The sequence below is a fragment of the Nematostella vectensis genome, chromosome 3 (assembly GCF_932526225.1).
Source record: "Nematostella vectensis chromosome 3, jaNemVect1.1, whole genome shotgun sequence".
NCBI lineage: Eukaryota > Metazoa > Cnidaria > Anthozoa > Actiniaria > Edwardsiidae > Nematostella > Nematostella vectensis.
This window is the reverse complement of record NC_064036.1, coordinates 20663914-20793841: the sequence shown is the minus strand read 5'-3', so window position 1 is coordinate 20793841 and position 129928 is coordinate 20663914. Positions and strand designations below refer to the sequence as shown.

Genomic DNA, 129928 nt, shown 5'->3' with positions numbered 1-129928 from the left:
AGGTAGTAGAGGTGTTCTTTAGATAGGGTTGGGTATTCAGGAGTAAAGACTAGTGAGTGCTAGGTCGTAGGGGTGTTGGTTAGCTAGGGTTGGATATTCAGGAGTTTAGGCTAGTTAGTGCTAGGTCATAGGGGTGTAGCTTATCTAGGAGTGGGTATTCAGGGGTATACGGTAATTAACGCTAGGTCACAGGGGTGTAGCTTAGCAAGGGTTTGGTACTCAGGGGTAAAGTGTAGTTATTGCTAGGTCATAGGGGTGAGGCTTACATATGGGTAGGTATTCAGGAGTATAGGGTAGTTAGTGCTAGGTCGTAGGGGTGTAGCTTAGCTAGGGTTGGATCTTCAGGAGTTTAGGCTAGTTACTGCTAGGTCATAGGAGTGTAGCTTAACTAGGGGTGGGTATTCAGGGGTATACTGTAATTAGTGCCAGGTCATAGGAGTGTAGCTTATCTATGGGTAGGTATTCAGGAGTATAGGGTAGTTAGTGCTAGGTCGCAGGGGTGTAGCTAAGTTAGGGGTGGGTACTCAGGGGAATGGGGTAGCTAGTGCTAGGTCATAGGCGTGTACATTAGTTACGGGTGTGTATTTAGGGTATAGGGTTGTGAGTGCTAGGCCATAGGGGTGTAGTTTAGTTAGGGGTGGGTATCCAGGGGTATAGGCTAGTTAGTGCTAGGGTCGTAGGAGTGTAGCTTAGTTAGTGGTGGGTACTCAAGGTCATAGGGTAGTAAGTGCTGGGTCATAGGAGTGCACCTTATTTAGGGGTGGGTATTTAGCGGTATAGGCTAGTTAGTTCTAGGCCATAGGGTATAGATTAGCTAGGGGTGGGTATTTAGCGGTATAGGCCAGTTAGTGCTAGGTCATAGGGTATAGATTAGCTAGGGGTGGATATTTAGGTGTATAATATTAATTATTATTAATTAATTATTTTTATTTATTAATTGTTTTTTTTAAATATCAATTATTAATTATTATTATTATTATTATTATTATTAATTATTATTAATATAAATTAATATTATTAATTATTACTATTCATTATAATTATTATTGATTAATTATTATTATTATTATTTCATTATTACTATTAATTATTTATTATTATTATTTATTTTTATAAATTACTATTATCAATTATTACTATAATGTACCCATAGTACCTAGATCTTGAAACCTTGTACCCGTTTGAACCATCCCTAAAACCCTGTACCCCTTTGACCAACTCTTGTTACCCTGTACACCTGTCAACTCACCCACAAACTCACTTATCTAAACGTCCCCTTAACGTCCTTATCTTAACACCCCTGAAAAAATCCCAAGTTGATCTGACCTGGATTCGAACACCGGCCCTCTTGTTTGAAAAGCAAAGCCCGTACCACTGAGCTATCGCGCCACTCTGTTGAAAACTAGAAGTAACTACCGTATAGCCTTGTTTACCCAGCCTTATAAGGTATAGAGTAGTTATTCCTAGATATCTCGAGAGTGGCGCGATACCTCCGTGGTACGGGCTTCGCTTCTCAAGCAAAAGGGCCAGGGTTCGAATCCAGGTAAGATCAACTAATGACTTTTTCAGGGGTGTTAAGGTAAGGACGGTGGCATTACGGGGTGGGTGCACAGGGGTACAGGATATAAACGGCAGGGTCACAGGGGTGCAAGTTGGTAAGCAATTGGTCATACATGGGTAAAGGGTAGTTATGTGATTAGGTGTCATAGGGGTGTAGGTCAGTTAGGGATGGGTAGGCAGGGGTATAGGGGAGGTAGTGCTAGGTCATAGGGGTGTAGCTTAGTTAGGGGTTGGTACTCATGGTCATAGGGTAGTAAGTGCTAGGTCATAGGAGTGCAGCTTATTTAGGGGTGGGTATTTAGCGGTGTATAGGCTAGTTAGTGCTAGGTCATAGGGTATAGATTAGCTAGGGGTGGGTAATCAGGTGTATAATATTAATTATTATTAAGTAATTATTATTATTATCAATCAATGTAATCCCTGTGCAACAGCAAACGAAACCTGCGGAATGCGGGCTTTTTGCTGTGGCCTACATGACCAGTATATTAAATGGCCAAGATCCAAATTCCGTAAACTACGACGAGGGAAAATTTAGAAGGCACTTAAGGGACTGTTTCACCCGACAGGTGATAACCCAATTCCCAGAAGTTACCATTATCGCAGGGAAATGCAAAGCAGCTAATATTTCTGTTAAACTTTGCTGTTTTTGCAGAATGCCACAGCAAAGATCACACATTTGTCATTGATTTGTTGTAATTTTCAGAAATAACGAACAAATGTACAATTATTTATATTTTTAAGCTTGTAAGGCCGTACAACAATAATAACGTCACATTTGTTTACAGTTTATTTACTTTTTAAATATTTTCACAAAGGCATTTATTTAGTACCCTAAGCAACTAAAAGAAAACTTTTCCAATGTACATTCGGAGAGTTAGCGAGCCACTAGTGGAGCAAGAGTAAAGTGGCCTCCAAATCACCTCAAATCATTTCGAATTCCCTAGTGGCTCTACCTTCTCCATCGCTTATTCCAAGTTCTGTGCGCACCGTAGCTGCCTTGTATGTTTTTTGCTTGGCTGCCTCCAAAGCAGCACGGCCTGTCAATGCCGTTAAATGTCCAACTGGCACCTGCTCCTTCCCATTATATGCCTGGGTCGTTGACACTTCAATATTCCGTTGCTCTTCGAGGGCACTTAGCACTCTTGCGCTGTTAGTGGTTTGGAAGGAATAGGTAGGAACATTCTCTTTCCATAACGGAGGCCGCATATGTCTTGCCGTCTTAACGCTATTGAGAAGTCCCTCCGTTTTAAATAAAAGATGCTGGAGGTACTGGATTGGAACATTCGTGATGGTCAAGTGATACCACTTCGCTTAAAAAAAAAAAAAGAAATCGCTTACTGTTATTGCAATACCTAACATAAAACAATAAACGAACGCTGGGCTTGGATTTAAGGAAGTAAGAACACAGCTGATATTATTTCCACTTACGGGAAATTATTGGAAGCTGGGCGCTTAAACAGGCATTTACAATAAAAGAAAAAGCGTATGCAAAATGTTCTTAGCGCTTCACAATTATTACACAACATAAAAGAAGAAGAAATGGTAATACAAATTAGGAGTTTTAACTTTCAAGTTAGGAACTTTCAAAAGTAAAATGTAGCATAACACGGTAAAAGAATGGTATGGTGAGGTATCGACAAAAGTTAGTATTAAGGAAATCGTGGACTATGCCGATACTACAGTCTGAAACGATGGTTAGGAGAATACTTCATTTCTATTAAACGAAGTATTCAGATCGAAAGTCAGTTTCTCCTTACGTACTATTAAGCTCCGGAAGTTTTACACCCTACACAGGTTTTGTATTTCCTGGATTCCAATTGTCAACCTACACGAGCTGAGACCTAATTTTTAGCGCAAACGGCGTTCAAAAAAATAAACACCAGCATATTACGCAACAAACTGTTTTTTCTGTATTAATATTTACAGTTGTGTTTATGACATTTATCATGAGATTTATGCTTAATATAAAATAGTGTCATTATGAGGCTTGATTTGTGTTCTCAGCCGAAAACGATTCCTTACGAACTCTTATATCGGATAAACTCCAATCGGTAGCTCAATCTGTAACGTAAATGCGAGTCCGCATGTGAATATATGTACAATATCGGAGAGTGTTGATTGAAAACCTATCTGCATAATCCCTAATCTTTCAGAGAGCAGTAGATCCCCCGTGGACTTAAGACTGTTGAACAGTCTTAATACGGCGGGGTGCCATGCATTCAGAGCGCTATAAAGTTCATTATGCGGGGTGTAGCGTAGCAAGGGGTGGGTACTCAGGGGTATAGGGTAGTTAGTGCTAGGTTACAGGGGTGTAGCTTAGCAAGGGTTGGGTACTCAGGGGTAAAGTGTAGTTATTGCAAGGTCATAGGGGTGAGGCTTAGTTAGGGTTGGATATTCAAGAGTATAGGCTAGTTAGTGCTAGATCATTATTATTAGTTATTAATTTTTATTATTAATTTCTAATATTGATTTTTATTATTAATTAATTATTATTATTAATTGATTATTGTTATTAATTAATGATTACTATTTAATAAGTATTATTATTTCTTAATTATTACTATTAATTATTACTTTTGTTATTAATTAATTTATTATTAATTATTATTATGAATTATAATTATTAATTATTATAATGTACCCATATTACCTAGCTCTTGAAACCCTGTACCTGTTTGAACCATCACCTAAAACCATGCACCTCCAAGACCAAGCCATTGATATTATTGACCCTTATTACCAACCCTTGAAATCCTGTACCCCTTTGACCAATTCTTGTTACCCTATATACCTGTCAACTCACCCACTAACTCACTTATCTTAACGTCCCCTTAACGTCCTTATCTTAACACCCCTGAAAAAATCCCAAGTTGATCTGACCTGGATTCGAATCCCGGCCCTCTTGTGTGAGAAGCGAAGCCCGTACCACTGAGCTATCACGGCACTCTGTTGAAAACTAGAAGTAACTACCGTATAGCCTTGTTTACCCATCCTTATAAGGTATAGAGTAGTTATTCCTACATATCTCTAGAGTGGCGCGATAGCTCAGTGGTACGGGCTTCGCTTCTCAAGCAAAAGGGCCAGGGTTCGAATCCAGGTAAGATCAACAAGGGACTTTTTCAGGGGTGTTAAGGTAAGGACGGTGGCATTAGTGGGTGGATGCACAGGGGCACAAGATATAAACGGCAGGGTCACAGGGGTGGAAGTTGGTAAGCACTTGGTAATACATAGGTAAAGGTTAGTTATGTGATTAGGTGTCATAGGGGTGTAGGTCAGTTAGGGATGGGAAGGCAGGGGTATAGGCTAGTTGGTGTTAGGTCATAGGGGTGTAGCTTAGTTAGGGGTTGGTACTCATTGGTATAGGGTAGTAAGTGCTAGGTCATTGGGGTGTAGCCTAGTTAGGGGTGGGTACTCAGGGTTATAGGGTAGTTATTGCTAGGTCATAGTGGTGTAGCTTAGTTAGCGGTGGGTACTCATCGGTAAAGTTTAGTTAGTGCTAGGTCGTAGGGGTTTAGCTTAGTTAAGGGTGAGTACTCAGGGGTATAGGATAGTTAAAGCTGGGTCACAGGGGTGTACCTTAGCAAGCGATTGGGTATTCAGGGGTATAGGGTAGTTAGTGCTAGGTAGTAGATGTGTAGTTTAGATAAGATTGGGTATTCAGGAGTATAGGCTAGTGAGTGCTAGGTCGTAGGGTTGTAGGTTAGCTAGTGTTGGATATTCAGGAGTTTAGGCTAGTTAGTGCTAGGACATAGGGGTGTAGCTTAGCTAGGGATGGGTATTCTGGGGTATACGGTAATTAGTGCTAGGTCATAGGGATGTAGCTTATCTAGGGGTGGGTATTCAGGGGTATACGGTAGTTAATGCTAGGTCACAGGGGTGTAGTTTAGCAAGGTTTTGCTACTCAGGGGTAGTTAGTACTAAGTCATAGGGGTGTAGCTTAGTTAGGGGTTGGTACTCAGGGGTATAGGGTAGTAAGTGCTAACTCATTGAGGTGTAGCCTTGTTAGGGGTGGGTACTTAAGGGTATAGGGTAGTTAGTGCTAGGTCATAAAGGTAAGTAAGCGATGGGTACTCATGGGTAAAGGGTAGTTAATGCTAGGTCGTAGGGGTTTAGCTTAGTTATGGGTGGGTACTCAGGGGTATAGGGTAGTTAGAGCTGGGTCACAGGGGTGTATTTTAGCAAGGGATTGGGCACTCAGGGGTATAGGGTAGTTAGTGCTAGGTAGTAGAGGTGTAGTTTAGATAGGGTTGGGTATTTAGGGGTATAGGGTTGTGAGTGCTAGGTCATAGGGGTGTAGTTTAGTTAGGGGTGGGTATCCAGGGGTATATGCTAGTTAGTGCTAGGGTCGCAGGAGTGTAGCTTAGTTAGTGGTGTCAGGGTTTTATGGTGGTGTCAGGGTCATAGGGTAGTAAGTGCTGGGTCATAGGGGTGCAGCTTATTTAGGGGTGGGTATTTAGCGGTATAGGATAGTTAGTGCTAGGTCATAGGGTATAGATTAGCTAGGGGTGAGTATTCAGTTGTATAATATAAATTATTATCAATTAATTATTATTATTTATTAATTGTTTTTTTAATTATTAATTATTATTATTATTAATTATTATTATTATTATTATTATTAATTATTTTTATTAATTATTATTATTCATTATTATTATAATGTACCCATAGTACGTAGCTCTTGAAACCCTGTACCCGTTTGAACAATCCCTAAAAACCCTGCACCTCCAAGACCAAGCCATTGATACCATGTTACCCCTGTGTACCCACTCATTCATAACTTGCACCCCTATGACCTAGTTCTTGATATCATTGACCCTTATTTACCAACCCTTGAAACCCTGTACCCCTTTGACCAACTCTTGTTACCCTGTACACCTGTCAACTCACCCACTAACTCCCGTATCTTAATGTCCTCTAAACGTCCTTACCTTAGCACCCCTGAAAAAATACAAGGTTGATCTGACCTGGATTCGAACCCCGGCCCTCTTGTTTGAGAAGCGAAGCCCGTACCACTGAGCTATCGCGCCACTCTGTTCAAAAAAGGAAGTAACTACCGTATAGCCTTGTTTACCCAGCCTTATGAAGTATAGAGTAGTTATTCTTAGATATCTCGAGAGTGGCGCGATAGCTCAGTGGTACGGGCTTCGCTTCTCAAGCAAAAGGGCCAGGGATTGAATCCAGGTAAGATCAACTAGGGACTTTTTCAGGGGTGTTAAGGTAAGGACGGTGGCATTAGGGGGTGGGTGCACAGAGGTACAGGATATAAACGGCAGGGTCACAGGGGTGCAAGGTAAGCGCTTGGTCATACATGGGTAAAGGGTAGTTATGTGATACGGTGTCATAGGGGTGTAGGTCAGTTAGGGATGGGTAGGCAGGGGTATAGGGGAGTTAGTGCTAGGTCATAGGGGTGTAGCTTAGTTAGGGGTTGGTACTCATGGTCATAGGGTAGTAAGTGCTGGGTCATAGGAGTGCAGCTTATTTAGGGGTGGGTATTTAGCGGTATAGGATAGTTAGTGCTAAGTCATAGGGTATAGATTTGCTCAAGCAAAAGGGCCAGGGTTCGAATCCAGGTAAGATCAACTAGGCACTTTTTCAGGTGTGTTAAGGTAAGGACGGTGGCATTAGGGGGTGGGTGCACAGGGGTACAGGACATAAACGGTAGGGTCACAGGGGTGCAAGGTAAGCGCTTGGTCATACATGGGTGAAGGGTAGTTATGTTATTAGGTGTCATAGGGCTGTAGGTCAGTTAGGGATGGGTAGGCAGGGGTATATGGTAGTAAGTGCTAGGTCATAGGGGTGTAGCTTAGTTAGGGGTTGGTACTCAGGGTCATAGGGTAGTTCGTGCTAAGTCATAGCGGTGTAGCTTAGTTAGGGGTTGGTACTCAGGGGTATAAGGTAGTAAGTGCTAAGTCATTGAGGTGTAGCCTAGTTAGGGGTGGGTACTTAGGGGTATAGAGTAGTTAGTGCTAAGTCATAGGGGTGTAGCTTAGTTAGGGGTTGGTACTCAGGGGTATAGGGTAGTAAGTGCTTAGTCATTGAGGTGTAGCCTAGTTAGGGGTGGGTACTTAGGGGTATAGGGTAGTTAGTGCTAGGTCATAGGGGTGTAGCTAAGTTAGCGGTGGATACTCATGGGTAAAGGGTAGTTAGTGCTAGGTCGTAGGGGTTTAGCTTAGTTATGGGTGGGTACTCAGGGGTATAGGGTTGTTAGAGCTGGGTCACAGGGGTGTATTTTAGCAAGGAATTGGGTACTCAGGGATATAGGGTAGTTAGTGCTAGGTAGTAGAGGTGTAGTTTAGATAGGGTTGGGTATTTAGGGGTATAGGCTAGTTAGTGCTAGGTCATAGGGGTGTAGTTTAGTTAGGGGTGGGTACTCAGGGTTGTAGGATAGGTAAGTGCTCGGTTATAGGGGCGTAGTTTAGATTGGGTTGGATATTCATGAGTATAGGCTAGTTAGTGACCTAGTTCTTTATATCATTGACCCTTATTACCATCCCTTGAAACCCTGTACCCCTTTGACCAACTCTTGTTACCCTGTACACCTGTCAACTCACCCACAAACTCACTTATCTTAACGTCTCCACAACGTCCTTATCTTAACACCCCTGAATAAATGCCAAGTTGATCTGACCTGGATTCGAACACCGGCCCTCTTGTTTGAAAAGCAAAGCCCGTACGACTGAGCTATCGCGCCACTCTGTTGAAAACTAGAATTAACTACCGTACAACCTTGTTTACCCAGCCTTATAATGTATAGAGTAGTTATTCCTAGATATCTCCAGAGTGGCGCGATATCTCAGTGGCATTATTATTTAATAATTATTATTAATTATTTTTGTCAATTATTATTATTTATTATTATTGTTAATTTTTATTACTTTTAATTTTTCTTACTGATAATTATTATTACTATTAATTATTATTATTTGTTGATATTGTTATTGATATTTATTGTTATTATTAATTATTATTACTATTAATTACCATTAAAAATTATTAATTATTATTATTATTTAATTTATTAATTATTATTATTAAATATTATTACTAATTATTATTATTAATTAATTTTTTTTAATTATTACTATTCATTAATATTAATTATTAATTTTTATTATTAATTATTATTATTAATTTTTATTATTGTTTATTATTATAACTTAATTATTTTTATTTATTGATTATTATTATTATTTAATTTTTATTATTATTAATTATCATTATTATTTATTAATATTTATTTTTGATTATTATTTATGATTATTATTATTTATTAATTAATATTAATTTTTAATTACTATTAATTATTTATTATCAACTAATTAGTATTAATTATTTATTATCAAATAATTAGTATTAATTATTAACTAATATTATTAGTAGTAATTAGTATTAGCAATTAGTATTAGCAATTATTATTAGCATTTATTATTAGCATTTATTATTAGCATTTATTATTAGCATTTATTATTAGCATTTATTATTAGCAATTATTATTAGCATTTATTATTAGCAATTATCATTAGCAATTATCATTAGCAATTATCATTAGCATTTATTATTAGCATTTATTATTAGCAATTATCATTAGCAATTATCATTAGCATTTATTATTAGCATTTATTATTAGCATTTATTATTAGCATTTATTATTAGCATTTATTATTAGCATTTATAATTAGCATTTATAATAAGCAATTATTATTAGCAATTATATTAAAAATTATTATTAATTATTATTATTATTACTAGTAATTATTATTAATTATTATTATTATTACTAGTAATTCTTATTATTATTATTATTATTATTATTATTATTATTATTATTATTATTATTATTATTATTATTATTATTATTTATTATTATTATTATTATTAGTTATTAGTAATTATTATTAATTATTTTTATTAATTACTATTACTAATTATTATTACTAATTATTATTATTAATTATTATGTACCCATATTACCTTGCCCTTTAAACCCTGTACCCGTTTGAACCATCCCTAAAAACCCTACATCTCCTAGACCAAGCCAATGATAGCCTGTACCCCTGTGTACCCACTCCTTCATAACTTGCGACCCTATGACCTAGTTCTTTATATCATTGACCCTTATTACCATCCCTTGAAACCCTGTACCCCTTTGACCAACTCCTGTTACCCTGTACACCTGTCAACTCATCCACAAACTCACTTATCTAAACGTCCCCTTAACGTCTTTATCTTAACACCCCTGAAAAGATCCCAAGTTGATCTGACCTGGATTCGAACACCGGCCCTCTTGTTTGAAAAGCAAAGCCCGTACCACTGAGCTATCGCACCACTCTGTTGAAAACTAGAAGTAACAACCGTATAGCCTTGTTTACCCAGCCTTATAAGGTATAGAGTAGTTATTCCTAGATATCTCCAGAGTGGCGCGATAGCTCAGTGGTACGGGCTTCGCTTCTCAAGCAAAAGGGCCAGGGTTCGAATCCAGGTAAGATCAACTAGGGACTTTTTCAGGGGTGTTAAAGTAAGGACGGTGGCATTAGGGTGTGGGTGCACAGGGGTACAGGATATAAACGGCAGGGTCACAGGGGTGCAAGTTAAGCGCTTGGTCATACATGGGTAAAGGGTAGTTATGTGATTAGGTGTCATAGGGGTGTAGGTCAGTTAGGGTTGGGTAGGCAGCGGTATAGGGTAGTAAGTGCTAGGTCATTGGGGTGTAGCCTAGTTAGGGGTGGATACTCAGGGGTATAGGGTAGTTAGTGCTAGATCATAGGGGTGTAGCTTAGTTAGCGGTGGGTACTCATGGGTAAAGGGTAGTTAGAGCTGTGTCACAGGGATGTATTTTAGCAAGGGATTTGGTACTCAGGTGTATAGGCTAGTTAGTGCTAGGTCAAAGCGGTGTAGCTTAGCTAGGGGTTGGTATTCAGGGGTATGCGGTAATTAATGCTAGGTCACAGGGGTGTAGCTTAGCAAGGGGTGGATACTAAGGGGTATACGGTAATTAATGCTAGGTCACAGGGGTGTAGCTTAGCAAGGGTTTGGTACTCAGGGGTAAAGTGTAGTTATTGCTAGGTCATTGGGGTGTAGCCTAGTTAGGTGTGGGTATTCAGGGGTATAGGCTAGTTAGTGTTAGGTCATAGGGGTGTAGCTTAGTTAGGGGCTGGTACTCAAGGGTATAGGGTAGTAAGTGCTAGGTCATTGGGGTGTAGTCTAGTTAGGGGTGGGTACTCTGGGGTATAGGGTAGTTAGTGCTATGTCATAGTGGTGTAGCTTAGTTAGCGGTGGGTACTCATCGGTAAAGGGTAGTTAGCGCTAGGTTGTAGGGGTTTAGCTTAGTTAAGGGTGGGTACTCAGGGGTAAAGGGTAGTTAGATCTGGGCCACAGAGGTGTACCTTAGCAAGGGATTGGGTATTCAGGGGTATAGGGTAGTTAGTGCTAGGTAGTAGAGGTGTAGTTTAGATAGGGTTGGGTACTCATCTGCAAAGGGTAGTTAGTGCTAGGTCGTAGGGGTTTAGCTTAGTTAAGGGTGGGTACTCAGGGGTATGAGGTAGATAGAGCTGGGCCACAGAGGTGTACCTTAGCAAGGGATTGGGTATTTAGGGGTATAATGTAGTTTGTGCTAGGTAGTTGTGGTTTAGTTTAGATAGGGTTGGGTAGTCAGGAGTATAGGCTAGTTAGTGCTAGGTCGTAGGGGTGTAGCCTAGCTAGGTGGGGGTACTCAGGGGTATAGGCTAGTTAGTGCTAGGTCATTGCGGCGTAGCTTAGCTGGGGTTTGATATTCATGAGTTTAGGCTAGTTAGTGCTAGGTCATAGGGGTGTAGCTTAGCTATGGGTGGGTATTCAGGGGTATACGGTAATTAGTGCTAGGTCATAGGGGTGTAGCTTATCTAGGTGTGAATATTCAGGGGTATACGGTAATTAATGCTAGGTCACAGGGGTGTAACTTAGCAAGGGTTTGGTACTCATGGGTAAAGTGTAGTTATTGCTAGGTCATAGGGATGAGGCTTTGTTAGGGGTAGGTATTCAGGAGTATAGGGTAGTTAGTGCTAGGTTGTAGGGGTATAGCTTAGTTAGGGGTTGTTACTCAGGGGTATAGGGTAGCTAGTGCTAGGTCATAGGCGTGCACCTTAGTGGTGGGTGGGTTAGGGGTGGGTATTTAGAAGTATAGGTCTGTGAGTGCTAAACTTTTACTAAAAGTCAATCTACGCAAAACACACTTCGCGTAGATAAAAAATTTGCAATCATCAATCCGCTGTCTATCGACAGCAGCGGGCGGGGGTCGCGTAGATGAATAATTAGCAATAATCAACCCGCTGTCTATCGACACGTAGGGTGGCGGGGCTGGGTCCACATGTTTGCGCGTGCGCATAGGAACGAGAGGGACCCGCACCGCGCCCCGCTGCGCCCCCCAGCCTGCCGGAACGGCAAGCGCTTGCCGTTGTGACACGGGTAATTAGAGACTGGGTGGCACAAGGCATACCCAAACACTCGCCCCGCCGGCTGTGATACGGGTAATTAGAGACTGGGTGGCACAAGGCATACCCAAACACTCGCCCCGCCGGCTGTGATACGGGTAATTAGAGACTGGGTGGCACAAGCATACCCAAAAATGGACGCTTACATTGAGGAGATTCTCAATAGCATGCCTGACAAAGAGGCGCCCGCCGTACTGGCAGGGCTGGTCCAAAACCTCCTGGACGAGCACAAGCTGCTTAAGCCGCTCGTACCGGCGAAAGCGCGGCCAGAGGAAGTCTGGCGCAAGTTCGACCCTTTGCTGGAGCAAAAGGGCCCAGAGGGCTTAGACCCGAGAAGTACTATTCTCTCTTCGTCTGCGGCGCCCATCTTCGGTTCCCAAGCGTGGATGCCACTCTTCGTGGCCAAGACATAAGCGCCGGTGTTCACCAGGAGATACGAGATCTTGGTGGAGCAGGTGTCATTGCTCTAAAGCCGGTTATGCGGGGGCCTGATATTAATGACGATGGCTCGGTGTGGTGGGTCTCGCACGAGCGAGAGTCTCTGAGGGCAAACGCAGTGCTGCCACTGGTGCTCGAGATGGTAGACCCCGGCCGGCGTTACGGACTCTTCACGGTCGTTGGTAAGGCCCCCGCAGAGCCATTGGCGCCAATCACGGAGGAGGAAGGGCGCTCGGAGCACAAGATTGGTGGGTCATTAGTCAAAAGAGGGGACCAAATCGCAGTCGGCCCCCTGGAAGGAATCGATGCGGGTATTTGGGAGAAAGGACGAGAGTACCTCGTCTACGTGAGATACGAGCTTCGCCCTTTACCTGAGCAAAATGGTCAGCCTGGGCCAATATTTGAGCGATAGGGGGGTGACACCTTCGCTAACTGTGTTGTGAGTTATGTTGCCGACTTCTTGAGGAATCGCGGCACCTCGCTCTCCCTCGGTCTAACCAAGACACGAGGCAAGATCCTCGAGCGATTTGACAAGAAGCTGGCCACTACGGGATGCACCAAAGAAGACCTCTTTGAGATGGAAAAGAAGCTCGAGGTAAAGCTAGTAGCCGTGGACGCCCTGGGCAACGTTATGTGGGACTCGGGGAAGTACAAGACTAAGGCGAGGGTCACTATCCCTTGCCACAATAACCACGCCTGGGCGGAGCTTCCGACCGAACCACCTGCGATCACGAGCGTCCACGGCCTAGACTTCGAAGCTGAGGGGGAGCTTCGTTCGTTATGTCAGGAGAAGGCTCTAACCAGTGCCGCCACAAAAACGCGCGAGGCAAAAGTGCGAGAGGTGCTCATTCGCTTCATAAATAGGGGGATCCCTAGAAGCACGAGGATCTGGCTGTGCGGGCGCGTTATAGTCACGCACGAAGCCAAACTGTACCGATCGGGACAGGATGGAGCGGCTATCGACAGGGCGTTTACAGACGAGACAGGACATGATCCTCAATGGCTCCCTAATGATCACCCAGCCTACCAAGAGTACACCGAAGCTACGCACTCGATGGGCGGCGCAATAGGGTATCGTTTCAAGAAGTGGACCAAACGAGAGAACATCAGGCCAACGCCTCTTAAATACAGGGACGCCTTGCGAGCGGCGCAGGTTGAGTCCAAAGTGTGGAATAGCAAGGAAAACTTAGGGGCGCAGCCTCATCCGCACATCGACATGCGTGCGGCGGACCTAGGATGCGAGGACAGTGTCTTCGGCGGCGCCTCGGACGGCTGTCCGTTTCGTAGGCAAGTGCGCTCGCCATGGCGACGAGTCCTCGATCGTAGTCCGCGACCGTGAAGAAGCCGCGTATCTGACAAACCTCCTTGCAGGCACCGACCACATACTTAACTTCGAGCATGCCGACGGGGCTTATCTGATCCAATACAAAGACGGTGTCCGACGCTCACAATGGTACATTATCAGGGCCTTCGTCTTGGCATACACAAACATAGCGTTGCGACGCATGTTGAGGCGGATTCCTCGCGAAGACGTCCTCCGGGTGTGCACAGATGCCATATATGCAAAGGCGGTGCCCAGTGGTGGGAAGCCCGGGGAGCGAAATCCGAGGTATGGAGAGTGGCGCCACAAGAAGCCTGGGTACGAGTGGCGACCCGAAGCAGCTTGGGGTCCGAAGAAGTCGGGGAGCTTGGCCAAGGAGCCAAGCACTGCGCCGAGTCTGCCGTGCGATCTAGTGGCCGCAACCTCTGCAAAGATGTATCTAGCCGGCCAAGGAGGATCGGGGAAGACTGAGTGGGCGGTGAGCATGTTCCGCGGCCGCAACCTTGTGGTGCTCACCCCCGAGAACAACCTTGCCCACGACCATCGCAATAACCCGCGCCTCGTGGTGAAAGCTCAAACCTACCACCACTACCTCTGCATACCAGCGGAGAAGCCGATAGAGGAGTGGAGACCTTCCGAGCTGGCGCACAAACTCGACCATCTCGCAGAAGTATTCATCATTGACGAGTGCTGTAAGGTACAGACTAAAGTGCTAGGCGCCCTCCTAGAGTACCTCGCCACGCGGCCGTGTCAGGTAGTGTGCTGTGGCGACTATGGGCAGGTCCCGCCCTGGGGAGATAAAGAGGGGCCTCACGATATGCTCGAGGAGTGGGCACAAGGGAACATCTGCTGGTTCGAGTCCGACTACCACTGCCTGTGTGAAGACTGCGGAACGGCGTACAGTACATGCGACGGCCTGCCCTCCTCCAGGCTCCACAACATAAAGGACAATGATTTGGTGTCGGCCAGATTCCCAACAGCTTGAGGTGTTTCGAGAGGAGTGGGATGGGGTAGCGTTCGACGCGGCGATCGAGCAGGCCCACCCAAGCGATATGTGGGTGTGCTCGACCAACAAGATGGGGGCTCTTGTTCAGCAGCGATTGATAGAGCACCAAAGGAAAAACTACCCCCGATTGCCAGCAACCATCCGCTTTGACCCCGATCCTAGCGTCGCGCATCGTTATCGCAAGCAAGGGCGGCCAGTGCCCGTGCCAGGCAAAAGGGGTGAGAAGGTCGACGCATACAAAGAGCCATCCCCAATGCTTCAGTATCGACCGGCTGGACGACAGTCAGGGTCACTACAAGTGGAATGTCAGACTCACGTGCCTTAGCTGCAATAGAAGGCAATAGTCCTCAGTGGGTGGGCGGCTTTATATCGTAAAGCAACGTCAACGACAGTCAGGGCATACTTGTACCCGCGGTCGGTTGGCAAGAATAGCAGGTCCGACTGGTGGATACGGTTTGGTATCTGCTCCGAAAAATGGGCGTTGGTAGTCGGAGGAGGGGGTGTCTGTGTGTAGCCCCCGACGGGCTGCGAGCTTACCCACTTGCGCACTCGGTCCATGGAGGCTGAGCCCTTGGGAAGGTTGGCATGCAGAGCGGTCACTCCCTGGAAGCCACCTCTGGCGTAGTATGTAGGACGAAGGAACGCATCGAGTTTTTCGTCGGACATGCGCTTCGCCGCCATTACGTGTCGTCAATGTACTGCGATACATCGCAACAGGTGTATCAGTCTCCAACAGGCGGTTGCCGTCTGTTCGGGTAGTGCTGCGCGAAGCGCTCGGTCTTTCTGAGGTCGGTAGGCCCTCGGAGAACGACATTGGCGAATCTCTTAACGCACTCCCTGTCTGTGTGCGCGCGCGCACAAAACAACTCGAGGCTTCGGTTAGCAATGTCAACAAAGCTACGACACCTTCGGTGTCGTCCACCCATCGACGACACCTTCGGTGTCATCGATTTGTCTCGCTTAGCAGCGGCTGCTACCTCGTGCATAGCACTCCACAACTGATCTGCAATCATCTTATACGTATACGTATACGCGCTGTATGGGAAAAGGCCGCCTAGATGCAGCTTTGCTGCGTCACAGCAAGCGGCTAGCTGTGTAGCCGATGGCGAGAGCGCCGGCGCCAATGTACGCCAACTAGGCGTTTTTCTGCGTTTTGCTAGGGATGTAGTAGTCGGACAGCTCAGGAGCCCGCATTGACTCCAGGGGTTGTTTTGGTCGGGTCTGTTTGTAAAGTTTGAGCGCGTAGTCAGTGTCGGTGAAGTTTTGCTTTGCGAGGGCCCCTCTCTCGCGACTTTGCGCTTGCCAATCGAGGATTTCTTGTCGCCGCTGTTGGTAGCGTCCATAGTCTTGTTGGTATTTCTCGAGGGCCTTGTCGTGCCTCTCCTTCTCAGCTAAGGCAGGGCTCTCATCGTTCAACAGGAACTTTGCGAGGTAGTTGCCACCAACCAAAATTGCGATGGAGGCAATCGCGTAGTGTGTACGTTTCACGTGCTGTGTGTACGTGAACACGAGTCTAATACATGGCCTACACAAGTAGTAGTGTGCCACAGTACAGTACTACATGGGCAGGATCTTCTAGTCCTCAAGGTAACCCTTTAAAGCGACAGCACCCGCAACGGCGGCAGTCATTTTTGCGTAGTTCATGGCGTTCGCGGAGGGGTCTTTGGTGAAGTCTTCGCGCAAGACCTTGCGCCCAACCCAGCCGATACCGGCGACGAGGCCGGTATGACTGCGGCGTCGGTGATGGTCTTTGTAATCTTGCTTTGCTGCGTCGTCGACATATATACATATATGATGCACGGACGTGCGGATACGGGTGGGGCTCTCGTGTTTAAATGTCGGCTTACTCCATGGCTAACAGTCGAGATTTGCACTGTCCGGGTCGGCTCGCCGGAACGGCAAGCGGTCGATACTTGATCTGCTGTGCATTTGCGGGCGGAGTCACGTCGTCGGTACCTTCGGTAGCTGTGGGTGTACGAGTGAACGCGGCAGCTAGCTCCCGCCTACGTGTGTAGAGGCCGATCAATGACACTATAAGACCAGCGACCCCGATAACCGAGCTAGCCGACCAAGCAGAGTTGCTTTCCGGGACTGGTGTGTGTGCCGAAGGCGTGCCAGCGCTTCGCGCGGCATCTTCGGCGCGCGCGCAAGCCCTTGCGTCCCTGCGACTCGCCAGCGACCGGAGACTCAACGTGTTGCACGACATGAAGTGTCTCTTTTTTCTTTGCTCTGTTAAGTCGGTTCCACTTTGCCAAGCGCCTTCCGGCTTCGACTCGTCCAGGGTGTTAAGGTCGGGTCGCGGGTGGTTCGGGGCTCGTGATTCTCTCCACTAACGCCGAAAGCGTACGTGCAGGTTCATGAGCAGTTTGTTCCGCAGCTTGTTTGTCAGGTTCCGCTGACCCGTAGGGTCGCTGGGCACTAGTACTTCCTTGAGGTTCCTCCATTTGTGTTGACACGCGGTGTTAACTATTTGGTTGCTGAGGAAGTGGCAAAACTTTCAAATGAACGTCTACTCTGGGATGGCAGACTCGCCAGTGTGCGTTTGCGGGCAAACCACTGGTGAGTCCGCGACTGCTACCTCGTGTTGACACCGCGTGTCAGCGCCGTTGGTGTCCAGATGACGTGCTACGTGTAACGCCCCGACGGCTAAAGCCATCAAACGACCGCAGCGTAGAGGCTCGTTGTTGATGATGTAGTCGGACACGAGGTCGTTGTGAAGATAGACCACACTGTCTATTGGCAGCGTCATGCCTACTAGCTTGGTCATAAGCTTCAGGAAACTGTCTGCCAGGGGGTTTGTAGTCCGGCTGGCTAGAGCGGTCTCGTATCGCTTCTCGTACTTCTTCACCTCCTCGGTGCTCATGCCTTTGATGTCGTCGTGAGTCAGGGCCTTGCCTACAATCTCTCTCGACTTACCCGAGGCTACGAGAATCGCGAGTTTCTCCCTCGCGTCTGCTATCTCAGTTTGCTTACCTCCGGTAGCTTGCTGCGTCGAGCAGTCCAACGACTCGACGGCCGGGAGGCCGACGGCGCCCCCCTCAAGAAGACTCTCAAAGTATTCGTCGCTCATCATGGTACACGTGTGATCACATAAATATATGTTTACGTTATGCCGCGCGAAGCGCTGGGGGCGTACATGGGCGGTGGTTTACTGCGCTTACCGTTCAACTAGGGCGATGGTATAAGGATGACGCAAGCGAAACTCTAACTTCGAGAACTTTTTCGTCTTGAGGGCCTTCGTGTACTCTTTCATCTCCTCTTCTGAGAGCTCCGCGCCGTAGTCATGCGGGATAGCTTTCATGTCCGGCCTGCTCGGGGTATAGAAGACAACCAAGGCCGCGATGTTCTCACGGAACGGCTTCGTGATGCTGGTGAGCTGCTGCGTGATCACCCACACGCAAATACCACGTGGCGCGCGCTGAACGCCAAGTTGACGAGCTGGTCAGAGCGCCTCTTTACGTCTTTTGAGGCCGCACAGTCGTCGAGTATGATTAGCGTATTAGTGCCTTAACCTCAGCAGTATGTCGATCTGACCCGCCTCATGTGTGACGACAAACAGACGATCGTCGCCCTCGCCGAAGCCTTCGTATGTTTTGTTGTAGACAAAGGTAGGGCACACGAGTACGATGTACTTGCCCCGGAAAGGGCCGCGCAGCCGGCCCCTTATGAATCGGGTCTTCCCGCATGACGTCGGGCCCACGATGAGAGCGTTAAATGGGATGTTTTTCGGGTCGATACCGCGCTGCCGCAGCGCTTCGCGATGAACATGCTTTCACAAACGATATTGAAAAGCTTCCTCTTAGTATCGTTCTAGCGATCCCGAGATGCAGCTCGAAATGCTTAATACTTTATTGCGCGAATGCATTGATCGTCATGCTCCGCTCAAGCGCACCAAGGTGACGCGACCACCCGCGCCCTGGTTGACATCCAAAAGCTCCAACAGGATTGTCGTAACATGCGCACTGAGGCACGCAAAGATAAGAGTGATTCAATTTGGGACTCTTTCAGGGAGAAACGTAAACAGCTCAAGGCTATGATTGGCAAAGCAAAGCGTAATTTCTATTACAAAGCACTGTCGTCAGTCAAAGCCAAAGAGGTGTGGAGGGTGATTCACCGGATACTCCACCCAAACCTTCAGCCTCTCAGGTTTGACCCTGATGAACTTAATACACATTTCGCCTCTACTGCTGAGCGTGTTACTGGTGCCACGCCCACCTCTGCTAATAACATCTCGGATCTTATCTAGTCTTTACCGGAAGATCCAGTTTGGGCTTTTACGCTGAAGCCTGTCTCATGTCCTCAAGTTCTAGCAGCACTCAAGAAATTGAGATCAGACTGTTCATGTGGCCCAGATGGGATCCCTGTGAAATCCATCAAACACGCCGCTGACCATCTGGCTTCACCATTGACCCACATTTTAAATACCTGTATCTCGCAAGAGTATTTTCCATCCGCTAGGAAAGTGGCTCGTATAAGCCCTATACCCAAGAAGGCTGATGAAGGACAGAAATGACTTACGTCCCATCTCTATCTTACCTGTCCTCTCAAAAGTCTATGAGCGCTTAGTGCTTGGTCAAATGAGTGACTTTGTCTCCAGTGGTCCTGACAGCATCTTAAAGGACACTGTTAGTGCATATAGTAAAGGTCACAGTACAACAACAAGTCTCCTTGAAATAAAAGATGACATCACTAAAGCAATGAAGCGTGGCGAAGTAACCTTAGCTGTCTTAGCCGATCTCTCCAAGGCTTTTGACACCGTTGCGTATGAAGTTGTCTTGAAGAAACTACACCATCTTGGTTTTTCAAAGTCATTTTTGATGTGGGTCACCAGCTATTTAACAGGACGAAAGCAGTTTGTGCAAATCGACGACAAGAGCTCTAGATTGGCGGACGTGTGTTTTGGTGTACCACAGGAATCAGTGTTGGGCCCGTATTATTCAATCTATACGTCAACGATCTCTCAGAGCATCTGAGCCTTGTTACATGCCATCAGTACGCCGATGACACCACGTTTTATGCTCACGCCAAACCTTGTGACATCAGTGACTGTGAAAGACGCCTGCAGCTCGCTCTTGATCGGCTGTCATCTTGGTCGAGTGAGTGTAACCTCACTCTAAATCCCAAGAAAACCAAAACCATGCTCTTCTCAACAGCACAGATGGCCCATCGTCACAAGCTCGTCGAGCGCCAAGTCCAACTCACCGTTGACGGGCAGTCTCTCGAGAGGGTACAGTCCACTCGCCTCCTCGGCTCCGAAGTCCAACAGAACTTAAAGTGGAACAATGACATTAAAACCAAAATAAGTTCCTGTTATTCCACTTTGTCTGTTCTCGGAAAACTAAAGAAACTAGCTCCTTTCCACATCAGAAAGCAGCTAGCAGAGACTCTGGTCTTGTCGAGAATCGACTTTAACGATGTTGTAGCCTACCCTGCGCAGGATTATCTCTTAGCGCGTTTACAAAAAGTCCAGCTAGCCGCCGCTTGTTTTATTATTATTATTATTATTATTATTATTATTATTATTATTATTATTATTATTATTATTATTATTATTATTATTATTATTATTATTATTATTATTATTATTATTATTATTATTATTATTATTATTATTATTATTATTATTATTATTATTATTATTATTATTATTATTATTATTATTATTATTATTATTATTATTATTATTATTATTATTATGCATCAGCCACAGTCCTGGTGCGACCGCAAGACTCAATCTCCCCTTGGCCTCCTGCACGGCTAACTGGTACCTTTGCACGCTTTGAGCGATGTCGTTTTCTATGATCGCGTCTTCAAGCAGCTTCGTGAACTCCGCCTGCTCCTCCATGGCCGGCCCACCGGCCCCCGCGATGGAGGAACGGACGTTCACCTGCGCGCCAAGCACTGCGTAGACGAACGCCTCGACCGAGCGATCGAGTCTTCCTAGCCATGCTTTTGTCAGCTCCTCACCTTTGGGAGGCGCAAACCAGCTATTTTGCACGCCCGCGTGGTCGTCGTTGCGTATGAAACCCACCTGCTTCCCACTATTGTACGTCCCACCTTCGTCGCTAAACAGATTGAGGTGGCTCGGTTACTCGTCCGCCGCCGTGTCGTAGCTACGGATCACGTGCACGTTGCGATACCCCACCCCCGGGTAGAACACAAACACATCGCCTAGCCCGTGGTTCCGCCCGGCTTTTCATCGGAAGTCCGGCTTACGCGGCAAACCGAACTCTATGCATAGACGCTCGAAAGCGGCTTTCTTGTAGGGGTTATCTTTTTGCGTGAACGAGCTGTCGCCAGGCAGGGGGGCGCCGAGCTCGTAGAGTATCCTCCGCGTGGTAAAGTAGACGTGAAACCTTAGAAATCCCCTGATGACAGAGGGGAGCGTGGCGAAAGCGGGGTCGGTTAGGGACACCCCGCATCCGGCGGTTGCGCACCAGACCACAAAGTTGAGTTGCTGTGGCCAGCACCCATAGGAAGGCCCCGACAGCCACCGGCGAGACTCCTTGGCGGACTTGTGCGTGACCACTGTCTCTTTGAATATGTCTCGGCCCCTAGTCGTGAATGATTTGTCCTCAGCACAAGTCCGCCAAGGAGTCTCGCCGGGAAATCGCGTTTACGTCCAATGGCGTTGAGTTCCTGAATGCCGAGCTTTGCGCACTATTTGGCCTAGAGGCTTAAGACGATCAGTTGGGGAAGCGGGGCCTCGCACTGCCCTTGGGGGGGGGGGGGGGGGGCACTTAAGGTGGCTTTGCCAAAAATAGAGGCTCTCTACATCTGCGATATCGTAGATCGCACACAATGCCTCTCCTTAGGCGGGCCTTCAAACGTTCTCGCTTTCCTAGAAACCCGCGGGAGACCGCACAAGAAAGTCGTCTATGGACCCGACACCCCCGTTTGTGTCGCAGCATCTTCCTCTGAGTTTGTCTCGAGTATCCAAATATGGGTAAGGGATAACTACGGTAGACGGGTTGACTTTAAGGGCAAGCCTGTTCGCCTTGTATTAGAGCTAACCTAGCTCCGACGTAACAGACATGGCAAACAGCGACGTTAGCGGTGGTGCCATATACCCCTCGCTTCCCAGTGTTTGCCCGCAAACGCACATGACGCAGGGCGTCGGCGGCGACGTACAAAGCTTCCGACTTCAGAAAATATGTGACACTCAGGCGGTTCTAGACAACGAGATAACGCATCATCGACAGGTGCGGAAAAAGTATAAGCGCGCCTTTGCCGTTGCCCATGCTGTGTCTTTGGAATCCGGCATCGCTGCAGGGGCGCTTTCCAGCGCCGGGGTAGGGGTTCTGATCGGCGGTCCGCTGGCAGGTATCGCCGGGCTGATCGGTATCGTGGGCGCAGGCGCAGGGATAGTCTCTAGGGGTCTTACGAGCAAGGTGGCTAAACACGAAGAAACGATGGTTTTAGCGGAGAGTAAGAAAAACTCGATCAGCGAGCTGGTCTCTAAGGCTCTGCAAGACGGGCATATCTCAGACATAGAGTTTCGGCTAATACTCCGGGAACAAGAGAGATACTACGCGCTCAAGGCCAACTATCAGAGCTCGACACGGCCTCGCATCGCGTGAGAAAAAAAGCCCCCCGAGAAAGTCCCTTGAAACGCGCGAAAGGATGAAAAAGAGGCTGCGAGAAATTCGCGAAGAGTTCGGGAGCGAGGTGTTCGAGTAAAACTCAGGTTTAAACGGCAAGCTAGCGGCTTCGAATTTACGGCCGAAAAACGGTCATTCCGCGGGACTGGACTGCATTTTAGCAAGAGCTCGGTTTGTTATGTTATGATCTAACGCTAGTTTGCACGTGTGCAGAAAACTATCAAACTCTTGTTTACTTTGTATCAATCATCATTGGCTAGATTTTGACAGCTAACGCCTCGCCGAGGTTAAAGCGCAGCCAAGCGTGAAGTGGGCTTGATTCAAAGAGAGGATTATGTTGCCGGCTCTCATTTTTTTTGCACCCTCGGCCCAGCGTACCTCGGCCTTCGCGCACAGGGTTCCCAATATTCGAAAATAAAACATTTCCGAATAATCCACAATCAGAGCCGGCTAGCAGGGTTCGTATCTAAAAAAGCGAGTGGATCTTTAGGAGCAAAAGGAAGTCGCCTTCTTTTTTTGTGAGGGGGTGGGAGGGGGTCTCTAGTGCCAGTCCCTTGCTTTTTTTAAAAGCACGAATTTTTTCGAGTTATTTTATGCAGAACTCGATGGTGCAGAGATGTGCATGAAAATGAACAGTTTTGCTGTCGCCCTCGTTGCTTTTCTCGTCCTTGGCTCAGTACGAGCACAAAATGACGACAAAGCGGCGAATAAAGCAAGCAAGAAGACAGGACCGACCAATGTTTTCGAGGACCAAGGGAAGTTTGTCTTTGTTTATGACAACTTGTTCAGAAAAAACACAATACAAGCCCACCTGAACTTGATTTCTCTCGGCAATATTGAAGGAATGCTGTCTCCATGGCAGTACACATACAAGGATGACTACTTTAACATTAAAGTAGCAAATGGCACGAACAATATTCCTTGGACTTCGCCATTTGAGCTTGAAACTTTTATGGGCTCCACAGTCTATAAAACCATCGCCAAGATTGCTAAAACCGTCTCAAAAGGCAAAAAATATTTCCCGTACCGAATCTCTTCTTCAATGATTCGCAGATTGGACTTCATTACAGTTGGAGGTGGTGAGTTTATTTCTAGAACTCTAAACCTAATTAAAGAAACCACTAGGATTGTGCACAGGAAGTTATAAGCAAGGTGCATAACTTAGCTAACGAAATTGTAAATATTAAGTTAATTTAGGCTTACTTTTCTGCTGCCGTCTTTAAGGCAACGCTACCGCATTCACCAGTTAATTAATTAATTTTTTATTTTATTTTTTTATTTTTTAAATTGGTGTAAAGTCATTAATAGCCCTCACCAAGAAATTAAACTGAAACTATTCTGTTTATGCAAATCGACGCTGTTAATATTTATTCCGCACCAATGAATTCATTTGGTTGATTCCTGTCAAAAGGCACAATTATTGCAATTCACCAGATGCCATTGCCTTACAAATCATTGCTGAATAACTTCTAACAAATGCCATTGTTTTTCCTAAGCCCTCAATTCTTTGAAAATGCTTGAACAAATTGATTTGATATGTGATTACCGAAAATACTGAAACTTTTGAAGCATACATCAGGGGAGGCTTAGTGACAAGGGTGTGTGTGTTGACATACCCTTCTGTGCGGTGCTTTCTGTGTCACTCATTTCCCTTAGATTTGCTCTGTTTGTTGCAACACTCTTCCTCTGTTCTAGAATCTAGGACAATCTGGGACATCGAAATAGTTATCTTCCAGTTTATCGTTTGCAAGATGGTGAATCATTTCGAGGGGGCATTGATTGTTTAACTTTCAAATATTGGCTTTAATTTTGATTTGAAACCAAGGCAAAGACAGGCAGTTTTAATTGTAGCCATGGGCCGGAAAGGTTGTTTATGGCATGCTGCTGACAGGCTACAACAAGAATATTAGTTACCCATGTCTGCTTTTTATTTACAAAGCCCTCAGCAGATACAGAGATCCAATGTTCCATTTTGTACGCCCCCTCTTGACCTGGGATCTGTGCAACATGTTTATTTTCCGTAGATAGCATTCACTTACTCAAGTCACATGATATTCAGACCTCACTAATCGAGAGTGTGTGCAGATTTTAACTCATTACGCAAGCATTTTCATAGCCAATCAAATCCCCATAACCTTCTGCTTCCAGAGATTCAGGCACACAACAGCAGAGGAGCTCTGGGAACGAGAATGGATTCAAGCATATCAGAAATATATCACAATACTACAAAAAGTTGTAAATAATGTCACAGACCTCTATATAGTTCTTTAGTGATAGCATTTTGAGCTTTTTTTAAAACAACTTCTCTCTTTGGTGTTTCACTGACAACATGCTCAGCTGATTTGAGTCCGCGAAAGCAGGGAACAAGTTAGCAAGGGTCTGGATCTAGCCACCAAAATCTAGAAGGTTTAGCTAATTGGTCAATTTAAGGGACGTGAAATCTGACTCATTTCTTGATACAATACAATACTTTATTGAGAGGTTGATGTGAAATTAAACTAGTGACACAGAAAGTAAGCAAGTGACACAGAAAGCTCTGCGCAGGAGGGTAACCCAGACAAAATGTTGATACTTCAACTTCCCTATTTTCTGGGCACTTTGATAAAAAAAAAACAGCATAAGAGCTGGATAGGGGCATGCATCTTAGTGGAATACCCTTTATGGCATCTTTCACATAGGAATTTCCTTTGGCAGCCCAAATTTTGGGGTAGGGGGTTAAATCCCCTGTGTATTAATGCATACAGCAGTATATTATAGGCTAAAACAGCTCAAATGTCCATTTGCTGTTTAGATGATGAATCTGCTGATGATGAGTTAGTTGCTACAGTGCTTCTCACACCAAATCTCAAGAAAAATGATTATGGTGAAGTCATGTTCTACAAGCAGGATGGAGAGATGCTTGCTTCTGTATTCCATAAACAAGGTCGCATTTTGCTATGGAATGCTTCTGTTCCATATATTTTCAAACCTCCTGGCATGTCATACAAACAAGGAATTTATGCTCTTACCATCCGACTCACAACATTGAAAGAGAAGTTTGAAGAAGGAATAAAAGAATCAAAGGTTTGTCAATGGTTTTGTCACAACACTGCCTGGGGACAGGGGGGGCTAAAGGATGATAAGGAGAAAGGGGGGGGATAGACACCAAAATTGTACACCCAAAAGAATAACAATGATGCAAACTTACACCCCCCCCCCCCAAAAAAAAAAAAAAAAGAAAAACATTATATGGGTAAAGTGATGCAGTAAAAATAAAAGTAAAGATAAAATGTTGTGAACTATGTGCTTTCCAATCTACATCTTGTGCAAATGAGCTATGTGATGTATTTGTAGAAGGAAATTGAAGATGCTGATCAGTATGACAAAATGGACTTCCCCCTCTCTGACAACCTGCCAGTCCCTGAGGTGGCTTATGGCAAGCACCTCAAGAGGAAAGTGCTTGACCGCCAAGGGCGTGTGGTGTCATTCTTTGATGGTCTTTTTACCAAAGGAGACTTAGATGCCTTGCGGCTATACCTTCTTCATTACAACAGTGCATATGCTTATCAAGGCTACGATGAGAGCAAAGACACAGAGCATGACAATGTCTCATGGATTGCTGGTATTAAGGTGTGTGAATGCACATAGCTTGGAATGGGCACAAGATGCATACAGTATGGACCTCTCACAGTCTTTACTTTTAGACTTTCACATTATGTAGGTATAATATTGACAGCTCACCCCTCCTTGCCAAACCATGGCTATGTACCTGAAACAGTCCAAACTCAACTGTCCTACTGCTCACATATAACGTTGAGAATCCAAAGAATCTTGCTGGTATTTGTAAAGGGCTCACCTGTTTCATCTTATGTCCCCCTGTCCATTGGTCACAGTTCAGAGTCTCTTCTAACAGACACTCATGTAAAATGGCAGCTTATTTAATATAAACAACCGTAGTGTGACTATTTTTGGCAACACCAAAGTTTTTAAACACTTTGTCTTCTATTAGGTCTCTAAATTCATCAAGAGCCGCATTTGGAAGACCATTAACAGTGCTGTGGAGTATATCAGTAATGAGAAAGGGTGGTATCCTTATGATGTATCCATGAACATTATCAGAAACTCACACTATACAAGAATCCATGAGGACTGCGAGAACCACGAGGTGACTTGTATTTAGGGCAAGGACAAAGGGGGCCTTGCTAACAACTTTTAGAATGTTTATAAAATTGATTTAGTGAGGATTCAAATAAAGCTATGCTTACAGACAGCTCGAAGTGATCCAACCAGTGGGATTGCCAATCCAATAGTGATCCAACCAGTGGGATTGCCAATCCAATATTAGTTTGGTGTTCCAACAATTCTCATTCTCATTGAATAATAATTTGATAACATCATCTGAAAACTTTGATTGGCCAAATTTGTTTATCCTGGCCCGTTTCTGTGTCATCACGGTGGATTAAATAATTGATCAGTCATGGTAATTCCTTGGTGAGTCAGGGCTCATTTCGGTGTAAAGTGTGGAATGCTGCACAAGATAGTTTCATATTTTAACAGTATTGTTTGTTAACTATCCCAGGATGAGTTCACAGTCCTCATGTATCTGACCCCTGACTGGAAGGAAGAGTTTTATGGAGAGACCATCTACTTTGAGGAGATCCTAAGGCCCAATGGTCAGCAATTTCCCAAAGGCAAACAGAAGTATGATTGGCTGTTATCTGTCAAGCCAATGTATGGCCGGTTGGTTGTATTTAGAGGCATCATACCTCACTCGGCAAGACCACCTAGTCCAGGCTTCATGGGTGCTAGATATACTTTCGCTTGCAAGGTAGGACAGTACTAGCAAAACATGTATTATAGGGGGATGCACAGAGGTAGACTTTAGGTAGGCAAAATGCCATAATAAACAGTCCTGTTTTAGTGAGCATAGTTACTAAAGTGAGCATAGTAAGTTGCTAAAGTGAGCATATTAAGTTACTAAAGTGAGCATAGTAAGTTACTAAGGTGAGCATAGTAAGTTACTAAAGTGAGCGTAGTAAGTTACTAAAGTGAGCATAGTAAGTTACTAAAGTGAGCATAGTAAGTTACTAAAGTGAGCATAGTAAGTTACTAAAGTGAGCGTAGTAAGTTACTAAAGTGGGCATAGTAAGTAACTAAAGTGAGCATAGTAAGTTACTAAAGGGAGCGTAGTAAGTTACTAAAGTGAGCGTAGTAACTAAAGTGGGCATAGTAAGTTACTAAAGTGAGCATAGTAAGTTACTAAAGTGAGCATAGTCAGTTACTAAAGTGAGCATAGTAAGTAACTAAAGTGGGCATAGTAAGTTACTAAAGTGAGCGTAGTTAGTTACTAAAGTGAGCGTAGTAAGTTACTTACGTGAGCATAGTAAGTAACTAAAGGGAGCATAGTAAGTTACTAAAGTGAGCATAGTTAGTTACTAAAGTGAGCATAGTAAGTTACTAAGGTGAGCATAGTAAGTTACTAAGGTGAGCATAGTAAGTAACTAAAGTGGGCATAGTAAGTTACTAAAGTGAGCGTAGTAAGTTACTAAAGGGGGCATAGTTAGTTACTAAAGGGAGCGTAGTTAGTTACTAAAGTGGGCATAGTAAGTTACTAAAGTGAGCATAGTTAGTTACTAAAGTGAGCATAGTAAGTTACTAAAGTGAGCATAGTAAGTTACTAAAGTTAGTTACTAAAGTGAGCGTAAGTAACTAAGTAAGTTACTAAAGTGAGCGTAGTAAGTAACTAAAGTGAGCATAGTAAGTTACTAAAGTGAGCATAGTAAGTAACTAAAGTGAGCGTAGTAAGTTACTAAAGTGAGCATAGCAAGTTACTAAAGTGAGCATAGTCAGTTACTAAAGTGAGCATAGTAAGTAACTAAAGTGGGCATAGTAAGTTACTAAAGTGAGCGTAGTTAGTTACTAAAGGGAGCGTAGTAAGTTACTAAAGTGAGCGTAGTAAGTAACTAAAGTGGGCATAGTAAGTTACTAAAGTGAGCATAGTAAGTTACTAAAGTGAGCATAGTCAGTTACTAAAGTGAGCATAGTAAGTAACTAAAGTGGGCATAGTAAGTTACTAAAGTGAGCGTAGTTAGTTACTAAAGTGAGCATAGTAAGTTACTTAAGTGAGCATAGTAAGTAACTAAAGGGAGCATAGTAAGTTACTAAAGTGAGCATAGTTAGTTACTAAAGTGAGCATAGTAAGTTACTAAGGTGAGCATAGTAAGTTACTAAGGTGAGCATAGTAAGTAACTAAAGTGGGCATAGTAAGTTACTAAAGTGAGCGTAGTAAGTTACTAAAGGGGGCATAGTTAGTTACTAAAGGGAGCGTAGTTAGTTACTAAAGTGGGCATAGTAAGTTACTAAAGTGAGCATAGTTAGTTACTAAAGTGAGCATAGTAAGTTACTAAAGTAAGCATAGTAAGTTACTAAAGTGAGCATAGTAAGTAACTAAAGTGGGCATAGTAAGTTACTAAAGTGAGCGTAGTTAGTTACTAAAGTGAGCGTAGTAAGTTACTTAAGTGAGCATAGTAAGTAACTAAAGTGGGCATAGTAAGTAACTAAAGTGAGCGTAGTAAGTTACTAAAGTGAGCATAATAAGTTACTAAAGTGAGCGTAGTAAGTAACTAAAGTGGGCATAGTAAGTTACTAAAGTGAGCGTAGTTAGTTACTAAAGTGAGCGTAGTAAGTTACTTAAGTGAGCATGGTAAGTAACTAAAGGGAGCATAGTAAGTTACTAAAGTGAGCATAGTTAGTTACTAAAGTGAGCATAGTAAGTTACTAAGGTGAGCATAGTAAGTTACTAAAGTGAGCGTAGTAAGTTACTAAAGTGGGCATAGTAAGTTACTAAAGTGAGCGTAGTAATTTACTAAAGTGAACATAGTAAGTAACTAAAGGGAGCGTAGTAAGTAACTAAAGTGGGCATAGTTAGTTACTAAAGTGAGCATAGTAAGTTACTAAAATGAGCATAGTTAGTTACTAAAGTGAGCATAGTAAGTTACTAAAATGAGCATAGTTAGTTACTAAAGTGAGCGTAGTAAGTAACTAAAGTGGGCATAGTAAGTAACTAAAGTGAGCATAGTAAGTTACTAAAGTGAGCATAGTAAGTAACTAAAGGGAGCATAGTAAGTTACTAAAGTGAGCATAGTTAGTTACTAAAGTGAGCATAGTAAGTTACTAAGGTGAGCATAGTAAGTTACTAAAGTGAGCATAGTTAGTTACTATAATGAGCATAGTTAGTTACTAAGGTGAGCATAGTAAGTTACTAAAATGAGCATAGTTAGTTACTAAAGTGAGCGTAGTAAGTTACTAAAGTGGGCATAGTAAGTTACTAAAGTGAGCATAGTAAGTAACTAAAGGGAGCATAGTAAGTTACTAAAGTGAGCATAGTTAGTTACTAAAGTGGGCATAGTCAGTTACTAAAGGGGGCATAGTTAGTTACTAAGGTGAGCATAGTAAGTAACTAAAGTGGGCATAGTAAGTTACTAAAGTGAGCGTAGTAAGTTACTAAAGGGGGCATAGTTAGTTACTAAAGGGAGCGTAGTTAATTACTAAAGTGGGCATAGTAAGTTACTAAAGTGAGCATAGTTAGTTACTAAAGTGAGCATAGTAAGGTACTAAAGTGAGCATAGTAAGTTACTAAAGTTAGTTACTAAAGTGAGCGTAAGTAAGTAAGTTACTAAAGTGAGCGTAGTAAGTAACTAAAGTGAGCATAGTAAGTTACTAAAGTGAGCATAGTAAGTTACTAAAGTGAGCGTAGTAAGTTACTAAAGTGAGCATAGCAAGTTACTAAAGTGAGCATAGTAAGTTACTAAAGTGAGCATAGTCAGTTACTAAAGTGAGCATAGTAAGTAACTAAGGTTAGCATAGTAAGTAACTAAAGTTAGTTACTAAAGTGAGCGTAAGTAACTAAGTAAGTTACTAAAGTGAGCGTAGTAAGTAACTAAAGTGAGCATAGTAAGTTACTAAAGTGAGCATAGTAAGTAACTAAAGTGAGCGTAGTAAGTTACTAAAGTGAGCATAGCAAGTTACTAAAGTGAGCATAGTTAGTTACTAAAGTGAGCATAGTAAGTTACTAAGGTGAGCATAGTAAGTTACTAAGGTGAGCATAGTAAGTAACTAAAGTGGGCATAGTAAGTTACTAAAGTGAGCGTAGTAAGTTACTAAAGGGGGCATAGTTAGTTACTAAAGGGAGCGTAGTTAGTTACTAAAGTGGGCATAGTAAGTTACTAAAGTGAGCATAGTTAGTTACTAAAGTGAGCATAGTAAGTTACTAAAGTGAGCATAGTAAGTTACTAAAGTTAGTTACTAAAGTGAGCGTAAGTAACTAAGTAAGTTACTAAAGTGAGCGTAGTAAGTAACTAAAGTGAGCATAGTAAGTTACTAAAGTGAGCATAGTAAGTAACTAAAGTGAGCGTAGTAAGTTACTAAAGTGAGCATAGCAAGTTACTAAAGTGAGCATAGTCAGTTACTAAAGTGAGCATAGTAAGTAACTAAAGTGGGCATAGTAAGTTACTAAAGTGAGCGTAGTTAGTTACTAAAGGGAGCGTAGTAAGTTACTAAAGTGAGCGTAGTAAGTAACTAAAGTGGGCATAGTAAGTTACTAAAGTGAGCATAGTAAGTTACTAAAGTGAGCATAGTCAGTTACTAAAGTGAGCATAGTAAGTAACTAAAGTGGGCATAGTAAGTTACTAAAGTGAGCGTAGTTAGTTACTAAAGTGAGCGTAGTAAGTTACTTAAGTGAGCATAGTAAGTAACTAAAGGGAGCATAGTAAGTTACTAAAGTGAGCATAGTTAGTTACTAAAGTGAGCATAGTAAGTTACTAAGGTGAGCATAGTAAGTTACTAAGGTGAGCATAGTAAGTAACTAAAGTGGGCATAGTAAGTTACTAAAGTGAGCGTAGTAAGTTACTAAAGGGGGCATAGTTAGTTACTAAAGGGAGCGTAGTTAGTTACTAAAGTGGGCATAGTAAGTTACTAAAGTGAGCATAGTTAGTTACTAAAGTGAGCATAGTAAGTTACTAAAGTGAGCATAGTAAGTTACTAAAGTGAGCATAGTAAGTAACTAAAGTGGGCATAGTAAGTTACTAAAGTGAGCGTAGTTAGTTACTAAAGTGAGCGTAGTAAGTTACTTAAGTGAGCATAGTAAGTAACTAAAGTGGGCATAGTAAGTAACTAAAGTGAGCGTAGTAAGTTACTAAAGTGAGCATAATAAGTTACTAAAGTGAGCGTAGTAAGTAACTAAAGTGGGCATAGTAAGTTACTAAAGTGAGCGTAGTTAGTTACTAAAGTGAGCGTAGTAAGTTACTTAAGTGAGCATGGTAAGTAACTAAAGGGAGCATAGTAAGTTACTAAAGTGAGCATAGTTAGTTACTAAAGTGAGCATAGTAAGTTACTAAGGTGAGCATAGTAAGTTACTAAAGTGAGCGTAGTAAGTTACTAAAGTGGGCATAGTAAGTTACTAAAGTGAGCGTAGTAATTTACTAAAGTGAACATAGTAAGTAACTAAAGGGAGCGTAGTAAGTAACTAAAGTGGGCATAGTTAGTTACTAAAGTGAGCATAGTAAGTTACTAAAATGAGCATAGTTAGTTACTAAAGTGAGCATAGTAAGTTACTAAAATGAGCATAGTTAGTTACTAAAGTGAGCGTAGTAAGTAACTAAAGTGGGCATAGTAAGTAACTAAAGTGAGCATAGTAAGTTACTAAAGTGAGCATAGTAAGTAACTAAAGGGAGCATAGTAAGTTACTAAAGTGAGCATAGTTAGTTACTAAAGTGAGCATAGTAAGTTACTAAGGTGAGCATAGTAAGTTACTAAAGTGAGCATAGTTAGTTACTATAATGAGCATAGTTAGTTACTAAGGTGAGCATAGTAAGTTACTAAAATGAGCATAGTTAGTTACTAAAGTGAGCGTAGTAAGTTACTAAAGTGGGCATAGTAAGTTACTAAAGTGAGCATAGTAAGTAACTAAAGGGAGCATAGTAAGTTACTAAAGTGAGCATAGTTAGTTACTAAAGTGGGCATAGTCAGTTACTAAAGGGGGCATAGTTAGTTACTAAGGTGAGCATAGTAAGTAACTAAAGTGGGCATAGTAAGTTACTAAAGTGAGCGTAGTAAGTTACTAAAGGGGGCATAGTTAGTTACTAAAGGGAGCGTAGTTAATTACTAAAGTGGGCATAGTAAGTTACTAAAGTGAGCATAGTTAGTTACTAAAGTGAGCATAGTAAGGTACTAAAGTGAGCATAGTAAGTTACTAAAGTTAGTTACTAAAGTGAGCGTAAGTAAGTAAGTTACTAAAGTGAGCGTAGTAAGTAACTAAAGTGAGCATAGTAAGTTACTAAAGTGAGCATAGTAAGTTACTAAAGTGAGCGTAGTAAGTTACTAAAGTAAGCATAGCAAGTTACTAAAGTGAGCATAGTAAGTTACTAAAGTGAGCATAGTCAGTTACTAAAGTGAGCATAGTAAGTAACTAAGGTTAGCATAGTAAGTAACTAAAGTGGGCATAGTAAGTTACTAAAGTGAGCATAGTCAGTTACTAAAGTGAGCATAGTAAGTAACTAAGGTGAGCATAGTAAGTAACTAAAGTGAGCGTAGTAAGTTACTAAAGTGAGCGTAGTAAGTAACTAAAGTGGGCATAGTAAGTAACTAAAGTGAGCATAGTAAGTTACTAAAGTGAGCATAGTAAGTAACTCAAGGGAGCATAGTAAGTTACTAAAGTGAGCATAGTTAGTTACTAAAGGGAGCATAGTAAGTTACTAAAGGGAGTAAGTTACTAAAAAGTAAGCGTAGTAAGTTACTAAAGTGAGCATAGTAAGTAACTAAAGTGGGCATAGTAAGTTACTAAAGTGAGCATAGTTAGTTACTAAAGTGAGCGTAGTAAGTAACTAAAGTGGGCATAGTAAGTTACTAAAGTGAGCATAGTAAGTTACTAAGGTGAGCATAGTAAGTAACTAAAGTGGGCATAGTAAGTAAGTAAAGTGAGCATAATAACTTACTAAAGTGAGCATAGTAAGTAACTAAAGGGAGCATAGTAAGTTACTAAAGTGAGCATAGTTAGTTACTAAAGTGAGCATAGTAAGTTACTAAGGTGAGCATAGTAAGTTACTAAAGTGAGCGTAGTAAGTTACTAAAGTGGGCATAGTAAGTTACTAAAGTGAGCGTACTAAGTTACTAAAGGGGGCATAGTAAGTTACTAAAGTGAGCATAGTAAGTAACTAAAGGGAGCATAGTAAGTTACTAAAGTGAGCGTAGTAAGTTACTAAAGGGGGCATAGTCAGTTACTAAAGTGAGCATAGTAAGTAACTAAGGTGAGCATAGTAAGTAACTAAAGTGAGCGTAGTAAGTTACTAAAGGGGGCATAGTTAGTTACTAAAGGGGGCATAGTTAGTTACTAAAGTGGGCATAGTAAGTTACTAAAGTGAGCATAGTTAGTTACTAAAGTGAGCATAGTAAGTAACTAAAGTGGGCATAGTAAGTTACTAAAGGGGGCATAGTAAGTTACTAAGGTGAGCATAGTAAGTTACTAAAGTGAGCGTAGTAAGTTACTAAATTGAGCGTACTAAGTTACTAAAGGGGGCATAGTAAGTTACTAAAGTGAGCATAGTAAGTAACTAAAGTGAGCATAGTAAGTAACTAAAGTGAGCGTAGTAAGTTACTAAAGTGAGCGTAGTAAGTTACTAAAGGGGGCATAGTTAGTTACTAAAGGGGGCATAGTTAGTTACTAAAGGGAGCGTAGTTAGTTACTAAAGTGGGCATAGTAAGTTACTAAAGTGAGCATAGTAAGTTACTAAAGTGAGCGTAGTAAGTTACTAAAGTGAGCATAGTAAGTTACTAAAGTGAGCATAGTAAGTAACTAAAGTGAGCGTAAGTAAGTAAGTAAGTTACTAAAGTGAGCGTAGTAAGTAACTAAAGTGAGCATAGTAAGTTACTAAAGTGAGCATAGTAAGTAACTAAAGTGAGCGTAGTAAGTTACTAAAGTGAGCATAGCAAGTTACTAAAGTGAGCATAGTAAGTTACTAAAGTGAGCATAGTTAGTTACTAAAGGGAGCGTAGTAAGTTACTAAAGGGAGCATAGTAAGTTACTAAAGTGAGCATAGTTAGTTACTAAAGGGAGCATAGTAAGTTACTAAAGGGAGTAAGTTACTAAAAAGTAAGCGTAGTAAGTTACTAAAGTGAGCATAGTAAGTTACTAAAGTGAGCATAGTAAGTTACTAAAGTGAGCGTAGTAAGTTACTAAAGGGAGCGTAGTAAGTTACTAAAGTGAGCGTAGTAAGTTACTAAATGGGGCATAGTAAGTTTCTAAAGTGAACATAGTAAGTTACTAAAGGGGGCATAGTAAGTTACTAAAGGGGGCATAGTAAGTTACTAAAGGGGGCATAGTAAGTTACTAAAGTGAGCGTAGTAAGTTACTAAAGTGAGCGTAGTAAGTTACTAAAGTGAGCGTAGTAAGTTACTAAAGTGAGCATAGTAAGTTACTAAAGTGAGCGTAGTAAGTTCCTAAAGTGAGCGTAGTAAGTTACTAAAGTGAGCGTAGTAAGTTACTAAATGGGGCATAGTAAGTTTCTAAAGTGAACATAGTAAGTTACTAAAGGGGGCATAGTAAGTTACTAAAGGGGGCATAGTAAGTTACTAAAGTGAGCATAGTAAGTTACTTAAGTGAGCATAGTAAGTTACTAAAGTGAGCATAGTAAGTTACTAAAGTGAGCATAGTAAGTTACTAAAGTGAGCATAGTTAGTTACTAAAGTGAGCATAGTAAGTTACTAAGGTGAGCATAGTAAGTTACTAAAGTGAGCGTAGTAAGTTACTAAAGTGGGCATAGTAAGTTACTAAAGTGAGCGTACTAAGTTACTAAAGGGGGCATAGTAAGTTACTAAAGTGAGCATAGTAAGTAACTAAAGGGAGCATAGTAAGTAACTAAAGGGAGCATAGTAAGTTACTAAAGTGAGCGTAGTAAGTTACTAAAGGGGGCATAGTCAGTTACTAAAGTGAGCATAGTAAGTAACTAAGGTGAGCATAGTAAGTAACTAAAGTGAGCGTAGTAAGTTACTAAAGGGGGCATAGTTAGTTACTAAAGGGGGCATAGTTAGTTACTAAAGTGGGCATAGTAAGTTACTAAAGTGAGCATAGTTAGTTACTAAAGTGAGCATAGTAAGTAACTAAAGTGGGCATAGTAAGTTACTAAAGGGGGCATAGTAAGTTACTAAGGTGAGCATAGTAAGTTACTAAAGTGAGCGTAGTAAGTTACTAAATTGAGCGTACTAAGTTACTAAAGGGGGCATAGTAAGTTACTAAAGTGAGCATAGTAAGTAACTAAAGTGAGCATAGTAAGTAACTAAAGTGAGCGTAGTAAGTTACTAAAGTGAGCGTAGTAAGTTACTAAAGGGGGCATAGTTAGTTACTAAAGGGGGCATAGTTAGTTACTAAAGGGAGCGTAGTTAGTTACTAAAGTGGGCATAGTAAGTTACTAAAGTGAGCATAGTTAGTTACTAAAGTGAGCATAGTAAGTTACTAAAGTTAGTTACTAAAGTGAGCATAGTAAGTAACTAAAGTGGGCATAGTAAGTTACTAAAGGGGGCATAGTAAGTTACTAAGGTGAGCATAGTAAGTTACTAAAGTGAGCGTAGTAAGTTACTAAAGTGAGCGTAGTAAGTAACTAAAGTGAGCATAGTAAGTTACTAAAGTGAGCATAGTAAGTAACTAAAGTGAGCGTAGTAAGTTACTAAAGTGAGCATAGCAAGTTACTAAAGTGAGCATAGTAAGTTACTAAAGTGAGCATAGTTAGTTACTAAAGGGAGCGTAGTAAGTTACTAAAGGGAGCATAGTAAGTTACTAAAGTGAGCATAGTTAGTTACTAAAGGGAGCATAGTAAGTTACTAAAGGGAGTAAGTTACTAAAAAGTAAGCGTAGTAAGTTACTAAAGTGAGCATAGTAAGTTACTAAAGTGAGCATAGTAAGTTACTAAAGTGAGCGTAGTAAGTTACTAAAGTGAGCGTAGTAAGTTACTAAAGTGAGCGTAGTAAGTTACTAAATGGGGCATAGTAAGTTTCTAAAGTGAACATAGTAAGTTACTAAAGGGGGCATAGTAAGTTACTAAAGGGGGCATAGTAAGTTACTAAAGGGGGCATAGTAAGTTACTAAAGTGAGCGTAGTAAGTTACTAAAGTGAGCGTAGTAAGTTACTAAAGTGAGCGTAGTAAGTTACTAAAGTGAGCATAGTAAGTTACTAAAGTGAGCGTAGTAAGTTCCTAAAGTGAGCGTAGTAAGTTACTAAAGTGAGCGTAGTAAGTTACTAAATGGGGCATAGTAAGTTTCTAAAGTGAACATAGTAAGTTACTAAAGGGGGCATAGTAAGTTACTAAAGGGGGCATAGTAAGTTACTAAAGTGAGCATAGTAAGTTACTTAAGTGAGCATAGTAAGTTACTAAAGTGAGCATAGTAAGTTACTAAAGTGAGCATAGTAAGTTACTAAAGTGAGCATAGTTAGTTACTAAAGTGAGCATAGTAAGTTACTAAGGTGAGCATAGTAAGTTACTAAAGTGAGCGTAGTAAGTTACTAAAGTGGGCATAGTAAGTTACTAAAGTGAGCGTACTAAGTTACTAAAGGGGGCATAGTAAGTTACTAAAGTGAGCATAGTAAGTAACTAAAGGGAGCATAGTAAGTAACTAAAGGGAGCATAGTAAGTTACTAAAGTGAGCGTAGTAAGTTACTAAAGGGGGCATAGTCAGTTACTAAAGTGAGCATAGTAAGTAACTAAGGTGAGCATAGTAAGTAACTAAAGTGAGCGTAGTAAGTTACTAAAGGGGGCATAGTTAGTTACTAAAGGGGGCATAGTTAGTTACTAAAGTGGGCATAGTAAGTTACTAAAGTGAGCATAGTTAGTTACTAAAGTGAGCATAGTAAGTAACTAAAGTGGGCATAGTAAGTTACTAAAGGGGGCATAGTAAGTTACTAAGGTGAGCATAGTAAGTTACTAAAGTGAGCGTAGTAAGTTACTAAATTGAGCGTACTAAGTTACTAAAGGGGGCATAGTAAGTTACTAAAGTGAGCATAGTAAGTAACTAAAGTGAGCATAGTAAGTAACTAAAGTGAGCGTAGTAAGTTACTAAAGTGAGCGTAGTAAGTTACTAAAGGGGGCATAGTTAGTTACTAAAGGGGGCATAGTTAGTTACTAAAGGGAGCGTAGTTAGTTACTAAAGTGGGCATAGTAAGTTACTAAAGTGAGCATAGTTAGTTACTAAAGTGAGCATAGTAAGTTACTAAAGTTAGTTACTAAAGTGAGCGTAAGTAAGTAAGTAAGTTACTAAAGTGAGCGTAGTAAGTAACTAAAGTGAGCATAGTTAGTTACTAAAGTGAGCATAGTAAGTAACTAAAGTGGGCATAGTAAGTTACTAAAGGGGGCATAGTAAGTTACTAAGGTGAGCATAGTAAGTTACTAAAGTGAGCGTAGTAAGTTACTAAATTGAGCGTACTAAGTTACTAAAGGGGGCATAGTAAGTTACTAAAGTGAGCATAGTAAGTAACTAAAGTGAGCATAGTAAGTAACTAAAGTGAGCGTAGTAAGTTACTAAAGTGAGCGTAGTAAGTTACTAAAGGGGGCATAGTTAGTTACTAAAGGGGGCATAGTTAGTTACTAAAGGGAGCGTAGTTAGTTACTAAAGTGGGCATAGTAAGTTACTAAAGTGAGCATAGTTAGTTACTAAAGTGAGCATAGTAAGTTACTAAAGTTAGTTACTAAAGTGAGCGTAAGTAAGTAAGTAAGTTACTAAAGTGAGCGTAGTAAGTAACTAAAGTGAGCATAGTAAGTTACTAAAGTGAGCATAGTAAGTAACTAAAGTGAGCGTAGTAAGTTACTAAAGTGAGCATAGCAAGTTACTAAAGTGAGCATAGTAAGTTACTAAAGTGAGCATAGTTAGTTACTAAAGGGAGCGTAGTAAGTTACTAAAGGGAGCATAGTAAGTTACTAAAGTGAGCATAGTTAGTTACTAAAGGGAGCATAGTAAGTTACTAAAGGGAGTAAGTTACTAAAAAGTGAGCGTAGTAAGTTACTAAAGTGAGCATAGTAAGTTACTAAAGTGAGCATAGTAAGTTACTAAAGTGAGCGTAGTAAGTTACTAAAGTGAGCGTAGTAAGTTACTAAAGTGAGCGTAGTAAGTTACTAAATGGGGCATAGTAAGTTTCTAAAGTGAACATAGTAAGTTACTAAAGGGGGCATAGTAAGTTACTAAAGTGGGCATAGTAAGTTACTAAAGGGGGCATAGTAAGTTACTAAAGTGAGCGTAGTAAGTTACTAAAGTGAGCGTAGTAAGTTACTAAAGTGAGCGTAGTAAGTTACTAAAGTGAGCGTAGTAAGTTACTAAAGTGAGCATAGTAAGTTACTAAAGTGAGCGTAGTAAGTTACTAAAGTGAGCGTAGTAAGTTCCTAAAGTGAGCGTAGTAAGTTACTAAATGGGGCATAGTAAGTTTCTAAAGTGAACATAGTAAGTTACTAAAGGGGGCATAGTAAGTTACTAAAGGGGGCATAGTAAGTTACTAAAGTGAGCATAGTAAGTTACTAAAGTGAGCATAGTAAGTTACTAAAGTGAGCATAGTAAGTTACTAAAGTGAGCATAGTAAGTTACTAAAGTGAGCGTAGTAAGTTACTAAAGTTAGCATAGTTAGTTACGAAAGTCGGCATAGTAAGTTACTAAAGTGAGCATAGTAAGTTACTAAAGTGAGCGTAGCAAGTAACTAAAGTGAGGGTAGTAAGTTACTAAAGTGAGCATAGTAAGTTACTAAAGTGAGCATAGTAAGTTGCTTAATTGAGCATAGTAAGTTACTAAAGTGAGCATAGTAAGTTACTAAAGTGAGCATAGTAAAGTACTAAAATGAGCATAGTTAGTTACTAAAGTGGGCATAGTAAGTTACTTAAGTGAGCATAGTAAGTTACTAAAGTGAGCATAGTAAGTTACTAAAGTGAGCATAGTAAGTTACTAAAGTGAGCGTAGTAAGTTACTAAAGTTAGCATAGTTAGTTACTAAAGTGAGCATAGTAAGTTACTAAAGTGAGCATAGTAAGTTACTAAAGTGAGCGTAGCAAGTAACTAAAGTGAGGGTAGTAAGTTACTAAAGTGAGCATAGTAAGTTACTAAAGTGAGCATAGTAAGTTGCTTAATTGAGCATAGTAAGTTACTAAAGTGAGCATAGTAAGTTACTAAAGTGAGCATAGTAAAGTACTAAAATGAGCATAGTTAGTTACTAAAGTGGGCATAGTAAGTTACTATTCACCGACCAGCTTTCTTACATTTTTTACCCACCATCTTTCTTACATATTCACCCACCGTCTTTCTTACATATTCACCTACCATCTCCCTTACATGTTCATCCACCATCTTTCTTACATATTGGCAAACCGCCTTTCTTACATATTCACCCACTCTTCTCCTTACAAGATTTTCGACTACATCGTTTTACAAGGATATAAAAGGAACATACATGTCCGATACACCAACAAAATACCAGTGGTACGAGTCGTGAAGCAGAAATCTCCAGTGGTACAAGTGATGTTTTGGGTATCCTGTTTTGTAAAAGTTGTTTAGTGGTGTTTGGGTATCCTGTGATAAAATACCAGTGGTACGTTTCGTGAAGCAGAAATCTCCAGTGATATAAGTGGTGTTTTGGTATATGGGTATCCTGTGTTGTAAAAGTTGTTTAGTGGTGGTTGGGTATCCTGTGATAAAATACCAGTGGTACGTGTTTTGCATATGATAAGGGGCACTTAGAAAATACACTGGCATGACACCATTGGAGCAACTGGACTATCCACTGGCACCATTGGTACCAGTGGTACGAGTGGTGGAACAATGGCTCACCACTCGTACAAGTGGTGTTTTGTATGCCACTAGCGACTGTGTTGTCAGATGACCGATCAAAATGACTAAACTACCCTTATAACATTGTTCGTCGGACAACCCTCAAAAGGAATCCAGCTAACTCTCGCCCCTGACTTTTTTGTGTGGTGGTGGGTGTCTTCTATTTGTAGAAGTTTCCTTAGAAAGGACCTAATTTGAGAGTTTGAAGTTACTTGAGGTTACTTCAAACTCAGAGTACTCCTTATATGAGCAAAACCGAGCTAACAATCTGTAGTCCAATCAATCTACGGTTTAAGATCGGACTAATTGCAACACAAGGTTTTTCGACGTTTTTGTATAAATTAAGTCTCCCTTTATAACATACCAAAAGTCTAAAAACCGCATCGAATTTCCCCATACAAGGCTTGTATGAAAAACCACAGAAATCCCAAATCATGAAAATCACGAAAAATACACATACTTTAAACATAATCAAGTTTATACCACTATAAATGATAAGAAATATATATTTCTACACAATCTGGAAAAAATCAACGTTATCTGATATAGCTAATCTATTTTGGGCAAAACCCACAGATTTCTATCTTTACGGGTCTTTAGAAGGAGAATCAAGCACATCATGTAATTATTATCATTAGTTTGAGTTTGTTTGATTTTAATGGCGTTGATCTCAAGTTTATTGTTATCTTTCCGCAACCTTGTTTTCAGTTATAATTATTAAGCGTGATTTTAAATGCAGGACCCCAGTGATACAGACACCGTCTGAATGGGCTTATCCTGTTAAAAAAAGTATAGATTTTGTCACCATCACGATGCTTGTAGACATTCAAACCCTTTTAGACAGTTCTGAAAGTTCTTGCGGAAAGATCGCCCTTTTTTGCAAGACCATACACTGAAAAACACCTGCACGGGTGTTCAAGTCGACAGAGCAATTAATGCTGATACCGCTAAAGCGACCGAAGAAGAGATCTTGTTAGCAGTTAGTACAACCTCGCAATCGGCTGTTAATGACGTCGTACATGCTACAGCTGTCGTTTCAGCACTCAACTCTAGCTCACCCCCAGAAGACCTTAAACCACATTTTTCCTTTGAGCTCTGAAGCTTTCCTCCAGCATTGCTAGACTTAATGATATGTACCCGAGGAAAAGCGGTTGTGGCACAATGGAAACAGAAGCTGACGAATCGAATATATGATGACGAATCGAATATATGATTGCTTTTGTGGAAAGCTGCAGTAAAATCGTCCACACGATTAGCATCACCGTTCCTGTTGATGACAATAATTCCGCATGGAAGCCCATGACATCTACCTGAGCCGAAATTCAAGTCTACACGAAGATGTGGGGAATCACGGCCATAAATGAGCTGCTAGGGAAAAGTTTTAATGTTATTTCTATTTCTCATTTCAATTTTCGCTTTTTATCCATGCGCTTCTTGCTTGTGATACCATCTTCCATGAATACAGGTACAGGCTGGCAAAGGGGGGTTTAGCTCACGTTTCACGGACCGGGCAAAATGGCTTTTCACGTTTCACGGACCGAAAAATGGTTTTAAATCGTTAAATCACGTTTCACGGACGTCGAAATATACGATTTCATGTTTTTCGTGGGCGAAAAATGGCCAAATCTCATTTCACGAAAATACCCTTAACCACCCTGACGGGTAGGTAAGGGGGCATCGTTCAAAAAGCTTGTCTCAGGACAGGACAGAGCTAAGAGAGCAACCTAATCTACCCCAACTTAAGCAGCAGCCATGTTCCACAGTTCCAAGTTCCGGTATTCTATCAATTCAACCAATGAAAAGGCGATATAATAGCGGTCTGAAGCTTGAGCCTAGATGTTGGTCAACGACAGGGTGAACCCTTAACAGATCTTGAGAGAACTCCAGGACTGCAGCACGTTTAGTGCTCCCGCCGCATGAACAATCTAGTGTTCTCGCCCTACGGCCAATACAAAGGGCAATCGTGTACTAATTCCCTCTCAATTGGGTCTTAATTTTAAAGAAATTATAAAAACTTCCGACATTAAAAAATATATTTTCACAGAAAACTATACCATGAAAATAATTATAAGTATAATGTGTCCATATACTTCCTAGATTTATACTAAACAATGACATGATTATTGAGAGCCGCTAAGCACTATTGGTATGAGAACCTGATTTCATCACGTATAGTCGTTTATGAAAACGAAATATCTACAAGATCAAAGTGGTAGTGACAAGGATAAAAAAATCTGCATTTTACCCAAAATAACTGAACCAATTCAAATAACTTTAGTTGTTTTTATCCAAAATGTGTAGATATATATATTACTAGTAATCTATAGTGGTATAAATTCCTTTTTATCTAAAGTATGTATTTTTTTCGTTATTTTCATGATTTGGGAACCCTGTGGTTTTTCATACAAGCCTTGTATCTGGAAATTCGTTCCCGTTTTTCGGTATATTAACGTGCTCCGATTTTTTTTAGACTTTTTTAGAGTATTTTAAAGAGGTATAGAGCTTTCAGTATGTTATATACTTTCTGTGCAAGAAACCGCTAAAAACCTTGTGTTGCAATTAGTCCGATGTTGGCCACCTGTTTGACGTAGATTGCCTGGACTACTAAAACACCCTTTTATGCGGATGCGCAGGTATCAAGGACTTATCACATCGCGCATGCCAAAATGCTGAGGGAATCTATTGAAGGCGATGAGCCTGGATCCCCGGATGAAAAGCTGTCCACTGATTTGCTGAACCAAGAATACGATGAACCAACCCCTGAACGACCAACGAAGTTCTTGGAAGAGGAACTAGCGAAGAGAAAGCAAGAGAAACAGGATCGAATGAGAGAAGAGAAGTTGAAACTTCTTCAGCGAATCACAAAAATGTAGGATGATTATTTTTGGAAAAAATAAAAATAAACAAATAACGATGGTAAAAACTCTAAGGCAAAGGAGGTAGATAAAACGAAGAATAAAAAAACTAGTTTCTAGTTTGTTAATTGGGCCTCAGATACCAGTCTACTTTCACCCAGTGGGAGTTAGATGGTAACAATGTCTTAGAGCGATGCCCATACATGTTTAAAATACGCTCTGGGAGTTAGTTACCTTGAAGTAACAACATGAGATAAGCTCTCTATTTTAGGTACATAATACCCAATGCAATATTTATTAACTGTTTTCGGCGCCCCCGTAGCGTTTGTATTTATCTTAAACATGACTGATGTATAACGTAAGAAAGGGTTTAAAGTAAAAGTGAAACTTAGCAGTAGTTTGTCGTTTAAATTTCTGTATGCAGGGGCGTGTCTCGAAAAAAAGTCTTTTCATGTAAATATTGGAGCAAATCGGCCCTTTGGAGGGAATGTGTGCCCTGGGTCTCCCTACTGTTTTGGATATGTCATAACATGGAATTCACACGTGCATTGAGATCGCTTGGCTGCACCCGAGAGATCTCCGATGTATAATAATAGGGAATCCAACATAAGAGGCAATCGCGTAACAGTTGTTGGATTTTCTATTATCATCGGAAATCTGGTACAGCCAAGCGCTTTGTGCTTCAATATTTACCTGAATGTTCGGTTACAGTAAAAACTCTTAGAAGAAGACGCCACGACAGAGTCTGCAATTACCAAAGGCTTCTCTAAAGAAAGAGGAACAAAATCTATCAGGGATATGAGAATAGAAATGATTTTAGCAAAAACTGTTCTTAAATCAGTATTAGTAAACAAATTCAATAGAAATGATTTTCGCAAAAATTGTTCTTAAATCAGTATAAGTAATCAAATTTAATTGCCAGCACTATACCTTTGATTACCTGATTTTTTTTTTTCAAAATCGCGTGAACCCTTTTATCTAAATAGCTTCTCAATAAATACCAAGACATAGTGGCAGAGATAAGGACATATAACAAAAGTATGTTTAATAACGAGCCGCAAGTAGTCATCTCAACTTTGTTGTTAAATTTACGCATAAATTTGCTCTGTCTCAAAGGTCTCTACTTTAGCTTTTTAACGCTCTTACAGATCTCTCTTTAAATTTACACAAGGTTAGACAACCATGTGTTACATAATATCTGGAGAGGACTTTGGAAAAAAATATCGATATGGGCTAGAAATCTGTCCTAAAATAAAAGGAGGCGCCTTACTGACGTGACATTTATTTCTATCAACAAAATTTATACGTCATATATTTTCATCCTCATGTTATCGATTTCTTTTCTTCGCGCACTGCGTTTTCAAAGATGGACGGTGTGATGGAGGGAATACTGGGTCGAGCCAATGCCTAAAATAATTTGTTCCATGCGCGTTTCACTGAAAGAAAAACGTTGTCTATGTTGATAACTAGTCACCTAATGATACAGAAACTTTTAACGTTCGGGTGGTGAGATGCAAAAGTTTTTCCTTTTATTATCCTCGTTAATAATAATAATCAATAAAATAATAATAATAATGGTTTATTAGCATTCCAACATGAGAGGCTCTTCAATGCTAATGAAACTAACTACACTAACTAACAATATAGTAAATAATATACTATAAGCTTGAAATTTTAAAAATATAAATATACAAGAAAACATACATGTTCCTATTTAGCATTAAGTGTGGTTACTCTGGTCTTGGCTCTATTGCTGAAGTAGGGCTTAGCGCTCCGCTTAAATATTGTGAAATCTCGTGCCTCTCCCGTTGCAGATGGTAACATGTTAAACATTTGAGAGGCATTATACGAGAAAGTACCAGGTGTGTGGGCCGTGCTAAGTTTAAATTCACTGCTGGACCTTAAAGTTCTGCCAGTTACATATTGTTGAAGCCGAAGATGTGCCGGCCAATAAGTAAAATGTATAGCCTTGAAAACTAGTTTAGCTAGACTGAAATCCCGTCTTTCGGTGATAGGCAGCCAGCCTAGTTTGAGTACTTCTTCTAAATCAGCGTACCTCTTAGTGACAAAACCCGCGGCGGCTAGCTGGACTTTTTGTAAGCACGCTAAGAGATAATCCTGCGCAGGGTAGGCTACAACATCGTTAAAGTCGATTCTCGACAAGACCAGAGTCTCTGCTAGCTGCTTTCTGACGTGGAAAGGAGCTAGGTTCTTTAGTTTTCCGAGAACAGACAAAGTGGAATAACAGGAACTTATTTTTGTTTTAATGTCATTGTTCCACTTTAAGTTCTGTTGGACTTCGGAGCCGAGGAGGCGAGTGGACTGTACCCTCTCGAGAGACTGCCCGTCAACGGTGAGTTGGACTTGGCGCTCGACGAGCTTGTGACGATGGGCCATCTGTGCTGTTGAGAAGAGCATGGTTTTGGTTTTCTTGGGATTTAGAGTGAGGTTACACTCACCCGACCAAGATGACAGCCGATCAAGAGCGAGCTGCAGGCGTCTTTCACAGTCACTGATGTCACAAGGTTTGGCGTGAGCATAAAACGTGTTGTCATCGGCGTTTAGTGATGGTTTTTACAGCATTACACCTGCATATTGTCTGCGCCGCTAAATTTAAAGCCCTTGCAAAATAAGTCTTCCAGAAACCACTGTTAACATCGATCTATTTTCGACCGAATAGTCAAGATGGCGGCCGGTCATGCAGGTCGAGTGCTCTCTAGAGTTTGCGGAATACTTTATCTATTTTTGCTGTTTAGTACAAAAGAACATAACCAGAATGCTCAAGAAACAACTCCAACTCGTTTCTACGTGGAATGCAAGCTATCTACGTCGCCTTTTGTCGAAACGGAAACGAGAATCTGGCCTAGCATGTCGTAAAGCGTATGAGGCCTACTCCGGGTCCTAAGATCGCCGTAGTATTGGGCGATCTTGGCAAATTTTGCTATATTTTATGTTGCGTTCTTAAGCGATCTTGGAAAATTTTGGGTCATCTCATATTAATATTTTAAGCTGAGAAACTCTAATTTCTACTAGTTCAACATAGGAGTTGTACTATCTAATTACAGTATCAGACCACAATAATTATCAGACCACAAAAAATAATTGTGAAACACTATTTATTAAATAGTACTAAGTATTAAAATTTGGTGTTCCTGAGACGAAGAAATACAATAGCATAAGAGCTGCATTATAATAATTACAATATATTTCACACTTATAAGACGAAATCCTGCCCAGTTCCTGGCTTTCTGTTTGAGATTTTTTCTGGTTGGCTGTGAGGCAAAAGAGGGATTCGGGTGATGTCACATCAAAACACAACAGGAAACCTGAAAAGAACGCCAGGGACTAGGCTGTTAAACTCTTTGTTTTTATTCAAATTACTTTATTCATGTAATTATTCAAATGTTTTTCTAGAATGGTAAAATATTTTGTTCAGCATATTTTATTTTAATTTACTTTGATTAAATAAGAGTAAGAAAGGAAATAAAATAAAAAAAATTAAACAGGTTTATCCGAACAAACACAAAGAAATTAAAAACGTGATAATTAAATTTGGCCAGAAAGTTTTAGTGCATAAGCTTTTAGTGCAAACTATTTTTTTCCTAGACTAACAGTAACAACAACATAAGTTTCAACAGTTCAGGTTAGTATAGGTTCATACTGCTTCGCATGAAATTGTAATGGTTACTTTCCTGAATGTTGAAGTGACCTCCCTCGATTTGGCTGCCACGATCTTCACCTTGAAGCTTGACTTTTTGTATAGTCGCTCCACAAGATTGTATGTTTTACAAGGTCTAGCTGGTATCCAGCCAATCTGCTCCTCGCCGGTACCAAGTAAGCAAACTACTCCAAGGCCGTATGTGCTCCCAAATGCCAGTATTCTTCGTACTCGTAGTGACAACTCTCATGATTTTATCTCGAAGGCCTGGACGACCTGCTGCGATGCCTTGAACTTCAATGTTCCGCTTATATTAATTCGAAGTCGGCCAACCTTTGGAGGCGAACCAGCTTCATTGTTATCGTTGGAAAGGTTGCTTGCTGAGTGCTCGACCTTGCAAAAATAAGAATATAAAGAGCGACTTTAACGCAATTAAAATATTTTGAAGTGTGTCCACCATATTGTTTACCCGTCATACTTTGCAACGTGAATTTGACCCAGGCCCCCAATACAGGTGGTTTCTGGGAAGGACCATAATCTGTGACCACCGGAAATTCTACCATCAAACGCTTATTCTCCAGAGTTTTCAGGATATTTTTTGTCCATAACACCCACACACTACCTAATTGGCACACAATTCGTAGCGGGCTTCAAACTCTTCAAACTGACATTTTATCGGCAAAATTGAAATAAAGGAAGACTCAAACACGATATTACAACGTCTAAAGTTTTATTTTTTCACGATAAATTATTTTTATTGCTAACATATAAATTTCCCCATCATAGATTCCTTTATAAACCACTGACAGTAGTCTTGGGCTGCCTGTGGTAGTAGACATACCTTTTACTGAGTGCTTGGTAAACGTTGTCTTTGAGCAATGCAGCTACTGATCCAATCGGTGGAAACAGAAATTACCGATTCCGACACCGAGCCAACTTTCAATGAAGCCATTCCTCTCTCGTATGGTACATCGCGCGAAAACACGACATGCGTAGTTGTGTCACTTACGTTAGCGCCAATTTTCCCTCCAAACTCGGTGATTTTGTCTTTTAGTATTCCGTGTTGAACCTTGCTCAGCTTTATAGGAACGAAAACAAATTCTAGATCACAAAAAAAGCTGTCCTCCATACTTGCGGCTGTGCAAATTGGCGGTAAGTGAGGGAAAGAAGAGTGAGTGTGAAGGTATGAATCTAATGAGGTGTCTAAATGTTGTATGATGGACAGATGAAATTAAAAAGGAATAGAGATTGAATGAGTGTTGGGAAAATGCTGATAACAAAACCAGCCCTCTGTATAGGTAAAAAGTAAACATTGCAGAGAATTGGCCAACTATGTGTGTTCAAGCGGCGAAAAGGAGATGAAGCTAGGGCGCGGGAGATCAAAGATCAAATAGGATGATGTTTACTTTTCTCACGCGAAAGTCACTGAAGCGTGGCATCCGATGTATTTTTTGACATGCTTTTGACAGCGGCCTTAGAAGGGGCGTCAGGCGTCGCGTATAGTAATTGTATCAGACCCTCTTTTTCGCTTCGGGCCTGACACTCGGGCTACACTCACTTTCACGATGCCCTGAAAACGCTCAAGATGGAATCGTCCCAAAGGCAAAGTTCCAGATCACCAAATTCCGAAACTAGCCTCCGCGTGCACCGATCTCGCAGCTCCAGATCTCCTTCTAAGGTATCAAGGCGTCGCGCGCAACGATCTCGCTGCAGTTCATCCAGTAGAAATGGTAGAGATTCCAGATCCCTCTCTGGAGAATCAAGGCTGCAACGATCTCGCTCCTCCTCAGTCTCTCACATTCTCTCGCTCGGTCCTGATCCCAAACCCCGCCCCCTTTATCCCCGGGACACCCCGGCTACTTTGCAAGTTTTTTGATTTTCAAATCGCTAACAAACGAAAAAATATTTACAGTAGTGACCTTTATGTATTGCAGGCTCTAACGACATGACAGAGACAACAGGGGGATGGGGGGGGGGGGGGGGGGGGTAAATAGTTTGCTTTATTTTCAAAGCTCAGACGCACAAAACATCTTCCCCCGATTCAGTCATTCTTGATAATTGTTTATTGGTTTCTTTTGTAATTTCCACTTAATACCCACAAGTTCTAATGATTGGGCTTCCTGTGGTTTTACTAAAGCTATCAGCAAAATTACTTAGATTTTAAATCAACGAAATAAACATTTAAAATTGAATTGTTTATAATATACTGGCATTTATGTCAGGTAACACAGGAACTTTAAGGCCTCAGATATTATTACTTCCTGTATTTTGGAGATAAAATAATTGTTTACATCAATGTATTAATGTATTATTACTGATGTTGATAAGGAATCTTCTAATAATTTATTATTCTAATCCCTCGCTTGTATCCAAGTTGTGGAATATAAGGATGGTGTCCTCCCAAAATTACAAAATGTTCAATGTGAACAACCAAATGAGCACAGAGGAATTCATAACAAAGGTGGCAAAGCTGTTTGGTTTAAAGCAAAAGATGATCTGTGTGACATACGAGTTTACGCCAAGGAGTGGGGAAGACAAAGTCGAAGTGGAAATTGAGGAGGGGGATGAGAGTAGTTTACGTCATGCCTTTTGTCTACTTCCAAACTTTGCAAAACTTATTGTTGAAGTGCGGCTGGAAACTAGATATTCAGAAATGGCAATAGCCGTAGATGGACAAAGAAAAACAAGAACAAAAGAAGCTTTTTCTGAAGAACTTAAGAGGGAGATGGGGTTACATGATGATGATGGAAAAATAAAGCGGGGTTATCTGAATGCGAAGTCGACTGCAAGGTGTGACCAGTTAATGGAACATGACTCAAGGCTATTACTTGAATTTGACAAACTCAAAAAGGGCATGAGGTTTGTGCTTGGAGATGATTTCTTAGTGAATCCATTCCAAATTATATGTCCCATTTGTAATGAGATCAAAGTACTGAGCAACATGAATCAAATAAGAGCCTTGACCAAGCATATCAGGGATGCCCACTATGGTGAAACAAAGGGCAGAGACCTTGTAGCAAGGCTTGAAAAGTGGGCCAAAAATAACTATACTACCAAGAGTGAGCTGGATAAAAAAGCCACACTACCTAATGGACTCCTATCTCCCACACCACTACTGCAAACCCCATGGGTCAGAGCTGCAACCCTGGCCCGTGACATTTCTTAGGGACATTTACATGAAATATTGCCTGGTTCGTGTCATAGAAATATGAAGAGAGGTTTTGCCCAGGTCACATGATCGACATAAAATGGCCAGGAGGTTCACAAGCTTAGGCCAAGCTAACCATGAATGAGCAGGGATGGTTGCCAAAATTCAATATCATTTTTTTAATCAACTTAATTAGCTCTTTCTTCTGATTGGCTGAGAAGCATAAGTGGGATAATAAATTGAGGATATTATGATATACAGTAAAATTAATTATTGTATACATTTTATGTAGGTCATGTGACCACAGGTTGCCCAAGCTCTGTGCTTGACTTTTTCTTAGTAAAGATTTTTGTAGTAAATAAATTCAGAAGTATACCTTGAGTAATACAAATGTAAATGCCCCTTTGAAAAGAAGCAAGAAATTGAAGAAGATTATATAGCCCATTGGCTAAATGTGTTTATCAAATCAGGCATCCTTACAACTGAACACTTGCTCTATCAAAAAATTGATGCCTTCTTGGTTGAAAACAGTCACAGCCTGACCCTGTCAGGAACTGGGAAAGCTGGCCGACACTATTCAGTTACTGTGAGTCACTGTTTGAACTTGCCAATAGGAGAGGCTTTCGTTTTTATCTTGGTACCAAGCGGTTTGCGTTGAAAGACCAAACGAACACGACTGCACCTACCAACTCTTACTGCAACCCAGGCCCATCAGTGACAACACTTGACTCAAAGAAACTACCAACTGTACATAATTCAGGGCCACATTATAACAATTTAGTGTTACTGTTGAACCTGTTAGATTCCCTAGATGGAATTCCGTGTTTGGAATATCCTGGCTTAAAGAAATTCCTCACTGTTTGTCATTACGATGGAATGCCATTGAACATAGGAACATTTCCTAGAGAAGAAAAGGGAGAAATTATTTTTGATGGCTTAAATCCTCCATTGAGTCTACTTTTAAAAATGAAAGAACTGAAAGAACTTGTCAGTGCGAGGACGTCCTGAAATCGTTGCATTCCCTAACTCTGTATCTGACCATAGTGCCATTATTTGTGATGTTGACATGCCAAAGCCATGTGCCTCCAAGAAAATACTGCATCGGCGTCCGTTACGGAAAATTAATTTCGACTCTTGGTGCAATGACATCAGGGATTCCGCCATCTACAGTTCTGCTCCGAGTGATGACTCTGACTGCAACGTCTTATGTGACCAGTATAACACTGTGCTAAACCACTTCATCGAGAAACATGTTCCTGTTCGCACCTTTTCAGTTACACTGCGACCCTATTCACCTTGGTATGATGATAGTCTTAGGTTATTGAAAAGACAGAAACGCAAAGCAGAACGGAGATACGTTTCATCGAGATTAGAAATCCACCGCCAGATGTACGAAGAGAAGTGTAGAGCTTACAGCACTGCACTAAATGTAGCTAAGCGGAACTTCTACAAGGATCAAATATCTGGTTCCAATCAGACGCAGTTATTTCGTTTAATTGATGGCCTTTTCAGGGTGAAGCCGGTTCCGTTGCTACCATCATATGAATCCCCTCAAGCTCTTGCAGAAGATTTCATCTTATTTTCACTACCAAGATTCAGCATTTAAAGGACAACCTACGATCATCGCCCCTGTTAACGATGGAGATGTCAGTGACGCCAGCTCAGCCACAATGTGTGGCGTCATTTCCTGAGTTCTCTGCTGTATCAGTGAGTTATATACGTGATATTTTACAACAATCCAAGCCTAAATCGTGCATATTAGATCCTGTGCCGACAAGTGTACTAAAATAATCCATTGATGTTATTGCCCCGGCCATCACTTCCATTGTCAACGCATCTTTGTCATCTGGTGTTTTCCCTACCTCTCTCAAGGGTGGAGTGATCAACCCTTCCATCAAGAAGCAGAGTCTTGACCGCGAAGTATATCCAAACTACCGACCGATTACAAACGTTGCCTTCCTATCAAAAACACTTGAACGTGTCGCTGCTAACCAGACGATGAACTATCTTATCCCCAACGGCTTCCTGGCTAAATTACAATCTGCTTACCGCCCCTTCCACAGCACAGAGACTGCTCTTCTTCGCGTCTTTAATGACATTCTGACCGCTATTGACTGCCAACAGGAAGTAGTACTTGTTCTCCTTGACCTGTCGGCTGCGTTTGACACTATAGAACACTCGGCTCTGTTGTCGCGTATGCAACATCGTTATGGAATTAATGAGATAGCACTCCAGTGGTTCAAATCATATCTAACTGGCAGAACTCAACAAGTCCTTATAGACGGTGTTCTATCCTCCAGCCAACCACTGCGTTATGGCGTTCCCCAGGGTTCTGTACTCGGCCCGTTGTTGTTCTCTTTGTTTTTCGCGCCTATCGAAGATGTTGTTCGTGCACATGGTCTTGGTGCGATGATGTATGCTGATGACACGCAGTTATATGTGTCCATTTGCCCGTCTGAAGATCGGTCTTCAGTTCTATCAAGGCTTGAAGTCTGTGTCAAGGATATCCTCATCTGGTGTACGTCAAATGGCCTCGCTTGTAACCCCGATAAAACGGAAATTGTACATATCTCATCTCGATTCACGTCAACCAACATAATTCCTGAAATCGACGTTGATGGACATTTCATCAAACCAGCCCAGGCAGCACGCGACCTCGGAGTAATCATCGATTCTAGTTTATCTATGACAAAACATGTCAACAGCATCTGCAAATCAGCCTACCATTCTATAAGGAACATTGGCAGAATACGGAAATACCTTGACCGCAATAACTGTGAGCAGCTCATTCATGCTTTCATAACTTCAAAACTAGATGCCTGTAATAGTCTTCTGTCTGGACTCCAAGAAAAAGAAATAGCCAAACTACAGCGTGTTCAGAACTCTGCCGCAAGACTAATCGTTGGTGCTAAGAAGAGGGACGCCATTACACCCATTCTTAAGGAACTTCACTGGCTACCTGTTGCTTCTAGAATAGACTTTAAAATTCTTACAATCACACATAAAGCTCTCCACAACCAGGCTCCTGAATATATCACTGAACTCTTAACACCGTATACGCCATCTCGATCCCTTAGATCTGCTAACAAGAACCTTCTCGTCATTCCTAAATCACGAACAAAAACTTATGGGGACAGATCTTTTTCAAACTTTGCAGCTAAATTATGGAACTCCCTCCCCCTACACATTAGAAACACCGACTGTCTCAGCAAATTTAAATCGTCTTTAAAGACGTACTTATTTTGTAAGCACTACAACAATTGATTAGTTTTTAACCATTAGAAATATAAGTAGAATAGAGTAGGATGTTTGTAAAGCATTGAGATTTTTATAATGCTATATTAAATTATTATTATTATTATTATTATTATTATTATTATTATTATTATTATTATTACAGGGATGGCAATGTAGCTGTACACAAGTACTTGAAAGAAAACTGCACATGGATCAGTGAGGTGAAGGAGTTTGACGTCTGTGATGCCTCAGGAACACTTCACGTCAACCTCTACACTAAATTTGCTAACTCTGGGGGAGATGCTGACAGTGTGAAAAGAGAACTGAAGAGGCACTGGATTGGTTCACTGTGTGCACTAATTGTCTAATAACTGGAAATGTTGAGGGGTGTACTTATCAATCAGTAATGGAGCCATGTGACAGATGTAAAGAACTCAATTTAATGGATGAATCGCCATGCATAAGCATGCATTGTATTCATGTTTCTTCTGACCAAGCTTCTGCACAGAGACGAGCACACTCGGAATTAAATGAAGTAGCAGATAGAGACATGGATTCCCAGGAATACAGGTTGTATGGATTTGGTTTGCTTCATTATTGTAAAAACTGTATATCTACACTTAGACATTATAGACTCACAAACATGTCTGAGACATTTTACGTTGGTTTTACTATCAGCGGTATGGGCTACTAGAACCTCTGAAGCTGAAAAGATGAAGAAACATATACCAGCTACTGTATTTTCATTTAGAGATGCTCATAGCGACGAAATCTGCTATCAAACAGTTTCTGAAGAGCTTCAAAGTGTTCTTAAAGATTTACGGGCTCAGGTTGCTACATTGGTACCTGAACAGTACAGTCCCACTATCGTAGAGGCCAAGAGCCATACGATAGTGGGACGACCTCTCTATATTAGCAGAAATGCAAATGGCGACTTTATCTGGACAGGTAAGCAATTAATGCAATTATTAATATGGAGGGGGGACAGAATCTTTGAGGTCGAGTTTGAGGGAACCGCGAAGCCCTGTAACACCCCCCCCCCCCCCCCGATTCCACATTGAATACAAACAAAAATGTTTAAAACCATCTAGAATGCCCTGTTAATTTTTTCTAGATGCAGAATAAGAGTTCATTGGGATGGGTAACCGACATATTCCAACGAAGTGCATTTCTCTGGGGAAATGGGATAGTCCAGGTTTGGTGTTCATTTGATTTAGTTAATTAAATCATCTGGTAGCTAGAAAAATGTAAAAATCTTGGTGTTTGATACCTGTTATTTAACTGACCAGCACATGTTCTCAGCATACATTTCTGATCTTGTTCTCAAGGACTGCTTGAAATCCCTAAATCTATTACCAGAATTTAGAATAAATCACCACTGGAAAGAAAAAAAGCCGCAACTATAAATCAATTTTAACAACAACTTATAAAAATATTGGAAATTTTTGGTAAAACTGCTAAATAATTAGCAATATTTTATTATTATTAATCAACATTTTTATGTCTAATTCCCTTTAGGATCAGCATGTAAAGCAACAGTCCTGCAACAGTTCTGCATCTAAAGCAGAATTCAGGCACCCAGCTGGCGTTGATGTACTGATAATTCAACCAGGGAAGAATGAAGTTGCTTTTGTGTGTGACAACAGTCTCGTACCCAGACGATGCGCGATGCATTTTGGGGAGGTTGAATAAGCGCACGGTGCATGACGGTCAGGATGCGGTTTCGGGGTCGGCATTCGCTTGACGTCTGGCAGAACTTAGGAAAAAACTTGCAAGTTTTTCAAATATCTTGCAAGCAGCGTTTTTATGACCGTTTTTGCACTTTTTTGTGCACAAGTCCAAGGGCCTACCTACACATACTCGTTGTAAACCATTTAGTTTCCTTCTCGGTCGTTCCCTGTTCAATTAGAGGACATTTTCGCTTCGTAAAATTCAAGACGGCGGACGACACTGATGAGCTCGATAGATCATTTCATGAAATGAATTTGGATGGTCTTAATGTTCTGGCACTTATTTAAACTCATACTGCTTTGGTTGGATTGTATTTATCACAAATATCTACTTTCAGAGATATAATTCGAGCACAAATTGTCTTTATGTTCCCTAGAAGAAGCTTTACAGCGAGGAAGTTACTTATTCGCTAATGATCGTACGCCAAATTCCAAACTCCAGGAGAGTATAAAGGCCATTTTTGCAGTTATCATGTGCACAATTTTACAAGCAAGAAAAGCAGTATGGATAGGTCTTTCATCGTCTGTGAAAATTCGTAACATTTGCTCGCCGATTCCGTCCGCAATCTTGGAACTGTAATCTGCAAGTCGTTATTTTTTTTTCTGTGTCCGCTCCAGAATTCCTGTGGATGTCCCCGCAATAGCAAATAACGACTGGGTACGAGTCTGGTGTGACAAAGCCAACTCTTGTATCAGATATATCAACCAATGCTCCAAGCAATTGGAAGCCTGAGGGATTGACAGTGACAGGGAGCAATACAATTGTTATATCTGAAGGATCACATATTTACGTGATCACCATGGATGACACATTGACTGCAGGCCAGGTGGTCCCTGTAGATATTGATGGAGTGCTACAATCACCAAGAGGTCTCTGTCTGGTAAACACTACATCATTTGATTCCATACTATTGGCTGATCAACACACAGTGAAGATGATAAATTTTGAAATCTGTGTAAATCTGTGCAAATTGTCTTAGATGGTTTCAAGATGGCATTTGATCTGGCAATTTCAGATAGTGGAGTTCTTGCAGTTACTGATGTGCAAGCACATAATATCTCATTTTTTAAACGCCAAGTAGATGGTGGATTCATTCTTGATAGATTGGAACTAAACTGCTGGATTCGTGGATGGACCTGCCAATAAGGCCCAATTGTCTGAACCCACAGGCATATGCTTTGAATTTGATACAGCAATATTTTGTTGTTTTGGGGGTGAAAAAAAATGTATGTATCAAACTTCACACAACTGTTAACTTTGCATGTCAGTTTATGGAAAAGACCCGACAGATATACGATGCCATTGGATTTCATCCAAAGCGTGACCAAAATCGGTTGGCACAGAGTGGGAAACTTCCAGATGCACCATTTATAGAAGGAACAAACAGATTGGTTGACAAATTGGTTGAAAGTTTAATAGAGGAAAGACAAAGCTACACAAGAATATAACCAGCGGGACCAAAGGGAACGGTGTATCACATAACTGTAAAGGGTTTTTCTGAAACTGTGGCCTCATAAGAGAGGCACATACAGGCCCTTGAGGCCATGGGCATGGCTGGTGTTTTGGCAAAGCTGGATCTGTCTACGTTCACAAATAAATCAAGAAAAGAACATGGCTTTGCCAAACACAAACAGTCTTGCCAATACAGACACCCAAGCACTGTAGCAGCAAGTGTCGCCATGGAAATGAACTTATAAAGAAAACATGCCGATGTCCTCATGCATATCACAGTAACAACTTTTCTGCCTACCAGCCAACACACAAGAGTTTTCATCTGTTGACACAATTCAAAAGTTCAAAACATGGACTACATTATTCCACCCTCCAGAGCCAGGAATGACAGACAAGTGCAAGCAAGATCTTAAAATAGCTCGGATGCTTAATGTGTTAACAAAGGCAAAGCCCACCCAAAATGTACGTGACCTGTACCGATACAAGTGCGGCTATGGTCCCTGTGTAGTTTTCCAGAAGGATATGCTTTTGCAAGATGTTATCAACAACAGATCCCACTATCCAGCATTCGATCAGCTGATGTCAGAATTACAAGTCCAGCGAGATGAGAATAGTCCAGGAATATGGACGAGTTCAAAGTGACAACTATCTGTTTGTACCAGGGGATATTGTTGCAATTAACCCAGGCACTGACAACGGTATCCCATCAGCTGACAAGTGGTGGCTACTACAGGCCAATAAGGGACACCGCTCTAACAAGACAGGAAGTGGTTGTCATGTGTTTGGCTTTTGGCTTGAGGAGCAAGTGCCAGAAGAAAGTGACACCTCAAACAAACAGTTCCGTCTCCTCTCAGCCCCAGTAAAGGTATATTATGGAAGCATCATTAAGGATGACAAAGTGCCAGTGGTTGTTCCTGTTGAAGAACTAAGCTCTGGATGGAACAATAGATGTGTAACTTATGGTTTTACATAGGATTTCTGACAGCATTTAGATATGATGTCTGACAAGTTCCGTGCAGCCAAGATGATTCGCTTGTTGCTTCAAACTTGGAGGAGACTGATGAGTCAGATGGAGATACTTCTGAGGTGGAGCGGCTACAGCATGAGGTAGAACTGAGTGTGCTTCGCACCAGGAGGCGGCACATCACAACCCATGGTGGACAAACTGTTTCGTCATACAGAGACCTAGCTACCTCCAGACCTCGTCAGAGAAACCGGAGGGTAGAGGTACTAGGAGAAGTAGATTTGCTGGCCGAGGCTGAACGAAATAGTCCAGAGTTTTAATTAAGTTAATTACTTACGCTACAGTACAAGCAGAACTGCACCTCTTGGTGACAGAGGCGAATTTATTATGTTTTAACTGAGTTTCTTACTAACTCTAGCTAGTCTGGAGATCAATTTTAATGTCAAAAATTCAAAATATTGGATTATTGCAATAAATATGAACTCAGTAATCAACTCTCTAAAGTAAGGGGGTACGTTCGAGTTTAATGAAGGAATATTCACAGAACATACTAAATTACTTACAGTTTGTCAAAAACTCTCCCTGAAGTATCAAGCATCTATATGAATTAGGCAGTAATAATAAAGATGGATATGACTCCCGCACTCCCGGATGATTTTGATTTTCTATACAAACTCGTTCCAATGACCACCCTTTTATGATAAACTACACAGGGATCCCGACATATATTTTCACTTTTATTTGTAGTCCTGATACAGGAATATAATACATAATGCATAAATGAACTACCATAGGCATGAAGCAATTTGCGGTGTGCAAGTCGATATCAAGACAGTATATCTTTAAAGCCCTTCCGTGAATAGGGAAGCCAGGGGAGCCTGGGGCGACCTACCTCGTTCCAGGCCTCGCCGCCGGAGAGAGTCGAGAGAGCTTTCAATTGCTATTTACACTTGATTTGTGCGGCTGCATTAGATAAAGCAGGAAGTTGTGAGGATAATGCTAGACAAAGTGAACCTCGGAGAATGTAAGATGAGTTGCAAAAGTAAAAAAAAAAAAAACAAGTCAAAATGAAATTGAAAGAACGACTGGTAACTGCAAGTCTGCACAAAAGGTAAAATTTCAAGGTCATGTCGCTAGCTTATTCGGGGTATTGGGCATCATTGGAAACTAGTCTAGGCCAGATCAAATAGAATGTCCAATGATTAAAACTTAACAGAGAATAGTCTAGGATTGTCATGGTGGACTTAGATTGGAATTTTTTCTACTCATCCATTCGGTAAGCGTATCGGCAAGATTATATTTGATATTCACTTGATGTATTTTAATACATAATAAAAACTGCCAGTGCAAACAATCAAAATACACTGGAAGTTTTTATTACGCTGGTAACAGGTCAACACAGGGTGACCACAACAGATATAAGATTAGACTTTTGCTTGCACACTGTGTTGACCTGTAATCTGAAAAAATACCATGCACGTTTGTACACCGTTTTTGTTTTTGTCTACCAAGTTACACAAATATTTTTTGGAAATATTAGTGCCAAGCTTTGTCAGTAAAATAAATATTTTGTATTAAAAAAAAACTGTCTCCAAGAAGTACAATCGGTCCTCTTGTTTTATTGTTCAACTTTTCATTTCCAACATACAGTTCAGCTTAAAACCAAAAAAATAAGTAATATTTAATATTAATAATATTTATGTTTTTATGGTTATACCTGTGAAGTAAATCAATATCCTTAAAAGATAATGAGTGAATAATGGTGATCTTAGGCATTCTCCGGTTATTTTGGTCAATCTTGGGCTAAATACCCCAAAATAATTCAATGAATAATGGAAAATCTTGAGCGATTTTGGGCGATCTTGGGCGATCTTGGGCGATCTTGGGCGATCTTAGACGATCTTAGGACCCGGAGTAGGCATCGTATGCGTCTATCCCTTTGGCCTTAGAGCTATTCAAACGCTCTAGCACGGCTCTTGGTCTACTGTATCTCGCTGGCGACCTATAACGTAACCCTGGTCCTAAAAGAAACCTTTGTGGCTCCAGTTCAAAGACGACAAAATCTATTTGCTTCGCCTGTAGCAAAGTGATGAAACGAAAACAAAGCGGCGTCGAATGCTCAACCTGTGCTAAGGGATTTCAAGTGCATTGGAATGAACCGAAGAGAGCTGGCTAGCTACAGGTACAATACGACACTCTGGAACTGCTGGCTTTGCAACATGCCTCAATCTTCAGACAGTCTATTTGAAGAAACTCTACTGAACCCCGATAATTCTGAAGGAATGCTCAACCTGTGCTAAGGGATTTCAAGTGCATTGGAATGAACCGAAGAGAGCTGGCTAGCTACAGGTACAATACGACACTCTGGAACTGCTGGCTTTGCAACATGCCTCAATCTTCAGACAGTCTATTTGAAGAAACTCTACTGAACCCCGATAATTCTGAAGGAAGTAACTCTCTCCTCGACAATAGTTCCGACGAAACTGAGCCGATTCAGTGTGGTACAAGGATAACATTTGTAGCTACTACAAATCTAACCTGAAAATCTCGTAGCTGAATATAATTTCAGAGCAAAACAAATTTGACAGAGTAAACACTCAGGGTCAGTTGTCACGGGATATCGGACTTCCGCTTGAAGTCGAAAATGGCTTCCGGGACGATTGATATCCGATTTTGATGAGATAAGAAAATCTTATAAGAACAAGCCCATCATTATTGTTCGTATGTAATGAGAATCTAAATTTTGATCAGGGTCATTTGCGCTCGGAATTGAATTGATCAACCTATGGCTTAGTCCTTTGTATTTATTTAATTCCAGGGACATGTTCTGAGACAAACAGCCGAGAACACAAACACGGGAATTCAAACACCCCCAAGTACTAAGGTAAACATGTTTTTTTGTATATTAATTTTGACCATCTGTGTTAAATAGGATGATTTTAGATCATTAATAAAACAAGCTTACCAAAGCTTTTATTTATTTTTATTTGTCACAAACATTCCCTCATAAGCTTAAATGTTTTTTTTTCAGAGGCAACTTCGAGTGTTGACACCAACTTCATTGGAAAATCCTATGATAACACCTAGGGATTCTAGAAGGAGGAGAGTCAATACAACCGAAGCTGCAGCAAAAACCCATGGGGCAACAAACAGTAACATCAAACCAGCATTGGATGGGCTTTTTGACACTCTTCAAGGAAAGTGCAAAACCAGTGAGTTAGGGGACTATGTCCTAAAGGACGAAGAGCTTGCAGGTTATATAGTTAAACAAATTCAAGTGGCTAGTAAAGTTAAAGTACTCAAAGCAAAGCTCGAAAACCAAACTCTCTGTCAACAGACAAAAAGGTCTAAAGTTACAGATTTCATTTCCAAACAAAAGAGCCGCCAAGAATTTCAACCCATGCTAGGCAATTTTATTGACAAAGCACACGTTGAGCCTCTCCATCTCAAAAACAATGCCTGGCAGTACTTCTTTAGATCTGTCTTAAAAGAAGCATTAGGAAAAACCTGCTTACTACCATCTCATAAAACCTTTGAAGAAATACCACCAGACAGTTGTTTTGCTAGAGTTATTAATGCACTTCAACATGAAGTAAAGACCAAACGGCTAGCTAAAAGAGTAAGGCAATGGTATAATGAAACCCAAGGCAAAAAAGGAGATCTACAATATAGATTTACAGGCAAAGAATCTCGCCTTTTTTGTCATAACTTCATGCGACTGTTGAAGTATCTAAGCAGTGAGGAAGATACTCCCAAGCAAAAACAAACTGTCTTGGCACTAGTTTATATAGGTATCAGGTTAAGAGACTGCTGCTCTATTTTCAACCGCCTTGATATCAATGAACAAGATATTGCAAAGCTAGAAGTTGCTGCCATTGAGTATTGCCATGCAAACAAATTGTTTTTTCCCTACACCATCAACCCGATTATATGGACTCTAGGTCATGTACTTCCCGTGCATGCTAGAGATGTATTTTCAAAGTACCAGCAGGGACTCCTAACAGTGACAATGGAAGGTAGGGAGGCAAAACATATTGCATTGCAGAGGTTAAGTCACAACACTACATACCAGTCTAGGTGGCAAGAAATCTTTAGGCATGAATTTATTATGCTAGTCTTGCTGCCTGAGCAAGGCCATCAGCCCTGCTCTTACACAGAAAGCAAAGATGTTTATATCCCAGAAAGAGTCAATGATCCAGCTTATTGCTACTGTGGTCTGCTGAAAGCTTCCCCAGCAAACACTCATTGCTGTTTCTGTGGGGACAAACTAATGACCCTAATCCATGAGTGTAGTAAATAAGAAGTACAGCCCAGGCTTGTCAATGTAAATGTAATATACCCCTAGTGACTGTGTGAATTTATTAGATAGGTAAATTGGAATTGCCTTTGGAGAATACCATGCAGTAATTAAAAGCATTCTAGTTATTGCACAACTCTGTCATTCCAGTTAACGCACAGGGCAAAATTTTAATATTTTGGTGAAATGCATATTGGGTTCATTATTCAATTCAAGAATGCATTCAGAAATCCAATATTTGAATCGAACTAGCTATTAGTAGAGCTATTTGTATAGATAGGTAGACAATTACGATAATACAATAACAAGTAAGGCAATAAATTAATTTATTTTGATTTAAATTGTTATCAATTTTGAAATTCTTTATTCCAGTATAGAATTTTAATTATATTCTTAGTTTAAAAAAATAACAGAAGTTATATGAAACAATTCATTACGTAAATATTTCTCAGAGAAATGATTGGATAAAAAGAAAGTAATAACAATGCTATTTATTGACTTGAATATGTTTATTGAAAGTGGCAATCAGCTCTAAATCATATTCCAATCGTTAAATGTTTGACAATTTCCAAAGTACAGTAGAAATAGTACTTATTAATATAATTAAATTTAAATTAAATTTAATTAAATTAAAAAAAGTTTGATAAGACTTCCTGCTATCACAAATATGTTTAACATTGAAAGATGTTTTTACATTATTATTGTAAACTATACACTGTATAATAAATTTATTTTTTCAATCAATCAACATGTAAATATTTTTGTGTATTTTTGTAAGTTATTTAGCCATGGAAAGCATACCCTAGCTCATTCCAAAACCCAAAATGGCATGCAATTATTATATATAAACGTCTGGAGTCATAGCCTATGACAACAGGCTTTTCATTTGTAACTAATAGCTCTACTTTACAGCCATCTTGCTTCCCTTTAAAAAATTTCTGGAGAAAATCCCTGACTTCCCTTGTTTCAATGCCTGCTAGTTTAGCAAAGTCACGTACAAGCCTTTTCTTGTGGTTGAATGTGATTTTAAGGTTCTTTGATTCAACCAAAACGCCAAAACTAGTTGGTGTTTTTTATACAGCCATCAGGATTGCATCAAATATGGCCCTTGGTAGATCCCGTTTTAACTCAATTCGATACGGGTCTCTAGCCTTTCGTGAAGGTAAAAGCCTGTCCGCCTATGGACACTTTTCAGCCATATAACAACTTCTGTGGCGATGATTGGGCCAACCTTTATGCTCATATTTAGAGCCCTTTCACTTTCAGTGTAAAACCCTTCCTGGTTCCTTAAACACCCCTTCCAATGCGTTCTTAGCTTCCTCTTCGAAGGCCAAAACGGATCGAATATCACCTCGAAGTGGCCTAAAACATCGCACGGCATTTTCTATTGCCTCCTCAAGACTTGGTACTTCCTCTTCACTACTAATTTCACCATCTTCAGCACAAACCTCTTACAAAACTTGATCCAATGGGAATTTGAAGCTCGGATTAAGCGACCACGAACTTGTTTACGCTATCAGAAAAAGCAAAAAACCCAGACCAATCGCGCGAGAATGTGTTTACAGGAACATGAAGCACTTCAACGAAAGCGAGTTTCTCAAAGAACTTGGGCGTGTCCCATGGGACTCGACCTATGCCTCTGAAGACGTCAATGATCTTTGGGACCATTGAGGCGCTCTTTACTGCCAAGTGCTGGAAACGCACGCAGAGGCGACCAGCCGCCAGCAGTGAAATTTCTCACTGCAATCATCTTTACAAAGTTATGCTAAAAATCCTTCCGACGTTTCCTAAGAGGCCTATCGTAAACAGAAAAAGTGACGTGGCTTAAGCGAACACGAATGTAGTCGTTTTGCATAGACGCCTCATTAAACACCAAACACCACGGGGAATTTTTGGAAAAAAATGAAGCCCCTGCTCCCTGGCAAAATAAAGTCTCGTTCTAAGATTGTATTGCTAGAGGAGGATAAGCTAATATCCGATCCCCTACAGGTAGCAGAAACATTTAACAACTATTTCTGCGATGTGGCTGACAGCGATGGCAACTTGTTGGATGTTGATGACTTTATGCATCACCCGAGCATTAAGAGCATTGGCAAGAATGTAATAACGGAACAATCGTTCAAATTTCACTCGGTCAGCACGGAGTACATCTCGCAAATTCTGGAAAAGCTAAACCCAAGGAAAGCTGTCGGCTGTGATAATATATCCCAACGGATGTAATTGTGGAGTGGTTGTTTTAGATAGGATTGTCGCAGTATTATTGGTCCACGGGTTATTGTTTAATAAAAATAGTTGAGCGCACTCGACCAGCATAAAAGCCAACAAAAAATTGTAAAACGCAGTCTACTTCAGAGTTCAACAGATCCAAGTTCAACACACCTCAGTCAAGAGCTGTAGGTCTGATAAAGGTTAAGTCTAACCACTGTATCTTTAGAGGTCAAGTCCAATCACTAAATCTTTAGAGGTCAAGTCCAATCACTAAATCTTTAGAGGTCAAGTCTAATCACTAAATCTTTAAGGGTCAAGTCCAATCACTAAATCTTTAGAGGTAAAGTCCAGTCACTAAATCTTTAGAGGTCAAGTCTAATCACTAAATCTTTAAGGGTCAAGTCCAATCACTAAATCTTTAGAGGTAAAGTCCAGTCACTAAATCTTTAGAGGTCAAGTCTAATCACTAAATCTTTAAGGGTCAAGTCCAATCACTAAATCTTTAGAGGTCAAGTCCAATCACTAAATCTTTAGAGGTCAAGTCCAATCACTAAATCTTTAGAGGTAAAGTCCAGTCACTAAATCTTTAAAGGTCAAGTCCAATCACTAAATCTTTATGGGTCAAGTCCAATCACTAAATCTTTAGAGGTCAAGTCCAATCACTAAATCTTTAGAGGTCAAGTCCAATCACTAAATCTTTAGAGGTCAAGTCCAATCACTAAATCTTAAGAGGTCAAGTCAAATCACTTAATTTTTAGAGGTCGAGTCCAATCACTTAATCTTTAGAGGTCGAGTCCAATCAGTTAATCTTTAGAGGTCAAGTTTAATCTGTTACTCTTTACAGGTCAAGTCCAATCACTTAATCTTTAGAGGTCAAGTCTAATCACTTAATCTTTAGAGGTCAAGTCCAATTACCAAATCTCTAGGGGTCAAGTCCAATCACTAAATCTTTAGAGGTCAAGTCCAATCACTAAATCTTTAGAGGTCAAGTCCAATCACTTAATCTTTAGAGGTCAAGTCCAATCACTAAATCTTTACAGGTCAAGTCCAATCACTTAATCTTTAGAGGTCAAGTCCAATCACTTAATCTTTAGAGGTCAAGTCCAATCACTAAATCTTTAGAGGTCAAGTCCAATCACTAAATCTTTAGAGGTCAAGTCTAATCACTAAATCTTTAGAGGTCAAGTCCAATCACTAAATCTTTAGAGGTCAAGTCCAATCACTAAATCTTTAGAGGTCAAGTCCAATCACTAAATCTTTAGAGGTAAAGTCCAGTCACTAAATCTTTAAAGGTCAAGTCCAATCACTAAATCTTTATGGGTCAAGTCCAATCACTAAATCTTTAGAGGTCAAGTCCAATCACTAAATCTTTAGAGGTCAAGTCCAATCACTAAATCTTTAGAGGTCAAGTCCAATCACTAAATCTTTAGAGGTCAAGTCCAATCACTTAATCTTTAGAGGTCAAGTTCAATCACTTAATCTTTAGAGGTCAAGTGTAATCACTAAATCTTTAGAGGTCAAGTCCAATCACCTAATCTTTAGAGGTCAAGTCCAATTACCAAATCTCTAGGGGTCAAGTCCAATCACTTAATCTTTAGAGGTCAAGTCCAATCACTTAATCTTTAGAGGTCAAATCCAATCAGTTAATCTTTAGAGGTCAAGTCTAATCTGTTACTCTTTACAGGTCATGTCCAATCACTAAATCTTTAGAGGTCAAGTCCAATCACTTAATCTTTAGAGGTCAAGTCTAACCACTTAATCTTTAGAGGTCAAGTCTGATCTGTTACTCTTTACAGGTCAAGTCCAATCACTTAATCTTTAGAGGTCAAGTCTAATCACTTAATCTTTAGAGGTCAAGTCCAATTACCAAATCTCTAGGGGTCAAGTCCAATCACTTAATCTTTAGAGGTCAAGTCCAATCACTTAATCTTTAGAGGTCAAGTCTAATCACTTAATCTTTAGAGGTCAAGTCTAATCACTTAATCTTTAGAGGTCAAGTCCAATTACCAAATCTCTAGGGGTCAAGTCCAATTACTTAATCATAAGAGGTCAAGTCCAGTCACTAAATCTTTAGAGGTCGAGTCCAATCAGTTAATCTTTAGAGGTCAAGTCTAATCTGTTACTCTTTACAGGTCAAGTCCAATCACTAAATCTTTAGAGGTCAAGTCCAATCACTTAATCTTTAGAGGTGAAGTCCAATCACTTAATCTTTAGAGGTCAAGTCCAATCAGTTAATCTTTAGAGGTTAATTCCAATCACTTTATCTTCCAGTCCAAGTTAAAATAATATAAGCGACGTGTCCCTTTCTAACCCTATTAACGGATGGATGAGCATCAGATGTTCAAAATGGAATAACATCCTTCATGATTTGGTCGTATTAAGGTGTGTTTAAGTTTAATCGTTAATACAAGTATTAATATCCGTATTAAGGTTGCATGTTATAGCTCGCGATCTATTCCACCTATGGCTAGCTGTCTGTTGTTGTTTCCAGTTTCTCGACAAACAACACAGTAATCGTTTTAAATTCATGTCTAGGATTATTTCATATGTGTTTTTCTATTTATTTCTAATATTTCGTCAAACATAAAATAAAATCATCTGAAATAAATAAAGATAGAATCAAAAAGCCCAAACTGTCGTGATCTCGTACCAGAACAATGAATACAATACACCAAAAAACTAGAATTCGAGTCTGCCCTGAAGAAGTCTTATTTAAGACGAAAATTTGGCAGAGTCGAATTCCAGTTTTTGGTGTATTTAAATAAATAAAGAATATGGTCTTTCTGTAGTTTAATTTGATACTAGAAGCAGCATCACTTAAAAACAATGTTCCGTCCTACGCAATCAAAACCGTTATAGTTAAGCAAGTTATTCATTGTAACCATAACACAAATTTATCTAACAAAGGTATCTATTTTTTGCATGGAAAGAAGAACCTAGTATCTTGCACTACTGGTGGTAAGTCGTACTGCCAGCGCGCCAATTTGCACTTTCCTCTGTTTCAAAATTATTTATTTTCCTACAACAAGTCCATTATTCAGAATAATAGTAACTGGTCTACAAAAAAAGTTTATTTTTCAGGCAAAAAAGAACTACGTTGGTCTGGGAATAAATAATTGATCTGTTGGCTTTATTGGTGGTCTATATAGTCGAAACTACAGTCTCCATTTAAACAGTTTAATTGGGCCCAGCAGGGTGAACGTTATCACTCAGCAACAAGAAGAGCTTCTAGAACATAAAGAGAAAATCTCGCATTATCCCACAGTTTCCACAAGTCGTCCTGGGAGGATCTTGATACCATCTAACACTTACAGAATGTCAAACGCACCTGATTACAGGAACTTTATTGAGGCTCTACATCAAACTTTGAACAACCCCAACAATCGGGTTGCTGTGGATAACCGGGGCTATGCTCTTGAAAGTCCTCTCGACTTTTACAAGAATAACTGGGTCGGAGACGGAGAAAGTGTTGATCAAAAGAAAGCTCAGGAAGTCGACCCCTGGAACAAGGATGAGAAACTTACTATCTCACAGCATTTTGCATCGCTATGCTCCTCCACGACTATGCATGGAATCAGTAATGTATTTGATCCATCGTCTGCTACCTTACGAAAAGGTATATGGTCGGTTGTTTTCTTGTGTAGCTTTATCTTCTGTGCTTACGAAATTGGAAACAACGTAAGGTATTACCTGACTAAGCCGGTAAATACTGTGTTCAAAATCGACTACGTCGACGAGATCAAATTTCCTGCCGTTACCATATGTAACAATAATCCGATTCGCAAGTCTTGGGCAGCGACAACCCCGTTCTTGCCTGTTATCATGGCGTACAACGCTAACCCTGGCGAGGAGGCAATTCCCATCAATTGGGACGCGTATAATTGGACTGGGTTTGGGTTCGACAAGCTGATGTCCTCCGCCGCCCACCTGGCATCTGAGATGATACACACTTGTAAGTGGAAAGGCATATATTGTTCGGCAGCGAATTTCACCCTGGATGCCACTTTCCTCGGCGGGTGTTACACTTTTAACATTGATCAAAGATTGATGGTCACTGGCACAGGGATGGCGAATGCTCTGCACTTGGTGCTTAACATACAGCAAAACGAATACATCGGGAACGTTCGAAGTGGTGCAGGATTTCGGCTGCTTTTCCGTGAAAAACACGAGCCTCCCTCGACGGATCGCTTTGTTATTGCCCTGCAACCTGGAACTCAAACTCTAATCCCGTTGACGATGAAAAAGTTGATCAGTTTACCCGAACCATTTGGTGTTTGTCAAGAAAAAAATAACCTGAAAATGTTTGATAAATACAGCGTGACTGCTTGTGAATTTGAATGTCGTGCAAGACTTGGTGGCAAGCTTTGTGGATGCCGCGAGATGTACCCCTCGTCTATCAAAACAGAAATCCCGGTCTGTCTACCCAAGGCGTACCGCGATTGCTTGAATCCCCTTCTCGTGGAAATCAGTGTGAATAACCTTTGCCGTGGATGCAAGAACCCGTGCAACAAGGTCACCTTCGTACCTCGCATGTCCTACTCACAGTATCCAGCCAATCACATCGCTGACTCCATGGCCATGAGCATGAATACGACACGTGACTTTGTCCGGGATAATTTCCTGGAAGTTGAGATTTATTTCGAAGATATAATGGTTGAGATCATCGAGCAACAGGAAGCGTTCTCCCTGACAAGCTTAGTGGGGATTATCGGAGGAACACTTGGCGTGTTTATCGGGGCTAGCATAATAACAGTGTCAGAATTCATGGAGTTTTTAATCCTTATACCGTTTCGCAGATGAGGCGTGACAGAGGTCCTTGATACGCAAATAAATCGTGTAAGGATGTATCCGACAGCTAGGGTAAATGACCAAAATATCGATACATATTTTACGATAGGTGCCGAATCCCTCAAACTTGTTTTGACTTAAACAAACCGAACATTTTTCTACCATAGGGAAAACAGTTATTTGTTTTTTTTGCCACTCTGGCTCTGTGGAAAACGGGAGAATGAGAAGATTATTACTACCCTTCGCTAGCCTCGAGTTCAGGCGCAATAACAACACTAATTATAAGTGGAAATCCAAATGGGTGCCTACGGGCAAGAGCTGCACGCTTATTTTATTAGATGTTAAATATTAAGACAAGTTCCAACAAAATAACGAGCAGTTTTCATCAATAGGCGTCAAAAATCTTCGTACCAGTCAAAACCATAGCAGCAGTGCTATGGTTTTGGTGTGTTTGGTATAGTTGTCAGTAGTCATGTGTAGTACTAAATTTTAATTTTAATAGCTAAATAGTGAACGTTCTGAGCTTGCAAATAAAATACTTTTTGTATACTCTAAATTAAGTGCAAGCGAGTGATACACAATTCAAGAAAAGAGATAATAATCCTAGAAAAATACAACTTCATAATCATCGCCCGAAACGAAAAACTGGGATAATATATAGATTTAGGCACTGCCTAAAAGCGGAGCCAGCATTTAACACCTTTTTGTGTTGACTGATAGGGGTAGTTTTAGAGGGGATCTTGGTGTCTCTAGAATGTTTTTTTAATGAGATTAAAAGTATGTCAAATTTTACTGCCATGTAATTATGAATTGTATTGGCCCCTCCAAATGGATCAAGCAAGCACTCATTCAATAATATTAAATATGCAGTATAAAAGTTAACAAAATACTAAAACTTGGTGTGAAAAAGGCTGTCAAAGTTCAAGGTGTCACATTGACGAGAATGTTTTTTCAAGAGTCTAATGGTCAATTCTTATTTCCCTTTATAGAAGTTCCACTATGTATATTTTTTATCAAAACACCATTCTAACAAGCTTTGACCTTGTGAAGATAAGAATATATGAAGGATGTAACAGCATTCCAAAGATTTAGATGCCATACTGTAGTTCAGGGGCGGATCTAGCTTTTTGCCAAGGGGGGGATTTGGCCCAAAAATTTTGGGGATTTTGGGGTGAAAAGATACACTGAAAACAATAAAAAAAGAAAGCCCAAGGGAGGTTTAACTCCCCCCCGCCCATAGACCCACTACTGTAGTTTTCATGTACCACAACTGATTATTCAGAAAAATGTGTTGAAACTAAACTCCACAAATATACCTCCTGTCACGCATTTCATAATGGTGCACCAACCCTTTGGCCTGTTGGTTTTAGAAACCCTGGATCCACCCATACTGGCTACTCAAAAATGAATGCAATGGAGGCAAATCCTAAATTATTACTGAAAGTGCGTAATACCAATTTCTTATTTCAAGCCAAACCATGTTCATTGAATGTTAGGGTTAGAGAGAAATAAATACAACAAAAAGTCAATGAGGAGAAGAAAAAGGAGAAATGAATGACTCTGTTTGAAAAAATGTGACTCTACTTTAAAAAATATATAACAATAATGCAATAATAGCTTAAACCATTGACTCCTGGCTATTTTTGAGCTGAATTTACAAAAAAACAGACTGAAAACAGATACCTCCCCCCCCTATTCTAAGTTTTATACAGCCCGTCAAAGTCAAACACAGCTGCACCTAGTCAGCGGTATCCAAGCTTTCCAACAGTGCTTTGCGCTCCCCACTTTTAATCCCTCGTCGTTGTGCTGAAGCAAGCACAAGTTGATGGTTGCTTGTATTTTTCATCAAAAATACAGCTATGAGCATATTAGGAGAGTGTCTCAGGACATCATGAAGTCTATTGGGGCATAATAGAGTGCTTTGCTTATGGGTATTTGCAAGCAAAGGTAGATTCACGATTATTTTTTCTTGTTTTGCTTTGCCTGGATGAGAAAATAATTTTCTAATGAATCACCACAGCTCTCCTAAATGCTGTCTTTTCTGAAACCAAATTGATTCCAAAATTGTTTACACTGCTATTCTGGGTCTGTATAACCTGGGATTGATTTGTTTGGCTTCGTGGTGAAAAGACTTAAAAAAAAACATCTGAATTTGGGGAGAGGAGTGTTGACTGGCCCTCCCCTCGTGAATTTTTCCCTGGATCTCCCAGAATTCTTTGCAATACGTAAAGGCATCTCCGTGGTTTTACAAGCCTTCAAGGAGTGGACATTGTGTCTTGAGGCCATGGAAATGTACCTGGAGGATCAGAATAAAGGTATCTATTTGTGTCTTGAGCTGTGTTTGCTGATCTCTCTCCCTTGTGTGGTATTTTGAGCGTTTTATTGAGAGGGGTGATTCTGCTTTTCTTTTCTTGTTCGATTTGAAATTTGTCAAAGAACCTGTGCTATTATTTGGCTTAAGAGTAGTTGCCAACACCTTGGTTGGATGCATATCTTCAAGACCATTTATCCCTTAGACTGATGCCTGAGTATCTTCATCTTGTTGTGTTTATTTTGCATTTATGAATTTTTTGGGTTGTGGGTACTTCTCAAAGCCGGTACAGGCCGGTTGAGGGGTCAATGTGTTAAATAACCTTGTACCTAATGTAGAGAAGCGATGGGCTTCGGGATGCTAAATAGCCTATATAAAGCTTTTTTCTTGAGTAATAATGCCGGTTAATGCAGCTTGTTTAAGTGTGAATCTGCCATTTTCCCCTTCCGTTTTGCAGGTCAAGTAGAGAAATTAAATTTTCATCCTTTTCCAAAATTATCGCGTTTTTCGCCGAACAAAACATAATAAATACACTTAACAGAAGACAATCATTTTTCATCCGTTTCATACCGAGGTCTTTCAATCACCCACAAACGAAAAGTTGTAGGACTGCATGTTTTTGTAAGTTTTCATCTCGTTTGAAGAATAAAAAGAGGACTGCAAGCGAAAGACGAGTGAAGGGTAAAAGTCTACTTTTTTAGAATGCAGTGGTCACATCCGTAGGAATAACACGTCTCTTGAAATTAATGCTATCGAATATCTAGACTTAAAGAGCGAAAATAATTGGAAAGTACGGGAGAAACCTGGCTTTCGCCTACAGCTGCCATGTTCGCGCGTTGCTGTTTTTGACCACCACTTCATCACCGGAAGTAATTCACACGCCAAAAGTCACGAAACCCAAGAATGGATGGATTGTAGCACCACAGGATACCCGCGCGATGACCACAAAACCAAGTCGCATAGCTATATACCAGATTTCTATACCTATGGAGCTCCGCGCGCGGCCCGCGCTGGCTCCGCTAAAAACCCTGTAGGAAAAAAGACGGGAACGTATTTATCGATCGGGTCACAAGCTTCCCAAACGCGTCAAAATGATTTCTAAGGAAAAACGAATTCACGCAAATAAACATCTGTGAGTTATATCTTTTAAGATAAGATATAAGAGCATTAAAATGGTCTAATGCGTGGAATAAACAGGGTGTGAATGTATTCGTCTGTGTTGCGTTTTTGTATCACCGGGGATCGTATACCTGGTAGCATCTGTTCCTCACAAAGAAATTTATTAAGAGGATCAACGCTTAGCGAGCAGGAAATTTAAGCTCGTTCTGGGAGGCAACGACCAGACGATTCTCTGAAGGCGAGGCTGATAGAAAGGATCCTTGAATCAGTGGAACAAACCGGCGATTCTGTTTTATTGTTAAATGATAAAAGACGGTTGTTCAAACAAGGGTCTTTCCCGTGTTTTTACTTACCAAGTAAAATAAGACACACACAAAAGCCTACCCTTTTTTGTCATTTATCATTTTAAAATGGTAACATGAAAAAGGGTACCTTTTTGCAGAATATTATGGACAGGTTTGCCGTCTATTTGCAGATATAGAATGAGCTCATAAAATGTGGACATTTTTTGGGGATTTCGATCATCGGTCTATTTCACGCATAAGAACGAAAACGGCGACTTTTTCTCTAAGGTTTCTTGAAAGCAGAAAGTCGGAAATCATGTACGTTTTCTGTTAGCAGCATATAATACGAAGAAAAACACATTAGGGTTACTTTTTTCCCACTTTAGACTGGATTTAACATAACGTCAAAATCGGTACTATAAATCGGTAATATAAATGTCGTTACAAGTGCAATGTGTTTTACAGTGAACTCTTATTTATACTGACAAATTGACAATTCAGCAAAAAACTGGTTTGACTGCTCTTAGGAAGGTGATGCAAGAATTAAAAATAAATGTTGATCTAACGAAAATGTACAATTTTACAAATGGGGATTACTAAAATAAGAATCCGTCGATGTTAGAATAACAGTAAATGGACTAGGGACAATTATCATATAAAATACTACAGAATAATGAGGCTGAGTAATATATGGCTTGTTGGACATATCTGGAAATTAGATGTTTATATTGAGTATACGCTAAACTGGTTTTGGCATAGATCACACTGCGCATGACGTGAATGACTAGCAGGTGCATACTTAGTATACAAATGAAAAGTGAAAAGGTAAGGCAGGTCAATATTGGAAACAGGTGCCAACCAGCGAAGAACTTTCTAGAACATCCATTTATGAGATTGGCGAATAGTCTTATAACAGTCAGTCCATAGAAGCTCCATTTCACGCTTTGAGAGCGAAATGAGTTTGCTCTCTTATTTTTGTGTCTATACTTAGTAAGTTATTGAGACAAGGCTGGAACTTTACTTCTGACCTCAGCTTCTGGGCGATTTTAAGCAGTACGAAAACACTGACGCCGGTACAGGATGGGAGAGGGATGGAACTATCCCTGAATCAACTTTTAAGCAATCCGCTAGAATGATTTTTGGAACGTCAACGTTATTTGTAGCTATGTTTTAGCTTTTCGTCGATGATCGGGACAGCAGCAGGTTATATTGCATCCATGTCATTTGCATAGACATCGTAGCCCCACACCACCCTAGACCTCTTTTGTCCTTCTCCATCCTTTTCCATGTCGGCAGGTCCCAAACGTCTACAGTCCGAATGTACTCCTTGGCTCTATACAAGTTACTTGTCATACAACGACTCATTATTTAGATGTTGTCTATTGAGAAAAAAAAAGACGGGTCTAGAATGGTGGCGTGGGGCTACGCCGCTATTATTCACTAAAAATACTGTAGATCACGGGATTTGGTGCTCAGAGTCGTAGCGAGACACTTTCCAACTGCACGTGCATTTAATCTCGGATTGAAATGCGTCAAACTTATTTTCATCTACTTCCTTGGAATTTTCATTCTACAATTTGGAATTAAAGGAAATTATTTCATTTAGTATTTAAAAGATTTAGATAGATCGTTCAAGTAATGATCGTATAGGTTCGCTTTGCTTAGAAAAGCAGACCTTTTGAATAGACGCAAGTTACTCCACGAAGCGAGGCCAGGGCAGTGGCGAATCTAGGCTGGTTCCGATGGTTTAATAGAAACGATGCTTGTCCTTAAAGGTAGACAATAGACTGCTTGGGTAGCCTTCGTAGCAAGCATTTCGCGAAGAATGGGGCAAGCAAAGAGAAGGGGGTTTGTTTGGTTGTTTTTTATTTACGGTTTTTTTCTTTATTTGCGTCGCTTGCTACGCAGGCTACTGCTTAGGAGACTTTGGTAAAGGGTTTATAGATTAAAGGTGTTCGGAAGTCAGGTTGCTAGGGAAATTTTAAATTACCGTAGATTTGTTAGAAAAAGAGTTTAACTGCTGAAATTGTTTAGGTGGACTAGTGACTCATCGGGCTACATATTGATGACGTCATTAGGTGACGTCATCACAGCAGAAAAAAACCGTTTATTTGCCTTTCCTTTTATATTTTTTCAAAGTTTTTGTTCAGAGTATTTATTATTTCTTTCTGAACAAACGTGAGCATGGATTTGTACTGAAATACTGAAAATCATTTTTTAGACCAATTAATGTGCAAGCCATTGGCGTATTTTGGTCGTTTTTATTTTTATTTTGACCGGTATGCCTCAATCCATGCTCAGCTTTCTGGTTAAAAGCGGGTATTCGTACCATGGGGTGGGTAGATAAAAGCGGGTATTCGTACCATGGGGTGGGTCGATAAAAGCGGGTATTCGTACCATGGGGTGGGTGGATAGAAGCGGGCATTCGTACCATGGGGTGGGTGGTTAAAAGCGGGTATTCGTACCATGGGGTTGGTGGTTAAAATCGGGTATTCGTACCATGGGGTGGGTGGATAAAAGCGGATATTCGTACCATGGGGTGGGTGGATAAAAGCGGGTATTCGTACCATGGGGTGGGTGGATAAAACAGGGATGGGGGGGGGGGGTGTTAGTGGAGAGAGGATCTAAAGGGGAGAAAAAAGTAGAACATACATAATGGCGTTGAATGACAAGAGGGGGTAACAAAACAATATTATAGAACAAACAAGGGGGAGGTGGGATATTTCGCTCTTCGAAATGTGAAGCAACCTTACATGTGTTCTAGTACAAGGTTTATCGTCAGGAGGTAAGACCAGTTACTAGTCAAATGCGAGAGGGAGAAATAAAACTGGGAGCCGAGGGATGCTAGGGGGAGAGCAAAGTTGGAGATAACAAGTAAGGAAAAGTCCGCATTTGAGACGTGTTTCAAATTGAATGAGTGGCTAGCCAATCCACATTACCCCTACACGTCAACGTAAGGTTGCTTATTGATTTGAGCGAAAATCCGGCCTCAACAAGCCGCATCTCGGGCATAGATCTTCTTGCGTACTGCATTCAACACAATCAAGATCACGTGTTCCTCTTTTTTTTTTGTTGCGACGCCCAGTTGGCGGCATTTTAGCATGATAAATTGTATAAAAAATAACTCCTTTAAAAACAACATCTTGTTGCAAAAGGGGTAAAAATGAAACATTTTTGACAGGCGAAAAGTTTGTAAACAAACGCGCGCATGCCTCGAAAAGGCCGCCATTTTCAAACCGGAAGCGATTTTTTCCCGCCTAAATTGCGGGAGCGCGCGTCAGCGTAGCAACCAAGGTCGCGTAACAACCTAAATTCCGAACACCCTTAAACCACCTTTTTAAAAATCCCCCCCATTCAAGGGTGATTTTAATCTAATGTTGTTGTTGAAGATTAAAATACTTTAAAAATTGTGTTGTATTTTGCTTGTGAAAATTTTATCCTTTCAGGGGGGGGGGGGCACTTTTTGGACCACATTTCCGGCCACTCCCTTTTCACTTTTAATGAATAGAACAAACAAACCCATTCTTATATTTTACAATTTTATCGGCCTCGTATTTCACCGTCTCAGTACTGAAAAATCCCTACTACACGCACCAAGTGTTCACAAACAGTGAGGTGGCACAGGGTGTCGGGGTCAGGGAGGGATGCCGTCTGTCTCACACGTTACTTAGAGGTACAAGGCAGACGCTACAGAGGGATGCCGTCTGTCTCACACGTTACTTAGAGGTACAAGGCAGACGCTACAAAGGGATGCCGTCTGTCTCACACGTTACTTAGAGGTACAAGACAGACGCAACAAAGGGATGCCGTCTGTCTCACACGTTACTTAGAGGTACAAGGCAGACGCTACAAAGGGATGCTGTCTGTCTCACACGTTACTTAGAGGTACAAGGCAGACGCTACAAAGGGATGCCGTCTGTCTCACACGTTACTTAGAGGTACAAGGCAGACGCTACAGAGGGATGCCGTCTGTCTCACACGTTACTTAGAGGTACAAGGCAGACGCTACAGGGCGGGGCACAGGAGGGGTTGGAGCCATCTTTCCACCATATCCAAAAAAGGGAACGGAACTGCTAGCAAGTTTGGGTTTTATCTTTTGAAATTGTCCAAGCAGGACTGTACAGTCTAAACGGCGTCTTTCTCGTAGTCGGGGTTCTTTTTTAGAATAACAAAGCCTTCCATGATGGATGCTAACGAGATAACTGTGTTGCGTGTTAAGAAACGTGTCACCAATTTTTTCACAATTAACGTTATGTGTGCAAATTCAGAGAGTCAGCAAGTTTGAAGGAAGGACTGGTCAAAGCATGCGTATCTGCATTAGTTACTATATAAACATGAAAAGGATACATTCTTCTGTGGCAAGCTCGGCGCGTTCACCGTGCGCCAGCAGGACGGGTGTGGTGTGTGTCTGGAAGCCAGTGATGGTCTTGGGTTTGCCTGCCTGTCCAACTACATCTACAGCCTGAAGAGGAAATCTCATCATATTATATTTAACAAATAGATCTATCTTTTTTTGGTGCGTCTGTCCTCCAATAGATGCACAGATGACGTCACAGCGTGTCATGAAAAAAAGCAACGGGACGCAGTCGAATTACACGCTGTGACGTCTTATGTGCATCTATTAGAGGACAGACGCACAAAAGATGAGATATATTTGTTTTATACAACAATAAAAATTGTTTTCTTACGTTGCGACCTAGTGCCGTTGTATAAATCTGTATAACTTGGTTTATACAGATTGAAATGACACGATGGCCCCAGGAAGAGCTCAGCTGGTATGGTGAAAATTGTGCAATGTCATAATAGCTTACCTGGCCCACCCGCACTGTCACAGGTTTGGGTCGCAGCTCAGTGTCAAAGGTGACCAGCATTCGCGGCTGCATGGCGGATACCAAATGGAACAGAACGTAATGTGATTTACCAAGGATGACTAAAACGAGAAGAATGGTATAATTGCTATTAGGTAAGTAAGGGAGTACCTAATAGCGAATGTCAAGTGTTTTAAAGTCCGTATAACCGTTCTGAATTGTTACATTTGGTCGATTCCTTATATAGTTTCATCTTCCAAATAGTATGTGTTTATGGTTCGTATGGATACTATAAAATCTCTGATTATGAGGTACTTTGGTCATCCTTCGAAAAAAAAAGGCCGTGAACTGGAAGGCCCAGAATTATATATAATCATTTGCTTATAATCCTTATAATCCTTTGCTTGAAAAGATTTTCGTTAAATCGTAGGTGGCATAGCAAAACAAAACTCTTTGCCATAGTTTTGTGGTATTGCACTCAGAATTTTGACGGATATAAGGAAAATGCGTTTTAGATTTTCCCGCCAAAATCGGAAAGTATTTCCTCGATACAATCTCCTTTGGCACAGCAGAGAAATTTTTCAAAGCTCCGTAGATAATTCGATTCCCTTTTCAGAATTTGAAAGCTAACCTATGCTTTCTTTTGGCTAGATTGCTATAAGTGAAAGGTTATAAGAAATTTAAATGGACAATAGCGCGGTTTTCTGTTAGCCCAGTCACCTATAATAAGTGACTAAAATATGCTCATCTAAACACATCATTTTAGCTACCGTACTTACCCGCTTATAAGAACCTAGAATTTAAAGACGAAGGCGCGGTATAAAAGGTCGCTTCCCAGGGAAGCATCGGCTCATTTGTCAAACAACCGCCGTGGAGTGAGGATTAAAATTCAAGATGGCGGCCCGAGTCAAGCAAGTACAAAATGTAGAGGAGAGAGATTCAAAAGCGCTTCCTAATGCATAAAAATGCCAACTCTACCTTCTAGTCCGTTAGAATGTGTCAACAAGGAAACTCAGTAGAAATAAAGCTACGAAACCATCGTGATTTTCGCAAAAAACGAGCAAACGCACGATATATATTTAAAATATGGGGGAGGAGCCGCGCCTTCGTGTTTTACCAGTTAGCCTTAAAATACCAAGTTAGAACCGCGCCTTCGTGTTTGACCTGTTAGCCTTAAAATACCAAGTTAGAACCGCGCCGCCGTGTTTGACCTGTTACCCATAAAATACCAAGTTAGAACCGCGCCTTCGTGTTTGACCTGTTGGCCTTAAAATACCAAGTTAGAACCGCGCCTTCGTGTTTTACCAGTTAGCCTAAAAATACCAAGTTAGAACCGCGCCTTCGTGTTTGACCTGTTAGCTTAAAAATACCAAGTTAGAACCCTGGGGCCGGTTGCACAAAGCCTGGATAAGTTGTTGTGGATAGAACGCTGGAGAACCATCCGCTGAATAGTCGCCATTTATCACTAAATGGCGCGCTGTTTTTCCTTCAAACAAAATGGCGGCCGTTGAATAAGCTACTAAAATGCTAGAAAACAAAAAATTTATCGAGGCAAAGTACACGTCAATCATGGAATGATCAAAGGGGGTAGTGTGTACCTCCTTCTGTCAAATTTCTCGACAGTACGGGCAATATAGATTGATTCCAGTCTTGCCAGAGCTGTATGTAAGGTCATAATTCATTGTGAAATTACCAACTGTAAAATTCGTCGTTTTCATGTGCTTTAACTTTAGCTGTGTCTGAAATTAATCTGACAATTAATTAGAAAGCAAGACGCCATTTTTTTTCTTCACGTTTATTCGGTGGATAAGATTTTATCCGACTTCTATCATCCGGATAACTTTATCCGCTGGCTAACTTTTGTTTGTACAATGGAATCACGCCACTCGGATAGCATTTATTCGCAGGATAAGGATTTAACCGGTGGATAAGACTTATCCATGCTTTGTGCAACAGGCCCCTGTTAAATAAGTCTATTTAGCCTTAAATTTGAAACAGGTTCTTATTTTTATTACAAATTAACCATAAAGATCTCCCAGCAATGATGAATAACATATATATATATTATTAAATTAATATTCTTAGCATGATGAGCATTAAAATATATTTCCAGGGGTCTTGACCACATATTGTAAAAAAGGCCAGGCCGGCAATCACGATACCACACTTTAACCAGCTATTAGTATAAGCTTTTCTTTAAAATTAAGGACCTATTTAAGAACCTAAGTAGCCCAAAATTTAAAATAGTACCGTTAAATAAGACACTTTTAAGGTTAACCTGATAAAACTGAGGTTCTTTTAAGCGGGTAAGTACTGTATGTATGACATGTTTGTGCATGTACATTTACTGTTTTTACTGTATGACATGTTTGTTCAACATGTATACTTACTGTTTTTGCTGTATGACATGTATGTTCAGCATGTACACTTACTGTTTTACTGTATGACATGTTTGTTCAGCATGTACACTTAATGTTTTTACTGTATGACATGTTTGTGCAGCATGTATACTTACTGTTTTTACTGTATGACATGTTTGTTCAGCTTGTACACTTACTGTTTTTACTGTATGACATGTTTGTTCAGCATGTACACTTACTGTTTTACTGTATGACATGTTTGTTCAGCTTGTACACTTACTGTTTTTACTGTATGACATGTTCGTTCAGCATGTCACTTACTGTTTTTACTGTACGACATGTTTGTGCAGCATGTACACTTACTGTTTTTACTGTATGACATGTTCGTTCAGCATGTACACTTACTGTTTTTACTGTACGACAGGTTTGTGCATGTACACTTACTGTTTTTACTGTATGACATGTTCGTTCAGCATGTACACTTACAGTTTTTACTGTATGACATGTTTGTGCATGTACACTTACTGTTTTTACTGTATGACATGTTTGTTCAGCATGTCACTTACTGTTTTTACTGTATGACATGTTTGTTCAGCTTGTACACTTACTGTTTTTACTGTATGACAGGTTTGTGCATGTCACGTACTGTTTTTACTGTATGACATGTTTGTTTAGCATGTACATTTACTGTTTTTACTGTATGACAGGTTTGTGCATGTAAACTTACTGTTTTTACTGTATGACATGTTTGTTCAGCATGTCACTTACTGTTTTTACTGTATGACATGTTTGTTCAGCATGTCACTTACTGTTTTACTGTATGACATGTTTGTTCAGCATGTACACTTACTGTTTTTACTGTATGACATGTATGTTCAGCATGTACACTTACTGTTTTACTGTATGACATGTTTGTTCAGCATGTACACTTACTGTTTTTACTGTATGACATGTATGTTCAGCATGTATACTTACTGTTTTTACTGTATGACATGTTTGTTCAGCATGTCACTTACTGTTTTTACTGTACGACATGTTCGTTCAGCATGTACACTTACTGTTTTTACTGTATGACATGTTTGTTCAGCATGTCACTTACTGTTTTTACTGTATGACATGTTTGTGCATGTACACTTACTGTTTTTACTGTATGACATGTTTGTTCAGCATGTCACTTACTGTTTTTACTGTATGACATGTTTGTGCATGTAAACTTACTGTTTTTACTGTATGACATGTTTGTGCATGTACACTTACTGTTTTTACTGTATGACATGTTTGTGCAGCATGTCACTTGCTGTTTTTACTGTATGACATGTTTGTGCATGTACACTTACTGTTTTTACTGTATGACATGTTTGTTCAGCATGTACACTTACTGTTTTTACTGTATGACATGTTTGTGCATGTACACTTACTGTTTTTACTGTATGACATGTTTGTTCAGCATGTCACTTACTGTTTTTACTGTATGACATGTTTGTTCAGCATGTCACTTACTGTTTTACTGTATGACATGTTTGTTCAGCATGTACACTTACTGTTTTTACTGTATGACATGTATGTTCAGCATGTACACTTACTGTTTTACTGTATGACATGTTTGTTCAGCATGTACACTTACTGTTTTTACTGTATGACATGTATGTTCAGCATGTATACTTACTGTTTTTACTGTATGACATGTTTGTTCAGCTTGTACACTTACTGTTTTTACTGTATGACATGTTCGTTCAGCATGTACACTTACTGTTTTTACTGTATGACATGTATGTTCAGCTTGTACACTTACTGTTTTTACTGTATGACATGTATGTTCAGCTTGTACACTTACTGTTCTTACTGTATGACATGTTTGTTCAGCATGTACACTTACTGTTTTACTGTATGACATGTTTGTTCAGCATGTCACTTACTGTTTTTACTGTATGACATGTTTGTTCAGCATGTCACTTACTGTTTTACTGTATGACATGTTTGTTCAGCATGTACACTTACTGTTTTTACTGTATCACATGTATGTTCAGCATGTACACTTACTGTTTTTACTGTATCACATGTATGTTCAGCATGTACACTTACTGTTTTTACTGTATGACATGTTTGTTCAGCTTGTACACTTACTGTTTTACTGTATGACATGTTTGTTCAGCATGTACACTTACTGTTTTTACTGTATGACTTGTTTGTTCAGCATGTCACTTACTGTTTTTACTGTATGACATGTTTGTTCAGCATGTACACTTACTGTTTTTACTGTATGACATGTTTGTTCAGCATGTACACTTACTGTTTTTACTGTATGACATGTTTGTTCAGCATGTACACTTACTGTTTTTACTGTATGACATGTTTGTTCAGCCTGTACACTTACTGTTTTACTGTATGACATGTTTGTTCAGCATGTCACTTACTGTTTTTACTGTATGACATGTTCGTTCAGCATGTACACTTACTGTTTTTACTGTATGACATGTTTGTTCAGCATGTACACTTACTGTTTTTACTGTATGACATGTTTGTTCAGCATGTACACATACTGTTTTTACTGTATGACATGTTTGTTCAGCCTGTACACTTACTGTTTCACTGTATGACATGTTTGTTCAGCTTGTACACTTACTGTTTTTACTGTACGACATGTTTGTGCATGTACACTTACTGTTTTACTGTATGACATGTTTGTTCAGCATGTACACTTACTGTTTTTACTGTATGACATGTTTGTTCAGAATGTACACTTACTGTTTTTACTGTATGACATGTTTGTTCAGCATGTACACTTACTGTTTTTACTGTATGACATGTTTGTGCATGTACACTTACTGTTTTACTGTATGACATGTTTGTTCAGCATGTCACTTACTGTTTTTACTGTATGACATGTTTGTTCAGCATGTCACTTACTGTTTTTACTGTATGACATGTTTGTGCATGTACACTTACTGTTTTACTGTATGACATGTTTGTGCATGTACACTTACTGTTTTACTGTATGACATGTTTGTTCAGCATGTCACTTACTGTTTTTAACGTCGAGGAATGATACCAGTACTGTAAGAAGACCTCCCACCGCCACAGGCATAAGTAGGGAGCGGTCACTGTGATAGGGGCCTACAGTGAGGGTGCCTTTACCCATGTGCACTAGGCCCTGTTAAATACATTCACCAACGTTACTTTCTTCGCTTGTTAACCGACTAGCGTGCCTTTACCAATGTGCACTAGGCCCTCTTAAATACACATTCACCAACGTTACTTCCTTCGCTTGTTAACCGACTAGCGTGCCTTTACCCATGTGCACTAGGCCCTGTTAAATACATTCACCAACGTTACTTCCTTCGCTTGTTAACCGACTAGCGTGCCTTTACCCATGTGCACTAGGCCCTGTTAAATACATTCACCAACGTTACTTCCTTCGCTTGTTAACCGACTAGCGTGCCTTTACCCATGTGCACCAGGCCCTGTTAAATACACATTCACCAACGTTACTTCCTTCGCTTGTTAACCGACTAGCGTGCCTTTACCCATGTGCACTAGGCCCTGTTAAATACACATTTACCAACGTTACTTCCTTCGCTTGTTAACCGACTAGCGTGCCTTTACCCATATGCACTAGGCCCTGTTAAATACACATTCACCAACATTACTTCCTTCGCTTGTTAACCGACTAGCGTGCCTTTACCCATGTGCACTAGGCCCTGTTAAATACACATTCACCAACGTTACTTCCTTCGCTTGTTAACCGACTAGCGTGCCTTTACCCATGTGCACTAGGCCCTGTTAAATACACATTCACCAACGTTACTTCCTTCGCTTGTTAACCGACTAGCATGCCTTTACCCATATGCACTAGGCCCTGTTAAATACACATTTACCAACGTTACTTCCTTCGCTTGTTAACCGACTAGCGTGCCTTTACCCATATGCACTAGGCCCTGTTAAATACACATTCACCAACATTACTTCCTTCGCTTGTTAACCGACTAGCGTGCCTTTACCCTTATGCACTAGGCCCTGTTAAATACACATTCACCAACGTTACTTCCTTCGCTTGTTAACCGACTAGCGTGCCTTTACCCATGTGCACTAGGCCCTGTTAAATACACATTCACCAACGTTACTTTCTTCGCTTGTTAACCGACTAGCGTGCCTTTACCCATGTGCACCAGGCCCTGTTAAATACACATTCACCAACGTTACTTCCTTCGCTTGTTAACCGACTAGCGTGCCTTTACCCATGTGCACCAGGCCCTGTTAAATACACATTCACCAACGTTACTTCCTTCGCTTGTTAACCGACTAGCGTGCCTTTACCGATGTGCACCAGGCCCTGTTAAATACACATTCACCAACGTTACTTCCTTCGCTTGTTAACCGACTAGCGTGCCTTTACCCATGTGCACTAGGCCCTGTTAAATACATTCACCAACGTTACTTCCTTCGCTTGTTAACCGACTAGCGTGCCTTTACCCATGGGCACTAGGCCCTGTTAAATACACATTTACCAACGTTACTTTCTTCGCTTGTTAACCGACTAGCGTGCCTTTACCCATGTGCACTAGGCCCTGTTAAATACATTCACCAACGTTACTTCCTTCGCTTGTTAACCGACTAGCGTGCCTTTACCCATGGGCACTAGGCCCTGTTAAATACACATTCACCAACGTTACTTCCTTCGCTTGTTAACCGACTAGCGTGCCTTTACCCATGGGCACTAGGCCCTGTTAAATACACATTCACCAACGTTACTTCCTTCGCTCGTTAACCGACTAGCGTGCCTTTACACATGTGTACCAAGCCCTCAACAGGACACTCTCCGCACTATGTAACCGACATTCAAGGTACTCTAACCATTGTAAACCACGCTTTGCTACTCGACTAACATTTAAGTAGAGTTACTGCTATTGATCCCATATTGCAAGCAATCAACAACAAAAACAAGAAGTCATGGTAAACAACAGATATCAGATAAGCTATGGTTAAGCAACAATTAATAACCTGGTGTCTAGACAAGCGATTACCTGAGCAAGGCGGACCATGAACAGATTGTTGGCATCCTTGTGATAGTACATAGCGAGTTGGCGAAGCATACCTGCCAACCGTGCGTTGTTTGTCCCTACCACAAGAGAAAAACATTGAATCAGGCAACACTTTTCAGGAGCATATATCATGACAATTTTAGACTTAAAATACAATACAGTTCCCCGAATCTCCAAACATCCTGTCAATCACAGCTCTTATCTTCTGCTACAGGGATCGGATCATCAATTTATTTGGCCATGCCATGTAGCTAGGGATGAACTTTATAAAAAATGTAACATGTGTTTACATTGCTGTTTCTATGGCAACGGAACGGCGAACCCGTTAAATCATCCTCGGAAACCCAGGGGTATTTCCCTCTAACGTTTTACTAGCGAGAAAAATAACCCCTGGGGAACAGTAAGGAATAAACTTGGCAAAAAAGCCGTCACGGCGCCTTTTAAAGCTGCCTGTCTAAAGCTGCCATCGAACAATCTTTTTTGGAGACAAATCACTGTGGGAAATCTTACGCGTTTAGATACTTTTTCCGTTTCGCCAGCTCGGTCTTTTTAATTTACGAAAGAAAAATGGGTAAGCCTTCTCTACTCGGAAATGTAAGGTAATCGGGAATTATTGCCGCGTTTGCGGGAAACAGTCTCAGATAATAAAAAAGGCACAAACTATTTGGATCGCATTTGCTTGGAGAACAACTCTCCTCGATTACTGGAAGGAATGTACCACAAAAGATGGTTTTACGGACTTTATTTGCACATTGTTCAAGCCAAGGATCTACTACATCCTCTCTGTAAGCTTAAACTTTGGTGCCGGCAACAAGTAATAGATTCACCGCTTCACTGCCGAATGACTAGGGACTACCGAGCACGATCCTCGCTTTTCCCTTGACTAGAATGTCAGTGTCCTTTGGGTTGGAAATATCGGCGATACGTATCCCGATTTAGTTCAGATTGGCCAACTGGTCACGGATTATCGACTGGATAGGACAAGTTACAAGAACTATCGGGTTCCCTTACACATTTTCGGCATGGCTTGATAAATCAAACTCTTTCCAAACCCTATAGGCCCTGTAGGTAGTTGAGCAAAAACATCCTGTCATTTGTAAAACCCCTTTACGACCAAAAGCTGTTCTGGCTTCAATGAAGACGCTCTAAACGTGTATTTTACCGCTGAAATGATGTCGGGAATTAGCCCTTCGAATATATAAGAAGTTGTTCACGGTAAAAGCCATATTTGATCTCTCAGCCATAAAGGAGCAATTATGAAAATTTTTAGTGCATTGTTGCGGAAGCGCGCCTCGGGAGGTCGACCAATCACAGCTCACCATAGGCCTAGATGTTTTTGCCAAGTTCGTTCCTTACTGTTCCCCAGGGCTTATATTTCTCGCGAGTAAAACGTTAGAGGAAAATACCCCTGGGTTTCCGAGGATGCCGTTAAATTCACTACTAACGAAGTGATGTTCACTACAGGGAAATTTTATATAAATAAGCTATCGGATATTGTACATCAGACCTAGGTCGACACTTAAGGAAGTTTTATTACAATCTATAAGAGGAATTCCGAGAAATTGGCATATTTTCATTTTCAGTCACTCTGATATTTACCTACTTTGAAATTCGCCCCTGAAAAAAATCCATACCCGGGCAAGAATTTTTTTACCATTGTTATTTAGCTACATCTTATTTTAAATTTAAATAACATATCAAAAATGAAAGCAATCTGTTTTGTTGATCGTGAGTTTTGGGGCCATTCCGGGGACTATATGATACTTTCAAAATGAAGAAATTGAACTTTGTTGCATTTTTGGCCGGCAAATAAATTTACGCCGATTGTTTTTTTCGTCGTTTTTGTATAAAAAAATTAATATATTGAGAAACATTCGGGTTAATTTCGAGCTTCGTTGAAGGGTTGTAAAGAAGCGATTACATTTTTTGAAAATGGGCATTTCAAGCGCCGACTTTGCGCTTATTTTGTTTCCTCGCTTTGGATATTGTTAGTTTCATTTCGTTGTACTTTTCGCATTCTTCCCGTGCTAATCTTGCTAATCTTGCCTTCCTCTTTTTTCCTCTAGTATTATTCACACAAATTTTAAATGGGAAAAACTTTAACTATTCAAGTAAAGAAGAAAAAGATTTGATAAATTACCATTCAGAAGTTCAGGAGCAGCCAGCCGTGGAAGATTAGCGCGTGAAGAATGTGAAAACAACAAGTCATGAAATCAACAATACCTGAGACGGAGCAATTTGTCTAAACACAGAGCCAGCGCAAAGTCGGCGCTTGAAATGCCCATTTTCAAAAAATGTAATCGCTTCTTTACAACCCTTCAATGAAGCTCAAAGTTAACCCAAGAGAGCATAAGATAAGAGAGGGACACTTTGGTGTTACCCGCGCGCCATGTCGATTCCGAATCCGGCTATTTTTAGTAACCACCACCCCACCACTGCGCGTGAGGATTTGCTTCTTTTAATTTGTCCTACTCCCCGCAGGTTGCGTGCTGTTGTTTTGCCAACTCGATAGGAATGAAAAGAGATCATGTAAAATAACTCGGAAGAAGAAAACAAGTCTAACTTAAGTTACCAAGATTGGCAAATATAATCACAGAAAGCTAAATCCCTGAATAGTTTGACTGTTTTGTTTGTCTGAGCGGCGAAGTCAAATGAGAAAGAAAAAACCGACGAGCGATAAAATGGCTGTGATACTGCGTTTGATTCAAATCCCGACACCAGCTTCTATAATAACAACATAATAGTATAACAAATGATAATAAGAACATCAAAGAAATACAGTAATATCTCTCTCTTTATTTTCTCACTTTTACAAAAGCTCAGATACTTCAGCTTGCTGGCTTTAATCATCACAAAAATGCATTCCCTCGCTACAAGGATAGTTTTATGAAATTTATTTTTCTTGGATTCCTTTTCAATTCACCGGAATATTCACAAAAATCAATATTATTTCTAATGTCTAACTTTTTTTCAGATTTCGTTTGACCATTAGGAAGATAATAAATGTTGAAAAACAACGAAGAAGCAGCAAGTTATAGCAAAAACGGTGATTGAAGCACGAGGTTTTCCGCTCTTGATTTTGAATCAAGTCTCGTTTTGGAAATCTTGCAATCCTCGAAGTACTATATCCCCTTAATAAACTGCAACTGCCCGTATCCTTGATGCTAGAATGACATTTTCGATGGTATTTGTGCAAATAGGGTGTTTTTTTTCGGTTTCATGTCACAAAATAGCGGCAAACAACAAGATGTAAATGCCAAAGCGGGGGTAGGGTGAGTAAAAATGCTCAGGCGCAGTGATGGGGTGGTGGTTACTAAAAATAGCCGGATTCGGAATCGACATACCAAAGTCTCCCTCTCCCATCTTATGCTCTCTTGGTTAACCAGAATGTTTCTCAATATCTTAATTTTATTCTACGAAAACGACGAAAAAGTTAATCGGCGAAATTTGCGGCTAAAAAAGCAAAAAAGTTCAATTTTTTCATTATGAAAGTATTAAATAGTCCCAGGAATGGCCCCTAAATCTTACGATCAACAAAACCGATTGCTTTCACTTTTGGTAGGCTATTAGAAATAGGAGGTAGCTAAATAACAATGGTATAAAAAATCATTGCTTGCATATGGATTGTTTTCAGGGGCGAATTTCAAAGTAGGTAAATAACACAGTGACTGAAAATAAAAATAAGCCAATATCTCAGAATTCCTCTTATAGATTTTAATAAAACTTCCTCCAAGTGTCGACCAACGTCTGATGTACAATATCCTATAGCTTATTTGTTAAAAATTTCCCTGTAGCGATCAGCACTTCGTGAATTTAACGGGTGCACCGTTCCATTGCCATAGAAACAGCAATGTAAACAAATGTTACATTTTCATAAAGTTGATCCCTAGCTACATGGCATGGCCATATAGTTTGATGATCCGATCCCTGTAGCAGAAGATACGAGTTGTGATTGACAGGATGGTTGGGCATTCGGGAAACTGTATCGAATCTCCTTAAATCTTGTTTTCAAGCACAGAACCTAGTGTGGTTTTATTTCAGGTTTCAAACAAAGTTTCACGCTTGATAAAACAGTTCATGTTTTGTCTCTCATACCTGCACCAACAATACCCATGGCAAAGATGGCATTATGTGCGACTTCAGCATCGCTGTCGTGGGAAAGCTTGCTAAGTGTATCGATGATTGGCAGCTGGGGATTGGAGGCCGAGAGCAGGGCAAGTGCCAGCGGCACAGCCCGACGAATGACAGGCTCGCCATACTGCAACTACACCAGCATAATATGGCATTTAACATACTGCAACTAAACCAGCATAATATGGCATTTAACATACTGCCACTAAACCAGCATAATATGGCATTTAACATACTGCAACTAAACCAGCATAATATGGCATTTAACATACTGCAACTAAACCAGCATAATATGGCATTTAACATACTGCAACTAAACCAGCATAATATGGCATTTAACATACTGCAACTAAACCAGCAAAATATGGCATTTAACATACTGCAACTAAACCAGCATAATATGGCATTTAACATACTGCAACTAAACCAGCATAATATGGCATTTAACATACTGCAACTAAACCAGCATAATATGGCATTTAACATACTACAACTAAACCAGCATAATATGGCATTTAACATACTGCAACTACACCAGCATAATATGGCATTTAACATACTGCAACTAAACCAGCATAATATGGCATTTAACATACTGCAACTACACCAGCATAATATGGCATTTAACATACTGCAACTAAACCAGCATAATATGGCATTTAACATACTGCAACTAAACCAGCAAAATATGGCATTTAACATACTGCAACTAAACCAGCAAAATATGGCATTTTACATACTGCAACTAAACCAGCATAATATGGCATTTAACATACTGCAACTACACCAGCATAATATGGCATTTAACATACTGCAACTACACCAGCATAATATGGCATTTAACATACTGCAACTAAACCAGCATAATATGGCATTTAACATACTGCAACTACACCAGCATAATATGGCATTTAACATACTGCAACTAAACCAGCATAATATGGCATTTAACATACTGCAACTACACCAGCATAATATGGCATTTAACATACTGCAACTACACCAGCATAATATGACATTTAACATACTGCAACTAAACCAGCATAATATGGCATTTAACATACTGCAACTAAACCAGCATAATATGGCATTTAACATACTGCAACTAAACCAGCATAATATGGCATTTAACATACTGCAACTAAACCAGCATAATATGGCATTTAACATACTGCAACTAAACCAGCATAATATGGCATTTTACATACTGCAACTAAACCAGCATAATATGGCATTTAACATACTGCAACTAAACCAGCATAATATGGCATTTTACATACTGCAACTAAACCAGCATAATATGGCATTTAACATACTGCAACTAAACCAGCATAATATGGCATTTTACATACTGCAACTACACCAGCATAATATGGCATTTAACATACTGCAACTAAACCAGCATAATATGGCATTTAACATACTGCAACTAAACCAGCATAATATGGCATTTAACATACTGCAACTAAACCAGCATAATATGGCATTTAACATACTGCAACTAAACCAGCATAATATGGCATTTTACATACTGCAACTACACCAGCATAATATGGCATTTAACATACTGCAACTACACCAGCATAATATGGCATTTAACATACTGCAACTAAACCAGCATAATATGGCATTTAACATACTGCAACTAAACCAGCATAATATGGCATTTAACATACTGCAACTAAACCAGCATAATATGGCATTTTACATACTGCAACTAAACCAGCATAATATGGCATTTAACATACTGCAACTAAACCAGCATAATATGCATTTAACATACTGCAACTAAACCAGCATAATATGGCATTTTACATACTGCAACTAAACCAGCATAATATGGCATTTAACATACTGCAACTAAACCAGCATAATATGGCATTTAACATACTGCAACTAAACCAGCATAATATGGCATTTAACATACTGCAACTACACCAGCATAATATGGCATTTAACATACTGCAACTACACCAGCATAATATGGCATTTAACATACTGCAACTAAACCAGCATAATATGGCATTTAACATACTGCAACTAAACCAGCATTATATGGCATTTAACACACTGCAACTAAACCAGCACAATATGGCATTTAACACATTGCAACTAAACCAGCACAATATGGCATTTAACATACTGCAACTAAACCAGCATAATATGGCATTTAACATACTGCAACTAAACCAGCATAATATGGCATTTAACATATTGCAACTAAACCAGCATAATATGGCATTTAACATACTGCAACTAAACCAGCATAATATGGCATTTAACACACTGCAACTAAACCAGCATAATATGGCATTTAACATATTGCAACTACACCAGCATAATATGGCATTTAACATACTGCAACTAAACCAGCATAATATGGCATTTAACATACTGCAACTAAACCAGCATAATATGGCATTTAACATACTGCAACTAAACCAGCATAATATGGCATTTAACATACTGCAACTAAACCAGCATAATATGGCATTTTACATACTGCAACTAAACCAGCATAATTGGCATTTAACATATTGCAACTAAACCAGCATAATATGGCATTTAACATACTGCAACTAAACCAGCATAATATGGCCTTTAACATACTGCAACTAAACCAGCATAATATGGCATTTAACATACTGCAACTAAACCAGCATAATATGGCATTTAACATACTGCAACTAAACCAGCATAATATGGCATTTAACACACTGCAACTACACCAGCATAATATGGCATTTAACACACTGCAACTACACCAGCATGATATGGCATTTAACATACTGCAACTACACCAGCATGACATTGCATTTAACACACTGCAACTAAACCAGCATCATATGGCATTTAACACACTGCAACTAAACCAGCATAATATGGCATTTAACACACTGCAACTAAACCAGCATAATATGGCATTTAACACACTGCAACTAAACCAGCATAATATGGCATTTAACATACTGCAACTAAACCAGCATAATATGGCATTTAACACACTGCAACTAAACCAGCATGATATGGCATTTAACATACTGCAACTAAACCAGCATAATATGGCATTTAACATACTGCAACTACACCAGCATAATATGGCATTTAACATATTGCAACTACACCAGCATAATATGGCATTTAACATACTGCAACTACACCAGCATAATATGGCATTTAACATACTGCAACTAAACCAGCATAATATGGCATTTAACATACTGCAACTAAACCAGCATAATATGGCATTTAACACACTGCAACTAAACCAGCATAATATGGCATTTAACATACTGCAACTAAACCAGCATAATATGGCATTTAACATACTGCAACTACACCAGCATAATATGGCATTTAACATACTGCAACTAAACCAGCATGATATGGCATTTAACATACTGCAACTAAACCAGCATAATATGGCATTTAACATACTGCAACTAAACCAGCATAATATGGCATTTAACATACTGCAACTACACCAGCATGATATGGCATTTAACATACTGCAACTAAACCAGCATAATATGGCATTTAACATACTGCAATTAAACCACCATAATATGGCATTTAACATACTGCAACTACACCAGCATAATATGGCATTTAACATACTGCAACTAAACCAGCATAATATGGCATTTTACATACTGCAACTAAACCAGCATAATATGGCATTTTACATACTGCAACTAAACCAGCATAATATGGCATTTAACATACTGCAACTACACCAGCATAATATGGCATTTAACATATTGCAACTAAACCAGCATAATATGGCATTTAACATACTGCAACTACACCAGCATAATATGGCATTTAACATACTGCAACTAAACCAGCATAATATGGCATTTAACATACTGCAACTAAACCAGCATAATATGGCATTTAACATACTGCAACTAAACCAGCATAATTGGCATTTAACATATTGCAACTAAACCAGCACAATATGGCATTTAACATACTGCAACTAAACCAGCATAATATGGCATTTAACATACTGCAACTAAACCAGCATAATATGGCATTTAACATACTGCAACTAAACCAGCATAATATGGCATTTAACATACTGCAACTAAACCAGCATAATATGGCATTTAACACACTGCAACTAAACCAGCATAATATGGCATTTAACATACTGCAACTAAACCAGCATAATATGGCATTTAACACACTGCAACTAAACCAGCATAATATGGCATTTAACATACTGCAACTAAACCAGCATAATATGGCATTTAACATATTGCAACTACACCAGCATAATATGGCATTTAACATACTGCAACTAAACCAGCATAATATGGCATTTAACATACTGCAACTAAACCAGCATAATATGGCATTTAACATACTGCAACTAAACCAGCATAAGATGGCATTTAACATACTGCAACTAAACCAGCATAATATGGCATTTTACACACTGCAACTAAACCAGCATAATTGGCATTTAACATATTGCAACTAAACCAGCATAATATGGCATTTAACATACTGCAACTAAACCAGCATAATATGGCATTTAACATACTGCAACTACACCAGCATGATATGGCATTTAACATACTGCAACTACACCAGCATATGGCATTTAACATACTGCAACTACACCAGCATAATATGGCATTTAACATACTGCAACTAAACCAGCATAATATGGCATTTAACATACTGCAACTACACCAGCATGATATGGCATTTAACATACTGCAACTAAACCAGCATAATATGGCATTTAACATACTGCAACTAAACCAGCATAATATGGCATTTAACATACTGCAACTAAACCAGCATAATATGGCATTTAACATACTGCAACTAAACCAGCATAATATGGCATTTAACATACTGCAACTAAACCAGCATAATTGGCATTTAACATATTGCAACTAAACCAGCACAATATGGAATTTAACATACTGCAACTAAACCAGCATAATATGGCATTTAACATACTGCAACTAAACCAGCATAATATGGCATTTAACATACTGCAACTAAACCAGCATAATATGGCATTTAACATACTGCAACTAAACCAGCATAATATGGCATTTAACATACTGCAACTAAACCAGCATAATATGGCATTTTACATACTGCAACTAAACCAGCATAATATGGCATTTAACATACTGCAACTAAACCAGCATAATATGGCATTTAACATACTGCAACTAAACCAGCATAATATGGCATTTAACATACTGCAACTAAACCAGCATTATATGGCATTTAACATACTGCAACTAAACCAGCATAATATGGCATTTAACATACTGCAACTAAACCAGCATAATATGGCATTTAACATACTGCAACTAAACCAGCATAACATGGCATTTAACACATTGCAACTAAACCAGCACAATATGGCATTTAACATACTGCAACTAAACCAGCATGATATGGCATTTAACATACTGCAACTAAACCAGCATAATATGGCATTTAACAAACTGCAACTAAACCAGCATAATATGGCATTTAACATACTGCAACTAAACCAGCATAATTGGCATTTAACATATTGCAACTAAACCAGCATAATATGGCATTTAACATATTGCAACTACACCAGCATAATATGGCATTTAACATACTGCAACTACACCAGCATGATATGGCATTTAACACACTGCAACTAAACCAGCATGATATGGCATTTAACATACTGCAACTAAACCAGCATAATATGGCATTTAACATACTGCAACTAAACCAGCATAATATGGCATTTAACATACTGCAACTAAACCAGCATAATATGGCATTTAACATACTGCAACTAAACCAGCATAATATGGCATTTTACATACTGCAACTAAACCAGCATAATTGGCATTTAACATATTGCAACTAAACCAGCATAATATGGCATTTAACATACTGCAACTAAACCAGCATAATATGGCATTTAACATACTGCAACTAAACCAGCATAATATGGCATTTAACATACTGCAACTAAACCAGCATAATATGGCATTTAACATACTGCAACTAAACCAGCATAATATGGCATTTAACACACTGCAACTACACAAGCATAATATGGCATTTAACACACTGCAACTACACCAGCATGATATGGCATTTAACATACTGCAACTACACCAGCATGATATTGCATTTAACATACTGCAACTAAACCAGCATCATATGGCATTTAACACACTGCAACTAAACCAGCATAATATGGCATTTAACATACTGCAACTAAACCAGCATAATATGGCATTTAACACACTGCAACTAAACCAGCATAATATGGCATTTAACATACTGCAACTAAACCAGCATAATATGGCATTTAACACACTGCAACTAAACCAGCATGATATGGCATTTAACATACTGCAACTAAACCAGCATAATATGGCATTTAACATACTGCAACTACACCAGCATAATATGGCATTTAACATATTGCAACTACACCAGCATAATATGGCATTTAACATACTGCAACTAAACCAGCATGATATGGCATTTAACATACTGCAACTAAACCAGCATAATATGGCATTTAACATACTGCAACTAAACCAGCATCATATGGCATTTAACACACTGCAACTAAACCAGCATAATATGGCACTTAACATACTGCAACTAAACCAGCATAATATGGCATTTAACATACTGCAACTACACCAGCATAATATGGCATTTAACATACTGCAACTAAACCAGCATGATATGGCATTTAACATACTGCAACTAAACCAGCATAATATGGCATTTAACAAACTGCAACTAAACCAGCATAATATGGCATTTAACATACTGCAACTACACCAGCATGATATGGCATTTAACATACTGCAACTAAACCAGCATAATATGGCATTTAACATACTGCAACTAAACCAGCATAATATGGCATTTAACATACTGCAACTACACCAGCATAATATGGCATTTAACATACTGCAACTACACCAGCATAATATGGCATTTAACATACTGCAACTAAACCAGCATAATATGGCATTTTACATACTGCAACTAAACCAGCATAATATGGCATTTAACATACTGCAACTACACCAGCATAATATGGCATTTAACATACTGCAACTACACCAGCATAATATGGCATTTAACATACTGCAACTACACCAGCATAATATGGCATTTAACATACTGCAACTACACCAGCATAATATGGCATTTAACATACTGCAACTACACCAGCATAATATGGCATTTAACATACTGCAACTACACCAGCATAATATGGCATTTAACATACTGCAACTAAACCAGCATAATATGGCATTTAACATACTGCAACTACACCAGCATAATATGGCATTTAACATACTGCAACTACACCAGCATAATATGGCACTTAACATACTGCAACTAAACCAGCATAATATGGCAATTAACATACTGCAACTAAACCAGCATAATTGGCATTTAACACACTGCAACTAAACCAGCATAATATGGCATTTAACATACTGCAACTACACCAGCATAATATGGCATTTAACATACTGCAACTACACCAGCATAATATGGCATTTAACATACTGCAACTAAACCAGCATAATATGGCATTTAACATACTGCAACTAAACCAGCATAATATGGCATTTAACATACTGCAACTAAACCAGCATAATATGGCATTTAACATACTGCAACTAAACCAGCATAATATGGCATTTAACATACTGCAACTAAACCAGCATAATATGGCATTTAACATACTGCAACTAAACCAGCATAATTGGCATTTAACATATTGCAACTAAACCAGCACATTATGGCATTTAACATACTGCAACTAAACCAGCATAATATGGCATTTAACATACTGCAACTAAACCAGCATAAAATGGCATTTAACACACTGCAACTAAACCAGCATAATATGGCATTTAACATACTGCAACTAAACCAGCATAATATGGCATTTAACACACTGCAACTAAACCAGCATAATATGGCATTTAACATATTGCAACTACACCAGCATAATATGGCATTTAACATACTGCAACTAAACCAGCATAATATGGCATTTAACATACTGCAACTAAACCAGCATAATATGGCATTTAACATACTGCAACTAAACCAGCATAATATGGCATTTAACATACTGCAACTAAACCAGCATAATATGGCATTTTACATACTGCAACTAAACCAGCATAATTGGCATTTAACATATTGCAACTAAACCAGCATAATATGGCATTTAACATACTGCAACTAAACCAGCATAATATGGCATTTAACATACTGCAACTAAACCAGCATGATATGGCATTTAACATACTGCAACTACACCAGCATGATATGGCATTTAACATACTGCAACTACACCAGCATAATATGGCATTTAACATACTGCAACTAAACCAGCATAATATGGCATTTAACATACTGCAACTACACCAGCATGATATGGCATTTAACATACTGCAACTAAACCAGCATAATATGGCATTTAACATACTGCAACTAAACCAGCATAATATGGCATTTAACATACTGCAACTAAACCAGCATAATATGGCATTTAACATACTGCAACTAAACCAGCATAATATAGCAATTAACATACTGCAACTAAACCAGCATAATTGGCATTTAACATGTTGCAACTAAACCAGCACAATATGGCATTTAACATACTGCAACTAAACCAGCATAATATGGCATTTAACATACTGCAACTAAACCAGCATAATATGGCATTTAACATACTGCAACTAAACCAGCATAATATGGCATTTAACATACTGCAACTAAACCAGCACAATATGGCATTTAACACACTGCAACTAAACCAGCATAATATGGCATTAACACTTTCCCATTTAAAAATGTACTTTCCCACTTAAATGTGTACTTTTGCGAGAGCGTTGTTTTCACGTCCTCAAAACGCGGGTCAACCAATCAGAGACCGTCACTTTAATAGCCTTAATTCAACGCGTCTGGAGAACGCCAGTCAGCCAATGGAATGATCTTGAAATTTGAGCCCTCGTGATTCCGCGTTCTTCGACGCGACCTGACCAATCACACTGAATCATTCGTATCCCACAAAAAGGTCAATACAAATAGCCTTCTGTCAACAGATGCAGATTGCCGGTGATAACGATAATTAACGCGGAATTGGGGTCAGGAGAGATCAAATCGAGAAGTTTGTTTTAGAATGAAAGCAGTAGCCTTACATCTTCAAAACTACATATAGTACTCGAACTTTAAAAACAAGCTATTTCTAAAACCAACACCAAGGAAACTCTAATTGGCTTACCCTAGTAATGACTTTTTTCTTCTTTGCACAGCTCTCTCAGGATTTCTTTTTGCTATACCAAATATGTCATGTCTTTATGTGAACAATTCACCAGTGGATATTTTTATTGTACCCATGTCGGATTGACCATACTTGATCGCAATGAACCGAAGACTTGTGATGGCGCGAAACGAAATTGGCGCCCTTTTAGTCCCGTAGCTTGGCTTCGATCCCGGCTGTATCTAGACCAAATTTGTTTGCCATCCAAATCAATTATTGATCTTTTTGCCCTCGGTTCCATCCAAGAATGACCCATTCGTATTTTTCTTCTTTTAAAAAGACGCAGGAGAGAAACCTTCTAGCTCAAACTGCATATGATGCCGTGTAACACAAGATCTCAGGGTATGGAATGAATTGATAAACAATTTGCTGTTGTTGCAATCAAATATTGACAGATTCGGATTATCCAGCAAATCAAAACGTACTAACTGCGTTTTCAAACGCAGAACGTGCATTCTGTAGTATAGGTGAACTCGAAAAATGCCATCGTGTTTCGAAGCAATCACATCCGAAAAACCCCTTTGATAATACCTCTAACTATTGAAACATCCCACTGAAACATGAGAGAGGAAGCATGTATACAACAGAATCATTTTATCACAAGCAGAACGGAAAAAAGCCAATCACATACCCAATCAGTGCGTTTGTAGACGCAGCGAGTGGCTAGGATCGAGTTACAGAGACATGGAAAGCCGGCAAAAATATTAGTGTACTATGTATCTATTTCTAAAGTGACAAGCGCGTTTTCTTACTTTTTAGTCAAGCACGAAAATTGTTTCGTTTATTTCACAGAGATCGGACATAGCTTTGCGTTATATTTACTTGTCGATAGACACTCAAGAGTAGACTTTAAAAACAAACCGTAAAGTGTGCGTTCTAAAGACGCAGGCTAGTCAATAGGGATCCGTCAATAGTGTAAAAAATCTTATTTTCGGTACGAGAAACACATTATGGCGCTTGTAATTGCTTGTAAGAAGTCGAGACAACTTTCTTATTCAAACATCAAAAGCAAGCTGTTATTAGTTGATTCACGTCTGTAAAGCTTGTTATGTAGTTACGTGCTTTATATTGGGTATAAGTTGGGTATATACAATATTTCCTATATCATTCATGTCACCATCTTGGGTTTACATTCTGAAAGCAGTGGACTACAATTCATTTAATTCAGCATTTTTGTCTGTAGTTTTAGTAAACCTTATCATTTCACATTGTTATAGTATTTGGTGAGCTTGAGTATATAAGCAGGGTATATCCGAAAACTAAAGAATTTGTTGCCAATAAAGTCCAATAAACAGTGAACAATATTTACGCTCTGAGAATAACCTACCCTGGTCCCAGAGCCTCGTGCGTCTCTCTATTTAGTGGCCAGCGAGGTTGAGACGGGTCTCAACCTCGCTGGCCACTAAATAGAGAGACGTTCGAGGCTCTGGAACCAGGGTAAGAATAACCGGATGTCTTGATGTTTTTGCGTTCTAGAGACACGGGCCTTTCAATGGTTGCTGGGTTAGCGTTGCATGTTGCATCACTAAACATTATCCACGATTATCTTCAATTCTGATCATCAAAGGCCTAGGCAATATCTATGTCGAAGTTTCTTGTAGGCGCGGCGTCCACAAAGCATGGCTAGCAAGGATCCAACAGGGATTTTTTCCATTGTTACTCTAAAAGCGCAGCAGCAACTTCATATCGATACTCGTCAATGTCCCCCTGAAGAAAAAAAAACGGTCCACATTTGATTTGCTGTATAATCCGAATCTGTTGAAACAGCAAATTGTTTATCAATTCATTCCATACCCTGAGATCTCGAGTTACACGGCATCATGTGCAGCGTGAGCTAGAAGATTTCTCTCCTGCATCTTTTTATAATGAGAACAATACGAATGGGTCATTCTTGGATGAAACCGACGGCAAAAAGAACAATATTTGATTTGGATGGCAAACAAATTTGGGCTGGATACCTCGTCTTCTAACAACCAATTACAAGCGCCATGTGTTTCTCGTTCCGAAAATTAGATTCTTTCACACTATTGACTACCCTGCGTCTTTAAAACGCACACTTTCCGGTTTGTTTTCAAAGCCTACTCTTGAGTGTCCATCGACAAGAAAAAATAACGCATAGCTGTGTCCGATCTCTGTGAAATGAACAAAACATTTTGCGTGCTTGACTTACAAAGTAAGAAAACGCCGATATATTGTTTAAAGGCTAGTCACTTTAGATACATAGAACACTAAAATTTTTACCGGCTTTCCATGCCTATGTATCTTTGTAAATCGATCCTAGACACTCGTTGCGTCTGCAAACGCACTGATTGGGAATGTGATTGGCTTTTATTCGTTCTCCTTGCAATAAACGATGATGTTGTATACTATCTTCCTCTTTCACGTTTCGGTGAGATGTTTCAGTAGTTAGAGGTTTGCTTTATTAAAGGGGTTTTCCGTATGTGATTGCTTCGAAACACGATGGTATTTTTCGAGTTCACCTATATTACAGATTGCACGTTCTGCGTTCGAAAACGCACTTTGATTTGCTGTATAATCCGAATCTGTTGAAACAGCAAATTGTTTATCAATTCATTCCATACCCTGAGATCTCGAGTTACACGGCATCATGTGCAGCGTGAGCTAGAAGATTTCTCTCCTGCATCTTTTTATAATGAGAACAATACGAATGGGTCATTCTTGCATGAAACCGACGGCAAAAAGAACAATATTTGATTTGGATGGCAGACAAATTTGGGCTGGATACCTCGTCTTCTAACAACCAATTACAAGCGCCATGTGTTTCTCGTTCCGAAAATTAGATTCTTTCACACTATTGACTAGCCTGCGTCTTTAAAACGCACACTTTCCGGTTTGTTTTCAAAGCCTACTCTTGAGTGTCTATCGACAAGAAAAAATAACGCATAGCTGTGTCCGATCTCTGTGAAATGAACAAAACATTTTGCGTGCTTGACTTACAAAGTAAGAAAACGCCGATATATTGTTTAAAGGCTAGTCACTTTAGATACATAGAACACTAAAATTTTTACCGGCTTTCCATGCCTATGTATCTTTGTAAATCGATCCTAGACACTCGTTGCGTCTGCAAACGCACTGATTGGGAATGTGATTGGCTTTTTTCGTTCTTCTTGTAATAAAATGATGTTGTTGTATACTATCTTCCTCTTTCACGTTTCGGTGAGATGTTTCAGTAGTTAGAGGTTTGCTTTATTAAAGGGGTTTTCCGTATGTGATTGCTTCGAAACACGATGGTATTTTTCGAGTTCACCTATATTACAGATTGCACGTTCTGCGTTCGAAAACGCACTTTGATTTGCTGTATAATCCGAATCTGTTGAAACAGCAAATTGTTTATCAATTCATTCCATACCCTGAGATCTCGAGTTACACGGCATCATGTGCAGCGTGAGCTAGAAGATTTCTCTCCTGCATCTTTTTATAATGAGAACAATACGAATGGGTCATTCTTGCATGAAACCGACGGCAAAAAGAACAATATTTGATTTGGATGGCAGACAAATTTGGGCTGGATACAGCCGGGATTGAAGCCAAGCCACGGGACTAAAAGGGCGCCAATTTCGTTTCGCGCCATCACAAGTCTTTGGTTCATTGCGATCAAGTATGGTTAGTCCGACCTGGGAACACTAAAAATATCCATTTGGTGAAATGTTCACAGAAAGACATGACATATTTGGTATAGCGAAAAGAGATTCTGAGAAAGATGTGCAAAAAAGAACATGGTCATTACTAGGGTAAGCCAATTCAAGTGTCCTTGGTGTTGATTTTAGAAATAGCTTGTTTAATGACTTGTTCGAGTTCGAGTACTAAAAGTAGTTTTAAAGATGTAAGGCTACTCCTTTTATTTTCTAAAGTCATCTCCATTTGATCTATTCTGACCCCTAGTCCGTGTTAATTATCGTTATCACCGGCAATCTGCATCTGTTGACAGAAGGCTATTTGTATTGACCTTTTTGCGGGATAAGAATGATTCGGTGTGATTGGTCAGGTCGCGTCGAAGAACGCGGAATCACGAGGGCTCAAATTTCAAGATCATTCCATTGGCTGACTGGCGTTCTCCAGACGCGTTGAATTAAGGCTATTAAAGTGACGGTCTCTGATTGGTTGACCCGCGTTTTGAGGACGTGAAAACAACGCTCTCGCAAAAGTACACATTTAAGTGGGAAAGTACATTTTTAAATGGGAAAGTGTTCATTAAACATATTGCAACTACACCAACATAATATGGCATTTAACATACTGCAACTAAACCAGCATAATATGGCATTTAACATACTGCAACTAAACCAGCATAATATGGCATTTAACATACTGCAACTAAACCAGCATAATATGGCATTTAACATACTGCAACTAAACCAGCATAATATGGCATTTTACATACTGCAACTAAACCAGCATAATTGGCATTTAACATATTGCAACTAAACCAGCATAATATGGCATTTAACATACTGCAACTAAACCAGCATAATATGGCATTTAACATACTGCAACTACACCAGCATGATATGGCATTTAACATACTGCAACTACACCAGCATGATATGGCATTTAACATACTGCAACTACACCAGCATAATATGGCATTTAACATACTGCAACTAAACCAGCATAATATGGCATTTAACATATTGCAACTAAACCAGCATAATATGGCATTTAACATATTGCAACTACACCAGCATAATATGGCATTTAACATACTGCAACTAAACCAGCATAATATGGCATTTAACATACTGCAACTAAACCAGCATAATATGGCATTTAACATACATCAACTAAACCAGCATAATATGGCATTTAACCACAAGCTTCCCACCTGCATCAGTTAAGGATTTCAAAGGACATACAAATCACGCAAATATATATGAGTTTATATCTTTATGCACTAATTCATGAAATAAACTTAGTTGGGATGTAAATGTATCCGTCTGCGGTGTTTTTTCTTTAGAAGAAGCTCAATTTTACGAGTTTAGAGCGATATAAGTTTGTCTTGGATTTTGAATTGATACTAAGTATGTTATTGAGACAAGGATGGCAACTTTATTTCGACTAGCTCAGCTTTAGCGCGATTTTCTGCCCGATTTTAATCAGTACAAAAACACTGACACTGGTTCAGGATTGAAGAGGGATGAAACTATCTCTAACTCGATTTTTAAAGCAATCCACTTAAAAAACTGCGAAAAATGAATTTTTGAACATTAATTTTAGCTTTCCGTCAATGATCGTGACATAGCAGCTGGTCAAATGGCATCCTTGGGATGTAATTTGCGGTAGAAGAGGGTCTACAACTCTATACCATACCATACAATACCTACACTATGTGCAAAGATCATTTTTGTTTTTTGTTATGCTACCTCACACACCCTAATCTCCATCTTACACATGCAGCGGGTGTACACACTTACCAAATGATTGAATGCCCTCAGGCCCATCTGAGCACCAATCTCCTCGCCCATAGCGATAAGTGCAATACCAAGCACAGCAATGCCCTGATGGCTACCATCTTCTTCCTTCTCTTCCTCCTTCTTTTCCTTGGATTCTTTAGACTTCTCCTTCTCCTCCCCCTCTTTCTGGTCAAAGTGTTCACTACACAGATGTAGCAGGTTCTGCACCTTTAGTACATTGCCGGTACCTGTGTAAGATGGGCAAGTGGTTAGGCAGGCAATAATACTAAGAAGTATTTTCTTTTGCACTTGGGTAACATGGGAAATTGTTCAGGTAGAAAAGAGGTCTTAAAGAAAATGTGACACGAAATTCTCTTTTACTAATTTTTACAAATTGACTAGTTAGTATAGATGTGTAATATCCCACATTAATTTATTCAAATTTCTATAGTTGTTTACGGAAACCTGATTTTTGTTTTTCATGAAACCCGGCGTCATCCAATGCACATCACTTGTGACGTCAAGAGTTGTACAAGTGTGTGATAAACATCAGACATTCCCGTACAATATAGGACCCTCCCACCCAATAGACATATAATAATTGATCGTGGAGCCAGAATCTTCCCCCCAAAAAATAGATGATAGTACCTGAGCAACCTGATTTTGTTCGGTCTCGCCAGAACACGCGCATGCGCATACGTTATTCAGCACTGTCTTTCGCGAGCATTCCGTGTTGCGGGCGCGAGCTTTCCATTAGCGTTTCGCGAGAATTCCGCGACTCGGGCACGAGCTTTCCGTTTACGAGCCGCGAGCATTCCGCAACGGGGCGCGAGTTTGCCCAAATAACGGAAAACTCTAAGGTCAAGTTTCGCATGAGAGGTCACAAATGCTTTTGCTAAATTTGGTGCAGATCGGTGAATTATTATGTGAATTAGTTATCAACCCGAATGTCCTATACACGCTTAATTGAATGTAACTATGTGCAGTTCTAGAACGTGACATATGTACAGTTGCAGAGCTCAGTGCACGGGAGATTTGCCTTGACGCATTTGCAGCGTGCGCTGGTGCATCCAGTCTTACAACCACACTTCAGAAGTTGACTGCAGCCTTTGAGGCTTCTGGAAGTGTGGTCCAGACTGGCTGCCAACGGTTATCTCGCAGGGCCCAGCCAAACCCGTCTGGACTAGATATACCCAACAGAGAGGAAAACAATTTTATCAAAAACGCTTAAAATTTTTATTGTATGTGACTTCATATTATATAGTTCTAGGTAAATAGGGACTTTACCCTAAAATTAAATACATTTATAAATACAAGGAGATAGATTTGTGGAAAGGCGACACTAACCAAGACCCACCAATGCCAGCCAACATGGCCGAGTTGGCCTTGTGACTTCAATTGTTATTTTTTTATTGTTAATCTGCATGTATGAGCACCAAACTTCTTACAGTAATTCCTTAAGTCATATCAAGCAATGTTATAACAAATATACTAATATTCGACCCTTGGGAAGGGAAGACAAGGTCTATTTAATTAACATAAATAAACATCCTATTTCTATTTGGAAAACTCAAAAGTCGTTAAAGGAGGTTTTCCAATTTGTTTATGCCATATGTATGAATAGCACTTCTGTATTTTTAGCGTGTTTGGATTATTTAGGGGTAAATTTATTTCAACACCAAAAGTAATTTAATTTTGATGAAATTTATTATTTTATTTATGTAAGTGCAAAGTAAACAATAATATCTATTTATTTTTTTTCGGGGTCCGGTATCCATCAAATCGCGCGATCTGATTGGCTCTCGTGAGGTCCGGTATCCTACGATCCGGACCCTGCGATACCGGCCTGCCCACTTCCAAGGCTCGAAATAGTTGATTTGTAAACTGACCATCGAAAACTAGATTTTTACTCCCGAAGTTATAGATCTTTACTTTAAAACGGCATTTTATTTTTTATTTTATCTAGAATCACGAAAAATCGGCTTCAAACTCCGTGTTTTGACAATTTCCCGCCATAATAATTTTGCAACGCGCGCGACAATTTCAAGTTTGCTGAAAGTTTATTTGAGATAGATGAAAAAGCAGCAAATCGTCTCTTCATACGAAGAAAAACGACAAACCACTCTAGTAATCTACCTGCATAACCAGCTTAAACGTATCCACATTCAAGAGTTCTTTTAGTGAATATATCTTATCGTCTGTAGAGGATTTAAGATCAATTCTAGTTGAGAACGACGTATCAATATGGACTAAATTATTTTACAAAATTGTTATTCAAAACTCAGAGAATGTCTTCTTTGGAAGTTCTGTAATTCTGGAGAATAAAAAGCGTTGTGTGGAAATACAAAATGGAGTTTATTGAATGATCATGAGCGAATAAAATCTTCAAGAACATCGACGAAAGTCAGAAGCGAAACCTCGCCTCGTGCAACCGTAAGCCTGTAAGGTAAACAAAGTTGGAATCGCACTCCATATCGTGAAATACCGTGCTCGGCCTTGAAAATACTGACCTCGGTCACGGTATTTCACGATACGGACCGACCCTGAGCTGGGAAATAACATATATTTATGCTATCATATTGTTTAAACAAACATATTTTGAAGTCAAATGAGAGAGCTATAGAATATCCAGACTTCAAATTATAGCATATACATATTCTTAAGGATTGAGATCAGCAACACTACAAAGACAACACAATTATTTAAATTTCATTGAAAATGTTTCATAAAATTAAAAGGACATTCAATGAGGGATAAAGGTATTTTAGGAAGAAAACAAAAAGTAACCTAATATCAGTGAGAATTTCCTAAATTATGGAACAACCTTCCGGGATAATTGAAAAAAGCGGCAATCCAATGCGGCTTTCAACTGTTTCAAAGCTGCAATGCGCTTACACCATCTCCCAATATGAAGCCTCGGACTTGGTCATTCTATTTCACTACAAATATTATCCATTTTGTTATTGATTATTGATTATACAGGGCTTCTGGAATTACGCGAAAAAAAACTCAAAACTACGCGGGATTCTTTGCTAAATTACGCGGAAAATCAATCATTACGCGCTAAATTACGCAGGAATTTTGCAATACATTTTTCTTAAAAAATCGAAATTTTGCGGGATTCTTTACTGAATTGCGTGCTAAATTACATGGAATATCAACTGTTAAGCCCAAACTACATTTTGTACCGAAGGAAAGCACTAAATAACTTGAAAAGGTTTATTTTTTGCGCGAAAATATCTTAAGTGAGTTTTCATTGGCTCCTAGCCACCGGCCAATTAAAAAAGGTATTTTATTATTAGTCCTAGGCCTTCGCGGTTTAGCAAAGAACACCTAGTCATTTTATTTGTTTTTGAAATTCAGTTCGAAATATCGCACTTTTTTACGAGAAATAGAGATAAGAACCCTAAAAGAACATATCGGCTGTGCACTTCAATGTTTTGTCTTTCAAAATTTAGCCAAATTACACGGGATTACGAGGAAATTTGTGGATAAGGTGGATTACGCGGAAAAAACCTAAATAACGCGCTTCCGCACAAGCGCGTAATTCCAGAAGCCCTGATTATATTGTAATTTGAATATTTTGTAATTTTGATTCTTTTTTTGCGTAGGGCCACAAGTTTGTAAGTATCACACTTTTAAGTGTTACCCTCTTAAAATAAAGCTACTACCATACCACTTCCACGACCACAACCACTACTAATAGTGCACAAATAACATGGATCTGAGAGATGGAATTTCAAAATCAAAGATGGAGGCCGTGACACAGTTTATCATTATACAGAGGGTATCGACTATGGCGCAAAGGTTCTTGGGTTATTGCACAACTTTGTCCATATCGCGAGAAAAAAAAGTTGTATTTTATGACTGACTATATCCTATCCATTCATCCTTACCGGTAAAAAGGTAGCGTAGTGCTCAAAACAAGCCAAAATAATCTGGTTGAATTTCATTTGCTTGAATGAACCGATTGACTCGAATTGGTAAACATTCCAGAGATGACTTTTCATTCCATTCACTTAATAGATAAAACACCTATCTTGATGACAGGAAAAAGTTATACTTGGATCCATTGTTTGAACATTGTAATCATCTTTCTTTCCCAAGTCTGGAAAAGCAAGTAAACAGAAATAATACCAGAGATATGCACGTCCTCATCTTTGCAAACCTACAACGACAAGCGATGTTTGACTGGAACCCTATCAAGTGTGTAAGACTGTAAAAAATAAGTTGCCACAACAAGACATTTCAACAAAACATTCCAACAAAAATTCCCATAACCAAGAAGCACAGAGGCAGTTTTAAAACCAAACATCAATAGCTATATTTTGTTATAAAAGTATGTACTCTTTGTACAGTACATATGTATAAACTGAGCCCTCCCTGAATACAGCTGAGTCCAAGAGTACTGACCTGCATATGCACATATCTCCACTAAGATAGATGCCCATCGGCCTAAAGGCTGTGGTACGACCTTCAGGGCTTCAAGGGTAGCTTCTGCAGCTTCTTGTTTTCCTGTAATCAACAACAAGACTTGAAAACATAAAGTATAACAACTTATTCTGTGCTTTGCTATAGCTAATGAGATTCATACTTTACATGTTTAACTGTACAGATTACAAAATGATGTATGTTTGGTTACTCACCAAGGAAGGTTAATCCAAGTCCTAGAGCTAAGTAACGTGAGTAAGAATCCTTGACTTGGACTTCTGTTTGTTCCATCATTGCTTGTAAGATGGTTGATGTCACTTCACCATTACATGTTCCAATAGCCACCATACCACTAGCAACAGAAGCCATCCCCGTCACCTGGGATAAGAACAGTCAAGATTAAGTAGTTAGAACATTTTTTGCTCACACTAAAAATGACACCCAAAGTTTCTACCAACATATTTATAAAAGTGAATATATACTTCAGTTTTCCTACTGTACAGAAAACACTCCTCAGTTTCACTAGGCATGTCGATCAATCAGATGTCCTTCTTTGGACACGTGAGTAATGCTTTACACCAAGCAATACACCCACCAAAATATAAAGCGTGGGGACGGAATTGAAATCGTCTCCAGGGAAATATTGGGGTATAATAGCAGAACAATAGCACACTAATGAAAATGAACCATTATATAAAGCTATCATGACGTCATGAAGGATTATATAAAACCCCCCATAAGGTCATAATATAATATTGCATGTTCCTTAGACTAAATCTCTATCTTACTCAACTATTATCAACAGTTTTGACAAATAAACAATAACATACAACAAATAATCAACGATATATTACTTTATTCGCCCTGTAGTATAACTTAATTCTTATATACATCCAGGCTATAAACTTCTGAGAAATCAACCTAAAAAGATAAATGTTCCTTGTCATTTGCATTGAATGCCCATTTCGTCGAATTTCTGGTAGCCCTAGGAACACGGTTGTTTAAGGTTTTCTTCTCTTCCTCTGAAGTTTTAGGGATCCAAAATTCCAATGGTCCATATTTAAGTAGCGTTTATCTGATAATATTCAAAAGCTATTTTTTTCCTCTTGATTGATCAACATGCCTATTAAACACTGATGATAATTTTAAGCCATTCAAAACACTCGAAGGACGTTACTGAAATAGTACATATAGTAAAATGGAATAGTCACTAGGCAACTAATACAGAACACCTTAATTTAAGAGTCATACACTATATAAGACACTAAAGCGACATTACTCCCTAAAATTTCAAATAGTCTATTTGAAAACTTAGGGAGTAATGTCGCTTTTTGATCTTCATATTTCACCTCTCACCTCAACATTAGATCTGGAGTCTGTTAGTACGGGAAGTAACAATGACAAGATATCTTCACTATTAGACCCAGCATAAGCTAGACCCAGCCTATGGAAAAAGGAAACATAGGTATTCTATGGTAAATACTATAGCTTCTATGATTTAGCAAAACAAATCAGTAATATGTGACTTGTATTGGCAGTCCTATTATGAAGCTTACCATATTATTCAAAACTATACTATGACTTTTCAAAAAAGTCAAATTTGAATATGTATGGTATTCTCAGACATTCTTGGCAGGAACTTACAAAATGGTTGTCTGCTATCCTAAAAGTGGCAACTCATGGTTTATGAGCTTTGTAATGTTAGTGATTCAAATTTAATAAGTAGTGTACTGTATGTATGTAAGCATTGTCACGTAGCTATTTCTCAGTCATGACGGCCATTAGACCGCTAGTACAATCAGTACCAAAACCATTTGGCTTACACATACTGTAGAAACAGACAAAACACAAATTGGAATTTAAAAAAATTAAAAGTGATTTGGATGACAGCATAGCTTTGTATATGGTGGTTAATATCCGTGGAGATTGAGCAATGACAGTAAAACACAGGTTTGATCACAACACATGTATCCATAGAGTGCCCCATTCTTACCTCCCACAACCCAAGCATTGTATGAACAACATACAGATTATTTACTCACGTGTACCATGTCCCCTACAACCCAAGCAATGGGTGAACAACACACAGATTATTTACACAATGTGTACCATGTCCTCTACAACCCAAGCAATGGGTCAACAACATACAGATTATTTACTCACGTGTACCATGTCCTACAACCCAAGCAATGGGTGAACAACACACAGATTATTTACACATGTGTACCATGTCCTCTACATCCCAATCAATGGGTGAGCAACATACAGATTATTTACACACGTGTACCATGTCCTCTACAACCCAAGCAATGTGTCAACAACAAACAGATTATTTACACACGTGTACCATGTCCCCTACAACCCAAGCAATGTGTCAACAACACACAGATTATTTACACACGTGTACCATGTCCTCTACAACCCAAAAAATGAGTGAACAACATACAGATTATTTACTCACGTGTACCATGTCCCCTACAACCCAAGCAATGGGTGAACAACACACAGATTATTTACACAATGTGTACCATGTCCTCTACAACCCAAGCAATGGGTCAACAACATACAGATTATTTACACATGTGTACCATGTCCTCTACAACCCAAGCAATGGGTGAACAACACACAGATTATTTACACATGTGTACCATGTCCTCTACATCCCAATCAATGGGTGTACAACATACAGATTATTTACACACGTGTACCATGTCCTCTACAACCCAAGCAATGTGTCAACAACATACAGATTATTTACACACGTGTACCATGTCCTCTACAACCCAAGCAATGTGTCAACAACACACAGATTATTTACACACGTGTACCATGTCCTGTACAACCCAAAAAATGAGTGAACAACACACAGATTATTTACACATGTGTACCATGTCGTCTACATCCCAATCAATGGGTGAACAACATACAGATTATTTACTCACGTGTACCATGTCCCCTACAACCCAAGCAATGGGTGAACAACACACAGATTATTTACACAATGTGTACCATGTCCTCTACAACCCAAAAAATGAGTGAACAACATACAGATTATTTACACATGTGTACCATGCCCTCTACAACCCAAGCAATGGGTCAACAACATACAGATTATTTACACATGTGTACCATGTCCTCTACAACCCAAGCAATGAGTGAACATTATACAAATTATTTACACATATGTACCATGTCCTCTACAACCTAAGCAATGTGTCAACAACATACAGATTATTTACACATGTGTACCATGTCCTCTACAACCCAAGCAATGAGTGAACAACACACATATTATTTACACATGTGTACCATGTCCTCTACAACCCAAGCAATGGGTCAACAACATACAGATTATTTACACACGTGTACCATGTCCTCTACAACCCAAGCAATGGGTCAACAACATACAGATTATTTACACATGTGTACCATGTCCTCTACAACCCAAGCAATGGGTCAACAACATACAGATTATTTACACACGTGTACCATGTCCTCTACAACCCAAAAAATGAGTGAACAACATACAGATTATTTACACACGTGTACCATGTCCTCTACAACCCAAGCAATGAGTGAACAACACACAGATTATTTACACATGTGTACCATGTCCCCTACAACCCAAGCAATGTGTCAACAACATACAGATTATTTACACATGTGTACCATGTCCCCTACAACCCAAGCAATGTGTCAACAACACACAGATTATTTACACATGTGTACCATGTCTTCTACAACCCAAGCAATGTGTCAACAACATACAGATTATTTACACATGTGTACCATGTCCTCTACAACCCAAGCAATGGGTCAACAACACACAGATTATTTACACATGTGTACCATCTCCCCTACAAATCAAGCAATGGGTGAACAACACACAGATTATTTACACAATGTGTACCATGTCCTCTACAACCCAAAAAATGAGTGAACAACATACAGATTATTTACACACGTGTACCATGTCCTCTACAACCCAAGCAATGAGTGAACAACACACAGATTATTTACACATGTGTACCATGTCCTCTACAACCCAAGCAATGTGTCAACAACATACAGATTATTTACACATGTGTACCATGTCCTCTACAACCCAAGCAATGGGTGAACAACATACAGATTACCTAAACGTGTAATAAAAGACATAGTAGATGTCCGACTACCATATGTATGTACATACCCAACAACTGACCCAAGTCGCATTATGTTACTACTATGGAGGACATAATCAGAGAGAAGGGCCCGGGCAGGATCACACTCATTACGAACACCAGAGTTAACAATTCCACAAGCAAGAAGAGCTCCAGCCTGCAAGAGATAAACAGCAAGTTGAGACATTGAGGAAAATAATTCCTGTACGTTAAAGTCAGTTGAAGTTGTTTTACTGAATCTTTAGCTGTATTTCTATCAATGTACTGTATTGTACCTTGATATAATCATCAGATGAGTAGAGGTACTTGTCTATTTGTGTCAGACCTCCATCCACATCCCACAATAAAATAAGTCCAAGTGATGCTGTGGTGCTCATCATACCTGGAATAGATGATGATCATTTGTTTTTGACTAGCCTTTTGCAAACAGTTGAATTACTAGTCTTTAAGTTGAAATACAGGTAATGTGCCATGTTATTTGCATACTTGACAAATACAAAAACTGTTAGATCTTAGTCCATATTTCTGAGTGACAGTCGATTGCCGACTGTTTGCTAGGCTGGCAACTGGATTTTGTTAGACTAGTGAAGCCATAAATTCTGTCTCCTGGAATCAAGACATGGCAAATTAGCCAAAAGAAGTGCATTGGATAAAATCTGGAAAAAATAAGGCAAACCAAAGTTAAACAAGGGACAATAAACTTTTCGTTTTTTTATTTTTTGTCAATAATTATGTATCATAAAAAAAGTTGAGACAACCAGAAATGCTTGTTTAACCAGGCTCATACAGCAAGACCTGAATCATGTATTTAAGCAGGAGCACTTCTTATTTTAGGGAGCAACAGATGACAATTACATATTATGATAACATCCTTTACCATGTTCTTTGTTCTTATAAATCCACTTATTGCCATCTTCTGTCAATAGCTTGTCCACTCCAAATGCAGCATTGACAAATGCATTCACAAAGGAAGATGCTAGATTTTGTCTGGCAGAGTCCAACGATACACCACTTGAAATGCCTGTGAAAGAACAAGAGCAAGAGCTATGAAAATGATGGAACTCAAACATGAAACAAAACAATTAAATAAGGAGGGAGTACCTTTATTTTCCAAATGTGTCTTGTAAATATCCTCTGGAACCTTAGGCTCCATGATATCCAACTATAAATAAAAACATTATTTCAAATAATTTAATGGAATTGTGATGGATAAACATAAATTTTACATACACTATAATGTACATGTCAATAAAAAAAGGGTTGCCATAATATAAAATAAAGTTGTTATACTGAAGCAATGATGGCGACTCCATTTGATTCATGCATGAGAATCTGCAACAGCTTACAGAATTAAAGGGCAAATCTGGGATTTTCGAAAGAGAGGTTGCACTTTGCTATTCTCAAATCCACATGGGTTGGCGGAAAAAAGGTGGGGTCCTTTTTCAATGTCTATGCTCACCAAAAAACGGGAGGAACATTATATTGAATATCCATATAACAAACAGGGCAACTTAGTTTTAAAAAGAACTCTCATTTGTGCAATACCTCACGGGCAAGACTCAGAAAGTTATTGTTGAGTAATGAGTTTGACATGATGAGCATGAGGTCTTCATAATCATCCATGTCCTCGTCCAACTCCAGGAAAATCTGCTGACGTGCCAGCATAAATGCCATCTGTCTTTGGATAAGCTTTTTCTCCTCGCTGAAAGCACAAACCACATTGTTTCTTGGATTGGGAAACCATCAGCACAAAGCTGAATGTATGTTATTGTAACTCATAACTCAAGTAGAGTTGAAACATTTAATCAATGCAATGAATTAAAAAAAAAACATGTCACTTAAAGTTTCATATTGTATTAAACAATTAAAACAAGACTTGTTCAATAATGGATAGTGTGAATGTGTGAATGTAACAAGAAAATCACATATTGCATAACCAGCAAATGCCAATTTACCTTCCAGTACATGATAGGAAGATTTCTTTGACCAGCTCAATATCATTTAGTTGGATGGCTAGTTGCAGAGCCTCAGGCTGTCTGTCAAACTTCCTGAAGATGCTCAGGGCAGTACGCAGCAGAGTGGAATCCTCTGGCTCAGGAACATAGTTTACACAGCTGGAAAAAAATCATTTATCATTACAAAATTGAGCAGATTTACTTCAAACTAAATAAGTCCTACTGGTCAGCCACCACATTGTCATCCCCGCAACATACCAAGTGTAAAAAAGCACCCATATCCATCAGTTGATTGGGAGGCTTAAAGATATTTACAAATGAATTTAGTAAATGGAGTACAAAACTTTGTATTAGATGCAGTAGTTTTTTTAAGATTTTATCAGGCTAACTAAGATTGTTATAGAGGACAAAATAGGTTTTCGAGCAGCAAGACAGAGTACAATTTAAACTAAAAACTTTTCAACTATTCGTTGGTGGAAAAATGAAGTACCTTGTGAGATAGAGACAGACTCTCTGGAAGTTGTTTTTATCGGTGTAACCCTCTAGAAGGTCCAGCCGCTCAATCTCCATCAGCAGATCACATGCATCGGTCTCAGCATTGTGCTGCATGTTGTATGGGATGATCTCCTGTGCTAGACCAACTAGCTGTTCTATGGTGATCTCTTTACAAAGCCTTTCTCCATACTCTGCTCTGATCTCTTCTGACAAGTGTCTGCAGGTGGAAATGGGCATTGTGCATTGATTAAAAAAGAAATCAAGTTATCTAAGAAAAAATGACTCATACATACTATGTATTTAGGGAGCTAAAATATTGTGTTATTGGGGTTCTAAGGGTTCCACTGTATCTCAATAAAATTGGTAGCCTGAAAAACTCTGAGATTATGATATACAGTACACCTGATCTACAGAACACATTTTAATGGTAGGCTACAAAGCTCTCAGATTATGATATACACACAATCTACAGTACATATAGCGGAGCCAGCGCAGCCGTAGGCTGTGAGCCGTAAGCTGCGTAGCCGTAGGCTGCGAGCGGAGCTCCATAGGTATAGAAATATGGTATTACTATGCAACTTGGTTTTGTGGTCATTGAGCGGGTACCCTGTGGTGTAACTCGCCAGCCAGCCAGCCAGTTAGTCAGTTAGCCGCGCAACTCCCAGCCCCCACTCGGCCCGAAATGGCGGCTAAATACAAGCACGGAGCAAGGGAAAAAGTTCTTGTCACGCGATGATTATTTCTTTTGGCCTCAAATTTTGTGACTTAAGGATAAAATCAACTAGAGGAGATCTACTAATATTCATTCACGCCAAGATTTATGTAAGGATATGTCTGGTTTTAGCTAGTAAATTTAAGTAAGTAACTGTTGAGTTTCAGACAACGATTTGTATTGTCTATTGAGGATATGACAGTTATTAGGTTATTGGAATGCGAGTATTTAACCTAGTAATCAAATTACTTGAGCATACAACCTTTTGTTTTGACATTCTTCTGAATTGATTGTGTTGAAATATTTCATAAAGGCTAACCAATATCGTGTTGCATTTGTCATATACTGCTAAAGAAGACCGTTCTTGTCTTTATACCCTGTGCTTTTAGTTCTAAGAAGATACATATCCTTAAAAGATACAGCAACTTTTTCAACTTACAAGAGAAATTTTCCTTACCGAGGATAAAAAGCAAAAACAAAATTCAACGCCCTTTATTTTTTTTTTCAACTAGTTGTGGAAATTAGTCAGATTATCAATGTCTTGATGAAAAGATTGTTTTGTAAGAAATTTCACTCTTTTATAAACCAGGGACTACCTGAGGGCCAAGATGAATGCTAAAGACTGGGAGACATGAGAATTGAAAACCATGTCTTGAAAGCTAACAGTAGGGAGTTCTTATTCACTAGTCATTTGATACCCCCACACACATGGTCCCAGAAAAGGGTGGGGGATTAGACTTTAATAAAAGCCTGTTTCCAAGTTAAGAGTCATAAACAGTCAATACCACCACCCCTCTTGATATATTCTGGTTAAAAAGTAATCTAAAACCCCACATTAACCCCTGACTTCCCCAGGACCATAAGGGAGGGGGCTCAAATGACTAGGGCATTACTATGTGATTCAGCAGTACACACTCAATAGTTTTTTTTTAGAACAAGATACTTGTATTATATAAAACTAAAAACAAATTATGCTTTCTAAATAATAAATCTGTAAAGAAAACAGTTTTCTATTAACCTAAAGATAATGGGAAAGGGGATATTTTTAGGAAAGTACTGAATATAATTATCACATTATTGTCTTTTCAAACATTTAAAGAAGAGTCATATTTCTTCCTTTTCCTTCTCCCTGTTGACTATTTTTATGCAATTGATGCTCTTTGCTATTTCCCTCTACACCAAAAATAAATTAATGAACAGATTTGATTTTTAAATTAGAAATTTTCATTTAGTACTTTCACTTCTATATCTTCTTATGGATTTCCTTTCCAAGTCTCTTTCCCATTACTTTTATTTTAGAGGTTTAGATTTATTTCATTGGAATGGTTAGATCCAGGGTTTCTAAAAGCACCAAAATATGATGCATTACTGGATGTATATTTGTTATATATTAATTCCCATGAGGATGGATAATCACCACTTAAAATGGTACATTAAAACTTCAGTATTGCATCTTATCTAAAATTGTGTCTGACACATTCTATCTTTGTTTCATCCATTACTTGTTCTTCGCAAGGACAAAGCTTGTCAGAATGTAGCTTTACAAATGTACATTAATGGAACTTTTATTAAGGGGAAGGGTTTTTTAGGTCAAGATACTTAAACTTTATAACACTAGAGCAACAACCTTGTTCTTTTTAGAATTCTAGTAGAATTCTGTTCACATAGCTTGGAAAACATAGACATGACCTCTTTAGAGGCCTGTGGTGGTGAAAGGGTTAGGATATGGGTCAAGAAATGCTCAATCAAATTATTTTCATACTGTTATATTTTTTTTCACCAAACCTTTCAAGTTGAGTCAATTTCCTTTATATCTCCTCTCCCTTCGACTATTTTTTGGTCAATTAATATTCTTTGCTTCCTCTCTACCCCAAACATAGATCAATGAAAGGGTTTGGTTTGAAATTAAAAGTTAGCATTTTAGCACTGTCAGTGATGCCTTAGAAGTTTTTTTTAGGATTTGCTCCCAAAATCAATCTGTTTTTTCTTCATTGCATTCATTTTGGAGTAGGCCACCAACAACAAGGCCACTATATGGTAAAGAATATAGTGCACTAGTGGTGCACTAGTTCTCTAGGTAGTTTTAAAAAGGCACTTAAGACATTTTTATTTAAAGAAGCGTTTAATTTATAATTAATATATATATATATATATATATATTCCTTTTATTTTTATCATAGGTCTATTGCAATTACATTATTCATAGTTTTATCGTTAATATTATTATAGTTTGGCATTTGTTACTAGTTTTATATACTCGATGTAATGCGCAGTTGAACATTTTTATATTGATAATTGCGCAATATAAATGCAATAAATTATTAATTATTATTATTAAAGGGTGCGCGCACCAATATGTAATGCATGAAAGGAGATATATTTTTGGATTTTAATTCCCAGACATTTTGAATATTCTGTCCAATGAAGGAGAGAATCGCCACTAAATAAATTCATAAAAAGTACAGTATGGCATCTAAACAGTCTAAATATATTATTTCAAATCTTTGGAATGCTGTTACGTCCATTACACATTCTGCACAAGGGCAAAGCTTGTCGGAGTATTGTTTTGATTAAAAATATACATATGTTCATAATGGAACTTCTATGATGGGACATAAGAATTTAGACTCTTGACAACTTTGACAGCCATATTTACACCAGGAATTGTGTTTGTTAACTTTGATGTACTACATAATTTAAATTATTGAACAAGGCCTGGATCCATTTGGTTGGTACAATAAATAAATCTTAGTAAAGAGCAGGATCCTAGATCCCCCAAAAATACCTCGTCAGTCAACACAAAAGGTGTTCATTGCTGGCTCCGCTTTTAGGCAGTGCCTAAATCTATATATTATAAACATGATCTACATCACACAGCTTTACAGGCTAACAATGATGTGTACTGTGTATCATGACCTTGGATTCCCTGCTAGCAGAGGCCTCTTTTCTCTGTATCTCACTGGGCTGGCGTTCACGAGGAAAAGATACCTCTGCCATGGGTCGAAACTGTTTTCGTTGCGCATGCGTGAGCGTTTCCAAGCGACCGTATGCCGTGCCAAAACCCGTACCATTGCGCAAAGGCTGTAAATATGCTAATTTTTGTCGCAAATTATGAATCAAGTTCCGGTTAGTTCCCTTTCGAAAAAAGAAAAGAACTGTTCAATTTCAATCACCTAAAACGTCATTAAAAGATTGAACAGCAAACGCAGCAAAGACGAGTTTTGTCTTGTTTGTGGGATAAATTCCAAGACATCTGGGCAGGCGAGTTTCTTCAATGTATTAAATATCGCACAGTTGGACTCGAACAAATAGTAACAAAACTTTTTGGTAAACTTAGATCAGCTAATTCCAGAAAAAATATGCAAAAGCTGTAAACGGTAGATTGACTCGTTAGTCAAAAGAGAAAAAATTCTGAATGAAGACAAGGCATTGAATGGCTTCTTTTATAATTCGTCGCGTGATATTTCTACGGAGGACGCTGTTTCGAATGCGGGCTTATTGTCCCACAGCGGGTATACGCTTCACGCATGCGCTAGTCATTGTGGGCTCAAATAGTGGCCAGTAATTAATGAATGGAGCATGCGCTCTGGATCCCCCGTCCACGATCGTGGACGGCGGTTTGATCAAACAGACTTGCGACCCATGGCAGAGGTATCTTTTCCTCGCGAACGCCAGCCCAGCGAAATACCGAGAAAAAAGGCCTCTGCTAGCAGGGAAGACCTTGGAGCTCTGTAGCCTGCAAAGCTCTCAGTGCACCTCATTGGTGTTATAGATGTAGAACAATGCATCAATGATAATAATAAATGTACAGCATTATCAAATGCTCTGTCATTATTAACTTTGAAGTGATAGAGAAAAAATACATAATTCTTCTTCTTTATAGCCTCAAATACAATCAAGGGATTTCATGTTAATGAGGCAAACAAGTGATATACGTGGTTTGGTGAGTGTAGTCAACTCAAGGTGCATGTAGTTTAAATGTATGAATCTAATTACACTCAAACTACACACAAAAACGTGAAAAATTCATGCAGAATTTTTCCAGGCTGAACTGTAACTGCATTTCAACTGAAACCATGGACTACTGAAAAATGGGAAGCATGCCGAATAAATTTGGTACAACTTAATACTTGAACTCTTGCTATAAAGTTTACATGTACAATGTTATCCCTGAGTAATTCCATGACATACCTCACATATTCATGTCCCCATGTTATCATGTCCCCATGTTATCATGTCCCCATGTTATCCCTGAGTAAATCCATGACATACCTCACATATTCATGTCCCCATGTTATCATGTCCCCATGTTATCATGTCCCCATGTTATCATGTCCCCATGTTATCCCTGAGTAATTCCATGACATACCTCACATATTCATGTCCCCATGATTCCAGGGATTCTTTAGATCCCAACATTCTGAACTGTAGACACTCTCTGCCTTCACTGACCATGGCAAGCACAGAGATGATATCCGCCAAGAAACGCTAATTTGCAAAACAATTAGATTAATACAGTACTGACAGAAAGTAATGCAAACAAAATTGGTCGGTGTTTGCTGAATTACGTCAAGCACAACTGGGACACCTGAAATTAGCAAATTTCAATACAGCTGAAATTCTTTGGTTTTACATGCTCTCAAACGGCAATAACTACGATTTTAGGGCAAACATATTCTAGCCCAAATTGCTGTATTTCACCTTCCCAAATTTAGGATGGGCTAATATGTACAGCAGAAAATCCAGAGAACGTACAGATACTAATGTTTGTTGGCAGACAAAACACAAGTTTTTTATCAGCGGGAAAAGGTTAGCCTGCTAGCTGGCTCTCCGGAGATTCGGGATTCCTGTGGCAAGGGAAAGGAAAAAGGAGAGCCGACAGTAAGACCCCAGGTTTTTGCATGTTTTCCATACGCCGAAGAATGGAGCACGCTGATTGGCTTATTTCGACAGGTCATCAAATAAAGTGACAAAATCTAAAACAGGCCGAGGCTCGTCCTTCAACTGTGCACTCCGCACCTATTTCAGAACCAGTTTTAAGTCTTAAAGATTGCAATTATTATAAGGAAAGGTCTGCTATAGAGTCTCTGCTCTTTAGCGATTTTACAAACGGGCTTTGGTAAAAGCTTTATTAATTTCCATGTATTTGTTAGCGCCATGAGCTTCGAGTGTGGTGGTGAAAGTCCGAAAATTTTAGTCATTTGTTGCCTCATAGGGTTGATATGCGAAAAGATCAAGGAGGCAGAAAGCCTCAGAAACAAGTCTTAAAGCCCTATTGGCAACCAAATCGATTGTTGTTGTTTTGAAACAACAATCGATTTGGTGCAATTGTTTTGCAAGCGATTTGATTGGAGGACTAAAATATGCATAATTATTCACTACCGACACTCGAGGTGCGTGCTTCATCTTGTTTTCGCCGGGGAAGAAAGCCTTTCAGCCACCGTTTCCACAGTATTTAGGAAGACAAGAACATAACGTAACAAAGAAATGACCAAGCAATGTGTGCTTCAGGATAAGGATCATTGACAAATAAAGATTGATGTTATCGGGAAAGATGTTGGTTTATTCCACACGATCACTCAAACTCGAAACTATTCTTTGTTTTATCACAGATAAGTACTGTAACCTGTAATTAAAACTCTAGGTTAATAACCATGAAGCGAGAAGTCGAGGAAAATAAATGCCAAACACATAGGAAGTATATATCACATTGCTATGATGTAAATACAATGCAAATAAAAAGCAAAGGACTAAAGCGAAGATTGTTCTTATCTAGTGTTAAATATACTCATAAAATGCGAAATGGTGTGATGTGACATAATCATAATTGCCCAAGTGTCAGTCCCTTTTATCGTTCCCTATGAAGTATATACCGGGGAGCGATAGAAGAGGGCTTGATACAGATACTGAAAAATTTTCATGTTCGGGTCCAATATTTTGGGATCACTGGCATTGGCTAGAAAACAATCTTGATAAAAAAGCACGCTCTTATTGGCCCCTGTCAGCATGTTCAAATGTATATATATATATATGACATCAATGTTTATCTGCGTAAAATGTGCATGAATTGAAAAACCGTTACAAATGGTGCGTAAAATGTGCATGAATTGAAAAACCGTTACACATGGTGCGCACATTTTATGCGCGTGCAGTTAAAAACGCCTAATAATTACCAAGTTTTAGAATGAATTTGGGGCAATGCCTACATGTGGAAACCAGCTCGTTTCGCTTGTTAAGTGTTGCCATCTCTGGCGTCATAATTATAAAATGTTTCTCTGTAGTGCATAAATTACATCTCTTAGTTTCCCTAGAGTATGTCTTTGCTCTAGCTATTATCTTCCAACTTACTGTGTGATTGATATTCCTATCCTTTAACTGCCATATGTGCTTACTCAATTCCGTCTCGTTTCTCCTACTTACAATTCTAAATGAAGAAGCGTGATTTCTCCATCTTGTCTTAAACTCATTTGCTGTAAGACCTATGTACATACGTTTCGCATTTGTCCCCTGTCTCTACTTTAGCTTGGTAAACTCTCTTTTTCAAGGCATTCCCCGTTTAAAGGACAGTCTTCCCTTTTCCTACAATTACATTTTCTATCGTCCTCCACCTGCACATTGCCCCTTCTCTTCAAAATGATCTTATTGTGCCTATCAATTAATCAGTTTTACATTGCTCAGCAAAGAACCATGCAAAGAACCATGCAAAGAACCATGTGAAGATGTTGAACTAAAAGAAGAAGTGAACTTGAAGAATTCCGCCAGGTTGGAAAACAATCTTTTCCTTCTATATTTTGTAAGTCGTGAAGACAATAGAATGATTAACTTTTTCGTGCTATTAACTAGTTTTTTATTTGTTTTAATAGTTGAATAGAAAGGTGATTGTATTTACTGTAGCATGTAATCATTAGTCTTATGGCGCTCGTGTCAGTTGTATTATATAAGACTACAGCAGTCCATGGACAAATTATTAATGTCGTTAGAAAGCAATTGTGATTTGTTTGAAAAGCTGTACAGTCAGTTTGTCTCTCGATGTAAATACAATGCATGAAAGTTTTATCTCTAAACAATGTCTGAGGTCTCGATTTGAATCCTTTTTTGCTTCTGAGTGTGCCAGGAAATGGTCAATAAACAAACCCAAATCTGTACCTTATCGTGATAGAGAACCAAGCAGAATCCCTATTCGACAACTTACATGTATAATGCATAAAAGCAGGGGTTTGAGAGAGGTTATTCGTAAGAATATTGCAAAGAATGTAGTACCTGTGTCATCTAGAATACATTACCATGTCAATAAATGCAGCGTCTACTGTAGTTTGAAACAAAATCGAAAACATTAGCCCTAAAACTTCGCTGAAATTGGGATGCTGAAATTCCTGCTGGCATGAACTGCCAAAAAAAACATAACCGAACATCAGTGAAAACATCTGAAATTTCGGATTGAGAACAAAAGGCCCTAATTTAGCGAACTTTGGCCAATTTCATTTGCATTACTTTCAGTCAGTACTGTAAATATATCCATGCCATTGATTCAACTAACAACTATACAGGGCAAGTTTTTTGCCCATCCAGCTTCCATACCTTGGTGGGGTGGTTTTGTTTACTATTTTACTCAATTCATTTTTTCTTAGGTACTCAAGTAGTATTCATTTGAGTCAAAAGTAGGGCTTCAGTATAAGGGTAAGAGGGGGTTCCATTTGGTTTACCTTGTTTTCTCCATCTGGCCAGCCCTGATAAACCTCCTTCATGCTAGCATAATGGGGTCTCAGGAACTTGAGTGGTTTGGGCACAGATGTCATGGAGCTTGTGCTTGCCCTGATTTGTGAGCGGAGTGCTTCCAAAGCGGGCTTGTGCAACGACACATTTCTTTCCTGGAATATCATGAAAAAGGCAAGGTTATGTAATTTCAAGGTTATGTAAAAAGGAAGGACCCGAAGGAGGGAGGGGACCTTGAATCCTACCCATAAACACCGCTCCGGTGGAGGAGCCTTTGCAAGTTGTTGCTCAAAAGAAGGGGGGAGGGAGTTGAATAATTTTACATCTAGCTCCCATGTTTAATCCCAGGGGCTCATAAGTAGGGACAATCATCTGTACTACTATTAGTTTCTCAGCTATTAAGTGCACGAGTGATGCAGCCCGTATTATAGTCCAGTCAATCTACGTCAAAAAAGGGGCGAACATCGGACTAATTGTAACAGTTTTGTTAATGGTTTCTTGCATAGAAAAAAATTGGAGCAGGCAAACACCCTGAAAAACGGGATCAAATTTTCACATACAAGGCCTGTGCCCTAATCATGAAAATTACGAAAAAAATACATACTTTAAAAAAAGTCTCTTTAATCTCTCATTTTTGCATCAAAGGGTATCCACCTTTTTTGGTGCAATCGCCAGCTTTTGTAGGTGCACAACTTTGCTAATTGTTTCGTTAGATTTGTCACTTCTGTTCATAGTCTCTGGAGTTTTTGGAGAATGATCGCAGTCAAGAAAATTTTTGAGACCTTTTATTCTACCTTTTTAAAGCATTGTTCAAAGCCAAAGTCTTCGTGTCTATATTTTGCATTTTTACATATAAACTTATATATATTTTTTTTTCACTGGAAGAGAAATGATTGTCCTTTTCAAGCGTCAACAGATGAACATCGAACATGAAGTGAATACCAGAACATTATAAGCCCAACGAAATGGACATATACAAGCTGTAATACAAAGTATTTAGATAAGCTCAGAGCTTAAAAGGTGAGACAGTTATGGACAGTTTTCCAGCCCCGGAGCCGTGACAAAATGTTGATGAGCCCTAGCCCTGCACATAAATTATACTCACATTTCGTGTCCACACTTTTGTGTCTCTTTCATTTCGACATGCTGCTTTTGTTATGCAAATTTATAGCAATTTAGGGTAATCTCGAGGTCTTGTAAAAAATAACCTACATGAGAGTACCCGCGCAAATAACTTTACCAAAAACTTCCCTGTCTACTGAGCTTTTCGAAAATACCAAACACTTTATCTGAATCTCCCTACTAATTCCTACTAATACGGCCTAATATCATGTGTAAGCAAAAACATAAATGGTCTAAAAATGAATATTTTCAAGATTTTAGAAATAAGCCAACTCTAACCAAAAAATTGTCAAAAACCGGGTATTATTTTGAAATATTTTCGAGGGTAAATATCCATTAGTTTTCTCACCAAAATAACTCAATCCATATGGCATATGATGAGGGTTACGTGGGTAATACCTTTACTTCCTAGCTTTTTTTTTCGATTTTTGGGCTATGTCACAAGTTGCTCAAAGCTTACACGGAGAGCCTCTTAAACAACTTTTCACAAATTTCCTATAAATGGAACTCATAAAAATCCTGACAAATATGGGACAATAAGATTGACCACAATCTGGGAACAGTGGTTTCCTATCCCAGATCTCAAGAAAATAGCTGTCAATATAAGTATTTTATGGCTGGTGGGCAATTTATGTTTTCCCTTTAGCGTATAAAAAAGCTTTACAACTACAGCTCATACTTCTCCTGAAATGAAAACGTGAGTGACAAAGTCTGTCATTATCATTATTCTTTTTTTTTTTCATGTGAAGTTTTTGAGATTTTTCACTTACTTTCAACCTTTCCACCAGCATTGTGAGTTCCTCCTGAAGTAGTTTATCTTCTTCACTCTGTTAGAGTATCAAAAATACTCATAAAATAGGAGAAATAAACATTTTTTTTGTCTTATTTTGATGAGTCACGGCCGGCATGGTAGTTGAAAGAAGGCAAAAACCGGCGATTACGTCTCGTGATTAAAAGAATAACTTGTAAAAACGCCGTGACAACTGATTTTACCCACCAACTCGACTTCTTCTTCTCTTTTCGGTTCATCTTTAGCCTTAGCTTCGTCTTTTTTGCTCTCCTTTTCAGTTTTCTTCTGTTCTGTTGCTGCGGTCGGCGCCATGTTGAATCAGTCAATGCTTACAATGGATCATGGGTAATGTCTGTGCTCAAGCGTATTAGGGCATTTCGAAAAATAGTCAGGGAGCATGTATATTCCCGTGGGATTTTTGTGAAGAGAACAAGCCACCTATCTAGAAGTGTTGAGGGGACCCTAAGGAACACAAAAAATGTTGTCGGCAATTTTTTAACTTGTTGGGTAAGCTACTAGGGGGGGTTAAAGAAGGGCCTCAAATTGCTCAGCATGGAAACGAGGCTGAGAAATTGCAGTTAACTTTACATATTTGCAACCAAATGTCACCAAACTTGCTCAGATTTATTAGGGGATAGTATTATTCATGTTATACCATAAGTACATGTTGGGAGGTCACGTGACCCTTCTACATGGAAGCGAGGCTCTAATATTATATTGACTAATAACTACCGCTTATTTGAGCCTATTTTCAGCCAAATTTGCTCAGATTTCTTATATTATGTGATATGATGTGGTAGAACCCACAAACCGATTTAAGAAGGTCACGTGGCTATTTTGACGTGGAAGCGAGGCTCTAAACATAAGATTGTCAATTACTATCGCTTATCGTTAATACGGATTATCACTACACTTGCTCATGTTTTTATCTCAATAAATGCAACAATTATCACCGGGGAACGTATTTTGCCATGAAAGCAAGGCTCTCAGTCGTCATTTCCAACGTCGTGAAAGGGGGTGGGTGGCGGGTGTGACTCGGGAGGGGAAGGGGGGAAAGTTTTTCAGATCGGCAGATCTGGCCTAAAATGGCATGTGGATTGTGGTTTTAAAGAAAAAGCAAAGCGGATGGTCGGATCCTTAAAACGTACCTGTTCAAATAACAAAAAAAAATTACATCGATTGTTGTCGTCTATCGTTGCGGATTAAGATGGAAGCAAAACTTTGTGCGGCGGATTTTTTAAAAAGAAAAAGTGAATCGGCGTATTTTCGGAAACCCCCCCCCCCCCCCCCCCCCCCCGCTAAAGCAATGACATGATTTTTTGAAAATACAGGATGAAAATACTATCTAAAAAAAATCCTGCCTTTCATCCTCCGCCACGCTGTTCTAAGACTTGCCAAGTTTTTCAGATCGGCAGATCCGGCCTGAAATGGCATGTGGATTGTGGTTTTAAAGAAAAAGCAAAGCGGATGGTCGGATTCTTAAAACGTACCTGTTCAAATAACAAAAAAAAAAAAAAATACATCGATTGTTGTCGTCTATCGTTGCGGATTAAGATGGAAGCAAAACTTTGTGCGGCGGATTTTTTAAAAAGAAAAAGTGAATCGGCGTATTTTCGGAAACCCCCCCCCCCCCCCCCCCCCCCCCCGCTAAAGCAATGACATGATTTTTTGAAAATACAGGATGTAAATACTATCTAAAAAAAATCCTGCCCTTCATCCCCCGCCACGCTGTTCTAAGACTTGCAAAAGGGTAAGGAAGACTCTTGAGACACCAATTTTTTTTCTTTTATTCTTATATATGTGATGTCATATCTCTTGTTTTACAAGGATCTTTGTATCTTTTGCTTAAAATTGAAATTTGGATTTTCTTTTGTTAGGAAAATTGATCAACAGGGGCATGGCGGTGCCCCCAGTTTGCTTACTGTAACAGAGGCATGGCGGTGCCCCCAGTTTGCTTACTGTAGCAGGGGCATGGCGGTGCCCCCAGTTTGTTGCTTACTGTAGCAGGGGCATGGCGGTGCCCCCAGTTTGCTTACTGTAGCAGGGGCATGGCGGTGCCCCCAGTTTGCTTACTGTAGCAGGGGCATGGCGGTGCCCCCAGTTTGCTTACTGTAGCAGGTAACAGAATTTTTTTTTCCACCCCCAAACTGCAAAATGAGCGACAGCGAACATTCAAGTAGCCCCTAGAAGGGTATACCCTCCCATGCAGAGCTTTTTGTGTCAAAATAAAACAAGCGACACAGAAATCTTGGCACAGAAGGGTAGGAAGGGGGTGCACTTTGTATATATACTACACACATTTAGTATAATCCACTCACATACTATCATGAATCTCGCAATTTGATTGGCCCCTGTACTCACTATCTATTTTTTCCTGTACTCACTATCTATTGAGCCATAGATAATGAGTAGCGAAAAAGCCAGCATTTTCACACCAAAAGCAGTTATTTATTTTTGAGAATTATTAAAATCGTCATTTATTTGAAGGTAGTATGTTAGTGGATCTATACTAAAACAATTAGACTACTCGTTCTCGTTTTTCTATGAGCTACGTGCCTTGTTGACTATCTATTGACTCATTGAAAACTTGAAATCGTACAGTAGTGTAATTGTTAAATATATTATGCAACAGCCCCTGCTATTGTGCCATAAGGATGACCAAATTTCTCATTCATTAGCAGGGTCAGCAAGGTGACCACATCAGACTTGAATAACTCAAGGTTGCTTGATTCAATGGATCCCCCCTCTCGTCCCTCAGCTTTGCCACCCTTGAATTGCTCATCACTATACAAATTAATAGCATCATCTTCAATGTCTGGAGGATGGAAGCCGTCCATATAGTGGAACAGACTTTCTTGTCTTTCTGGTTCAGAAAAAATACTACAGTTATCTGTTTCATCATTGTCATCATCAACATCACCATCATAATCATCAACATGTGAGCAATTCAGCCCTCCAATATTCATAGCCTCTATGCAATCTGAGGTAGCTGTCTTTGAGTAGCTTTGCATTTCAATGTGGGGTCTCACTTTCACAGTGTTTAACTCTGCCAAAAGCTCTTCTGTCAGGGTAACAAGAACTTCAAACCAGCCTAAAAAAGAGAATTCAGCTTAATTCATTTTTTTTCACCCTTCATATTGTATATGATTTAGCTAATAACAAATAATAATAATAACATATAATACTGTACTCTCTAGCTCATTGGTCCTCATACAAATTAATAGTTCCTCTTGCAGCCATTTACTGCTTTGCTAGGCAGCCCTTGAGTCCCAAAAATCAAATGAAGCTGCAAAAATGGGCAGATACAGTAGTAGAAGAGAAGTGAGGGGGAGGGGAGATGGCCACCCCATGTTTCATATACACTACATACACAGTGCAGTGGAACCCTGCTAACTTGAGCTTGGAACTCAAACAGCTCAAGAAACACTCACCATTATGATCCTTCAATTCAACGCAAGCCTGAGTCTGATTGTGAATAAGCTTGACAGACCATACATCAGCCTCATTAACACTAACATAGTGTCTGACATTCAAGTCAAATAGACAAATCAGCCGGTAGAGAGCAAGGCAGCTTGGGATGGGCTCCACCCTTGTCCCATGGAGAGGCAGGACTTGATACGACTGTATTACATCATCACACTGAATATTCCTTACTCCCCAATAACTATCCTTCCAGTCATCAGTGATGGATTTGTTGACTGGGTAAAAATACCAGCTTTCATCGTTCACATCAAATACCAGGTACAAGTGTGGTTCCCTTTTGGTGAACATGACAGACCACGATTCAGCAACACTTGTTTGTAGAGTGTGCTGCTCTTCAACATCCCAGTGATTGACACTGATAAAATACTCACAGTTAGTAAAATAACCACTGTCGTAGGAGTCTGACTCTTCATCACTTTCTGTACCACTCATTCCCCAGAGCTTGGGGCCTAGCCGAATATCAGTGACATTAATTGTTTGAGACACTAATGAGGAAGTGGAGGTTTGTCGGCTGAGGCTTGTGTCAGAAGATGAGAAATCAGGGGGGTTTAATTCAAGAAGACGTACTCCACTTGGGAGTCCATGTGGATGCATTATGAAATTTGGGTGAGATAGGAGATCCATCAGTTCTAGGCAGTCATCCTTGTAGGATCCAAGTGGAGGTTTTCCATTAAGAAAGCTACATGACATTGCAGCCTTCCAGTCACAAACCTCAAATACTAATCCGGTCTCCCTGTGTTTTAAATGTTGCCGCCAAATTCGGTAAAATGTGAGGCCATGGTCGTCGTGAGACAGTGATCGGAACAGGACAAGCCACCGGTAGAGCATCGTGCAGCTTGCCATAACTTGGTACGGTCGAATATAGCGTGCCCTTCTTGACAGTTTGGAGGAGAGTTTGTAGCCCATCAAATCCTCGATGTACTCTTGCCGCTTGTCAATAAATGTCCATTGGAGATTGTGGGTATCGTAGTAAAAGTCGAAATTTCGATTGAATTGGGGATAGTTAGCGTTGTCTTCGCCATCAAACGGATGTGAGGCGGCCCACTTGACAAGTACTTTTGACATGTGTTGAAGCATGGCTTCGCGAAGTTCTGCCACAACAAGTTCGTCTTCGCCAATTCGACTTGAAATAAAGTATTTCATATCATCTGGAGAGAAGTTTCCTCGCTGAAAAATTTCTTGGTAGACTTTTCTCCAGTTGACACTGGATGGAGGAACGTTTGCAAATAGAAATCTTTGTGATTGCCATCTGCGAAGTACAAGACGGCGCCATAGTGAAGGAGTTTTTGAAATGCTATTCCATTGCTTACACACCGAGCAGATCTTGGTCAAAATAAATGCATCAAAGTATCGAAAGATCTGAAGAAGAATCTCATCGAGAAAGACGGGCATTTTGCGATAAGAATGGGAAAGAATGACGTTTGTTTGAAAAAAAAAAAAACGTTTGCGCGCTTACTGTTGATGTGATACTGCGTTTGTTTTGCTTTCGGAACCGGAAGTGAAATCAGAAACCATGCACAAGCGAAAGGCACTCTGGGAACTCCTGTTTCCGATTTGCGGTTTTATCTGTGGATTGTATTGATTCTCCATTGATTCTCAATACAATCCCACGATCGTAAGGATCTATAAAATTCTTGGAATGAAAGATTTTAGCCTGCTAGCCGGCTCTCATTGTGGGTTATTCATGTTTTATTTTCGAATAT

At 39.6% G+C, this 129928-nt stretch overlaps 5 protein-coding genes and 1 long non-coding RNA gene across 12 annotated transcripts; 3 read left to right on the top strand and 3 right to left on the bottom strand.

Annotated features, from left to right (window-relative positions):
* Nucleotides 1–22831: 22831 nt before the first annotated feature.
* LOC116611810 lies at nucleotides 22832–43469 on the top strand. 4 transcript variants are annotated; one of them, XM_048724931.1, is made up of 7 exons: nucleotides 22832–23474; nucleotides 24544–24630; nucleotides 25187–25458; nucleotides 25729–26004; nucleotides 26384–26539; nucleotides 26954–27075; nucleotides 42851–43085. In XM_048724931.1, exons 1-7 carry the CDS (start codon nucleotides 23012–23014, stop codon nucleotides 42888–42890), a joined length of 1416 nt encoding a protein of 471 aa, XP_048580888.1. In that variant the 5' UTR covers nucleotides 22832–23011; the 3' UTR covers nucleotides 42891–43085. The 4 variants fall into 4 exon arrangements, with proteins under 4 accessions (XP_048580888.1, XP_048580887.1, XP_032228283.1 ...); XM_048724930.1 differs by having other exon boundaries at nucleotides 22837–23474; nucleotides 26954–27202; nucleotides 42851–43469; XM_032372392.2 differs by lacking the exon at nucleotides 24544–24630 and having other exon boundaries at nucleotides 22838–23471; nucleotides 26954–27202; nucleotides 42851–43469.
* A 15392-nt stretch (nucleotides 43470–58861) lies between these two features.
* LOC125561323 lies at nucleotides 58862–59773 on the bottom strand. Its single transcript, XR_007307362.1, has 2 exons — nucleotides 59554–59773; nucleotides 58862–59386 (listed from the first exon to the last, which is right to left on the bottom strand). It is a non-coding gene; the product is annotated as an uncharacterized LOC125561323 (long non-coding RNA).
* An 89-nt stretch (nucleotides 59774–59862) lies between these two features.
* Nucleotides 59863–62303, top strand: LOC5504118. The gene is made up of 2 exons (XM_032372398.2): nucleotides 59863–60146; nucleotides 60294–62303. Exon 2 carries the CDS (start codon nucleotides 60336–60338, stop codon nucleotides 61560–61562), a length of 1227 nt encoding a protein of 408 aa, XP_032228289.1. The 5' UTR covers nucleotides 59863–60146; nucleotides 60294–60335; the 3' UTR covers nucleotides 61563–62303.
* Nucleotides 62304–66703: 4400 nt separating this feature from the next.
* Nucleotides 66704–69506, top strand: LOC5504116 (acid-sensing ion channel 3). Its single transcript, XM_001624999.3, has one exon. It carries the CDS (start codon nucleotides 67083–67085, stop codon nucleotides 68565–68567), a length of 1485 nt encoding a protein of 494 aa, XP_001625049.3. The 5' UTR covers nucleotides 66704–67082; the 3' UTR covers nucleotides 68568–69506.
* Nucleotides 69507–75753: 6247 nt separating this feature from the next.
* On the bottom strand, nucleotides 75754–125112 carry LOC116611809 (26S proteasome non-ATPase regulatory subunit 2). Of its 4 annotated transcripts, XM_048724938.1 has the most exons (21): nucleotides 124950–125111; nucleotides 124723–124779; nucleotides 122821–122985; nucleotides 119487–119605; nucleotides 114401–114622; nucleotides 113911–114069; nucleotides 113501–113657; nucleotides 113057–113117; nucleotides 112833–112976; nucleotides 112231–112337; nucleotides 111985–112112; nucleotides 109149–109236; nucleotides 108008–108170; nucleotides 107775–107876; nucleotides 103383–103609; nucleotides 88572–88740; nucleotides 84459–84553; nucleotides 82462–82588; nucleotides 77081–77199; nucleotides 76617–76731; nucleotides 75754–76471 (listed from the first exon to the last, which is right to left on the bottom strand). In XM_048724938.1, the coding sequence occupies exons 1-21, from the start codon at nucleotides 125052–125054 to the stop codon at nucleotides 76395–76397; spliced, it is 2706 nt and encodes a 901-aa protein (XP_048580895.1). In that variant the 5' UTR covers nucleotides 125055–125111; the 3' UTR covers nucleotides 75754–76394. The 4 variants fall into 4 exon arrangements, with proteins under 4 accessions (XP_048580895.1, XP_048580896.1, XP_032228276.1 ...); XM_048724939.1 differs by lacking the exons at nucleotides 119487–119605; nucleotides 122821–122985; nucleotides 124723–124779; nucleotides 124950–125111 and adding an exon at nucleotides 119309–119373; XM_032372385.2 differs by lacking the exons at nucleotides 75754–76471; nucleotides 76617–76731; nucleotides 77081–77199; nucleotides 82462–82588 and adding an exon at nucleotides 82779–84002 and having other exon boundaries at nucleotides 124950–125112.
* Nucleotides 125113–126513: 1401 nt separating this feature from the next.
* Nucleotides 126514–129716, bottom strand: LOC5504114. Its single transcript, XM_001624997.3, has 2 exons — nucleotides 128174–129716; nucleotides 126514–127833 (listed from the first exon to the last, which is right to left on the bottom strand). The coding sequence occupies exons 1-2, from the start codon at nucleotides 129615–129617 to the stop codon at nucleotides 127364–127366; spliced, it is 1914 nt and encodes a 637-aa protein (XP_001625047.2). The 5' UTR covers nucleotides 129618–129716; the 3' UTR covers nucleotides 126514–127363.
* Between the last annotated feature and the right edge of the window lie 212 nt (nucleotides 129717–129928).

What these genes read in the sequence shown, in the direction of transcription:
- LOC116611810 (XM_048724930.1), top strand. Translation starts at nt 23,012, where the DNA reads ATGTGCATGAAAATGAACAGTTTTGCTGTCGCCCTCGTTGCTTTTCTC. An exon ending in AAGGAATAAAAGAATCAAAG is followed by an intron (nt 25,459 to 25,728) that starts GTTTGTCAATGG and finishes ATGTATTTGTAG; the next exon opens with AAGGAAATTGAAGATGCTGA. An exon ending in CATGGATTGCTGGTATTAAG is followed by an intron (nt 26,005 to 26,383) that starts GTGTGTGAATGC and finishes GTCTTCTATTAG; the next exon opens with GTCTCTAAATTCATCAAGAG.
- LOC5504118 (XM_032372398.2), top strand. Translation starts at nt 60,336, where the DNA reads ATGATAACACCTAGGGATTCTAGAAGGAGGAGAGTCAATACAACCGAA.
- LOC5504116 (XM_001624999.3), top strand. Translation starts at nt 67,083, where the DNA reads ATGTCAAACGCACCTGATTACAGGAACTTTATTGAGGCTCTACATCAA.
- LOC116611809 (XM_048724938.1), bottom strand. Translation starts at nt 125,054, where the DNA reads ATGGCGCCGACCGCAGCAACAGAACAGAAGAAAACTGAAAAGGAGAGC. An exon ending in TTATAAGAACAAAGAACATG is followed by an intron (nt 112,338 to 112,832) that starts GTAAAGGATGTT and finishes CATCTATTCCAG; the next exon opens with GTATGATGAGCACCACAGCA. An exon ending in ATTCCTCGACGTTAAAAACA is followed by an intron (nt 77,200 to 82,461) that starts GTAAGTGACATG and finishes TTCTCGTTTTAG; the next exon opens with TCATCCTTGGTAAATCACAT.
- LOC5504114 (XM_001624997.3), bottom strand. Translation starts at nt 129,617, where the DNA reads ATGCCCGTCTTTCTCGATGAGATTCTTCTTCAGATCTTTCGATACTTT. An exon ending in TGAATTGAAGGATCATAATG is followed by an intron (nt 127,834 to 128,173) that starts GTGAGTGTTTCT and finishes TCTCTTTTTTAG; the next exon opens with GCTGGTTTGAAGTTCTTGTT.